The 103,756-nt window shown below is 38.9% G+C and overlaps 7 protein-coding genes across 8 annotated transcripts; 2 read left to right on the top strand and 5 right to left on the bottom strand.

The window, feature by feature from the left end:
* Nucleotides 1-15,038: 15,038 nt before the first annotated feature.
* Nucleotides 15,039-42,990, bottom strand: LOC123660021 (leukocyte receptor cluster member 1 homolog). 2 transcript variants are annotated; one of them, XM_045595164.1, is made up of 5 exons: nt 42,828-42,990; nt 41,848-42,728; nt 23,793-23,803; nt 18,099-18,103; nt 15,039-15,099 (listed from the first exon to the last, which is right to left on the bottom strand). In XM_045595164.1, the coding sequence occupies exons 1-2, from the start codon at nt 42,848-42,850 to the stop codon at nt 41,870-41,872; spliced, it is 882 nt and encodes a 293-aa protein (XP_045451120.1). In that variant the 5' UTR covers nt 42,851-42,990; the 3' UTR covers nt 15,039-15,099; nt 18,099-18,103; nt 23,793-23,803; nt 41,848-41,869. The 2 variants fall into 2 exon arrangements, with proteins under 2 accessions (XP_045451120.1, XP_045451121.1); XM_045595165.1 differs by lacking the exons at nt 15,039-15,099; nt 18,099-18,103; nt 23,793-23,803 and adding an exon at nt 16,018-16,055.
* On the bottom strand, nt 16,424-18,058 carry LOC123660022 (peroxisomal membrane protein PMP34). The gene is made up of 3 exons (XM_045595166.1): nt 18,005-18,058; nt 17,857-17,917; nt 16,424-17,453 (listed from the first exon to the last, which is right to left on the bottom strand). Exons 1-3 carry the CDS (start codon nt 18,056-18,058, stop codon nt 16,732-16,734), a joined length of 837 nt encoding a protein of 278 aa, XP_045451122.1. The 3' UTR covers nt 16,424-16,731.
* On the top strand, nt 24,856-40,999 carry LOC123660023 (WASH complex subunit 5). Its single transcript, XM_045595167.1, has 11 exons — nt 24,856-25,093; nt 25,206-25,308; nt 27,148-27,339; nt 27,710-27,921; nt 32,658-34,075; nt 36,821-37,080; nt 37,300-37,427; nt 37,787-38,182; nt 38,395-38,621; nt 39,939-40,089; nt 40,702-40,999. The coding sequence occupies exons 1-11, from the start codon at nt 24,972-24,974 to the stop codon at nt 40,841-40,843; spliced, it is 3,351 nt and encodes a 1,116-aa protein (XP_045451123.1). The 5' UTR covers nt 24,856-24,971; the 3' UTR covers nt 40,844-40,999.
* Nucleotides 42,991-50,081: 7,091 nt separating the features above from the next.
* Nucleotides 50,082-57,778, top strand: LOC123659385. The gene is made up of 5 exons (XM_045594600.1): nt 50,082-52,579; nt 52,673-52,848; nt 54,229-54,427; nt 54,743-54,886; nt 56,607-57,778. Exons 1-5 carry the CDS (start codon nt 50,384-50,386, stop codon nt 56,763-56,765), a joined length of 2,874 nt encoding a protein of 957 aa, XP_045450556.1. The 5' UTR covers nt 50,082-50,383; the 3' UTR covers nt 56,766-57,778.
* Nucleotides 57,779-63,801: 6,023 nt separating this feature from the next.
* On the bottom strand, nt 63,802-95,009 carry LOC123659729 (chromosome transmission fidelity protein 8 homolog). Its single transcript, XM_045594911.1, has 2 exons — nt 94,785-95,009; nt 63,802-64,159 (listed from the first exon to the last, which is right to left on the bottom strand). Exons 1-2 carry the CDS (start codon nt 94,802-94,804, stop codon nt 63,847-63,849), a joined length of 333 nt encoding a protein of 110 aa, XP_045450867.1. The 5' UTR covers nt 94,805-95,009; the 3' UTR covers nt 63,802-63,846.
* On the bottom strand, nt 67,429-86,671 carry LOC123659728 (general transcription and DNA repair factor IIH helicase subunit XPB). Its single transcript, XM_045594910.1, has 16 exons — nt 86,562-86,671; nt 86,290-86,521; nt 86,059-86,151; nt 84,961-85,108; nt 81,262-81,402; nt 80,988-81,182; nt 80,439-80,593; nt 79,495-79,643; nt 79,147-79,313; nt 78,325-78,495; nt 75,060-75,280; nt 74,297-74,480; nt 71,918-72,261; nt 71,354-71,496; nt 70,147-70,230; nt 67,429-67,687 (listed from the first exon to the last, which is right to left on the bottom strand). The coding sequence occupies exons 3-16, from the start codon at nt 86,114-86,116 to the stop codon at nt 67,511-67,513; spliced, it is 2,337 nt and encodes a 778-aa protein (XP_045450866.1). The 5' UTR covers nt 86,117-86,151; nt 86,290-86,521; nt 86,562-86,671; the 3' UTR covers nt 67,429-67,510.
* Nucleotides 95,010-101,742: 6,733 nt separating the features above from the next.
* On the bottom strand, nt 101,743-102,639 carry LOC123659384. The gene has a single exon (XM_045594599.1). The coding sequence runs from the start codon at nt 102,637-102,639 to the stop codon at nt 101,743-101,745; it is 897 nt and encodes a 298-aa protein (XP_045450555.1).
* Nucleotides 102,640-103,756: the final 1,117 nt, after the last annotated feature.

Raw genomic sequence — 103,756 nt, 5'->3', positions numbered from 1 at the left:
TTGTTCGACAAAATCGCTACCGTTGATAGTTTTTCATTTAATATTAAATATTACGAATTATCGAGTGTTCAAAATATCGAATGGTTCGAAATTTTTAAGAGAAAATAAATAAAACTTCGAATTATTAAGTGTTGATCAATTATTTCATACAAATTTATTAACTGCTATTCTTTAAAAATGACAAAAGTCACCTTTCTTCTCACCTCGGTTATTGTGCTCAATAAAACTCACAATTATGATCGTTTCCAAATCATACGAGATCTTGATCGTAATAAACTACTGGAGTAAATACTCATGTATTATTGTAGAATTATCATAGAATATTAATAGAATAGTAAACTATATTGAAAAATGTTGCTTCTAAAGAAAAAAATGAATTCTATAAATTTTGTTTAAAAATGGATATTAAATGATAAATATCAGTGAAAATTCCTTAGCAAAAATAAAACAGTTGGGCGGTGAGTGGTGGATTTGAGTTCGGCTGGTGGCTGGCCTCGATAAACCAGCCGCGGCTCGTGCAGAAGTACGTCGCGCTGCTGGAGCCCTGGTGCGAGTGGAACGCCTGCTCCCGTGAGTATGAAGGCTTAATTTATTGAAATGGATAAACTCCTACAGTATCTCTGTCAACAATTTTTTTTACCGTTAGAAAGCTACTTTACGTAGGACTTACACTGGCTGAAAAGGGTGAGTCATAATTAGTTATGATCTAAAAGTGTTTTTGTTTGTGCAGGACAGTTCATCCTGGGGCTGGCGCTGCTGGACCTGGAGGACGCGGAGGGCGCGTACACGGCGTTCTGCCGCGCCGCCAAGGGCGTGAGCACCGAGCCCTTCCTGCGCCACCTCGTGGCCGCGCCCGACGCGCGCCTCACGCAGCACCAGGCGCTCGTGCTCTACTACCTGAAGGTATTTATCGGACGACTAGGTCGGCAAACAGCGAGCGGCCTGATGGTAAGCGGTCACCGTACCTTATAGACGCATGCAACACCAGAAGTATCTACTCTCAATTCCCCCCTTTCCCCAGAACATAAGTAACCATAGAAATGAACACTATTGCTTGAAAGCGGTATTATTTAATAGTATCTTCTGTAAGCTCGAGGTACTTCTCCAGTGGGGCTGCTCAAGATTTGAGCAGGCTATTTTCTAGCTCAGTTTACAACTTTCAGTTAATTTCAGCCAGCAAAGCAATCGCAATGCTAACTGAAAACAATAAGAGGTAAATCATGAGGTACGATAGGCAGTTTATTTATCGGCGCGACAACGATCGTGGATAAATAAATCACACGTGGCTTGGTCGCGTGCTGTAAGTGTCCAAAAACATTATTTGTTCATGGTTTTAACTTTCATCTAAGTTTTAAATTTTTCTTTTTTGCCGTTCTAATGCGAATAACTTAACAGCATACTTTTTAGGTCATAAAGCTATTCGAGATACACGATGCCGGTACGTGCGTCGTACGACTAGCAGAAACGGCCATAAGTATCGCCGACAAAGATGATCCCAATTTGGTAAGTAACTTTGGATGTTTATTTTAAGAGTAATTGAGTTGTGTAAAAATATTACTCGAATGTAAATAAAAAATCGAGTCGAGATCGAATCGAGGAGGTACTGGTCCTAACTACACATTTCTTGCAAATAAAAAATAAATAAATAGTAAGAGCCGTCCGAACGCTACGTCCCGTTGTGTGTTCGCCGCCGTGCTAACTCCTGTATGTCATCATCTATTATATATTAGAAGATAATTTTGTAAAGTAATCATCTCGAAATTTCAATTTTTGAACAATAATTTCCATATCCATCTGTACGGTATGTTTTTCAACAGGTAGACATATTAACAATTTCGTCGCAGTATATTTATAGCAATATTAAAGATATTTACCAGAATATTCATTGTTTTGAAATAAATCGTAATAATCGCATTATAAACACGAGAAGGAATAAGAAATTGTAACTCCAAGCTTCCAACTGCGCAAAGTAAACGTCTCCTTTCTGGGTTATGGTATTCGCATGTATAATAAAATCCCACAAACAAATTTGAAATTGTCTCAACATAAATTTAAAGTTTGTATTAAAAAAATAATAATAGATAAAGCTTATTACTCGGTGCAGGATTACATAGTTGATAAAGATGTGTGGACTTAGTGACGCTGTATTTTATGGAACATGTTACTAATTTTTAACCGACTTCCAAAAAAGGAGGAGGTTCTCAATTCGACTGTATTTTTATATATATATATATGTTACTTCAGAACTTTTGACTGGGTGGACCGATTTCAACATTTTTTTTTACCGAAAGGTGGTGTGTGTGTCATTTGGTCCCATTTAAATTTATTTGAGATCTAACAACTACTTTCCGAGTTATATCTAATAATGCGTTTTTACTTGACGCTTTTTTCGTCGATCTGCGTTGTATTATACCGCATAACTTTCTACTGGATGTACCGATTTTGATAATTCTTTTTTTGTTGGAAAGGAGATATCCCTAGTTTGGTACCATGATAAGGAAATCAGGATCTGATGATGAAATCCCAGAGAAATCGAGGGTAACTTTCGAAAATCCGCATAACTTTTTACTGGGTGTACCGATTTTCATAATTTTTAATTTAATCGAAAGCTGATATTTATCATGTGGTCACATATAAATTTTATCGAGATCTGATAACTACTTTTTGAGTAATCTTTGATAACGCGCAGTTACTTGACTATTTTTTCGTCGATCTACGTTGTATTACTCGTCGATGTAACTGAAGTCGGTTTTTTTTTCGTTTGTGAGCAAACATAATTATCTTTTAAAACAGTTTATATATTATTTTTCAAAAGACTAACTGTGGAGTTTCTTGCCGATTCTTCTCTGCAGAGTCTACATTCCGAATCGGTGGTAGCTTTACTTTTATAAAAATAATAATTTATTTTTAAAGTATTAATTTGTAAAATGACGATTCGAAAGCGCTCTTAGGCCTATATGAATAAAGCTGTTTTTGATTTTGATCTGGTTCTGAGCTACTGTAATGGTACTTAGGATTGCTTGATTAAAAAATTGATTGATTAAAAACCGAATCTAATATAATTTAAAAAATATTAAAGTGTGTCCCTATTTTGAAAAATAGTCTGTCAGAAATATGTTTACTTTCAAATATTGTCGCAGGTAGTATTGCGGTAAAGTAGATTTGACTAGTTTTGTGAAAATGATAATCCGACGTGTTACGTGTCGTGAGCGGCGCCAGTAACCGGTTGCGGTCGTGCGCAGGCGATGTTCCAGTGGGTGGTGTTCAAGTGGCACCTGTCGGGCGGGCGCGTGGCGCGCGCGCTGTCGGCGGCGGCCGCCAACCCCGCGCCGCACGCGCGCGCCGCCGCCGCCGCCGCGCTGCTCACCGCGCTCGGTGAGTGCTGCTCGCCTCTCCCCCACTCGCCTCACCTCACTACACACCAACTCACCTCCACTCACCTCACCTGACTTCACCTTACTTCTCCTCATCTGAATTCACCTCGCCTCACCTCACTTCACTTTACTTCACATCAGCCGAAAGAACAACAGTCAGACAATATTAATAGATGGAAAAATCTATGGCTAAACACGAAGACCTGTTAAGTTGTTGACGTCCTCGGTGTTGCGCAGCGGAACGCAAGCAGCTGGGCGCGCTGGTGTCGTGCGGCGCGCTAGCGGCAGAGGCGGAGCGAGCGGCGGCGGCGCGCGCTAAACTGCACGACCCGTACCCGCACAACCCCTACTACGACTTCCTCTACGCGTTGCACGTCTCGCGACACCACTACAGGAAAGGTATGCCCTCCGACAGCATCGTCGACACACGTCACGTCGTAGTTGTAAAGTAAAATTTATAAATAATTTCGTAATGTACTAATTATAATTTAAACTATCATATCAAACAAAATTGTAGACGAGGCGCAAAGTAAAAGATTGTCTTCCATGTTTAATTTCATCATATTTTTTGTGTGTCGTAGCGGCGGCCGTGATGTACGAGCGCGCGGCACGTTGCGGCGCGGAAGGCGGCACGGCGCGGCGACGCTGGCTGGCGGCCGCGCTCACGTGCCTGCGCCTGGCGCGCCGCGAGCATGCCTTCCTGGCGCGCCCCGCCGCGCACGCAGCCGCCGCTGACGCGCTGCAGGTACGTGTGACGTAGACACGCGCGCGCGTGTTTGTGTGTGCGTGTGCGTGCGCGAGTGTGCGGGCGCGTGTGTGCGTGCGCGTGTCTGCACGTGTGTGTGTGTGTGTGCGTGTGCGTACGTACGTGTGTGAGAGTGAGAGTACGTATTTTATCATCACTAAGGTATAATCTAATACTATTAAACGAGCAATTCTTCTATATATATGTATATATATATATATATATATATATATATATATATATATATATATATATATAATATTTATATTTATATATTTATATATGTGGTTTTATAATGGCTTCATTTATAATTATTTTTGTATATTATGGTGAACAGTAAAACTATAATTGCGTAGCTCTGCTAAGCGTTTTTGTTTTTTTTTTTTTTTTTATCATAGAAAGTAATTTTGGCCTTGGTATTAGATTTTTTATTATTTGTCATGAGTGTTTAGTAAAATATTCATCCTGAGAGTGCTTCCACCCTCCTTCGAGCCCTCAAGTGGGGACGCTATGGCAGAAGGCCGATAGCGCCAGAAGTCACCCCAGGATAGAGATCCCCACCCCGCCAGGAAGCAGGCTAAGCTGGGCGAGATGATATTCACCCATCGTCCACCCCCAATGGGACAGGGCTCTTGCCTGACGGCCGTCTGACGGGACGTCAGGCAAGAGCTCTGTCTCTGTCTGGGTGCGTGCGTGCGTGCGTGCGTGCGTGCGTGCGTGCGTGCGTGCGTGCGTGCGTGCGTGCGTGCGTGCGTGCGTGCGTGCGTGCGTGCGTGCGTGCGTGCGTGCGTGCGTGCGTGCGTGCGTGCGTGCGTGCGTGCGTGCGTGCGTGCGTGCGTGCGTGCGTGTGTGTGTGTGTGTGTGTGTGTGTGTCACGGCAGTGCTCGCGCAAGCACTGACCACGGTTGCTTGCGCAGGCACTCTCGGCTTTGTAATTCATTTAGCACCACCCAGGGGCCACGTGTAGGGTCATGGTTAGGTAATTCCTACGGACGCGAATAACTTTAGCCCCCAAATACATATATATATAATATTATTTATATATATATTTATAATATTATTCATATTTTTTAAATATGTAATTCGTACTTAAATATGATTTCCAAAAAACACGGTTTACTAAAAAAAATATTTATTAATTAATGTTTACATTATTTTATTAAATTAAGTATTTCAAATTAATTATTATTAAATATTTTAGATTACAATTGGGACTTATTCCTAATAACAATATGAAAAATAATTTGATAATTAATGAAATACCACCCATGAACAAATACGATAGCCATTAAATAATCATAACTCATCTTCAACTGATTTTACCCAACTTCTTAAAAATAATGTTGATTGATGTTGATTTTTACTCTCGCAAGTTGATTCTTTAGATATTCTAAAAGCATTTAAGAGTCTTAAGAGCCATTTCACAATTTTACGCTCTGCAAGTTTAGGTAAATTTGGTCGCATCGCGCGAGTCGTACGAGCCGCGCGATCTTTGTGCTAGTACGTATAGTGTGACAACCAAAAGACCATCGTGATCATTTTCTGATGTATAATAAAAATTATAACTATGGTATAAAATGTTTTTTACATAATTAATTTGTTAAAAATTTCAAGTATGTTATATAACAACAGTCAATAAATTTAAAATAAAATTAAAAAAATCAATTTTATGAAACGATTTTTTTTAAATTGATTTAGTTTTTTCAGTTTACGAATGAATCTAATATTTACGATATGAATAAAAAAGCATTTAATGACATCGACACCGACAAACATATTAATTAACAAATAACAAGACAAACAGATTGAAATGCCTATTTGTATTGATAGTGTGAGAAAAGAAAATTAAATTATGCATTTGTTTACAGAAATTATCATTATATTATTTTACAGTCATTTTCGTAATATGTTTATTTTATTTATATTTTATTATGAAAGTATCAAATGCGTTTTATCCGCTATAACAACAGGCGCTTGGCGCGTGTGAGCGAAAGAGACGGCTGCGCAGAATTTGGCGTGGACCTTAACTCTAAGAGCGCTAGCGCTCGACTGATTTACCGGGCTTGATGCGTGGCAATATATACTATCTTTTTATTATTTAATATAAAATGTATTAAAAATAATTACATCTTTTAATTATTTTTTTTGTATTCCTTCATGATGTAAGTTTACTTTGATGAAGATAGTTCGTTAAAATTTCTTAGTTTTCTAATAGAAATATCGCTTTTAAAATTGTACTTATTTGGAAAATATTCGTAACTTTAAATTTTTTTTATCGTTTAATAGAGATACAAATGGAATAAAAATCTATGATAGTGGACAACAAAATTATATTCCACATATTATGATATTTTTTTAAAATGGTTTCAACGTAGAGGTTATTGAAAAGTAGGACTTCAAAGTATACATTGCGACCGTTTACCCAGGGAGGAGGCTGATGAAAAGGTTAATAATTTTATACACATAATATAAATGAAAATTCTGATCTGACTATGGACTACAACAAAGGTTGCTCTATTATATTTCAAGAATATAAATTACATTATTGCATCCAACACTGAGATTAACGACGTCAAAATATTACAATTTCGCGGATTGTTACCGATTTTTGTGAAATGGCTCTTAATATTAAAAAAAAAAAATAAAAAAAAAAAATAAACATATTATCTGTGGGCCATTTCAGTTAAATTAATTAGTACTATCATTGATGACCTCGCTCCGTACTTAGCTTTAACTTAACAATGCTATTAAAGTGGGTTCTTTTACAGATTTGCTAAAATATAGTAAAGTTTTACCACTTTTTAAAAAGAGACATCGAAATGATCTCTGTAATTATAAACCCATTTCAATCCTACTGTCCTAAAGGAAACTATCGAAAAAATTATACTAAATCAACTTCTTTTTCATTTTAGTTAATGGAATTTTTCACATTGAACAATATGACCTTAGACCTTTCAGCTATTGACCTGTGGGCTAAATCGTTCGGTCTTCTTATTAATCCAGCTAAATCACAAGCAATAATTGTCGGTAGCAGTCGCTTAAGAAACCGAATCGATTGGAGTGCTATTCCTCCCATTTTGTACCGTGGCACACCTATCCCTTACTGTGAAAAAGTTAGGAACTTGGGCTTGGTTATAGACAAAAACTTATCTTGGATAGCTCATGTCAGCGAGGTCAGCAGAAAGATGCACCATACCTTTCACTCTCTGAAGCGTCTCCAATTCTTTTTACCATTTAAAACCAAAATTTTGCTTGCGCAATCCCTTCTTTTACCCATTCTCGACTATGCAGATGTGTGCTATTTAGATGTGACACAGGAGCTACTTGGTAAATTGGAGCGTCTACAAAATCTTGCTATACGCTTTATTTTTGGTTTACGCAAATATGATCGTATCTCCCACTTTCGTACTAAACTTAAGTGGCTCCCTATCCACCTTCGCCGTGATATGCACATCCTTTCTTTCCTTTATAACATACTCCATGATCAAAAATCTCCTCCTTACCTTCGATCCCGTTTCAAATTGCTTCCTACCCCCACCCGCTCTAGACGTTCTTGCATAACAACAATGCTTGAAGTTCCTAGGCATAACACCAACTTCCGATTAAATTCATTTTCCGTATACGCCGCTAAACTTTGGAATAATCTCCCAAAATTCATCCAAGAAAGCTCATCGCTGTCCACTTTTAAAAACAATCTTAAGAACTATCTGCTTTCCAAAATCACTACAGATGTATGAGATGTATATATGTATTATATTTATGTTTTATGTATATATGTATGTAGATGTATGAATGTATATATGTATGTATGTATGTATGTATGTATGTATGTATGTATGTATGTATGTATGAATTTAGATGTATCTGTGTATGTTTATATATGTTTATGTATGTGTGGTGTATGCATTTTATATGTTTTATTATTATTATTATTACTCTATTCCTGCACTACTTTGCCCCGCGTTTCACATTATAACTCACTGCCATGGGTTGACTGGAAGAGATCTCTTTTAGAGATAAGTTCGCCCTTGCCAACTTCCTTTATTATTATGACTATTGTAAAATTTACTTAGTGCAATAAAGAATATATATGGTTTCACTTGAGTTCGCTCTACGACGGATGCTGGTGTAGCACTTCTGAAACATATATATGATGCTTGGGAGAGGTCACAAAATGCTATTGATGTATATATATTTTGTGACTTATCATAGGCATTTGATTGCATGGACCACGGGATTTTATTAAGTAAACTCCTACATATCTATCTAATAGAATTCAACACATATCAATAAACGGAACGAAGTCTTCTGGATCTGTGCTAAAAATGGGTGTTCCACAGGGGTCGATTCTAGGTTCGTTTCTATTGCAGGCAGTGCAATCCATGCGCCGTTTCGCAACTTTATAAGTTATTTTCGAACAGGAGTACGTAAAAACGATCTCGACTCCAAGATTAACAAACGATACAACTTGCGGTAACCATGCTTAATTCCGTAGCTTTCACATGTTATATTCACATTTCGCACTTGATATTAACATTTCAAACGTTAAGTTATTGTTTTCACACGGTTTTTTAACAAACGATACAACTGATGTTTAATGACTGATATAGATGCTTTTAAAAAAATGGCGCACCACTTATCGTTTCGCTCCAAAGCAACGTAAGCATAAATTCATTGTTTTTGTTTAAATAACTGTAAAGGCAAAGGTCTAAGACCATACAGCCTTTTTATATATGTATATATGTTACTTCAGAACTTTTGACTAGGTGGACCGATTTCGACAATTTTTTTTAACCGAAAGGTGGCGTGTTTCATGTGGTCCCATTTAAATTTATTTGAGATCTAACAACTACTTTCCGAGTTATATCTAATAATGCGTTTTTACTTGACGCTTTTTTCGTCGACCTACTTTGTATTATACCGCATAACTTTTTACTGGATGTACCGATTTTGATAATTCTTTTTTTGTTGGAAAGAGGATATTACTAGTTTGGTACCATGATAAGAAAATCAGGATCTGATAATGGAATCCCAGAGAAATCGAGGGAAACTCGAAAATCCGCATTACTTTTTACTGGGTGTACCGATTTTGATAATTTTTAATTTAATCGAAAGCTGATGTTTATCATGTGGTCACTTATAAATTTTATCGAGATCTGATAACTACTTTTTGAGTAATCTTTAATAACGTGTAGTTACTTGACTATTTTTTCGTCGATCTACGTTGTATTACTTGTCGATGTAATTAAAGTCGTTTTTTTTTTCGTTTGTGAGCAAATACGATTATATGCAACATGTTACTAATTTTGTACTAAAATACAGTTTATGTATTATTTTTCAAAAGAGTAACTGCGGAGTTTCTTGCCGATTCTTCTCTGCAGAATCTACATTCCGAATCGGTGGTAGCTTTACTTTTACAAAAATAATAATTTATTTTTAAAGTTTTAATTTGTAAAATGAGGTTTCGAAAGTGCTCATAGGGCATTTGAACAAAGTTTTGTTTTTTTTGATTTTGATAAGGAATGGGTAACGCGAAGTATCATTTAATAATTAAAATTTCTAATCATAATTATTACCTATTACTATGCCAGGTGATTGGACCCGAAGATTTAGCTGCTGAATTACGTGAAGAGGTTCCAGAATCTTTAGATCCTGTGCAACAAGCATTACTTCGTAAGTTTAATACTTAGGAAACATTTTATTGACACATTATAAATGTATATTCAATGCATATCAAAGGTTCAGTAGACTACTTTTTTAATACAAAATTTTAAATATACTAATAATTTTTTTTAAAAGATATTCATATTAAAGTTTAACGTTTGTTTCAGGAAATGAAAATATAGATTTTGATGCATTGTATTCAATGTTAAAAGAGGCAGACGTGGAGACCCTATTGGCAGTAACCAAACGAGCCATCAGCACTGGTCAATTTTTCCCTCGTTGGTTCCTACAACGATTTATGGTAAGTATACATCGAGATATGATATAAAGAGTTAAATAGTTTTTTAGACGGACGAGAACGATTAAATATTTGTATTTTTTTTTTGTTGGGTGTCGTAAGAGGCGATTAAGGGATAACACAGTTCCACTACCACCTTAGAACTTATAAAGCCGACCGATGGCGGGATAACCATCCAACTGCTGGCTTCGAAATACACAGACCGAAGACGGGCAGCAGCCAACGGGCACACCATTTGGCGCGAACTTGTGGAGGCCTGTGTCCGGCAGTGGACTGCAACGGGCTGAAATGATGAATGAGGAATAATGATTTTTTTATTGAAGTCGTCAAACCGCCTCCTTTTTTTAAGTCTGTTAAAACTTGGAGAAAACGTCGGTAGCTGACGTTAGGGTGTGCGCGCAGGAGGCGTGCGCGGCGACGTGCGTGCGCGCGCTGCTGCGCGGCGGGCGCGCGCTGGAGGCGGGCGAGCTGTGCTGCGAGGCGCTGCGCCGCGCCGCGCGCGCCGCCCGCCCGCCCGCGCCCGCGCCGCGCGCCGCGCCGCTGGCGCTCGCCGACCTGCTGCTGCTGGAGCTCGAGCGCCTCGAGCACCACCCGCACGCGCGCCAGGTCTGCCCGCTCTCATACTGTAACCTAAACTACTTGACGTGCGCGCGCTGGAGGCGGGCGAGCTGTGCTGCGAGGCGCTGCGCCGCGCCGCGCGCGCCGCCCGCCCGCCCGCGCCCGCGCCGCGCGCCGCGCCGCTGGCGCTCGCCGACCTGCTGCTGCTGGAGCTCGAGCGCCTCGAGCACCACCCGCACGCGCGCCAGGTCTGCCCGCTCTCATACTGTAACCTAAACTACTTGACGTGCGCGCGCTGGAGGCGGGCGAGCTGTGCTGCGAGGCGCTGCGCCGCGCCGCGCGCGCCGCCCGCCCGCCCGCGCCCGCGCCGCGCGCCGCGCCGCTGGCGCTCGCCGACCTGCTGCTGCTGGAGCTCGAGCGCCTCGAGCACCACCCGCACGCGCGCCAGGTCTGCCCGCTCTCATACTGTAACCTAAACTACTTGACGTGCGCGCGCTGGAGGCGGGCGAGCTGTGCTGCGAGGCGCTGCGCCGCGCCGCGCGCGCCGCCCGCCCGCCCGCGCCCGCGCCGCGCGCCGCGCCGCTGGCGCTCGCCGACCTGCTGCTGCTGGAGCTCGAGCGCCTCGAGCACCACCCGCACGCGCGCCAGGTCTGCCCGCTCTCATACTGTAACCTAAACTACTTGACGTGCGCGCGCTGGAGGCGGGCGAGCTGTGCTGCGAGGCGCTGCGCCGCGCCGCGCGCGCCGCCCGCCCGCCCGCGCCCGCGCCGCGCGCCGCGCCGCTGGCGCTCGCCGACCTGCTGCTGCTGGAGCTCGAGCGCCTCGAGCACCACCCGCACGCGCGCCAGGTCTGCCCGCTCTCATACTGTAACCTAAACTACTTGACGTGCGCGCGCTGGAGGCGGGCGAGCTGTGCTGCGAGGCGCTGCGCCGCGCCGCGCGCGCCGCCCGCCCGCCCGCGCCCGCGCCGCGCGCCGCGCCGCTGGCGCTCGCCGACCTGCTGCTGCTGGAGCTCGAGCGCCTCGAGCACCACCCGCACGCGCGCCAGGTCTGCCCGCTCTCATACTGTAACCTAAACTACTTGACGTGCGCGCGCTGGAGGCGGGCGAGCTGTGCTGCGAGGCGCTGCGCCGCGCCGCGCGCGCCGCCCGCCCGCCCGCGCCCGCGCCGCGCGCCGCGCCGCTGGCGCTCGCCGACCTGCTGCTGCTGGAGCTCGAGCGCCTCGAGCACCACCCGCACGCGCGCCAGGTCTGCCCGCTCTCATACTGTAACCTAAACTACTTGACGTGCGCGCGCTGGAGGCGGGCGAGCTGTGCTGCGAGGCGCTGCGCCGCGCCGCGCGCGCCGCCCGCCCGCCCGCGCCCGCGCCGCGCGCCGCGCCGCTGGCGCTCGCCGACCTGCTGCTGCTGGAGCTCGAGCGCCTCGAGCACCACCCGCACGCGCGCCAGGTCTGCCCGCTCTCATACTGTAACCTAAACTACTTGACGTGCGCGCGCTGGAGGCGGGCGAGCTGTGCTGCGAGGCGCTGCGCCGCGCCGCGCGCGCCGCCCGCCCGCCCGCGCCCGCGCCGCGCGCCGCGCCGCTGGCGCTCGCCGACCTGCTGCTGCTGGAGCTCGAGCGCCTCGAGCACCACCCGCACGCGCGCCAGGTCTGCCCGCTCTCATACTGTAACCTAAACTACTTGACGTGCGCGCGCTGGAGGCGGGCGAGCTGTGCTGCGAGGCGCTGCGCCGCGCCGCGCGCGCCGCCCGCCCGCCCGCGCCCGCGCCGCGCGCCGCGCCGCTGGCGCTCGCCGACCTGCTGCTGCTGGAGCTCGAGCGCCTCGAGCACCACCCGCACGCGCGCCAGGTCTGCCCGCTCTCATACTGTAACCTAAACTACTTGACGTGCGCGCGCTGGAGGCGGGCGAGCTGTGCTGCGAGGCGCTGCGCCGCGCCGCGCGCGCCGCCCGCCCGCCCGCGCCCGCGCCGCGCGCCGCGCCGCTGGCGCTCGCCGACCTGCTGCTGCTGGAGCTCGAGCGCCTCGAGCACCACCCGCACGCGCGCCAGGTCTGCCCGCTCTCATACTGTAACCTAAACTACTTGACGTGCGCGCGCTGGAGGCGGGCGAGCTGTGCTGCGAGGCGCTGCGCCGCGCCGCGCGCGCCGCCCGCCCGCCCGCGCCCGCGCCGCGCGCCGCGCCGCTGGCGCTCGCCGACCTGCTGCTGCTGGAGCTCGAGCGCCTCGAGCACCACCCGCACGCGCGCCAGGTCTGCCCGCTCTCATACTGTAACCTAAACTACTTGACGTGCGCGCGCTGGAGGCGGGCGAGCTGTGCTGCGAGGCGCTGCGCCGCGCCGCGCGCGCCGCCCGCCCGCCCGCGCCCGCGCCGCGCGCCGCGCCGCTGGCGCTCGCCGACCTGCTGCTGCTGGAGCTCGAGCGCCTCGAGCACCACCCGCACGCGCGCCAGGTCTGCCCGCTCTCATACTGTAACCTAAACTACTTGACGTGCGCGCGCTGGAGGCGGGCGAGCTGTGCTGCGAGGCGCTGCGCCGCGCCGCGCGCGCCGCCCGCCCGCCCGCGCCCGCGCCGCGCGCCGCGCCGCTGGCGCTCGCCGACCTGCTGCTGCTGGAGCTCGAGCGCCTCGAGCACCACCCGCACGCGCGCCAGGTCTGCCCGCTCTCATACTGTAACCTAAACTACTTGACGTGCGCGCGCTGGAGGCGGGCGAGCTGTGCTGCGAGGCGCTGCGCCGCGCCGCGCGCGCCGCCCGCCCGCCCGCGCCCGCGCCGCGCGCCGCGCCGCTGGCGCTCGCCGACCTGCTGCTGCTGGAGCTCGAGCGCCTCGAGCACCACCCGCACGCGCGCCAGGTCTGCCCGCTCTCATACTGTAACCTAAACTACTTGACGTGCGCGCGCTGGAGGCGGGCGAGCTGTGCTGCGAGGCGCTGCGCCGCGCCGCGCGCGCCGCCCGCCCGCCCGCGCCCGCGCCGCGCGCCGCGCCGCTGGCGCTCGCCGACCTGCTGCTGCTGGAGCTCGAGCGCCTCGAGCACCACCCGCACGCGCGCCAGGTCTGCCCGCTCTCATACTGTAACCTAAACTACTTGACGTGCGCTTGACTTACTCCCCGTTAGCTGATGAATTCGTGACGAGAGCGTTACGAAAAGTTTGATCGGCTCGCCCGACGGAACGGAAAAAGAGAGAGGTGCGAGTACACATTTTTTTACTTCAAAGGTGACAAACAAACGCACGGCCCACTACGATAAACGGTTACCGTAGCTTATTGATACAATCAATAGCATAACAAACGCGTTGCCGACCCCATCCCTAACCTGCCCCAGAAGCTCGAACTACCTTACTCACCACAGGAACACGACAATACTTGAGAGTAGTATTATTTTGCTGTGATCTTGTAAATTTGAAGTTCTTCCCCAGTCGCTTCGCTCCAGATTGTAAGCGTGATATTTCCTACTGTGCCCTTCCTCAATAATATTTTTAGTGAATTTCAACAAAACTATACAATTTATACCAAAACTATCTGTAAATATTTAGTTCTTAAGTTGTGAATTGTAAATATGTATAATATTTTGTATAAATAAAATTATGACTTCAACATCATAACCGTCCAATATCAATATTTGTTACTCTAAATTCTAAAACTTAAAATAACGTCAGCTACACGTCCCGGTTTCACACGAGTGACGTCTAATTACTAGTATGTTATGATACTGTTGACGATTTGACATCAAAGTTGTCGCGAATTCGCATCAAACAAGTTCCTGTAATTACTGTATCTATTAGTGGTTACCGCATGAAAATCAGTACAGTATTTTTCGAGTTTATCGCGAAGAAACAAACAGACGGTCGGAAGACTATTTTATAATATGCAGTATTAAATAATAAATAAAAAAATTAATTTAATAATAAATATTAACATAACATCTTATCAGGGCTTAATATTTACTTTTAAAACAATTAACTTTTCTTAAAGGGCTACTTACTCTTTGGTTTAAAACTTAAGTTAGGGTTACCTACGTCTTAACATATTATGTAGATGATTATTCATTAACTCTGTTTATAAATCTTTTAAGTAAATAAATTCCTCAAATTCGAAGGTCCACAAAAAGAACAAACAGCCCCACCATGACTATAATTTTTTGTAGGATTCTTGTGACTTTTGCCCTGACACATAATATTTAGTGAATTCTTGGATGTCGTAATTTTTTTAATATTATTGTCTTCTTTCAGGTTTACAATGAATTAAAATCTGTTATTGAAGAATACACCAAAGTAATAATTCGTTCATCAGAAGACATGAAACTCGCCCAAATTCAGTATACAGTTAAAAACTAATGTTTCTATTGTAAAATTGATTTAAAAAAAATGTCAAATCACTTTTAGGAAATAAAAAATTAAACAATATTTTGTGTAAAAAAATTTATTACCCCTTTCACACATCTTTACGATATACTTCTAAATATTCCTTAAAATCAATTGTCATTTTCATGGAAAGTATTTGGTTTTCATCACAGTTTTGTAAAATAAATAAGACAATAAATAAACAAATGCAAACTTCATATACATTCACAGATATACATTTCATTATTTATGGACAATAAGAACATATAATACAACAATATTTTCGTGACAAATTATTTTTTTTTAATTGATACATATATCATATTAAAGCTAAGGTGGCTATGTACATATAAAAGTGGCTTATCTCCTCTCACTCTCATCTTGTCTAAGACCAATGACCGTACTTCTATTTAAACAATATATAAAATATGGGGATTATTACATATCAAAACCGAAGACGGGCAGCAGCGTCTTTGGTGCCACAAAGCTAGCCCTGCGGTCACCAAGCTGCCTGCCCAGTATGGTGACTATGGGCAAAACACATGAGTCCACTCCATTGTTGTGCGAACTTGTGGAGGCCTATGTCCAGCAGTGGACTGTATTAGGCTGGACTGATGACATATCAAAATATGCATTTACATTCGTTACATGTTAAAATAAACACGAAACTGATATAGTTGCAAATAGTCCATCCATCTATACATCTTCATAATTTATTGTCAATACTGTAGTTACAATATTTTATTATTCCATAAAACTCAAACACTTCAAATACTTACACAACTTTTATAAGTATATTATAAAATAAAATCTGGTAAATACGTCAGCTTTTCTAGCTGCAATACCAAATTGTTACATCTATATAAATATTAATGAATTTTGCTCAGCGCATAACTCGAGAATGGCCGATCAATCTGGCTAATTTACTTTTTTACTTACTTTTTTTTGTATGTTCCTTAAGCCCCACGGAAGGTTTTAATATTAAGAAAAAAATTAATTGTTACTAAGTATTAACTTTTGACAGAACGAAGACTGTCCGGGCAGTTAGTTTCTAAATAAAATTTATGTATGGCACAGTAATAAAATTATAATTATTATTGTTAATAGTAAATGATGACTCAGTTTTTCTCCTCTTTCCTTTCAAGAAATTCGTTATAATTAAATTATTCTATTTATATTTTACGTATTTATAAGTTTTTTTCTTAATTAACCTTTTTATCTTGTAAATATTACAAAGGTCACTTCAGATTAAATGGACTTTATTATTGTTTTTGTTTTAATAGTTATGTACAAAATCCACAAAAATTGTATCATTTAAGTTTCAAATTCATTTTCATGTTTGGTTAAGTCTTTGATTCTAAACACTACCACGAACATGCCCATAGCCAAAAACGGAATATCTTTTATATAAATTGTAGGAAAATCAGGTCAAACAATGATATAAGTGATCACTTTTTCATGTCATGGTTGCTATAATAGAAGCTATATAACAATTTGATGTACCTAGTCTAGCCATCTACATCTATAACAATTTAAATGTCTTAAGTAGAACTCTATACAAAGTATAATTTTGTAATTGTCTCCTCCCATTTAATAGAAATGATGGTTCTTCCATTACTATCTTTAGTAACCACACCAATGAGACCATAACCAAACCACCCAACCACCAATATAATTAATCCACTCAAAATATTAAACAATATTTACTTCACTTATAATATTGCTTTTAAATCTATTAAGACAGACAAAAATTAAACTAATGTTTTTGCAATTTTACTCTCATTATGGTCAAAACCGTATGAACAATTTTCTCATAAATTAAAAACATTAAAGCTGCTGTCATAACAGTTTGCAATAATTTAGCTTCCAAGCCACGAAACATTACTGAGGGATTTGATCTAATATCTTTAAATACAGGCTTTATACTTGTGCCTGCTCTAAGTCTCGATTGAACCAGTTGTAAGGGGTATGTTATGGTGGTTGCTATAGCCTTAGCTATGGCACCAAGTAAAAATGCAGTATATGAACTAAAATGTCCTTTAGATACTAAATGTCTTTTCAAAGCTTCATAAATCATAAACTGAATAGCTGGATTTGATACTAACAACAAGGATGGTATTGTACCTGACCACAAGCCCTTCATACCTTCTTTCTTAAAAATAATGTACAGACCCTCAAATAGGTTTGGATAAGAATACTTATCAAACTTCATTCTAGTGTTTACTACCCAAAGAGGAGAGGTAAGTAGAACATTAACACTACCGGCCAACATACCAAAAGCTAAATCTCCCAGTGCTGAACTTTGAGTCTTAGCTGCTTTTCTTAATGCATGGAATGTATAAAAATAAACAAAATTAGATATAGACAAAGACTGCAAAACTGGACATAAACCATGGTACAATGACTCAATACCCTCTTCATTTGCTAATTTGAAAAGAAGCTGTAGTGATGATCCACGAAGTTTAGGAGAGTCTTCAACTGAAAGTAGAATAACAATAAATTGGTAAAAACGCTACTGATAGTTAAAATTACTAATAATCAACATTCACTTTTTATAAATGTACTTTTAATAAATAAATTCATATTTTAAATGTCTCTAGCACATCACATAATTAATTTTAATTCATACATATATTATTTAGGAGAGTCTTCAACTGAAAGTAGAATAACAATAAATTGGTAAAAACGCTACTGATAGTTAAAATTACTAATAATCAACATTCACTTTTTATAAATGTACTTTTAATAAATAAATTCATATTTTAAATGTCTCTAGCACATCACATAATTAATTTTAATTCATACAATAGAGATATTCAGAATTATTTATGTATGAATTAAATATTGTTTTAATAAAATAAAACAGGAAAATAATTTTTACCTTGTATTCTAGATCGCAATATGTCTAAAGGATAAAATGTAGCCATTCCGACCACACTACCCTGAAATTATATTTTTTTATTTTATTAGTAAATAGGTATATTAAATCCATAATACAAAGATAAGTTATATTAGTAAATAATACAAACCGTAGCTCCAGCCATCGCGTGAACAAGCGTTTCATAGCTTAATAATGACGACATTTCAGTTAAGATAAAGAATTTATATTAGAACATGTATAACATTAACTTATTACTTTAGTTTTATGATTGTTTTAATTAATAAATTGACAAACTATTACAGCATAATTAAAATATACACTGAAATAAGAAAAATCTACAATAATTTCACCGAATTGCTTAAAATAAAAAATAACATTCGTTCTCATTATATTATGAAATTAAGCTTTATAATGTGCTCTTTGCTCTTTGAACCAATGTTCACTTTACTAGTGATGGTGTATATAATTATAATTGTACATTTTTCTATTTTGCAATTATGTTTTCCGTTTTCTGACCAATTACATAGAATTGCCTACATATAGAAATAATTCTCCCATTAAACAATTCCTACAAAATAGAAAATTATAATAAAATAAATTCTAATGCATCAAACTTAGAATGAAAAATCTATATAACAAATATAGTTTTCAAATCTATGTGAACTTTGGATAGGTTCAATTTAATTATGCGTAAAATGACTCTTGGTCTTGGTTGAATTGGTTGTGTCAATTTGAAATTGTCCGCGTTGGACCTATACACCTTCTAAGGCCCACAACACCATCGATCATGACCGCTGAAATTGCCATTCCACTAACGTAAAAACGCTGCGAGCGTTGTGGGCGAATTTTAATTTTTATAAGTAGAACGTATATTTGGGTGCTGCCAAGTGTCAGCTGTGTGCTTGAAATATGGTGGTTTGGTGAAAACATGCAGCTGTGGGAGTTATGAGTGAATATTTCGCATGGATTGGAGTGAAACCTAATTCAACATGGTTTCCCAGGAAATTATCGTTGCGTTTTTGCAAAATCGAAGATGAGATAACATTCTCTAATTGACATTGACAGTTGTTTTTTAAAAATTCCCGCCACGTTTTGATGAAAGCCAACTTTGACCCACCTATATTTTGTGAGAAATGTGGTCATAATGTGGTCGTGAACAGTGACGTCACCTTTGACGTCGAGCGATCGCTCGTGACGACCACGGGCCTTAAGAGGAACGATAGAATGGGCGCCGCGGGCGTTGCGGACCCTTAGTGGAGCACGGACATTGTCTCGTTCACGCCTTCACGTTCGATGTCTCATGTCATACATATGTCATTTGTCAGTCATGTCATGCAGTCATAAAATATGGATAGTTTTTTCCGCTTGCTTTAGCTGTGGTCAACACACGTGTTTTAGTGATCTTGGTGTCTTATTTCTTATTGTTTACAGTGTAAATAGTAGATTATTGTGGGATTAGTGGTTAAACTAACATTATTATTGTAGGTAAGTGTTTAATTATAATTGTGTTGTAAGTTTAGTGTATATATTTAATTTTAAAAATGGATCTCGATCGTCCTCCAGACCCGCCAGATACGGGTGGTTCTACTGACGATAGAATTACATCTGAATCCTCTTCCTCTCATCAAAATATGAGAAAACGCCCAGCTATTAACTCTTCCAGCGATTCCTCTTCTAAAAAAATTATTGTACATCCATCCACGGCTAGCCCGTCAATACAATCTCTTTACACACACCCATCCTTTTCCGAAGGCCCTAAGAGTTACTCTGATGACGACAAAGGTCCCTTCATTGTCCATGTTGCCCGTGAAACCCCAGACCCAGCCTCAGGAACTACTATTCGCGCTTTGAAATTCGGCCAATTTTTACACACACACAAAATTGGCTCGGTTGTGAAAGACGGCGTTAAAAATGTAGGCAGAAACAAGATTTCTGTTGAATTTATTTCAGCTCAAACTGCAAATGATTTCTTAAAAAATCCCATATTAGGAATGTGTAAGTTCAATGCTTCTGTACCGACTTACAATATAACTAGAATGGGTCTTGTAAAGGGTATTCCGGTTGACTGGTCAATGGAGGAATTAGTGGAGTCATTAGAGCTCCCATCTGGCTGCGGTTCAATTATGAAAGCTCGTAGGCTTAATCGCAAAAACATTCAGGAAGGCGTAGTCACTTGGGTCCCAACCCAGTCAGTGGTTCTAACTTTTAGAGGTCAAATCCTCCCAAGTAGAGTTTATTCGTTCCATACATCATTACCAGTTGAGACCTATAATTTACCTACCATACAGTGCCTAAATTGTTGCCGTTTTGGCCACATTAAGACACAATGCAGGTCACAGCCAAGGTGCTACAAGTGTTCAAAATCGCACACAGGTGAGTCATGCGACGTAACTAAAGAAAATGCCACTTGCTTACATTGCTCTGGTAGGCATTTTACAACCGAGAAGGACTGTCCTGAATACCTCCGTCAAATTAAAATTAAAACCGATATGTCCACGGATAACATATCCTATATAGAAGCATCCTCTCGCTATCCTCCTGTTCGTCGGTCATATGCAGAGATGACAAAGGAAATGTTCACTCCCCCCGTATATATTCCCACTTCCTCAACACAACCTCCTTATTCACCAAATAGGTCCTATCGTAAAACGGTAACGCATTATCCTCGTCCTGTAGCCGCTCTAGGCAAAGGGTACGATAAACAAGCCCATCAATCCATTGTAGGTGACATCCCTTCCTCTCTCCCTAATGGTTGTGCACTAAACAACCCTCAAAGTCCCCTAACCCCTTATAGTAGTAACCTATTAGAAAACCTCGTCCAAATGATCCTCAGTATTATTACTACATGTAATGATATGTCCTTACCGCCCAACGTTGCCGCATCACTTGCTCAACTCTTTTCTATTCTTAAAAATGGCCCCACTCAGCTTCCTTCAATGGAACTGTAAGAGCATCCGCCCAAAAAAACATGAAATCATATCCTTAATCAACCTGCATAATCCTGCCATTATTGCCATCTCTGAAACATGGTTAGTTCCAGGTTCTCGTTTTCGGGTTCCGGGTTTCTTCTGTTTGAGAGATGACAGAAGTGATGGGTATGCGGGTAGTGCCATCCTTATTCGGCACAAAATCCCCTTCTCCCAAATCCCCATATCCTCCCCCAGCCAGCACATCAATGCTGTTGCTGTTAGATCCTGTGACATTTCCTTTTTATCTCTGTATATTCCTCATCCTAGTCCTTCCCTTATCCCTGAACTCCGTTCTATCTTTTCCTCTCTTCCTAGCCCTGTTCTTGTCATGGGAGATTTCAACTCCCATCACACCTCCTGGGGATCCCACCTTACTGATGGTTTTGCTCTCCTGTTGTTGGACGTCTTTGATGAATTCAACTTTTGCATTCTCAATGATGGTTCACCAACTCGGAGAGCTTATCCTAATCAGAACCCCAAATCTGCTGTAGACCTTTCCTTAGCCTCCCCTTCCTTAGCTTCTATGTTGTCCTGGAAAGCCCTCCCATCCACTTTTGGCAGTGATCACTTTCCCATTATCCTTGCTATGCACTTACGACCTTCCCTGCCTTCTAACCCTATCCCTATTCATAAATTTAAATTGAATTTTTCTAATTTCTCTCCTTATGCTGAATCTGTTGATAGCATGATTGACATCCTCCCTGATTCTCAAGATGATGGAAATATTTTAATTTGTTATGATCTTTTTCTTAATGCTATTTTAAATTCTGCTAATACCCATTTTCCTAAAAAGCACCACTCAAAAACACGTTTGCTTTCCACCCCCTGGTGGGATGAGGATTGCAAACGCCTGGCTGAACTAAGATCGGAAGCAGAAAAGGCATACTCTCTGAACATGTGCCCTGAAAACTTTATCAGGTATCAAAAATTGGATGCCAAGTTTAAACGCTTGGTGTCAAAAAAGAAAAAATTTTGTTGGGTTCGCTTCTGTGAATCCCTTACTCCCCGCTCTCCTCCACGTCTAGTTTGGAACCAACTTAAAAAATTTCGCCGCTCCCTAGCCTCTGATAGCCTATCCTCTAATGATCCTTCTGTATGGCTTAATGATTTTGCAGACAAACTCGCCCCTCCCTTTGTCCCTTGTGAGGACAACATCTTTACTTCAATGCCAGCATCTATCTCGGATGAAATGGATGCCCCCTTTTCTTTTTCTGAGCTTCAGTGTGCTCTGAATGGATTGAAAGATTCAACACCTGGGGAAGATGGCATTCCATACTCTCTTATCCAAAATTTAAATGATAAAGCAAAACATTGCTATCTTAACATAATTAACACCTTGTTTATGACAGGAATCGTCCCGCAATCATGGAAGTCTCAAATTATTATCCCAATATTAAAACAAGGTAAAAATCCCTTAGACAGTAATTCTTATCGTCCTATTGCTTTATCGTCTACTCTGGCAAAAGTTACTGAGCACCTTTTGAAAAATCGCCTGGAATGGATAGTGGAAAGTAGAAACATTCTGTCTCCCTCCCAATTTGGCTTCCGGAAGGGTTTCAGCACAACTGACAGTTTAAGCTTACTCGCAACAGACATTCGATTAGCTTTTGCTAAGGGAGAATATCTTGTAGGCATTTTTCTGGACGTAGCGTCTGCATACGATAGTGTCCTTCTTTCGATACTCAGGCAGAAAATGCACCAGCTGAGTATTCCGCCAAGAATGGTTCATTTTATATGTAGTATGCTATCTTGCAGAACAATATCTGTGAGACATCCACTATTTGTGCTTCCTCCCAGATTTATCTGGAAGGGTCTCCCTCAAGGCTCTGTCCTCAGTCCCTTGCTCTATAGTATTTATACACATGATCTCGATATGTCTGTTGATAGCTTTTGTAACATTTTGCAGTATGCAGATGACATTGTTTTATATCATAGTTCAAATTCAGTAGAAAATTTATCTTTTCGACTTAACTCTGCTTTGCATTACCTAGGCCAGTGGCTGGGTGACAATGGTCTATCTTTATCGATAAACAAATGCCAGGCTGTCACCTTTACCAGGAAAAGAGTAGCCCCTGTCTTTGATTTGGTTTATCAGGGTGAGCGCATCAACCTGGTGGACAAGGCAAAATTTCTTGGTATAATACTCGACAGCAAACTGAATGGATTTTCCCACATAGAATATATTTCCAAAAAGTGTGAAAAATCACTTAATGTATTAAGAGCAGTATCAGGTGTATGGTGGGGTGCACATCCCTACTGCTTAAAATTAATTTATCATGCCCTTGTACGTAGTCATATGGATTATTGTCTGTTTGTTTTAGACCCTATTAGTAAGTCACTATCACAAAAGTTAAATAAAATCCAATACAAAAGCCTACGGATTATCCTAGGTGCCATGAAATCGTCGCCTACTAATGCCCTACAGGTTGAGTGTGTTGACCCTCCTTTGCAAATCAGAAGACAATTTTTAAGCGATCGTTTTGTCATAAAATCATTACAGCTGTCTTCCCATCCTCTTTGGCCTAAACTCAACAAGCTCTCCCAACTCTGCAACCCAAACCGGCCACGTTCCTACATTTTAATCAGCTACATCAAATTTTCAAACCTCCCAAATCCTCTCTCAACCTTTTGTATCAATCCCTTATTCTCTACTTCCTTCAAAGCCCTTACCTTCAATGTTCCTATCGTCACAGATTTGGGTCTGAAAAAAGGAGATCCTGGTATAAAGTTAAAATTTCAAGAAATTCTTCATCAAAATTGGTTAAATCATCATCATATATATACCGATGCATCTAAACTTTCCCCGTCCAGCTGTGTTGGTGCTGCCTGCTGGATCCCTAAATTTAAAATCATTCTCCAATTTAAGTGTCCCCCTGAAACATCTGTGTTTACCGGTGAAGCTATTGCTATACTGGAAGCCATCCTCTTTGCCCTCTCCCATGACTTAGGACCGACAGTAATTTTCACTGACTCACTAAGTTGTCTCTTAGCCATTAAGGAAAATCCCTTTCGTAGCAAATTGAAAATTTCTATTGTTTTTAAGATTAGAGAGGCTTTGCTCTCTTGCAGTCAAAAGGGTCTGCATATTCTGCTCGTCTGGATTCCAGGCCATTCAGGCATTGCAGGCAATGAGACAGCAGATTCGTGTGCTAAAGCTGCAATCCAAACTGGTATCCTTGATCACTACAAAAACTCCTGCCAAGACCTTCGTTCCCTAGCCAAAATCCATATGGACAAGTCCTGGAATTTATCTTGGAGTTCATCAAAATTGGTAAAGGGTAAATTTTACTCAAATATACAACCAGACATCCCAAGACGCCCTTGGTTTTCTCTTCATAGACATGCTCGTCGTTGGGTAACATCTAGCATATCTCGCTTACGTCTTGGCCATGCGTGTACACCTGTTCATCTGGCCAAAATCAGAGTTCGTGACCACTCATTGTGTGAATGTGGCCTTGACGAAGGCACGGTTTCCCACATCCTTTTTTCCTGTCCCAAACTCATCCGTCCTATATACGACATCCTTCCCCATGATATTCCCCGCCCTATAAATGTTCAATGTTTGTTAATGTTGGTGTTTAGTCCCTATTGTAGATTTTTGTGTAAATATTTTGAAATAAATAAAATTAAGTTGTAAATAAATCATGTGACTGTCCTAGTGTAATTATTTTGTAATAGTTTAGTTACTAACAGCTGTAGTCTTAGTTTAACATTAAATGTTTGTGTTGTTTTAGGTTATGGTGTAACAATGAAAGTCTGACTATTTTGCCTGTTTTCAAAATTAAATAGAGACTGTTATCTCTACTGCACCGACCAATTAATCTCCTTCGTGTGTTCTCCACTCTACGTGACATTGGCGGAATCAACCGTGCTACTTTGGCACAACTGAAAGCCATTAAACCAATCAATCAATCAATCAAAATATGGATATTTGTATTTTTTGTATTAAAAAATCAACTGAATATTTAATAACACCTGTAATTTGTTGATATTTTTTTCTCCGCTTATTGAAGATTAATTTAATTTTTACCCAATTTTATTTTAATATTTATTTAATTTTGTACTTTTGTAAATAGTATGGCGGATTAAGACATTGTTAGACTGTAATAAATTAAAGATCAAGTTGATATATATATTGTATTAAAAATGAGAGTATTTTTAGCGGAGGATAATGTGTGTGCTCAAAATTTACTTAAGTTGGTGTCTCATGGAAATGCTATTTTAGCTGAAATATTAAGACTTAAAGATCATATACCGCAGGTCTTTTTGTAAGTAGTATAAGTTGTTTTCACAAATTTTTGCTTTGTTACTAATGATATACAAATTCTAAGGAACGCAAATGCAATGAAATATATTTACTTCTGTTTTTGATGTTTACAGTCTTAATACTAAGGAAATTCAACAACAATATCAAGATGTAATAGTGGACTTTAGCTATTTTAAAATCTCAGAAGTACAGGATAAAAAAATAAACAGTAGTAATGTAAGTGACATACAATACAATTTTTATAAAATTTTATGTATGAAATACGTGGTTAATAATTATTCATCATCACATCACTTCAGCCTATCGCAATCCACTACTGGACAAAAGCCTCCACAAGTTCGCGACAAAAATTGGCGTGAAATCATGTATGTTGACCATAGTCACCACGCTGGGAAGGCGGGTTGGTGACCACAGGGCTGACTTTGTTGCACTGTAGACGCTGCTGCCCGTCTTCGGTCTGTACTTTCGGTTACTTGTATGGTTTTTGATGTTGATAAACACGGGCTGTTTTCCGCAACTCGACGTCTTAATGCGCCTTTTTTGCGTGATTGGCTGGGGGCACTATTCCTTCACGGAGCAGACCCTTCACGTTGCCGACGACCTCCTGGAGCGACCTCGGTGTCCCGAGGTGTAGCACCCTGTAGTTAGGCCGTTTCTTCTGCCTCCATTCACGCTCTGCATAGGGGGCTGTCTGTAACACCTAAATTGTGTAAGTGTTTGTTAAGCAAGGCATGTCTGGTAAGACCCCGACCAGTAGTCGGAGCTGGGCTCTCTCATAACCGCGAAGTTTGCGGGACAATCCTGGGTTGATCCTCAGAAGAGCTTCCTTGGTCTGCCAGGAGGTTAGGTTTGTCCAATATTCTTGTTGAATTACCTTAGTGTTGTGTTGCAGCTGGCTGCACAGCCATCCAAAAGATTGAGGCAGAATGGGTTCAGGTCCGTGGACCCTCATCTCCGATCCATTCCTCGCCAGTCGATCGGCCGCGTCGTTGCCTCGTGATCCACTGTGGCCCTTTATCCATTGAAGGGTAATGGTGTTTGTTTCACTTACCTTCGTCAGAGCTCGATGGCACTCGTATATTAGCCCTGATGTCATAATTTCGCTTTGTAGGGTTTGCAGGACCGATCTGCTATCGGAAAGTATATGGATAGGAAAACCCTGTACCTCTCTAGAATTGATTGCTGTTGTTGCCATTATGATTCCCATGCATTCCACCTGGAAGACGGTATTGTGGATTCCCAATGGCGATGAGATGTGGATATTCAGGTCTTCTGAGTGAACCCCCAGAACCTGTACCTGTTGATGTTTTTGACCCGTCTGTGAAGATTCTCAACTCTGGGGTTGAGGCCCTCCCCTGGGTCTTCATGTAATCGGATTCTGTATTTTTTATCGAATACGTACTGTTTGGGTATCCTGTCGGTAACCGCTTCAATGAGCGGTTCCCTGTTTGCCAGTTCGCCAAGTATTCCTATGTGTGTTACTTTTACGTTCCTCCATAGGTTTAGCTTCCTGAGTCTTACCGCAGCTGCTTCCGCCTTTTGTTGGATAAACAGATGCAGCGGCGGCAAATTCAGTAGGGCTTCCTGGGCCGCAGTCGGAGTGGTCCTCATGCAGCCCGTAGTCACCATGCAAGCCAGGCTTTGAAGTTGTTGTAACTTTGCTTCACCGGTGATTAGTCTGGTTCTCGGCCACCAAACCACTGCACCATAGCTGATAATTAGCCTGACGATGGACTGGTACAGCCACAGAGTGATTTTTGGGGATAGACCCCATCCCCCAATGGTTAGCCCACCATAAGTCGGCTTTTTAAGTTCCAAGGTGGTAGTGGAACTGTGTTATCCTTTATTCGCCTATTATGACACCCACAGGAAGAGAGAGGGTGACTATATTCTTTACTGCCGTAACCACACAGAACATAATAATTATTGTAACAATAATAATTATTCATTATTTCATCATCATCATCATCATCATCATCATCATCATGATGATTAATGGAATTGATGAAATAGTTATTGTTATTTCCTAATTATCATGTTTTAACTTTGTTTTAGAAACTGCAAGACTTGGATGATGACCTAAAAGAAAAATACTTAGAATTAATAACTCGTTTCTATTTACTCTTTGAAAATATTTACCAGTATATAGTTGACCTTAATGCATTTGTAGAACAATTACACGATGGAGCTTTTATTCAACAAACAATTGAGACAGTAATGAGAGACATTGAGGGAAAACAACTATTGGTATGCTATCCTATTAATATACTTATGTGTGTATTCCTATCAACATAACTATGCTCATAAATATTTATGGTCTATAAACGATAGACTGCAAACTGTCAAATTGTACTGATTGTCTTAGTGATGTCCAAGATTCTATTCTCTCATATAATAAAATAATGTCAGTTTAAACAACCAAACGGTTTATTAGGTTAATTAGATATATCTGTATGCCTCAAAATTAATTTTGGGAGATGCACCTATCCTCGGGGGTTTGTTCTTTCACCTCTGTGCAACATTTTATTTTGTTCAACTTCAACTCCTTAATTTAGGGGTACTAACCCCACTTTGAATCGGATGTTTTGATTAATGCATATTTTATAATCTATTTCAGTGTGAATCCTTGTACCTGTATGGTGCTATGCTCTTGCTATGTGACTTATATATCCCTGGGAATGTACGGGAGAGACTATTAGTTGCATTTTATCGCTATAGTACAAATCAGTCCCAGTCAAATATAGATGATGTCTGTAAGTTGTTGAGAGAGACTGGATACAATCAACAACAAAACAAAAGACCAACTGACTATCCAGTTGAATATTTCAGGTAATATGATTTAATTGAAATACTAGAGTACAAATGTGCTATTATGGGCTCCCAATGGCCCAAGTAACATGACATTTAAAAATGTGTATAAATATTCAGACCATACTCCACTGGCATAATTGAGTCATTAAACCTATCAATAAATCAATAAATATTTAAAATAAAATACCCACATAAATATGTATATCTATCTATACTAAAATTATAAAGATTTTTTTGTTTGTTTTCTTGTTTATTTAAAAGCGCTAATCTCAGGAACTACTGGTTCAAAATTCTGTTTCTGTTGGATAGTCCATTTACCGAGGAAGACTATAATAGTCTATACAGGGTGACTGGTGAATTACTATCAATATTTAAGGACGTGATATTTGACGATTATATATAACAAAATAAAAATAAATAAAACATATATATTCTAGCTTCTGTATACTTTATTCTGTACACGCGGACTTTACAAAAGCAAAAACACAGCAAAGCAATTAATTGTCCGACATCTTTAGTAGCCATCGATGACAAGAGTGATACCATATACAAAAATAAAAATTAGAGTGGATGGGCACAGATAAACAAATGTTTTTATTGTACTATATCCAACAAATATTAATAAACTTCTAAGTAAAGTTAACCAAAAGTTATCTCCTTAATTACGCGTCGTCTGGACGCCGTAGTTGCGCTGACGACACAAAACAGGTGTGTAGGTATAGGTAGGTACCGTCGGCCAAGAAAAGGGTGTTACCACCCTAAGGTTGAATGCCGCTTGCAGATTCATAGGTGATAAAGATTAGTTTCGCTTGCAGATCGATGACTGACAATACTGACATAATACTTCTATTGGCTTCTTTATCTGATTATTGATAACGATTATTACTGTTTGTAACGTGACATCTGCTCTTAGTCTGAACTTGATGGAATCAATGACGTCGTGAATTCAAAATTTGTAAATATACCTAGTTTCTGTAAACTTGTATTTACCAATATGCGTTCAATAAAACAGTTTATTTCAGGATAAGTTTTTATTATATTGTCAGAAAGAAAAGCTAAAATAGATTTATCCTTTTATTAAATTTTCACAATTACTGTTAAAATACTTAATATAAAAACATACACATAAATATAGTCATATGGTAACATTTAGAATAGGTTGGAAAAATTTTAAATTTAGAAACGGGTGTAACCGCCATTGGCTTCTATGACCTCTCAAAGACGAGACCTCATTGAACCAACAAGCCGTGAGCAGATACCGATTCCCCGCATTTCCTCCCAAATAGAATTACAGTGACTAATAATAGTTTGTTTGGTTCTTTCATTTTGATGCGACAATCGTTGGACCATAAGGCCCCAAAGATTTTCTATCGGGTTGAGGTCTGGTGATCTTGAGGGCCACGGAATTACCCTTACGTCAGTGTTTGAACGAAACCAGGCTCTTACGATCCTCGCATTATGAATTGCACAATTATCTTGAACAAAATCAAATTGTGGCACTTCGTTCTCCGGGGACTGTCAGTAGCATGGCATTCTGAAGCACGTAGATATAATTTACAGCCGTCGCTCGAGAAGCTAGAGAGCACAATTCTCCTACACTATCCGCACTCATCCAGCCCCAAATATTTACGGAAATTCGACCTGATTGTCTATTTGGGATTACATGATCATTTCTATACCGTGTTGAATTATATCGCCAAAGGTGAAGACGTCCATGTTGACTGGATTTAAAAGTTTTTTCATCACAAAACACTGTATTAGACCAATCAAAATTTAAGTGTTCTCTGGCGAAGCTCAGACGAGCAAGTCTGTGAGCATCCGTCAAATATATTTCCTTGGCGTAATGCATGTGGTGCAACCTCATGTTTTTTTTTTTTTATGTATGTTACATCAGAACTTTTGACTGGGTGGAGCGATTTCGACAAATTTTCTTTTAGTCGAAAGGTGGTGTGTGCCAATTGGTCCCATTTAAATTTATTTGAGATCTAACAACTACTTTTCGAGCTATATCTAATAATGCGTTTTTACTTGACGCTTTTTTCGTCGTCCTACGTTGTATTATACCGCACAACTTTCTACTGTCTGTGTTTTGATAAATCTTTTTTTGTTGGAAATAAGATAGTTTCATACCATGATAAGGAAACCAGGATCTGATGATGGGATCCTAGAGAAATCGAAGGAAACTCTCGAAAATTTGCAATAACTTTTTACTGGGTGTACCGATTTTGATAATTCTTTTTTTGTTGGAAAGAAGATATCCTTAGTTTAGTACCATTATAAGAAAACCAGTATCTGATGATGGGATCCCAGAGAAATCGAGGGAAACTCTTGAAAACCCGCAATAACTTTTTACTGGGTGTACCGATTTTAATAATTTTTTATTTAATCGAAAGCTGATGTTTGTCATGTGGTCAATTTTATTGAGATCTGATAACTACTTTTTGATTAATCTTTGATAACGCGCAGTTACTTGATTATTTTTTCGTCGATCTACGTTGTATTACTCGTCGATGTAATTGAAGTCGGTTTTTTTTTCGTTTGCGAGCAAACACAATTATTATTTTATTTATAGGTACCTATTGTAATATAGTTTAAGGTGTCATGTAATAATGTCGTATAAAAACATATCAATTAGGTTTACATCATTATTATATCTCTCTTTCAGTAATATCTTTTAATAATGAACCTTGTTGTCATTTGCGATGACAAGGAAACTAAATCAAAACTGGTTCACAACTTTCTTGGCCGATCGTACATTTAGTTATCGCGCGGTCGTTTACCTACGTCTAAACGCCGCTACGCTTTAACAGGGTATAACTCGAGTCATGCAAAAAGAACGCTGAAAGAAGCTGAAAGAAACTGGTTCGTTTGCGCATGGGTATACTCGCGCACCAAAGTACTACTGTTTTATTTTTTAATTAGGCTTTCACTGGCGGCTTCTTACAATGGTTATTGGAAGGTACATTAAAAAATACTAGACATACCTGTGTGAATAATTCGGACTAAATAAGTGTAATAATTATCACTTTACAAAATTACATTTTTTTTAAACATAAGCAATAACAAATTTTTTAATTATTGAAATGTCGTATTCATCGTATTATCGTAAAAATGTTAATTATCTGTACTCTCGATATTCGTATTTTAATAGTTTTTATGTGTTTAAAATGATAAATTTTAATAATAGCATATTTTTTTTTTTGTTACTTATAATTTAAAAAAAAATACTAAAATTATATACATATAATAAAGAAAAAAAAAAATCATACGTTTTCACTTTAAAAAAAATGAATAAATAAATTAACAAATAAATCAAAATAAATACGTGTACTAATTTTTACTATAATATAATGAAACATAAAATAACACCTTAACAATGACACTTCCAGTTGCGCATATTTCTGTTAACTTGTGTATATATGTTTTAAGCCTACCCTACATACTGTTAATTTCCTGTCTCGACTATAAATTGTTAATATATTGTGTTGCGATGTACCCAACATGTAATATTTTTGTTAAATTTTAGTGTTTGTAATTTCTCATGTAAGTGAATTGTATTCTTTTGAGAAATAAACGATCTTTAACCTTAAATTGATATTTGTTTTTTTAGTGAAATAAATAGTAAATGTAGTTTTACAAGTGTCCGTATGCTAATGTTTTGTAAAAGTGAGTGATAAATGCGGAAAAAACGTGAATTACGATTGACAGTGGTTTGTTTACCAAATAAGACTGTTGCAAAAAATGGACAGTAGGAAAAAGTTTTTTCAAGAATTGGCAACACTGTAAATACTAAATCGCCTTTGCGCATTTTCACAGCCAGCGTTCTTTTTAAATGGCGCGAATTATACGTTATAAATAATTTATCTCACTTTTCTATGTAATACTATTTCGTAATTAATTTACTTTTGTTCGCGATAGTATTTTGAGTCGACATCGAACTGTCCAACCAATAGTACACCGGCAAGCATGCGACACCGTGATAAACACGCCCGCCCCCTACCTCATACCACCAAATAGACCGAAAAATCGCTTCTGCGCAGCTTCAAGGCCAGCGTTCTTTTTACATGACGCGAACTATAGCAGGATATTTTTGATAAATAAGCATGAGCCAATCCCCGTTCATACTTTAACCATGGCTTAGGACAGGCAAAAATACCAAGATAAGCATAGGCCAATCCCCTTCCCCTTGTTTAATAATTATTACGTAAGAATCTAATGGAAAATATAATACACGTTTAGTTTGTTTTAATATTTATTTTTACTTGTACTTTTAAGGTTCTAATAATTTTTAGTTTTTGGTAGTAATAAACTTTGGTATCAATTATTCATCTTTACCGACATAAGATTTTCAGTCCAGTGGCTCAACACAAAAACAAAAAACTATTTACACATTTCAGTAATTCAATTACTATTGACCTACAATATTAAAATCATCAACGCATTAACGAGTGCTAACAAAGCGGGAGATCTCGGGAATTCTCGCGGTTGCTCGCGATTTTCCAAAGTATAATTTTAACTTTGGGTATTTTTGAGATCTTACGTAATAACTATCGAAAGGTCCTCCCACCCCCTAGTAAGAAAAAATAAGACATGGTCGACCGCCTCCTCCCTAAATCGTCTTAAGTAATAAATGAACCATATCTTATCTTGATATTTCCGGCGTATTTAAAAATGGAATATAATTATTATAATATATATAATTATAATTTTATAATAAAAATAATTATCATAGAATACATTGTATTATTTTGCAGCCGTGTTCCAATCAATAATGATTTTGTAGAAAAAGTTGTTGGGAAGTTGAGAAGCGAAGATATCTATAACCAACTTGCTGTTTATACGATTCCAGAGCATCAATCATCAGCTCTCGCGACACAGGCTAGTATGCTTGTTGTATGCTTATTTTTCACACCACATTATTTGCACAATGATACTACAAAGATGAGAGAAATTGTTGATAAATTTTTCCCTTGCAACTGGATCATTCCAATATATATGGGCGTCACCATGAACATAACAGACTATTGGGAAAATTTCAAAGCCGCTAAAAGTTCCCTCAACAATACTTGTAATGGAAAAGTAGTTAAAGAAATATATTCCAAAAGAGGCGATGCAGTGTCTTTGCTTATAAATAAATGTCATCTTCTGTTAAAAGAAGGCACCTTGACTGATGATTTTGTGCTAGATAACATTGGTAAGATAATTAATTTAATATTAAATTGTAATCATGTCTTGCGCTGGTTGCTGCTGCATAACAATGATGTAATATTTTTTGATAATAATAAAAAAAGCAAGCAATTAAAAGAATTAGTCATAAAGGAATCTAACTATGATCCACTGAAAATCCTCGAATTGCTCATAAGTACGGCAGAATTGGAGTTGAAGATAAGAGAATCTTTAAAAAGTGTACTCGAATCTAGAAGCGAAAATTGGAACAAAAATAAAAATCTCGCATTGGAGGCCATAACAAATTTATCTCAATTATTTTCTGGAGCTAACCCATACACAAAAGTCACAGAAAACGAACAACTAAAACTGTGGTTCGAAAAAATTGGTAAAAAAATATCTTCTTTAAACGAACCGATTACATCTAAAGCCGTAAAATCCGTCACCCAACTGATACAAGTACTAGATAACGTAGAGGAGTTTCACGGTATCAAGACTACTTCTACTGTCGTACAATTTCTTTCTGAGAGCAAAGGAGCGTTGAAGAATCTGTTAAGGGTAGCCTCTCTGAAGGAGGATTCTCTAGTAACGCTGGAAACAGTAGCTGATTTCAGTTACGCTTGGTGCACCATCGACTTGTACACGACGTTCATGCAAGACAGCATCAAAGAGAACCCTGCAGTCACCAGTCGGCTAAGAGCTCTCTTCCTCAAACTGGCCAGTGCTATGGAAATACCACTGTTACGGATCAATCAAGCGCAAAGCGATGATTTAGTGTCCGTTTCGCAGTACTACAGCAATGAACTAATAAAGTACATTCAAAAAGTTTTGCAAATTATTCCTGAAATGGTATTTAACATTGTTGAGAAAATCATCGAACTACAAACTTGGACTATCAAAGAAGTGCCGACGAGAATAGAAAAGGAAAAGCTAAGAGAATACGCGCAATTGGATCACAGAATGGAAGTTGCTAGGCTTACTCATTCGGCATCGACGTTCACAACAGGCAAGTTTTTAATATTATTTTTTACAGTACTTAATAGAACCCTTTATTACTACAACTTCGATGTCCGTTTGTTTCTAACGCGTACAAGTTATAGTGGTATAGAAACTTTCGCGCGAGGGTTGCAGTATTCGCACAGACTTTAAGGGTTGATGCTCTTTTGCATGTGTCATAGAATGATCTTTCGACAATTTTATTTTTTACATTTTATATTTGTTTCTATTCTTAACACAAAGACAATGGAAACGATTTCACTACGATAGTTTATAGATTCATAACTTCACTTCTAGATGGTAAATCCAAATGAGAAGCTCATGCGGTAAATTATGCGTGATGCGGAAACAAACATACGAAAAAAGACATAAAAATTCTATTCTCATTTTTACGTCTATTGTTCCCAAATAATTCGTTTTTAACCGACTTCCAAAAAAGGAGGAGGTTCTCAATTCGACTGTATTTTTTTTTTCTTTTTTTTTTATGTATGTTACATCAGAACTTTTGACCGGGTAGACCGATTTCGACAAATTTTGTTTTAATCGAAAGGTGGTGTGTGTCAATTGGCCCCATTTAAATTTATTTGAGATCTAACAACTACTTTTTAAACGGTTTTATTTAGCTCACCCCGTTTGTTTTATTTATTTTTTATTATTTATTCTTGGGTCAAATTTAGTAATTCAAATTTCACCCTCTTCCTGTCAACCGATTAATCTGAAATTTTGTATACACTTTGGATTTTGGTGACAATACAATTATGTTTATTCATTATCATTATAAATTCAAGATGGCCGCCGCTACAAAATGGCGGATAATTTATGTGTTATTAATCCCATCAATATGGGTATCAAATGAAAGGGCTCAACAAGCAGAATACAATATACCATAAAAAATTGAAATCCAAGATGGCGGCCGCTACAAAATGGCGGATAACGTAGGTTTTATCAATCCCATCAATATGGGTATCAAATGAAAGGGCTCAACAAGCAGAATACAATATACTATAAAAAATTGAAATACAAGATGGCGGCCGCTACAAAATGGCGGATAACGTAGGTTTTATCGATCCCATCAATATGGGTATCAAATGAAAGTGCTCAACCAGTATAATCAATGTACTATATAAAATTAAAATCCAAGATGGTGGCCTCTACAAAATGGCGGATAACTTAGGTTTTATCAATCCCATCAACATGGGTATCAAATGAAAGGTCTCAACAAGTAGAATACAATTTACTATGCAAAATTGAAATCTAAGCTGGCCGCCGCTACCAAATGTCTGATAAAAATTTTTTATCAATCCCACCAATATGGGTATCAAATAAAAGGGCTTGACAAGAAGAATACAGTGCACTATACAACCTCAATATTTAAGATGGACCTTGCAATAATGAAGCACTAAATGAATTAAACAGAATGCGAAATAAAAACTAAAAACTAGAAAATAAAAATAGGTAAAAAAACTTTTTAAGTTAAACGGTTTTATGTTAAACATACATTGCAATGTTTAAGATAAATGTACTAAAAACCAAAAAATAATAAAATAGATACAGTCGTGGGAATTATAAACATATGCATAGACTAGACTAAAATAAAACCGTGGGGCACGTCAATTGTCTACAAATTATCGACTTAATGTGCGATAGAAGAATCGTTTAATTCGTCGTTAAAATAGGCAGTTAGCCCGCAGACGGTGAGGAAATTACTTACTATTTTCTTGCTCATGGAAATTCCAATAGTTATACACTCCATGTAAATAAAAGAGATGTTTCAACTAGTTTATCGTTGGACATTCACACTGCTGGCTGGCGAGGAATCGTTTCACTGCTCGTAGTTTGTCTTTAATCGACAAAACATATGATAAAAGTACTACTCGCTCACCACTATGAAACCCTAAAACTCGCTTATAATCGAGCTTGCTAGCTTGTTTCCACATTCTAGCCCTACTTATCACACGTCCATCTTTGTCGGTTGAACAACTGCCTAATTATAGTGTAACTTTACAAAACAAACATTTTAATCAACGATTGTAGACAATTGACGTGCCCCACGGTTTTATTTTAGTCTAGTCTATGCATATGTTTATAATTCCCACGACTGTATCTATTTTATTATTTTTTGGTTTTTAGTACATTTATCTTAAACATTGCAATGTATGTTTAACATAAAACCGTTTAACTTAAAAAGTTTTTTTACCTATTTTTATTGAGTTATATCTAAAAATGCGTTTTTACTTGACGTTTTTTTCGTCGACCTACGTTGTATTATACCGCATAACTTTCTACTGGATGTACCGATTTTGATAATTCTTTTTTTGTTTGAAAGGGGATATCCCTAGTTTGATACCGTGATAAGGAAACCAGGATCTGATGATGGGATCCCAGAGAAATCGAGGGAAACTCTCGAAAATCCGTAATAACTTTTTACTGGGTGTACCGATTTTGATAATTTTTAATTTAATCGAAAGCTGATGTTTATCATGTGGTCACATATAAATTTTATCGAGATCTGATAACTACTTTTTGAGTAATCTTTGATAACGCGTAGTTGCTTGACTATTTTTTCGTCGATCTACGTTGTATTACTTGTCGATGTAATTGAAGTCGGTTTTTTTTCGTTTGCGAGCAAACACAATTATTTCTAAATATCTCTTACGTACATCGGCCAGTTACAACTTCATTATATGTATGTGTTAGTTTTCATCCTTCGTTGTTTTGCCTAACTACATATTACAATTAACCTTTTTATTTACAGGAATTTTGGATATGAGGTCAACATTAGTTGGTGTTATAAGAGTAGACCCTGCACAGTTATTGGAAGAAGGCCTATTAAAAGAATTAGATAGGCATATAAGTCAAAAGTTTTTCGAATTTATCGAGCCACAAGTAAAAAAACCTAACAATTTAGTACCTAGGCTTCAAAAACTAGCGGAAAGTGTGGACGGTTACAAAAGATCGTTAGAATATATTCAAGATTACATAAACATTCACGGCTTGAGAATTTGGCAAAAGCAGGTAAAATTTGTATATGTTCTTTGTGTGTTAAATATATATATATATATATATATATATATATATATATATATATATATATATATATAAAGGTATTATTGCATTTTAAAAGGGGGGTTAATATCCCAAAATACTAGTCAAGTCAAAAGTTTTATCATCGAAAATATTTTTTTTATTTCACAAACTTTTTCTGCTATTTCATATAGTTTTGTGTTATCACAGGTATCTGCTATAGTAAACCAAAGCGTGGGAAAGGAAATAAGTATTCGCAAAGGAGTGAGCCTGTACGGACCGTCGGCGGGCTTTATGGGCAGCCTGGCGCGACAGGTGGCGCAGCTCACTGACGCCAGGTACGTGTCGCCTGCTTATGTATACATATATATATTTACACACTAGCGGACCCGGCAGACGTTGTCTTGCCCGGAAAACAGCTAGCAGCGCCGAATCCAATTAGATAAAAACTGCCCTATTTCCCAAATTGGACCAAATTAGAGATGCTTACAAAATTTGATAAAAATTGGTTCAGTAGTTTCGGAGTTTATCGCTGACATACATCGTTACACGAAATTTATATATATAAATATATATATATATATGCAGTCAAATAGAAGCTTCAATTTGGGCACAAATTTAAAATTCATCGTTTACACTTAAACAATATTTCCTTATGACAAACTAGAATTAAAATATTATTAGTTTAAATTTACAGAGTCTGCGTCTATATAAACATATGCGCTGCTTGGTTTGACGTTAAGAACCATAACGAGGTCGTGAACACAAAAACCTTTGCTAAGCTGAACAGTGCCATCGGTGTGGTCGGTCTGCACGGCTTAGATGTTTTATACGGACACATGATCAAGAATCAACTGCAAAACGTTCAAAGTATATTCAGGAGTTCTACTGACAAGCTGTCTTTGGGCCACTTGGATATTAAGGATTTGGACCAGGTCGTAACGAAGGGACATAAAATATTCCAGCAGTTGTCTGATGTGATAGTTCTCATAGGAACATTACAGCTTTTGAGAAAACACATTGCCTTTCAGTTGAACACGAGTTGTAAGTTCGACTCAGCTCACTTAGAAGCTGCCTTGCGCACTATGAATGAGTAAGCATTCCTATAAATATTCTAAATATTGGTAAATATATAATTAAACTTGTTACTAATGGTGATAAATATACGTCCGGATGACCTGATAGTAAGACGCTACCATTGCTTATGGCCTGCAAATACCAGAAGTATCACAAGCACATTGTCGACCATGCTATAGAATAATAAAAAATTTAAATGAAGATTCTAACGTTTAACCAATATTACAGGTCCTTGTTAAATGAAATTAAAAAATCCAGTAAAACGGAGTCAAAAGCGATTCCAGTAGCATTGATGAGAAGTATAGAGGAATATTTGATTCGTTGTGGGATAAATGAACCTTTTGACAAAATATATGTAAAAAACGCTCATGAGCTTGTGAACTCAGACATGGCACGGATCATGGCAACAATGTTAATAGCACAATTGCCGAAGTTGCAAATATGCTTTAACACTGGTACGTATTTAAGATAAACAATCCCATACTTTAATTTTTTTTTTTATAACTTACATCTCACACAATTACAATTAATTTCGAGCTAACGAATGGCAATCACAACTGATTTCTTTGAATTTGTTTTCGTATTCCTATTTGGTTGACTTAAATATGTTACTAAGATTGTGATATTCACATTTGTTTTATATCCTGATGCTATTTATGTAAATCTCTCGATGTTTCTCGACAAACACAACTCAAAAAACCCAAGTGTTGTCAATGACCTAAACTACCACGCGGTGCTAATAACTTTCGTAGTTTCAGGAATACAGATATAGATATTTAATAAGTACTAAAAACTTACATAATATTTATTAGATTCATTTACTCTTATTGAAAAAAAAAATGAATCATTAGGCATTGTAAATTAATCGCTAAGTAAAAGCAATCCGCACTCAGTCGCCGAGCGCGAGCAAGATCCAAGCCGATAGCTACTATAAGTGACACTATTTATGTAACACTATTAAAAAGACTATACGCGGTGTTTTAGCGATGTGTCGTTACATTGCCACTCATGTCATATTTCTCATTTGACAGCCCCTCAGTATTTCTAGTTATTAGTTAGGGGCCATCCATAAATTACGTCACACCTCAAGGAGGGGCGAAAAATGGCAAAATTTGTGACGTCATACTAGGTAGAACTCAAAAATGTGATCACCTGTAATAAAGACAAGGGTGGGATCAAAAAATCGTGGAATTCGTATGCGTAGTTATCGATGATTCCCCAGCATTAACATAAAAGTATCCTAAAATAGTTTATTAGCGTCGCGTTTGCTTATTGCAATTTAACATACCCAATAATTCCTGCTCTCAAATAAATAAATCTCAAATAATTTCGGTTATGTTATATCAGTTAACAGCTGCTCTGGTGTACTGATGTGTGTGCCTTGTACACCTCTCGACGCAGGCAGTTTGCGGGTTTGATTCCCGCTCTGGATGGATATTTGTATTTGTACAGTTATTTCTTTTCGACTTGGATGTCTGTTCTTGTGAGTCTCCTCTTCGTGCCTCGGAGAGCACGATAAGCTGTCGGTAGCAATTGTTATTATATACCTCTGATAGCCATCGTTACTCAGTGGTACGTTAAGCTCCGATCACGGTCTTATATACAGATTGTGCAACGAACGATAATCCTTCTCGTACATGGAGAAAGTGACTTATACACAACATTGTCATGCACATGCTACAGGTTGAATCGTTCGTTCGTTCATATTAATAAAAAGAAATTCTAACATATGCAACATAATAAACTTACTAAATTTCATCTGTTTGTTACAGGAGATTTATTAACGAAAAAACCTGGAGAAAACATGGACGGTTATCCATTTTTAGTAGGCATTTATACTTTATTACGTCAATCAAAAACAGAAAATATTGAACTTTTTATTGATTTCTTATGCAAATATACAAAGTCAACCACTATTACAAAGTAAGTTAAAAAAAAAAGCTAAGTGTAATAAATATTTTGATATGATCTTTTTTTACGCTGGTAATTTAATTCTTCTTTAAAATTTTACTGATACAACAATATAGAACAAAGTCAGACAAATGCAATAAGACAATGAAAAAAAAAAAAAAAACTTTTTGGTCATATTTATTTTACTCTTATGCAGTGTAATGTCAGTACATATATATTTGTTTTGTTTTATTATATAACTAGATTGGCAAACAAGCGTAAAGCTCACCTGATGGTATGCGATTACCGTAGCTTATAGACGTCTGCAACAAGAAAGAAGCATCGCATGCTCGTTGCCGACTATTCCCTAATTCTCCCCAGTAGCTCCGGTCACCTTACTCACCAACAGGAACACAACACTGCTTGAAATTAACTGCACTTAACAATACTGCTTAAATTATTTAGCTGTGATCTTCTGTAAAGTTGAGGTACTACCGCAGTTGGGCTGCTCCAAGTTTTGAGCAGGAAATTTCCTGCTGTGCCCTATCTCAGTTAAAACTGAATAGGGCACATAATATCCAAGTAGCTTTAATTAACATAATTAGTAAATAATTATGTTAAATTATTATGTGTCTATTTTTACAGGCTAAAATCAGCAGAACCTATCACTGAAAGCCTTCTAATTGTGAGAATGTTGCAACTATTTTGTGAAACATTTAGTTACTCTTTCGAAAAATTGGAAGACAAATTACCGATCGTTCTGTTGACTCAGGCGCCACCAAAATAAAACTAAAATGAATTAATTTAATAATATATTTTGTTATATAATTATTAATAACTCTGTTACTTTAATTATTATTAAAGATATATATGATGTTATGATTATTTGTAACATTATTTCTTTGATTTTCACATACATATATGATTGTAAATTAGTGGCACAGTTGCAGTGTTTTTTTTTACCTTATTGGGCCAAATTACGTTTGCAAAGCGTAACGTGGGGCGACCTATGCTGCGTTTCAGGGATTGCGCTAAGCGTGACATGGTTGCATTTAACATTGATCGCAACTCTTGGGAAGACCTAGCATCGAACCGCAATGAGTGGCGGAAGACCATCTTCACGGGTTGCAAAACCCACGATAGCACCTGGTTCGAAGAAGACCTGGCACAAAAGCGTGCCAAGAGACACAATCGCGAGGGGGCTCCTCCACCTATGAATCCCCAATATGTGTGTCCAAAGTGTGGACGAATGTGTTGTTCACGGATTGGCTTATTCAGCCACAAACGGCGTTGTCGCATAAATAACACAGACACTGATTAAATCATCTGTCAAGATGTTACAGGCCTTATGATGCAGTGTTTTTTTTTAATATATTAAAATAGTCCAGTGTATAATATTGGAACTACATAATTAAAATTAATGCAACCCACAACAATTTTATATATTACATAAATTTTATACTTTATTACACACATAAGTATAGAATGTTGTAATTGGACCTTTCCAATTACATTCCTTAAGTTATCAAAAAAGTGAGTACAAGTGAGTTTTGGCATGAACAATTATTGTATGACAATATGTTTACTTCACTTCTGTCCCTTATTTCTACCACTTGACTTAAAATTTGTTTCTGCACAGGTTGAAAGTCAACAATCAGTAGTCATGCCAATATTTATTCCAACTTGATAAAAATAATAGGTCAATTTTCATAGCTTGATTACCTATGGTAGTTAGAATGTCTTTATTTTAAATATACTCAATTTAAGCGGAGTTAGGTTATTAAAATATTTAGCAAGATCTGTTAAACCTAGATTATCTATAATTCTGTCTAGCAAGTTCTGGATTGAATTGTGAATTATATTTTGCTTTCACTTTTGGCTGTTCATCGTTCTTTTGGTTTTCTACAGGGGTACCATTGAGTTGAGATAAGAACATCTTTGTTTTGTACTTTTCTTTTTCTTCACGTCTTAACCGTGCTTCTCTAAGTTTTTGCAGTTTTAACTTTGCATCATTTGGGTTGTTATATTTATGCTTTGACTTAATATCTTTTTTCTTTTCATTATTTTGTGAAATTTTTGCTTTATCCTTACTTTCAGAACTGCTACTTGTAGGTTTATCTGAACAGTATTGTTTGAATAAATTCATAGGATCTAAGCGTTGCTTTGCTTTCCATCCAATTTCTCCATCTTTTTCATCTACAACTTTGTCCCTAGGTTTACCATCTTTGTCTCTTAAAATAAGTTTTTCATATGTATCCTTTATTTCACCAGACCGCGAAAACCTTGTCAAGTCCGGCGGTACAGTATACCAACTTTTTTTCCCTAAAGCTTCATTTGTATCTTGACCTAAATATGTTAAGTACCCAATTTTCTTTTCATACTCTTCAGCTTTTTCCTTGATTTCTTTATCGTGTTCTTTGTTCGTTGTTTGAGTAGCATGTTCAAGATCTGCAAATAAGTTTATATGTTCGTGTGCTGAAGGCCCCTCTACAACTTTTTGCCGTTGAATATCAAGATCTAATAGCTTTTCTTTGCTTTTTAGTTTTAGTACATTAAGACGAGCTTCGCGGTTTGCATTTTCGATTCTTAATTTTTCTTGCCTTTCTTTATCAGCTGCTTCAGCTTCGTCTTTTCTAACCCTCGCAATATTTTCTTTCGTCCTTACATGCCATCTGTAACACAAAATTTAAAATATTCCATTTTTTAATGTTTTTAACAGCTATAAAATTATGAATTTATGATTATTTATATGTTGCTATTTTTGCCCTTGCCTTTTCTTGGGAAGAATATTCATCACGTTTTTTTATGATTATTTACGAATTTTAAGACATAGAATCACTGCCCAAAAAATTATTTGTCAACTGTTGTCAACAAAAAACACAACAGAATTCGCAGATAAATTATGGGTGCGTTCCACTGAGCGACGACAAACCGCAACGATAGATAATACACAATGTCACAATCTAGCTGTTCCCTTCCACCCACGGTCTTATTAGACGATGACCGTGGTTTCACCTAAGGTCCGTGCCTCGTGGTTTTCTGTAAGTATTACTATGCTCTGTACTCATGGTCGTCGCGAGCAAGAAGCTTATATTATAAGCTTCTTGGTTGCGAGCTTTCGAAGTCATAGATGACGTCACTGTCGCGACCACATTGCGCCCACTTCGCCCACAAAACAAAATTTAGGTGGGTCAGAATTGACTCATCAAATGATCAATATCACGGTCATAAGACCGTGATATTGTGTGTAAATTGTAATTACTTTGTAAATGACTGCTCTATATTGCAATTGACTTTGTAATGTATTTTATTATAAGCTCCGTATGCACTATTTTTTTCGCATTGGGTCGAAAATTCGTTGTAAGTTTTTCTTCTTGTCCATCGTTGATAAATTGATTAAAAAAAATATACATATAACAGGTTTTTTGTTATGGAACTGTAAGATCCCACTGCATACAAAAAATATTAGTATTTATGTAAGTAGTTCATATATTTTTCCTTTTATTTTTTGGATAATGTTCTTTAAATGATAAGAATTAAATTTGTTATTTTGTAAAATTAAGTTCTTTAATGTCAATTTTATGAACTGTATTATAATTTGTTTCACAACTTTTACAAGTATCAATCTGAGGTGATTTTCCAATTACAGCACTTACGCGCATTATAAGGATCGATACTAGCATAACCTTTGGCATAACCATAGCGCATAACATTTAAAAGCCTAAAAAACAAAACAGATGTTACGAAATTAAATTAAAGTTTAAGTAAAATTAAATATGTTCTTTGTTGTTACGATTCTTCTCATATCTATCATAGAGTTCAGGTCAGAAGTTGTATAAGTAAACTTGTAACTTCAAAGTTTTTTTTTGATCTGGCAATTTTCGTACATAGTACATTTGCCACTATCAAACGGGAGAAATTTTTTCATGTATCTAAAGGAACGGGAGAAGCTAAATTTAGGAATCATTCAGGGCAGGAATAGATATAGGATATTTATGACATATAGATAATAAATATATAAGATAATAAAATACACATTCAAATATATTATCTATATTATGTATGTATGACATACATAATATCTAAACTAAACTAGATAATGCCCGTTACTTAATTTATGTGATAAATATTTAAATTTCTATATTAGTAATTATATAATCTGATTTTTTTTGATTATGTTATGGGTTTACTCCTGACCCCAATCTAGCTCTAGAGCAGAGACGAGGTCGAAGATGGAGCGAACTCGCCCAGAAGAAGCCTGTTCACTCGCACTTTAAACATGTTCGGGTTGTATGAACTCGGAAATACAGACGCCGGCTGGGAATTCCATTCCTTGGCTGTGCGCATTAAAAAAGCTGATTATAAGCGCTATGTACGTATGAAGGGTATATCAATCAAGTAGGGATGAAAGCCTGCGGTAAATCTGAAAGTCCGATGGAATCTGATATGTGCCTACCAACATTTCGAACAAGGATTTATATACTAAATTATCTTCGATCTATGAAATTATTTCAGTGAGAAGATCTACGAAAAAAGTCGGTCAAAGTACTGTAGGTCTCGAAACTGTCAGTATAACTTTCTTGTCAAATGTTCTGCCCGACAACATTCAATATGACCTATTTTCGTTCAGGGCGTTTGAATATGTCCCGCCGTTGCAGTAATGCTTCCGGTGCTTAAAGTTCAACCATCCTGCGAAAATTTGTAATGGTAAACAACGTTGCTCGATATGTGCCGGGGAGCATAATTTCAGAGATTGCGATCAAAAAGAGAACCTGTGTTGTGTCAATTGCAGTGGCCCTCACCTGGCCATTTCCAAATCTTGCCCAATAAAAATGAAAAAAATACTTGAAAAAAAGGGTAAAATTGCTTATGCCTCTGTGGCTAATATAATTACATCATCTGATTTTCAGTCTTTACCTGAACAGTCGGGTAGCATTGTTAAGACCCTACCATCAATAAGCCAAAATACACATAAATTAAATAAAAATGTAAAAATTGTAAATAATGTAAATGAAACAGTGCCTGAACCCAAATTGAACCAAACTCAACTTAAGGCTCAAATTGCAAACAATAATAATATTCTGATGGCAATGGTCCAAACTTTAGTGGAATTGGGTAATAAAACAGGTAATGAACCTGTGACTACACTGCTCATTAAAGACTTAAAAAATCTGTCACATTAATGGACAGTTCAGTACAGAACATACACAGGTATGTATAGCTCAGTAAAATATTCAAAGTATGCATAGTAAAAATCCCTTATTGTCTAAATTTTTAGTTAAGCAAAATGTTGATATCTGTCTACTCAATGAAACTTGGCTGAAAGATACTCAGCATCTTAAAATTTCGGGATATAAGTCCCACTATCATAATGCCCAAAATGAGCACGGTGGAGTAGCAATTTTGATCAAACTGTATTTTAAATATAATATTATTCAAACCAGATTTTAGCAAGACGTTCAGACTGTGGCGTTATCATTATATGTAAGTGGTAACCACTTAACGATTTTATGTGTATACTGCCCTCCCTCGAATGGTAACTTTAGAATAAGTAAACTACGTGATATATTTAGAGATTTGCCTAAGCCAATATATGTGGCTGGTCATTTCAACGCTCACCGTGTTGCATTTGGGTGTATGACCACGAAAAGTCGGGGTCATCAGTTATACGATTTAATTGCTGATTTTGATCTATGTGTCCTTAATAATGGTAGCTTCACTAATATTAATTATCCTAACCGAAATCCATCAGCTATTGATGTCAGCTTTTGTAGTGTTCCAATCACTCCACTATGCGAATGGTGGGTGCATGATGATTGTATGGGGAGCTATCATTTTCCTACGCTTACTCGTGTTTTCATTTCATTACAGCCTATCACAGTCCACTGCTGGACATAGGCCTCCATAAGTTTACGCCAAAAATAGCGTGAACTCATGTGTTTTGCCCATAGTCACCACGCTGGGCAGGCGGGTTGGTGATCGCAGTGCTGGCTTTGTCGCACCGAAGACGCTGCTGCCCGTCTTCGGCCTGTGTATTTCAAAGCTAGCAGTTGGATGGTTATCCCGCCATCGGTCGGCTTTTTAAGTTCCAATGTGGTAGTGGAACTGTGTTATCCCTTAGTCGCCTCTTACGACACCCACGGGAAGAGAGGGGGTGGCTAAATTCTTTAGTATCGTAGCCACACAGTACACTCACAGTACTCGTGTTTTATTGTCCGTTAATAGATACCAAATTAATCCTCCCATTGAAAAATTCTTATAGAACAAGACAGACTGGACGAAATACAATGAGCTATCTATAACTGCTTTTTCTAATTTTGAAGTTAATAATGAGAATCCATTACAGTCTTATGACGAGTTTATCGTAAGGCTTGATACACTTAAGAGGGGATACTGTGCCAAAGTTTGTCAAAGCAAATAAGTATTGTTGCAAACATCCAGCACCTTGGTGGAGTGACACATGTAAACAGAATGTTAATAAGACTTATAAAGCTTTAAAACTGTACAGAATGGATCCAACCATTGATAATTACATTAATTACAAAAGACTTGTTGCTGTTAAGAAAAAGACTATTTCAGAACATAAACGCAATGGTTGGGCGAATATCTGTAATACTTTTAACAGAACTACAACTTTTAGTATTATTTGGAAATACATCAAGTTATTTAAATGAATAAAATGCAATAATAGAACATATAAAGACGAATTTGTTGTCCCTCTCTTAGTAAAATTATCTCAAAAGGGATGTAGGGTTATTGATAATCTAGAAAGTTATTTTCAAATTAATAATAGCCTTCAAAAGTCCAGTTTCCTCATAAAACCCTTTACTTGGAGTGAGTTTTGTACAATTTACAATCCAAACGAAACACAACCCCTGGTTTAGATGATTGTCCATACATTTTCATTAAAAACCTAAATCAGTCCGTTCAAAAGAATCTATTAGCTAATCTTAATGCTCTTTGGCACTTAAAATTTTTTCCTAAATCTTGGAAAACACAGTTTGTAATCCTTATACTTAAGCTTGACAAGCTACCTGAAGATCCTAACTCATATCGTCCATGTCAAGGTTGATTGCATCCCTTTTCGTTAGAAGTTGTTTCTTCCAGGTGAGCCTTCGGTCAAGATGCATGCCTAGATACTTGACAATGTCATGGTGTGGGAGCTGTGTGCCATTCAGGGTGACCGGTGGACAGTTCTTGCGAAGCGTGAAGGTAACCTGAATGGATTTGGTGGCGCTGGCATTCTCCATTTGGCCAACCATTCTTCTATCTCGTTAAGAGAGTTCTGGAGTATAGATGACGCCTAAGTCGGACTTTCACTCAACGCCAATAAAGCTGTATCGTCTGCGAAATGTTGCAACAGTAACGTCCGAGCCCTGTGGTAAATCCGACGTGTATATAGTATACAAAACTGATCCCAGGACGGAGTCTTGCGGTACGCCCGCAGTTATCTCGTAGAATTTCGATGTGGAATTGTTCTCTCTCACCTGAAATATTCTATCAGAAATGTATGATTTCAGTACTCCAAAGAAAGGGTGGGGCAATAATGATTTTATTTTGCACAGCAACCCCTTGTGCCAAACTCTATCAAAGGCTTGTTGTATATCTAAGAAAACAGCTGAACAATATTCTACTAATAGAGAGATATTTACTAAAGCTATTATCTGGTAATGATAATGTTCTAAAAAAAGTACCTTTTCCTGTACAATACTCGGCTTAGCAGATTTCGGGAGGTGAGCTTTTACGAGGTTATTTCCCAGTTCTGCCTCTCATTGTAATACAAATGAATGAAGATTTTAAAAATGTAATTAAACAATTAAAGTGGACATGCTACTCATACCCATATTCCTGTATTATATTTGAGACTAATTTGTTACTAATTTTTTTTTTTTTGATAATTGTGAACTATTAAGTTTTCTTTTTGACAATAACTACTATACTTTGTATACAGATGGTAGCAAAAGTGAGTTCTTTGTGCATAGCTGTTTATGATCTCCAATTCAAGTTTGGTCGGTTTTCTTCTGGACCCTAAATGTAGTGTTTTCACTGCAGATGTATATGCGGCCCCCGAGGCCCTGAAGAGAATTACACGTATAAATAGTTTTAATAATTTTTTAATTTTAACAGATAGTTTAAGTATGGTCCAAGGTTTAACCAATCTCAGATTTGACTTTAAAAAAACTATATTTTGTATAATATTAAAAAAAATGTTATTTAGTTATGCACAAAAGGGTATACAGGTCTCTTTCATGTGGATTCCATCACGTGGGGCATAACAGGAAATGAGATAGTAGATAAAATTGCACGTGATGGAACCAACATGTTGGATGTTAGCTCCATAGTAAAAGTATCTTTGACCGACTGTTATCAATCTATTTACAATCAGGTCAATAGCTTATGGGTCGAATTTTGGAAACCAAATCAAGAACAGAAGGGTAAATGGTATGGAAATGTTCAAGTAAACCTACCTGTAGTACCATGGTATTACAAACTGAAAATGGCCAGTCGGGACTTTATTACGACTATAAACAGGCTGCGTTTTGGTCACTCCACCGTCCCAGCCCATCTGGCTCGGTTGGGCATAGTGGAGAGTAGCTACTGCACCTTACATGCACCTGTACATGAGAGCGCTTTTCGTTAGATAGATTGATTCTTGTCAGTGAAATTAGTGACATAGTGCAAAATCAAGTGACAGTGCAAGATCCCTCCCGCCGCCTGAGTAATATGTTAAAAAATAGGCTGTATATAAATTCATCAGAAATACAGTGAGGAAATTATAATAAATCGAATAAAAATACTCAAGACTTGGCCTAAAGGTTCCAGACAACCCAAAGGCCAACAACAGTTGGCCTCTGGGTTGTCTAGAAAAAATGGCTAAATAGCCATAAGTCCGCCCATTGTACTTCACAGTCTGTAAATGTTTTTTTTTTAAATGTGTTTATTGTCTAAAACAAAGTTGTGGTGTACAATAAAGTATAAATAAAGAAATAAAGGTCTAGAGGCCATAAACTCCAAAAAAAAACCTTGCCATATATCTTGAATGCATTATTACATTGTTATTTGTTAGTAGTGATGAATAACTCGTCATTTCAATTTGAGGATGAGGAAGCCCTTCATTTTAGCTTTTGAGGCCTCACGAGGTACCCCTCATTTGAGGCAGTTGAGGCGAGGTATCGTACGAGGACAGCCGAACTCATCGCATTTTCCGAGGAAGCGGCAAGCGTGAGTCACGCATGCCTCACGAGTAGCTAACTTATAAACGATACACTACTTTTACTTTTTATAATTATCACTTTGCTTCTTAGAACGACGCGTTTTGATAGGCGCTGTTAAACGTTACATATTATTTAACACTAAACCAAATATTTATTCATAAATAATGTTTTGTTTTAAATGATTTTTCAAATTGGAGTACATGGGTTACCGCGCTTAGCTCGGTATTTTTAGTAAATCATGTTTTTTGGAAATCATATTTAAATACGAATTACATATTGATAAAAAATGAATAATATTTTATTATGATATTATCCTACCAAAGATCAGTATCACAAACATCATAATTTCATTAGGTACATAATATCAAAATCATAATGTGTGTAACTGTGTTTTCAAAATTTCGACTCCTCACCTTACTCATTCTCTAACTCGCTGTTCAATTATGAAATAAGTACTTCCACCTCCTCGAATCGTCCTCATTGAGGTGAGAATTAATCGTCCTCGTCGAGTCCTCGTGAGTCGCGTCAATAATGTCAATGTGAGGACGCGTAAACGAGTGAGGTGGTTCAATATTGAAATTCGAGTAACTCTTTCAATTTGCGATCACGAGTACCACAAATGAGGCACCTCATGAGTGAGAAACCCATCTCTATTTGTTAGGTATATTAAGGAATCTCTTGCTTGTAATCTTCGATGACTTTTAATTATTTATGTTTTTAAAAATAAAATTACTTCATTTTTTTCAATTAAAATTAATGAATTGATAAAAAATAGAATTTATTTCTCTTTATTCAATTTTATTATGATCAACTACGTTTTTTGATTGGCTGTGTGAAATACATATTATGAACTGTCCATTATTCCACGACTCCACGTATATATGGCGACCCTTTTAGCTAGGGTATTAGACCGACGCTTGGTAAATAGAAAATTAAAAATCAAACTTATTTTGTAAATTTAATCGTATGCTGCATTGTATTTCTTTGATGAATTTAAAGTGATTTTTAAAGAAGTTCGCGCAGGATGTCTTTATATACGGTCAAAGCTTAAAAATATCAGGTGTAATTGCGTTTATTTGATTTATTTATCAACATATTAGGTTATAACTAAAATGGAAACTGTTGAAGAGCGTCCTTTTATTAGCTCGACTATCGAAGTTGTGAAATCAAATACAGTGGAAGAAAACAGTGTGCATGTTGAAGAAACAAATGTGTGTCACAAGTCGAATGGTGTCGACTGTGAGCAAAAAAACGATGATCAAAATGTCGCAGAAACTAACGACATTGAAGAGACTAATATGGGTAAAAACAAAAGCGGCGAGCCTGAAAGTGCTGAGCAATGTCCTGAAAAAAATGATGTACAGTGCGAAAGCATTCAAAAGGCTGAAATTATTATAAACAGTGCTAGTACAGAAGTTATAGAAACTGTAACTGATAACGAAAATGATGTACAGCAAGAGCAGTCTCCTGTGACTGAAGTAGTAGAAGTAACTACTGAGAGTGTCATAGAAGTTGTGGAAAAAGAACCATGCAATGATAATCATGTCAACAATTTGGAAACATTCGTGGGTGAGCAAGTTCAGTTCGAAACTGAAATATTAGTTGAAAAGAATGATAACGATGTTAATGAGAACCTATTGATTGACAACCAAGAAAATGATTCTACAGGAAATATTTTGAGTGAGTTAGGACCTAATATAGAGTTAAGTGAAGTGCTTCGTTCATCTGATATATCTGAAAATAATAATAGTACGGTCAGGCAAGAAGTTTTCAATAAAGAGGAATTGTTGGATATCTTGGAAGGTAATGATGTAGAACAGGCAGTTGATAGAGTAGTAGAGGTATCTCAGGTAAATCAAAACAAAATGTTAGAGGCTCAAATAGCCTTACAACAATTAGCTAGACTCAAACCTTTTAAAAAAAAGAAGACTAGTACAAGTAAAAAAAAAAAAAGTGATAGGAAAACCAATAGCACAGATATATCAAAAATTGAGTCACAAATTAATACTGACAATGAACAAATTAAACCTGAAGTTGAATCAGAAAGTAGTCTTGATAAGGCACCAAATACAGATAATATTGTTAATGTACTGGTCATGGATTGGCAAGATGATGACCCCACTGAGAGCGTTTCAGATAACGTTATTGTGGAAACTGAAGTTTTGTTGAAAGATACTGAAGATATTAAGGAAGCTCAGGAACAAATTATAAGCACAGAAGAATCAGCGGAATGTGCTTCTGTGGACTCTAGAATGAGTGAAAACCAAACCCAAAATTTAAGTAAAAATGTTGATGACAATGCTCCTCGAAGATTGAGTAGAGTCATAAAGAAAAAAGTCATCTTTGATCCAGATAATCCAGACACTTTCACCAAAGGCAAATCTATGACAAAAGTCAAAGATATTCAAGTCAGTAAAGACCAAACATCGTCTAAAAAAGTAAAATTAGATCAAACAACCCACAGATCCAAATCAAAATCTCCTTTATCTAAGTTACAATGGAAGAAACCTTCGCCGAAAAACAGTAAACAATGTAAAAGGTTGTCTGAAGTAGATAAATTATTAATGGATGAGGGAGCAGTAAATATGATATATCAACTTACTCCAGAAGCTCCTAAAGGCAGAAAAAATATGAAAACAAAAGCAGAGTTTATAAAGAAGATTCAAAGCTCTACTCCGGATAGTAAAGAAATGAAATTTAGAGAAAGAAAGAAAGAATCCTTAAAATATGACGATAACGAAGCTAAAAGAGTTTTAAGTGGGAAGCCAAGAACATCTTTGAGCAGTTCAGTAAAATCTCCATCTGTCAGCGAAGATTTTGAAACTCACAGTGCTGATGATTCGATTATCTACAGGCGTCACTCCTCCAGTTCATACTCTAGCAGTTGTATGAGCCCACGACGATTGAGTGATGTGGAAACTGGATCTGGACAAAATGTCCAAAGACAGTCTAATCAACCGACTTCCATAGATAATAAGAGTGATACAAAATCTGTTCCCAATCTTGAAACTGATCAACAAACCAGACAAGTCTTTAAGACCGAAGGAATTATTGGTACTGAAATAATAAATAAAGATGACTATCTATCTATTAAGGAAAAATTAAATTCAAAGCTGTCACTCGCTCTAAATAAAAGAAAGCGAGAGTCATCTAAATTAGAAAAACCAGCTAAATTAAAAAAAGTTTTAAAAACAGAAGGAAATGTCTCTACGACAGAGGTTGACCGCTTTAAATTTACAACCGTTACATTGGATCAAAGATTAGCTATAATAAGTATCACAAAAAGCCAGCTTAAAATTTGTGTAGAGGTTTGTATAATTTATAATATATTATAATATATTCTTTATATATTTTTTTATTTTAGTCAAGTATAAATTTTTAAATTAATTATATAATTTCAGGTCTTAAAAGAGTTAGTGGATGCGCTCAATTATGTGGACAGTAGACAAGACATATCGGTCACTCTCTTGGTGTCTCAATGTGGAACACTCACTTCCAACTTCGATTTGAGTGTCCTGTTAGATGAGAACAAAGATATAAGAGCAAATAATGCTTTCGAGCTTGCAGAATCTGTGCGGTAAATTTGTGCATATTTATTAATGTTATTTTCAAATTTATCCCTAATAGGGAAAGGACATATTAGTTAACTATTGACCAAGACATTTTTCACACTAATTTGCCCATACAAGGGATTCATTTTAGCAAATATTTCTGCTGGCTATTGTTTTTTTACAAAGAAGTTTTAACTAGCACTGTGATCCAAGTATTTTTTGTTCTTTATTTGTTTGCCATCCTTTAACTTTTATTTTTATAAAGTCTGCTATGATGCCCTAATAATATAAATGTGTGTAAGTGTAACATCTATTGTATGAACCGAATAATCAATTCCTTGTCATCCCAAAGAAGATAATTATTTATTTATGTTGTAAGAAGTATTTATTTCTCAAAAGAATTTACAATTATATATTCAAATATGTTAAGAATTTACTATTCATTACAAATACATTTTGTACCCAACCCGCCAGCACAGCGTGGTGACTATGGGCAAAACACATGAGTGCACGCCAAAAATGGCGTGAACTTGTGGAGGCCTATGTCGAGTAGTGGACTGTGATAAGCTGAAATGATGATCATGATGATGATATTTTGTATGACCCTCGTGAGTACGACTCACAAATGGAAAGTAATTTATGCCAAATGAAAATAAAATTCATTTAGTTAATTGGAACGAAGTTCCTTATGGCAGGCTTGACATTTGGCTGGGCGCCCGAACTGAGAAAAATGTGAGACTAAAACCGTAAGAAAAATATATATCGGAAGTGACTTAATATCAGTCACAGGACTGTATAATATGACGTTTGTAAAACTAAAATATTACTAGTAAACTTTTTTTTAATTATTTATGTAATTTTATACTGTCGACAAAAATAAATAAAGACATGTTTTTTATTTTACTTAATAGGTTGATTATTATTATTATTATTATTTTGTTTGATTTATTTTATTTTACGGTATTTATTATTTTCTAAAATACTAAATATCCTAAATACTTTTACATACTTAATAAAAACCAATAAACAAAATTAAAAAAAAATCAAGAACTAGAAAATATATATAAAATTCAACACTTTTTTTTTTCAAATTGTGTTGCTTCTACATTATCCGAAGGAACTTCGTTCCTACCTGGTGTCCCATGACACCACATAATTATTTTACATAATCCATTGGCACAACCAAGAGACACTAAACCAATAAATCAATCAATTTTACATAACATGCACTTGAAATTCACTTCGACACACTAATAAAAATTATTGTGAGGTAGTGACTGATGATAATTCTACAATTATATATTTTGCCTACTGTTCCGAGTCATTCAAAAGTTGTCTAGTGCAATAAAATGACTTAGGGTGGTGCTAGCCAGTGGATGCGAGTTTAATGAGAACGTGTGTCGCAGGTGCGTGCTGGGCGCTGTGGCGCGGCACAGCAAAGTGCTGTGCATGGGCGCGCGCGGGGCGTGCGCGGGGCTGGCGCTGGCGCTGCTGGCGCTGAGCGACGTGGCGCTGGCGGACGAGCGCGCCTCCTTCGCGCTGGGGCCCGCGCTGGCCGGCGCCGCCGCGCTCTCGCAGCGCTGCCCGCCTCTGCCGCAGGCCCTGGTATGCCTTTACTGTATACACTGATTGTCTTTACTGACAATTTTTGCCATAATTTTTTTTATGTGAGGTTGAATGTATTTTGAATATTTAAAGTGTAGTGAGTAAAATTTATTTTGGTTATAATAAAAAAAAAAACGATTATTTTTTTCGAAAATATTTCTTTGCATTTAATATGTTGATATACATATAATAAGTTAATAAATTACTACTGTACATAGTGTTTGGTTTAAAAGTGTATAAAATGGATTGAATTGTTTAATTAACTTCCTCATGTTTCATTGTTATTAAAACGAGTTAAATTATTTATTATTTCAGGTCAACGACTTGTTGATATTTGGACGTCGACTCTCCGCCTCGGAAGTACTACAGGGTGGTCTCGTCGGCCGCGTCCTCTGGCCGGATAAGTTCGACGAGCAAGTGTACAATATAGCCAAAGACATCGCCTCCCAACCGACACGGGTACGTCTATTAATATTCATCGTAAGAGTAGTCGTCGGCGAGGGGCCGACAGTAGGCTCGCCTACCTCTGCCCCGATACAGTAGTTCGGATATTTGTAGATGAGCGATGCCACCGTCGTGCACGCATATGTGATTTTTCGGACACGTACAAGATTGATACAGGGAGAGCAGATCGTCGTCGACGTTCCCGCAAAAGTCCCCCGATTTACATGGAGGCATTGAGGCGCAGCGATAGAGATCGGTACCGTTCTCCTCCTTGTAAAACTTCCAGTAGTTGGGTTCGCGGCAGCGGCAGTTCAGCACGATGTCGGGCGGCTCGAGGCGCACTCCGCGGTGGTGCAGGCGCTCCAGCTCGCCGCCGCCCGGCCGCGAGCGCGCGCCCCGCAGCCGCAGCGCCGGCGCGTCGGCCGCGCACTCGTCCGCCGCGGCCGCGCCGCAGAACTGGCGACCGAGCACCGTGTGAGGAGAGAGAGAGAGTAAACATTCCGCTCGGAACTGGAGCAGCCCGACTGGAGAAGTACCTCGACCTTACAGAAGATCACAGCTAAATAGTATCGCTTTGTCTCGGAGTGTTGCGTTCCTGTGGTGAGTAAGGTGGAGTAAGGTCTCGGGGTGACCGATAGTCCAGGTGTCGCTACTAGGCCGCCAGTACCTGCAGGTGCGCGCGGTCGTTGACCCGGAGGCGGCGCGCGGGCGGCGCGGCGCGGTCGCAGCGGCGGCGGCGCGCGCAGCGGCACAGGCGCAGCAGCGCGGCGGCGCGCCAGTAGCGCCGCAGCAGCAGGCCGCACGCCTGGCGCGCCGCACACTCGCCCAGGCCGCGCTCGCTCGCCTCCTGCGCAGCGCGCGCCACCGTGCGCTTCGTTACGGGCTACGAATGCGTCGAGTGCCCACTCGTTTATTTACTGACCGTCACTAAACTATTCTTTAGAGTGGATTGGCACAGTGATGACACAAATATATATGAGTCGGCAGAAAGTAAATGGATAAATTGCGTTAACGTTGTTCCTGCTATTGTATATTTATATTAAAGTTGCGGAATATTGCTATCGTAGTTTGTCAAAGATATCATACGTTTTTAGCTATATTTACTTAGATAACGTAATCGATAGTACTTACTACTCCATAGTAATATAGTATAGGTTCTTCACTCTCAAATTCAGTTTTTACGCGACTAAATAAAACAAGTAAAAATAAACTGTAAACGATATCCATGAGTGACTTACAACAAATAAAATATATTTAATAATCATTAAGAGGCGGACGTCGCGGGTCGTGCCCTATATTTATTGATAAGATAGTGGTATTACTTTAAAAGTGTACCATTTATTTACGTTTGATTTTAGTCGTTTGACATTATACGTTATTCACTTTTTGACGAACTTCAAAAAAAGGTTCTCAATTCGACTTAATTTTTTTAAATATGTCTGTAATTATTCTTTTTCACTAGCTGTACCGATTTTGATGATATTTTTTTTAAAGCTAGTACTTGTCGTCTGGTTCTATTTTAACTTGAACGGGATCTGACGAGTATTTTTGATTCATCTCTGACATTGCGTATTTACTTGACTATTTTTTCGTATACCTACGTTGTATTACTTATAGATGTAATTGAAGTAGTTTTTTTTTTGTTTCTCGAAACTCCATTTTAGTTCATGTAAAATTTGCTATTTTAAACAGTTTTATTAAGTAGCTAATCAAGGATGTTTCAATTTAATTACAGACTGTACTGCTGAAGAAAAAGCTTCTCACATTGAAAAAGAACAGTGAAACCGAGCTAACTTTCCTAACGTGTCTTGAAGCAGAGCGTGATCTTCTCGTAGAATATTGGACTTCAGTGGAGGGCCAAGAACTGCTTCGAGCCACAGTCGACGAAGCATGATTCGTTAAATAACTAATAGACTATATTAGCCATTATATATCAATATACTTTTATTTTTTTTTATTTTAACTTTTTCACCAATATAATTCATATTGAAGAAAATGGTGTGTTTAATGTATAATCATATACATATGTATATGATTATAACACAACATTGTAAATAATAAAATTATACAGCATATTAACATATTAAATGTTAGTTATTGACTAAATAACTTGATAAAATTGATGCTACTCGTGTATCAATGTAGTAAGGTGACAAAGGTTTAATATTATTTAGTTTTATTTTAATTTGTCGTATAGCATACGACGGACTGTTAGCTAAGTTGGTGTAACGTTGTTTCGAGGTGAAATTTTTTTGAATGAAATAAAATAATTATAAATCGTTCTATTATTGTTAGAAGGTGTTTAGGATCGTGTCGTCTATATTATATGTATTTTAATCTCACCTTAATACGATGCGTGATAACAATATATTTTGAAACAATGATGGGCTAAAATATTTGTACTACACCTTAATAGTAATGATTTGTGTATGCAACCAATGTACATTTATGTATGGTATTTTTAATACGCAATTAAATAAAGAAATTTCTATTTACAAGTTTGCGATTTATTAAAAATAGTTTTATATAAGAACAGGTAACTTAATTTTCATTAAGTCATTGGTTATATGTTATAGCGTTAAATTGTTTATGTCTGTTTTAGATGTTTGAGTTTATGTATATTAGGTAGTTTATATGCTTTATATTTTAAGCCAAAGTTCAACACAGAATTTAAAATTAACGAAATGTGCACTCATAGTTCACACTATTATATATTTATATTCCGGTAGGTACAATTCATTCCTTTTGCGTACAAAATTTTTCTCTTCAATTAACGTTTTGAACTTTACTTTTCGAATTGAATTAGAATTTGTTTAGTGTTTAATTAAAATAAGTTATTACATTAAGTGTATAGCAATAAGTTATTGTCTGTTTCTTGAAAAAAAAATTAAAGTGCCTTTCATAGTACAGTTGTCATTGTTATTTATTTCTAGTACTATTTCGCGGAATCTTTACGCTAGTTCATAAAGCTCTAATCTATAATCTATAATCTATATAATATATATAAAAGCGAAAGTCACTCACTCATCACGAAATCTCCGAAACTATAACACTTACAAACTTGAAATTTGGCAGGTAGGCTTCTTATAAGACGTAGACATCCACTAAGAACGGATTTTACGAAACTCGACCCCTAAGGGGGTAAAACGGGGGTTGCAAGTTTGTATGAAAGTCCTATGTTTTTGAAGTAAGAGACTTGAAATTTAAAATGTATGCTCTATAGATGATGAGAAGGTATTCAAATAATGTATCTTTAGAAATCAACTCCCTTTTGGAGTTAAAACGGGGGATGGTAGGTTGATTCACTCATCACGAAATCTCCAAAACTATAACAGCTACAATTTTGGCATTTGGCGGGTAGGTTCCTTATAGGGCGTAAACATTCGCTAAGAACGAATTTTACGAAACTCGACTCCTAAGGGAATAAAACGGGGGTTGGAAGTTTGTATGAAAGTCCTTTGTTTTTGAATTAAGAGACTTGAAATTTAAAATGTATGCTCTATAGATGGTGAGGAGGTGTCCAAATAATGTATCTTTAGAAATCAACTCCCTTTTGGGGTTAAAACGGGGGATGGTAAGTTGACTCACTCATCATGAAATCTCCGAAACTATAACAGTTACAAACTTGAAATTAGGTAGGTAGGTTCCTTATAGAGCGTAGACATCCGCTAAGAACGGATTTTACGAAACTTGACCCCTAAGGGGATAAAACGGGGGTTGGAAGTTTATATGAAAGTCCTATGTTTTTTAAGTAAGAGACTTGAAATTTAAAATGTATACTCTATAGATGGTGAGGAGGTGTCCAAATAATGCATCGTAATCTATATATATAAAAGAGAATGGTCACTGACTCACTCATCACGAGAACCCAAAAACTGCTAGAGGGTCCATCCATCTAGGATGGATAAAGATGAAATTTGACAGAGAGGTAGATTATAGTTAGTAGACGTCCGCTAAGAATGGATTTTGCGATATTCCACCGCTAAGGGGGTTTAATTGGGGTTGATAGTTTGTATGAAACATATACAGCAGCTATAAGTTCGTCGATAGGTTATTATTTTATACTACAGCCTGAAAATAAAACTAAGAATGTGGTGTATAGAGAGGTTTTATAAAAACTACTATTAAATTATACTAAATTGTGCCTTTTAAAAAGTTACTCAGTGTAATAAGCATTTCAAGTGACTAAAATAAAAAAAATGCGTTAAACATATATCTTCATAACCACGCGGATGTAGTCGCGGGCAACAGTTAGTGTATTATAAAACAATGTCCCCCAAAAAGTGTATGTGATCGATTTCCTCAAAATCTACTGAACGGATTCTCATGCGGTTCAAGAGGAAGGTTACGGAACGGCTTAGACGATTTTGATGAGAGTTTCACTGGAAGTTTGCCGGGAAAACTTTGTGACACACTGATTTCAACGCGGGCGAAGCCGCGGGCACAGCTAGTCTATAATATATATAAACGCGAAAGGTCACTCATCACGAAATCTCCGAAACTATAACTCCTAAAAACTTGAAATTTGGCAGGTAGACTCCTTATAAGACGTAGGTATCCGCTAAGAACGGATTTTATGAGAAACGACCCCTAAGGGGGTAAAACGGGGGTTGGAAGTTTGTATGAAAGTCCTATTTTTTTGAAGTAAGAGACTTGAAATTTCAAATGTAAGCTCTATAGATGGTGAAAAGGTCTCCAAATAATGTATCTTTAGAAATCAATCCCTATTTGGGGTTAAAACGGAGGATAGTAGGTTGGCTCACTGATCACGAAATCTCCGAAACTATAACAGTTACAAACTTGAAATTTGGCAGAAAGGCTCCTTATAAGGCGTAGACATCCGATAAGAACGGATTTTGCGATATTCCACCGCTGAGAGGGTTTAATTGGGGTCGAGAGTTTTACTGGAAGTTTACCGGGAAAACGTTGTGACACACTGATTTCAACGCGGGCGAAGCCGCGGGCACTGCTAGTATAATATAATAGTAAAAATAGTAACATAAAAAGTAAAAAAAAAAATGTCTTAAATAGAGCAATGCCTGTCTTTAGTCCATCTTCCTATTTTTAGATTCGAAAAAATTGCTAGTTTTAATTATCATAATATTATATACATAATTATTATATATAAGTTTAACACCGGTGGAAGCAATAAATAAGTATTGGTCTTCACGGAATAATTTTTTAGTGGATCTGTAGCTATAATTTTTTCGTATCAATCAATTTTTGATACCTTTAATCTTCTGTTTTTATTTTTAAATATATCTACTACTTTATTCGCATCAATTTCTATCTCATAGTGAATGTTCATGAGAGCCAAGCCGTTTAGTCTGTTTTAACTCGTGTTCCGCAAGTAGTTTTTTAGTCTTCTTAGGCTTGAAAAAGTCCTTTCTGGGGTAGCAGTGGAAACAGGTATGATAGCCAATATTTGCAACAATGTGTAAATATTTGGATATAGTTTTTGGTCGCAGTTATCTAAACATTCCGAAAGGCTCACCTGTCATCACAGAACATAAAACTGTCTTTCCAAGGCTAGTTGGGCGGGTGAGGTTGTATGGCACGATACCAGATGCCTTTGTCTTTCGACGTTTTATTTATTTATTTATCTATAATATATATAAACGCGAAAGGTCACTCATCGCGAAATCTCCAAAACTGTAACACCTAAACACTTGAAATTTGGCAGGTAGGCTCCTTATAAGACGTAGGCCTCCGCTAAGAACGGATTTTATGAAAAACGACCCCTAAGAGGGTAAAACGGGGGTTGAAAGATTGTATGAAAGTCCTATGTTTTTGAAGTTAAGAGACTTGACATTTCAAATGTAAGCTCTATAGATAGTGAAAAGGTGTCCAAATAATGTATCTTTAGAAATCAACCCCTTTTTGGGGTAAAAACGGGGGATAGTAGGTTGGCTCACTGATCACGAAATCTCCGAAACTATAACAGTTACAAACTTGAAATTTGGCAGAAAGGCTCCTTACAGGGCGTAGACATCCGCTAAGAACGAATTTTATGAAATTCGACCCTTAAGGGGGTAAAACGGGGTTTGGAAGTTTGTGTAAAAGTCCCATGTTTTTGAAGTAAGAGGCTTGAAATTTAAAATATATGCTCTATAGATGTTGAGAAGGTGTCCAAATAATGTAACTTTAGAAAGCAACTCACTTTTGGGGTTAAAACAGAGGATAGTAGATTGATTCACTCATCACGAAATCTCCGGAACTATAACAGCTACAAACTTGAAATTTGGCAGATAGGCTCCTTATAGGACGTAGACATCCGTTAAGAACGGATTTTACGAAACTCGACCCCTAAAGGGGTAAAACGGGTGTTGGTAGTTTGTATGAAAGTCCTATGTTTTTGAAGTAAGATACTAGAAATTTAAAACATATGCTCTATCGATGGTGAGAAGGTGTCTAAATAATGTATCTTTAGAAATCAACTCCCTTTTGGGGTTGAATCGGGGGATGACCGGTTGACTCGCTTATCACGAAATCTCAGAAATTATAACAGTTACAAACTTAAAATTTGGCAAGTAGGTTCCTTATAGGGCGTAGACATCTGCTAAGAAAGGATTTTACGAAATTCGATCCATAAGGGGGTAAGACGGGGGTTGGAAATTTGTATGAAAGTCCCATGTTTTTGAAGTAAGAGGCTTGAAATTTAAAATGTATGCTCTATAGATGGTGAGGAAGTGACCCAATAATACATCGTAATCTATATATAAAAGAGTAAGGTCACTGACTCACTCATCACGAGAACTCAAAAACCGCTGGGACCATCCAGTGGTTTTTAATCCATCCAGGATGGACAAAGATGAAATTTGGTAGGTAGGTAGATTATAGTAAGTAGGCGTCCGCTAAGAACGGATTTTGCGATATTCCACCGCTAAGAGGGTTTAATTGGGGATGATAGTTTGTACGAAACATAAACAGCAGCTATAAGTTCGCCTGATAGGTTATACTGCAGCCTGAAAATAAAGCTAAAGATGTGGTGTATAAAGAGGTTTTATAAAAATAACTATTAAATTATACTAAATTGTGCCTTTTAAAAAGTTACTCAGTGTGATAAGCATTTCAAGTGACTGAAATAAAAAAATAGTTTGCGTTAAACATCTTAATAGTAATGCATATCTTCAGTTAGTGTATTATAAAACGAAGTCCCCAAAAGCGTATGTGGTCGATTCCCTCAAAATCTACTGAACGGATTTTCATGCGGTTTCACCAATGGAGAGAGTGCTTCAAGAGGAAGGTTTACGGAATGACTAAGCCGATTTTGATGAATGTTTCACTGGAAGTTTGCCGGTAAAACTTTTTGAAACACTGATTTCAACGCGGGCGAAGCCGCGGCCACAGCTAGTTTACTTATTTACTTATAAGGGATAAAATCGTCGGTAAATTGTATGCAAAAGTGTTGATTGAAAGGGTTGTGAATGAAACAGACGAAAAAGTATGGGATGCACAAGCGGCATTTAGAAAGGGAATGGGATGTACGGATCAGGTCTTTTCTTTGCGGTGCATAGCCGAAAACTGTTTGGCTAAAAACAAAAAAGTCTATTGCGTGTTCGTGGATTTAGAAAAGGCCTATGATAGGGTGATGAATAATGAATTGTGGTCAGCATTGTCCGTGAATGGTGTTAGCAGTATCCTCATACGAGCATTGCAATCTCTTTATAGGGACTCTAGCATAGTTGTATACTAGGTACTTTTGGTTTCGGAGCGTTTTGAAACAATTTATATTAATTTACTACGAACTAAATTTAAATAAAAAAAAAAAATGAAAGATGTAACCGATTCGGAGGTTTTAATATCTCTGACTTAACTACTACAGTCTTGGGCCCAGCGGATGTCGGGGGTGGGGGGGGGGGGGGGGCGACCAGACGCTGAGTTTGCGTCTTTTGCTTATTCTATGAATTATTTTATGTATCTTATTCTAAGTATCTTAGTCTATGTATAATATATAAGGCGGATGGACGAGTCGTAATTATAACTAGGTACGTATTATATTTTATATGGTTTATGGTTATTTTATATTTTTTATGGTTTTAACAGACACTGTAATTTTGTCGAAAATTATCTAAATGATCTATTATTTTATATAAATAAAAATTTTAAAATTTGACACACGTCTGTTCGCTCAAGCGTTGTTAATGTCAATCAAATGTTTATCAAAATATTCTCTCCATAAATCAATACCTACATATATTTTACATTAATTACCAATGAGCTAGAGAAATATGAAGGCCGCTGCAGACAACTTCTAACCTCAGCTCGTACATGTGCTACAAGTGTCTAGTGTTCCAGTCATATATCAAATTACGGTTTTAGTAACACATAATTATATGGTAAAGGTCTAGTGCAGTGAATTGTATTTAGTATTATATGGTTAAAACGCTTCACACTCAACAGCCCCCAGTAGGATTTTCTGCTGTGAGGGTAGTACAGAAACATACACAATACACAAGCACAAATGCCTAAACCACGACAAACGTCTATATGACCAATATAAATGTCTGTCGTGAGCGGAGATCGAACCCGCGACCGCCAGCGCAACAGCCAGTGCTGTGACCGCTGCGCCAACGTGTCGTCAAAGGGGTTGAAATAATGAATGTTGAATAAAATAACTAAAAATAAAAAATGAGTAATTAACATTACACATTACTGAGAAGTAACCTCAAAATATCACAACTGTAATTATTGTAATACATGTGTACGATGTAGTCGTGATAGTCATGTACAAATATTATGGTTAGTAATGTTAATAAATGGAATAAACAGTTTTATCCCATTTTCATTGTTTTCAAGCTTACTGTTATGTTTATAAAAAATCTTTTGAAGTTACGTATTATTAATGAATAGACAGTTTGCTGTTATACGACATTTCTTTCGACATCACAATAATAAAGGAGTGAGATTAAATAAATGAAACAAACTAGTAATTCTTTATTAAATATTATTTATTAAATATTCTTAATTAACGATCATACTCTTTCGCTTAAATTAGAAATAATAGGTTTAGGTCTCGATTTGAACAGCAATTTCTTTTTAACTATCGCTTTTACTCTATAGAAGACTTTATCGTTTTCGATGGTTTTCTCCATGACGGCCATCGGTTGCTCGAGCTTGACCTCCTTCCCGTTGAGCACGTGGTGCCCGAGCACCAGCACTGGCTGCCGACTTCGAGCGAGATAGTGCAGGTCGCCCAGCGCCGTAGGGCCGCAGAGTTCCTCTCGTTTCATTTGAACGAGGCCTTGCAATTCAACTAACGCCCACTCCGGCACGCCCTCCGATTCGCTGGAATTGTTCGAATGGTAATTATATACAACGTAATGTTTCATTTTAGTCGTTCGTAAATAGGACCGAAATGTTTAAAATAAAACACAAAAGTTGTCGTAATTTTATATTGATTTTGTAATTAACAAACTTTCAGTGAAATTCCTTCGTTTTTAGACGATTTCATATATCAAAAATTTCAAACAGTTCGAAACGCCAAAACACATTAAGGAGTGATATTTGATAAACGATCGAAATTCGAGTGCGGCCGCTAGCTCCACGCGTTTTACATTTTCGCTAAGCGAGCACGCCACCGCGGAGACCGCGGCGGAGTGTTCAGTAGCGGAACTTCTTGAAGAGCGGGTGCTTGTTGTGCTGCGCGGCGCGGCGCTGCTCCAGGTAGAGCGCGTCGTCGGCGCCGGCCAGCGACGCCAGCGAGCACGCCACCGCGGAGACCGCGGGGAGTGTTCAGTAGCGGAACTTCTTGAAGAGCGGGTGCTTGTTGTGCTGCGCGGCGCGGCGCTGCTCCAGGTAGAGCGCGTCGTCGGCGCCGGCCAGCGACGCCAGCGAGCACGCCACCGCGGAGACCGCGGGGAGTGTTCAGTAGCGGAACTTCTTGAAGAGCGGGTGCTTGTTGTGCTGCGCGGCGCGGCGCTGCTCCAGGTAGAGCGCGTCGTCGGCGCCGGCCAGCGACGCCAGCGAGCACGCCACCGCGGAGACCGCGGGGAGTGTTCAGTAGCGGAACTTCTTGAAGAGCGGGTGCTTGTTGTGCTGCGCGGCGCGGCGCTGCTCCAGGTAGAGCGCGTCGTCGGCGCCGGCCAGCGACGCCAGCGAGCACGCCACCGCGGAGACCGCGGGGAGTGTTCAGTAGCGGAACTTCTTGAAGAGCGGGTGCTTGTTGTGCTGCGCGGCGCGGCGCTGCTCCAGGTAGAGCGCGTCGTCGGCGCCGGCCAGCGACGCCAGCGAGCACGCCACCGCGGAGACCGCGGGGAGTGTTCAGTAGCGGAACTTCTTGAAGAGCGGGTGCTTGTTGTGCTGCGCGGCGCGGCGCTGCTCCAGGTAGAGCGCGTCGTCGGCGCCGGCCAGCGACGCCAGCGAGCACGCCACCGCGGAGACCGCGGGGAGTGTTCAGTAGCGGAACTTCTTGAAGAGCGGGTGCTTGTTGTGCTGCGCGGCGCGGCGCTGCTCCAGGTAGAGCGCGTCGTCGGCGCCGGCCAGCGACGCCAGCGAGCACGCCACCGCGGAGACCGCGGGGAGTGTTCAGTAGCGGAACTTCTTGAAGAGCGGGTGCTTGTTGTGCTGCGCGGCGCGGCGCTGCTCCAGGTAGAGCGCGTCGTCGGCGCCGGCCAGCGACGCCAGCGAGCACGCCACCGCGGAGACCGCGGGGAGTGTTCAGTAGCGGAACTTCTTGAAGAGCGGGTGCTTGTTGTGCTGCGCGGCGCGGCGCTGCTCCAGGTAGAGCGCGTCGTCGGCGCCGGCCAGCGACGCCAGCGAGCACGCCACCGCGGAGACCGCGGGGAGTGTTCAGTAGCGGAACTTCTTGAAGAGCGGGTGCTTGTTGTGCTGCGCGGCGCGGCGCTGCTCCAGGTAGAGCGCGTCGTCGGCGCCGGCCAGCGACGCCAGCGAGCACGCCACCGCGGAGACCGCGGGGAGTGTTCAGTAGCGGAACTTCTTGAAGAGCGGGTGCTTGTTGTGCTGCGCGGCGCGGCGCTGCTCCAGGTAGAGCGCGTCGTCGGCGCCGGCCAGCGACGCCAGCGAGCACGCCACCGCGGAGACCGCGGGGAGTGTTCAGTAGCGGAACTTCTTGAAGAGCGGGTGCTTGTTGTGCTGCGCGGCGCGGCGCTGCTCCAGGTAGAGCGCGTCGTCGGCGCCGGCCAGCGACGCCAGCGAGCACGCCACCGCGGAGACCGCGGGGAGTGTTCAGTAGCGGAACTTCTTGAAGAGCGGGTGCTTGTTGTGCTGCGCGGCGCGGCGCTGCTCCAGGTAGAGCGCGTCGTCGGCGCCGGCCAGCGACGCCAGCGAGCACGCCACCGCGGAGACCGCGGGGAGTGTTCAGTAGCGGAACTTCTTGAAGAGCGGGTGCTTGTTGTGCTGCGCGGCGCGGCGCTGCTCCAGGTAGAGCGCGTCGTCGGCGCCGGCCAGCGACGCCAGCGAGCACGCCACCGCGGAGACCGCGGGGAGTGTTCAGTAGCGGAACTTCTTGAAGAGCGGGTGCTTGTTGTGCTGCGCGGCGCGGCGCTGCTCCAGGTAGAGCGCGTCGTCGGCGCCGGCCAGCGACGCCAGCGAGCACGCCACCGCGGAGACCGCGGGGAGTGTTCAGTAGCGGAACTTCTTGAAGAGCGGGTGCTTGTTGTGCTGCGCGGCGCGGCGCTGCTCCAGGTAGAGCGCGTCGTCGGCGCCGGCCAGCGACGCCAGCGAGCACGCCACCGCGGAGACCGCGGGGAGTGTTCAGTAGCGGAACTTCTTGAAGAGCGGGTGCTTGTTGTGCTGCGCGGCGCGGCGCTGCTCCAGGTAGAGCGCGTCGTCGGCGCCGGCCAGCGACGCCAGCGAGCACGCCACCGCGGAGACCGCGGGGAGTGTTCAGTAGCGGAACTTCTTGAAGAGCGGGTGCTTGTTGTGCTGCGCGGCGCGGCGCTGCTCCAGGTAGAGCGCGTCGTCGGCGCCGGCCAGCGACGCCAGCGAGCACGCCACCGCGGAGACCGCGGGGAGTGTTCAGTAGCGGAACTTCTTGAAGAGCGGGTGCTTGTTGTGCTGCGCGGCGCGGCGCTGCTCCAGGTAGAGCGCGTCGTCGGCGCCGGCCAGCGACGCCAGCGAGCACGCCACCGCGGAGACCGCGGGGAGTGTTCAGTAGCGGAACTTCTTGAAGAGCGGGTGCTTGTTGTGCTGCGCGGCGCGGCGCTGCTCCAGGTAGAGCGCGTCGTCGGCGCCGGCCAGCGACGCCAGCGAGCACGCCACCGCGGAGACCGCGGGGAGTGTTCAGTAGCGGAACTTCTTGAAGAGCGGGTGCTTGTTGTGCTGCGCGGCGCGGCGCTGCTCCAGGTAGAGCGCGTCGTCGGCGCCGGCCAGCGACGCCAGCGAGCACGCCACCGCGGAGACCGCGGGGAGTGTTCAGTAGCGGAACTTCTTGAAGAGCGGGTGCTTGTTGTGCTGCGCGGCGCGGCGCTGCTCCAGGTAGAGCGCGTCGTCGGCGCCGGCCAGCGACGCCAGCGAGCACGCCACCGCGGAGACCGCGGGGAGTGTTCAGTAGCGGAACTTCTTGAAGAGCGGGTGCTTGTTGTGCTGCGCGGCGCGGCGCTGCTCCAGGTAGAGCGCGTCGTCGGCGCCGGCCAGCGAAGCCAGCGAGCACGCCACCGCGGAGACCGCGGGGAGTGTTCAGTAGCGGAACTTCTTGAAGAGCGGGTGCTTGTTGTGCTGCGCGGCGCGGCGCTGCTCCAGGTAGAGCGCGTCGTCGGCGCCGGCCAGCGACGCCAGCGAGCCGGGAGCGCGCCGCGCGCCCGCCGTCGCGCCCTCGCGCTCCTCCTCGCAGTCTGTCTCCGACGCGGCCAACACCTGCGGGCGCCGCGGCCTTACGTTAACAGTTACACACACGCACGCAGACACTAGTCTGACGCGCGGCGACCGAATCTGGTAACTTCCCACGCGGTAACAATAAACGACGCCAGAGATGTAATCGAATTTCGTGTTAGAGTATTTTTTTATTATAGAAGAGGGGGCAAAAGGACAATTGGCTCACCTGGTGGTAAGTGAAAGCATCATCTATACCTGCTACATCAGAGGATTAACAGGCGCGTTGCCGGCCTTTCAAATAAGAATATGCTCTTTTTTTTGAAGGTCCCTAAATCATTTTGGATCGGAAATCCGTAAGGTGGCAGCTGGTTTCGTATAATGGTCGAGGCAGCAAATGGCGTAAAAATCAAATTGTTGTATATTCTCGGACATCGAGGTGATCTTGGTGAAATCTGGACTTTTGACGCGATTCCTCAGAACAATCCCCGTGGTAGATGCGGTAGAAGATGCAGAGTGACCCGACATCTCTACGCAGCGCCAAGGAGGCTGTCGACGATTCGAGCCACCCGGCGTTGAACGCGGTCAAATGGAAGGAGCTGATATTGGGGCGCTCCAGCCCACAGTTGAGAGCAGTATTACATGTTTTGCCGGATCTGCACCTTGTATAATTGTAGGCGGTGGGAAGGCATGAAATACTGCTTAGCCCTACTAAGCACACCAAGCTTCTTAGAGGTTAGTTTTTTCCAGATGACCACGAAATTGCACCTTGTTCGATATGTCGACGCCAAGTATTCCAATACTGGCCGAGGCGGTTAGGGGAGTGCCTTCAAATTTGAGAGGAACGAAGAAGGGTGATTTTTTAGCAGTGAACACGCAAACTTGTTTCTTGTTGGGGTTAAATTGGACTAGATTAAGTCTCCCATTGTGAGACTATGATTAAAAGAGACATGTTCCCGAAAAATACTGGGACGGCTTGTGTCTAAGATACCCTGGTGCTGCCGTCCGCATAACAAAGAATGCCAGTAGTTTGCAACACGTCATTGATATGTAGAAGAAACAAAGCAAGGAGATCCTTCAGATACCGGAGCTGGCAGTTGATTATGGATTCCATAATCTTTGAGAACAAAGAAGTTATAGGCTATTGGTCTATAATTGGGCGGATCTGAGCGGTCTTTATTTTTAGGGATCGGGTAGACTAAAGATATTTTCCTCAAGCGTGGAATGACGTTTAATGAATAAGAGTACCGGAAAAGACGCGTAAAGACGGGCCAACTCAGGAGTACAAGTTCGTAGCACTAGCGGAGGAATGTCATCGGGCCCACTCGACTTATTGATGTCCCACGAAAACAGAGCATTGCGCACGAAGCTCTGTCGGAAAATTATTTCCAGCATTAATGTATCTCACCGAGGAATCCCTGAATGAATTTTCACCGGTCATACAAAGTCGAGTCGGAATCTCAATCGAAATCCAATCTTACCAATTCTTCCCACGTACTCCGCTTTTGCCTCAGAAATAACTGAAGGAGGAGGAGGAGGAGTTATACTCCTTTTTTTATGCGCTGGTTTTTACATCCCGGGACATCGATGCATTGGCTCAAGTTCGGTCGCTTTCCTGCTAATGGCGTGCAGCCATTTTTCAGGGTCGACCAAACCAGTGCTGGGATTTGCCGCCTATGGGCACCGCAGAGCATGAAATGAAGAGTTCCATGGTTTGCAGCACCACTTCAGCAAGAGAATCAGCAGCAATGTCTGGATCATCCAGCGAGAAGCAAATTCGCCCCCATAGATAGGATACAAAGAAGTACTGCATCCCATCCCAACCAGTCTCATCATGTAACTGGCACAGAACTTCGAACTAGACAGTGGTCCGACGAGCCGAGTGGAGCGTCCACGGAAACCACATAACTGTTCGGACTGCCAAGACGACGAGAGCAGATATCTTCTCTGATGTACGCGCAAACTCCAGCCCGCGGTACAAAAAAGTGTTTTAATTTGTACCCCGGACAGAAGAGATAAGAGGAATTTCTTTTTTTCAGGAGAGAAATTCTGCCGAATGCTTTGTTTACTCCGGGCAGTTAATGTGTTGAGCACAAATTTTCTCCCCCAGAATTCACGGGGCTGCTCTTTCGGGCTCAGGACCTGCACCTCCGAAAGTCTAGAGGGATTCTCCGGTGCTTTTACAACCTTCCTACGAATTTCCTGCTCAAAATATGGAGCAGCCGACTGGGGAAGTACTTCGACCTTACAGAAGATCACAGCTAAATAATACGTAGTAAGGTGACCAGAGCTGCTGAGGGGATTGGGAATAGGGTCAGCAACACGATAATTTTGGTGTTGCAGGCGTCTATAGTAACTGTTTAGCATCAGGTAAGCCGCACGATTTTTTGCCGACCTAGTTATATTTAAAAAAAAAAAAAAAAAACACCTAAAATATGTAAAAATTGCTAAATCTTTTGACTGAAAGTTTTTGATGCTAAAATTTTCAAATCACAAACACTTACTTGTTGTAATAACATTCCTTGCTCCTCTCTAGTGCCGTAGAACAAGTCGGGTTCTTGGTCCATTCCTTTTAATTCCGTTATAACCTAAATGATAAAAATAATAAAATTGAATAAAAACTGTACAAAATTAATTGCTGCAGATTTTCAATTCTCCAATCTCCAATTTATTTATTTTTTAAATATTTTAGATCCTTTTTCTGAGGATTTTAACCACTTTAATTAATTCTTCAAATACTTATTCAAGTTTTCCTTATTTAAAAAATAGTCTATTACAAATAAGTTTACTTTCAAAGTTGTCTTGGTCGGAACTATGGAAAAACTAGTTCGAAAATTAATCTCCTATGTTTATAAAGCTTGATTCTTTATTAACCGACTTCAACAAAGAAGGAAGTTCTCAATACGACTGTATTTTTTAATGTGTGTTACCTCATAACTTTTTACTAGGTGTACCAATTTGAATGATTCTTTTTTTATAATAAAAAACTGGTGCTTGTTGTTTGGTCCCATTTAAATTTAATCAAAATCTGACGAGTACTTTATCAGTGAACTCTAATAAAGCGTATTTACTCGACTATTTTTTTGTCTACCTAAAGTAGGTATTACTTGTCGATGTCATTAAAGTCGGTTTTTTTGTTTATTATTATTTTATAATGCACTAGCAGCTCTTGGAGCTGATGCGTGCATATCACTGCACTATGTTCTCTCTACTTTAGTTTTTAAATGTTCATCCAATCTGTTTTTAAAAGTGTTTACTGATGGTGCACCAATCACTGATTCTGGCAGCTTGTTCCATTGGGTAACTACATGATTTGGCAAAAAGTGACATCTGGGGTTGCTATAGCAAGGAGATCTTGTAAGTTTTTGAGAATGTCCTCTCAATTTTGGATTTGGATTCATAATATACATGTCTTCAAAATTCTTGACATTATAATGTCCAGTTAGAATTTTGTATGTTTCAATAAGATCTCCCCTCTGTCTACGTTGTTCCTTTGTACTTAATTTAAATTCAGAAAGTCGTTCTTCATATGTCTTAAGTCTTAGTGAGGTCACCATTTTTGTAGCTCTACGTTGTACTTTTTTCCAGTATTTCTATGTCTTTCTTAAAGTATGGACTCCAGATTTGGAAAGCGTATTCTAGTAGTGGTTTGTGAGCAAAAACAATTATAATTAACAAATTACTTTACATTTATAGTAAAATGAACATTACCTTGTAACTATAGCCCTGATTAACAAGGAAACGTTGTCTTTTACGACTGTAGGCCATTTCTAAGGTATCTTGTGAAACTAATGTGTAGAAGAACGCATTGTATTCTTCCGCTAATGCTCCTTTTTTTGCCCTTAAAATACGCCCTGAAACAAAAGTTGTTAAGTTTAGAAATAATGTATCCACACAAAATGATACGTTTTAGAAATAAATCAGTCTCAAGTTCTCTAAATGCTAGACAAGGGATCCTATATACAGAAGAAGGTTTAACAGTTAATCCACTATGCTGCTTTTGATCGTGATTCCTTATAATTTCCCTACTATTAGTTATCAGGTGTCTATGATAATTATCAGGTCTGACGGGTTTATGTGCTCTCCGAGGCACGATGAACAGACCCCACAAAGACCAGAAACATACACACTCAGACCATAAAAAAGTATTTGTACAAATACCCGCTAAGAATGGGAATCAAACCTAACTACAAGCTGTCAAAAATAAAAGTACCATTCCAAAATAAATTTACATTCAAGATAAAGGTTCTAGTCATAAATGATAATATTCCTTACCCAATCTCTGCGCTTCCTGTCTCCTGGAGCCTCCGTGCGATGATATCTGTATGAGAACGTTGGCTTCTGGAAGGTCAAAGCTAGTGTCCGCGACTTTGCTAACGAATATTGTGTTCACTTTGGGATTGAACTTAAAGTTCTGCAATATCTGTATTCTTTCGTTCTGTGATGTCGGACCGTAAATGTATGGTTTATTCATTTTGACTGCGTAGTGTCGCAATGCGAACACGTTGTCCGAAAACACTATTGTTTTGTCTCCACGTCTCTCGTGGTAGCGGACTAGGAACTGACAAGCTCGGAACTTGGATGGATTCATTACATATAACAGCATCTTTTTGTTTATCCTGGAAAGAAAATTGAAGGTAAATTTCATAATCACGTAAATGTATGCAGTTTTGCCATTTTTTGATTACGGGTTTATACTAATATTAATTAAATTTGATAATAGTATTTTACGCTGTGTGGTTACGGCAGTTTAGAATATAGCCACCCCCTCTCTTCCCGTGGGTGTCGTAAGAGGCGGCTAAGGGATAACAAAGGTTCCACTAATATCTTGGAACTTATAAAGCCGACCGATGGCGGGATAACCATTCAACGGCTGGCTTTGAAATACACAGGCCGAAGACGGGCACTAGCGTCTTGGGTGCGACAAAGCCGGCCCTGCGGTCACCATCCTACCTGCACAGCGTGGTGACTATGTGCAAAACACACGAGTTCGCGCCATAATGTCTGGTGCGAATTTGTGGAGGCCTATGTCCAGCAGTGGACTGCGACAGGCTGAAGTGAAGTGTGAGTAGTATTTTATCAGAGAGTAACAAACACGATATCTATGATAATAAGTAATTCCAGTTTTTTTTTCAATGTAGAAAGAGCCACTTTAGTTGACGTTGTTCTATCTTAATTTCATAGAATGAGCAAATTATTTTTTTTTTTTTTCTGGAATTAACTTACATATGCAACAACTTTTTCGATTCTGAGAGTAAATTTTTTATTAGTAATATATTAGGTTCTTACATATGAATATGGAGAAAGAGGCCTATGCCAAGTAGTAGGATATTACAGGCTGAAGCGTATATGAAATTGGCGTTCTGTATGGTCAGAACATAAAGTCAATTATTTTTTAATTAATTAAATCAAAGTATGTACTATTCTTCCATCTATCTATGCACTTTTGCCATTTTATAGGTAGTTGTACCTTTGCTACAAAAAGCCATACGGACGGGAATAAATAAAATGTTTGAATGCGGTTTGGACTGCCCCATCGGAGTTGAATTTTTTCCAAATTTTGAAAAAAATGGTAATCTGTGGAGCAAGATCCGGGGTGTACGGTGGATGTCTAAGACATTCCATATGTAGGTCCTCTAATTTGGCAGCCGTCTGTTGTGCAGTGTGAGGTCTAGCGTTGTCCTAAAGCAGCAGTAGCCTAGAGCGATTGACTAGCCTCGGATGTTTAGCAACTAGCTTTTCATCATCGTTTGCAGTTGTTGACAACAATAGACATCCTCCGTAATCGTCTGGCCAGATTTAAGAAAGCTGTAGTGAACGACACCGGCACTATTCTACCAACCGCTCACAACTTTATCTTTTTTTGAGCCAATTTTCGCTTGAGGTAGGATTTGGCTGGCTCGCTAGGGTTCATTGCGACGAGCGCTTCCGACCATCGTACATGAGTTAAAAACAAATGAATTAGGGGTTTCGAAGCGCAAATGTATGCGTAAACTGTGTAAATTTTAATTTGGAATTCCTAACCAAAGAGGAAATATTTGAGATCAAACTGTCCAGTACGACAAAACGCCAATTTCATATTTAAGGACCTAATAACAAACATATTTTAACATGTCGGTCAAGTACGATCCAGATTCACGCAATGAGAATTACCTAACAGTATTTTAAATTGCGCCTTTTTAAAATTGAGCATTAATTTAAGTAGCTTAAGCAAAGTGCTAAAGCATGGAGAGCCATGGATCTCAGGGAGAACTTTGTTAACAGAGAACGGAGGAAGAAGGAAGAGCAGATACAATAGAGGAAGTAGACAGAGTCAACTAGAGGGAGCAAAGAGGGTGGAGGGAGCAGAGAGGGTAAAGTGAGCAGAGAGAGCAGAGCGAGTAGAGGGGCAAAGGGAGCAGAGAGGGTATAGGGAGCAGAGGGGCTTAAAGGGAGCAGAGGCGGTAAAGGGAGCAGAGGGGGTAAAGGGAGCAGAGGGGGTAAAGGGAGCTGAGGGGTTAAAGGGAGCTGAATGGCTAAAGGGAGCAGAGCAGATAGAGAGAGCAGAGGGGGTAGATGGAGCAGAGGGGGTAGAGGGAGCAGAGGAGGCAAAGAGACCAGAGGGAGCAGGGTGAAAAGAGTTGGCAGACAGAGCAGAGGGAACAGAGCACTCACTTCTGCACGAGGTACTCGCGGTAGAACTCGGGCGTCATGGGGCACCACACCTCGGCGCACTGCACGCGCGCGATGTAGCCGTGCGCCTGCAGCTCCAGCCAGTTGGCTTCGTACAGCTTCGGCCCGATCAAAAAGTTCAGGTCGGCGATCTTATCGTCCTCGCGTAGCAGAGTCGCCGTCAGACCTGTGGACCACGACTAAATTTGTTGTTTTCTAAATAAGAAATTTTTTAACTGAGGTAGGGCACAGCAGGAATTTTCTGCTCAAAATATGGAGCAGTCCGACTGGGGTAGAGTACCCCGACCTTACAGAAGATCACAGCTAAATAATACTGTTTTCAAGCAGTTTTGTGTTGCTGTTGGTGAGTAAGGTGACCAGAGCTCCTGGGGGGGATTGGGGATTGGGTCGGCAACGCGCTGGCGATCCTTCTGGTGTTGCAGACGTCTATAAGCTACGGTAATCTCTTACCATCAGGTGAGCTGTACGCTTGTTTGCCGACCTAGTGATATAAAAAAAAATAAGCTTTACTACTTACTGCAACGCTACGTGTGCTATGAACACATTTACTTAGTGGGCTAAATGGCTGCCAGCAGTGTTTTTATGATTATTTGTAATAAAGGCTTCAGTTGACACCATAAATGAACATACAACTAAGTATATAAACTAAAGTACTCAGGAATTTATTTTCATAAAATTATCATATCATAGAAATATAATTGTCAATCATCTAAGAGATCACCGTGAGAGTGTTCTGGCGACTCACCGAGCTTGGCGTGCGAGTGTACAATGGTGAGCACGCGGCGAAACATCTTGGCGGGGATGGTGTGCACCTCGTCCAGTACCACCAGCCCCCACTCCTGCGCCTGCAGCCACTTCATCGTCTGCTCCGCCTCCCACGAGCGACGCTGGCCGTGCGTGATCATGGAGTACGTCGTGATCAGGATGCCGGCGCCCATGGGCTTGTCCTTCGCCTCGGATGTGAACCTAGAGCATTGACCATGGTATAGTACTAGATGAATCTTAGTTTGATCTTTGATAGTGTAGCGACATCTATCGCGCAACATACTAACTACGTAATTAGAGAAAAACTGACGTATGCTACATCGCGCTATCAGAGTTTTCAAAGTGATTGAGTATACCTAGTCCAGCCATAAGTTCTGTTACAAATGAAAATGCATTTTTTTTAAATGAAGTAATGTAATGTTAATAAAATTTATATCTACATATTTATTAACGTCTCAGCAAAAAACAAAAAAATATTCTATTCGAAATGGCCACTTTTAGCTTTTATACAGGCTTTTAATCTGTTTGGCCACGTATCTATGGATTTAAGACGGTTTCCAAGGGAAATTTCGCCACTGCTTGCTCTAAAGATTTTTTAAGAGACTCAATGTCGCCGTGTCGTTTAGAGTAGGCCATGTCCTATAAAACTGACCATAATTTGAAGTCTAAAGGGTTGAGGTCTGGTTAGATGAGGGCCAGTCTCCAACTCTAAAGTCCGGAACGTCGGTTTCAAGCCAGGCTTGGGTAGTTCGTACCTTGTGACCAGGTGCTGAGTCCTGCTGGAAAGTCCACGGTATATTTTTAAAAAGTGTATTGCTGAGAGGTTTTACAACATGATCCAAGACTTAATACACTTAGGCTGAAGTTTTCACTCCTTTTTCACAAAAATGTAGTTTTGTGACTCCTTGATAAGGACACGCCCCACCAAACCATCCTTGTTGTACCTTTCCAACAACTTGAGCAGCTTCTTTAGAACTGTGAGTGTACACTTTATCATTTTGCTTATTGTAGTGTTCTTTAATCGTGAAATTTTTTTCATCGGTGAAGAGGATATTTCTGTGCCTCTCACCTGCGTACCGCGACAGAAAGCGTTTTGATCGATCCACTCTCTTTAATTGTTTCTAGGCATAAATATTTCGTCTAATATGAACTTCGGACAATGCATAGAATCCAAGGCAAAAATTGCTGGTAAGAAACTTGGCATCCTCAATAAAGTCAGGCAGTACTTCACACCGGAACAGCTTCTTACTCTCTACCAAGCACAAGTTCGATCGTGTATGGAGTACTGCAGCCATTTATGGGATGGCTCTGCCAAGTACCAGCTCGCTGCTTTGGATTCTGTGGATCGACGCGCCAGAAGACTCATCGGTGACAAATCGCTGGTTCGCTCTAGACTTCAAAGTCTCGAACATCGGCGCAAGGTTGCCTGTTTGTCGGTATTTTCAGGTTATATTTCGGAGAGTGTGCTCTAGAACTATATAATTTGGTTCCACCATTACCTTTCTACCACCGAACCGCAAGGCATCGCATGAATCTGCACCGCTATGTGGTTGAAGTCCCACGATCTCGCACTAAACGATTTGCTTCCTCGTTCCTAATACGCACCGCTAAAATTTGGAATGCCCTTCCGGCTTCCGTTTTTCCAACGAACTATAACTTGGGTATCTTTAAATCAAGAGTGAATAGGCATCTTCTAGGCAAGCGCGCACCACCTTATGCTGCACCTTCACTTGACTTCAGGTGAGATCGCAGTCAAGCGCTAGTCTTAATTTAAAAAAAAAAAAAAATCACCGAGCTTCAGGTCTTTTTTATAATACGCGACAGAGTCCTAGCGGGAATCTTCATTTCTCGCGATAAGATTTTTTGCTTCCTAATGAGGTTTCGACGAATTCTGACTTTAACAGCATTAACAGCCTTTGTAGTTCTAACACGCGGCCGCCCCGATCTTTTCTGGTCTTCGACAGACGAAGTGTTGCTTTATCTGTTAATAGTACGATATACGAACATACGACTGATACCAAGCTTTTGAAGTGTCTGGAATATGATCGACGGCTCCATACCCACTTTGTGCAAGACGATCATTGCAATCCTATTTTCTTTAACACCACATTCCATATTGTAATTTGATGATGAACACAAAATAATTGTGTTTGCTCGCAAACGAAAAAAAACCGACTTCAATTACATCGACGAGTAATACAACGTAGATCGACGAAAAAATAGTCAAGTAACTACGCGTTATCAAAGATTACTCAAAAAGTAGTTATCAGATCTCAATAAAATTTATATGTGACCACATGATAAACATCAGCTTTCGATTAAATTAAAAATTATTAAAATCGGCACACCCAGTAAAAAGTTATTGCGGATTTTCAAAAATTTTCCTCAATTTCTCTGGGATCCCATCATCAGATCCTGGTTTCCTTATCATGGTACTAAACTAGGGATATCTTCTTTCCTACAAAAAAAAGAATGATCAAAATCGGTACATCCAGTAGAAAGATATGCGGTATAATACAACGTAGGTCGACGAAAAAACCGTCAAGTAAAAACGCATTATTAGATATAACTCGACAAGTAGTTGTTAGATCTCAAATAAATTTAAATGGGACCAATTGACACACACCACCTTTCGATTAAAAAAAAAAATTGTCGAAATCGGTCCACACGGTCAAAAGTTCTGATGTAACATACATAAAAAAAAAACAGTCGAATTGAGAACCTCCTCCTTTTTTGGAAGTCGGTTAAAAATATGTAAAATGGCGCAAAATCGAAATAAGTTTTTAAAATAATATACGTGTTCCAATTTCAAAATAATTAAAAAGTTGAAAACAAAGGAAAGTTTTTATGTGACAGTATTTATGGCCCAACTAGTTAAATACATGAACCCGACAACAACCGTCGGAGGATCCTCCCTTTGCGATGGCGGACGAGAAACTCAACACCCTAAACCATTGCACCACCAAAATAGGTTATATCATCACCTTCTTCAACAAATAGATTTCCAACATGTTTTTTTTTCAATCATACAAGTAACTGAGAGTAGTGCATTAAAACAACAAAATAACTTTCATTTTATAATATTGGCGTAAAGGAAAGATAAATGATAACAGGTAAAGCAGACAAGCTTTTACTACAGATTTTTGTCCAATACTTTTGTCAATGCACTAGCAATTTGTTCAATCTCTTAGAAAGTAGTAGTTTTGAAGAATACAGGACGGAAGTATGAACAATATGGGACGAACCGGCAGATCATGCTGTCGTCGGCCGTGGACCAGCACTTGAACTGCTGCTTCCACTGCTCCACGGACACGCCGGAGTTGCAGAGCACGAGCGCGCGCTTGCGCACCGTGCACACGGCCGTCACGCCCACCAGCGACTTGCCCGCGCCGCACGGCAGCACGATCACGCCCGACCTGGGGCCGCAACATTACAGAACACACATGGCCGCGCACCTTACACTATATTAGCACATGCTAAATTATACTGCTTTCAAGCAGTCTTATGTTCTTGCCCTTCCTGTTGCCTCTGTGTCTGTTGGAAAGGATTGGAGTTGAAATCAGCAAAGTGCTTGCAATGCTTCTGGTGTAAGCTACAGTAATTTCTTACTTTTACTTTAGATGAGCAATACGCTTGTTTTTCAGCCTAGTTGTTTAAAAAATATAACATCATTACTCTCATCAATTTTTCTGAAAGCCTACTTACTTACATTACTTTTTTTGACGAGCTTAATTAATATCGAAAAATGCTTGGAAATATATTGCATTCTATAAATGTTATTATCTATCACAAAATATAAGACAGACTTTATTTCAATCTTTTTTTCTTTCTTCAGTCCACAATTATATTTTTAGTTTTTAAGTGGCTAATAGGTCGTATATCTAATTATCACTTAAGTAATATGTATACTTATTTATAATTTCCCGAATGAAAACATGAAAATAAGGTTAACATGATAGGTAATTGTTGGTTCTCCACGAACGATAACATTTAGTTTCTATTTTTGGTAAATGATTGCCCATTTTAGCGTTTAAAAGTCACTTAAGTTTTATATACCTATATATTACCTTGCTCGTCCGTTTCCGAACATTTTCCGTAAGCTTTTCTCTTGGTAGGGACGTAGCACAGCAGTCGGCTTCAAGTCTATATTAATGTCAGGGTTCACAGAATCGTTCCGGAAATCATACTCAGCTAGAAGAGGATATTCCAATTCGATACAGCGTTTTTGTATAACCTACAATAACAAAAAATATTCAATAAAAACAATTAATTAAATTATAAAATTAAGCGCACCAGCAACAAGTTTGACCAGTTATAAATATGACATGTATATTATTTATAATTCCACTGCAAGACGGGGATGTCGACAAAAATTCAACAATTTTTTTTACAAATACAATTAATTACTGATATACTTCAATTTTATCAGGGTCCACTTCAAAGGCCACTGCAGTGTTCTTTGCGGTGATGTCTGTGGTCTCATCTTCATCATCGTCTTTGTCCAATTGTTGGTAAAACTGGCTGATATCCTCGGGAACAGCTCCGTTTGATCCTGGTTTTTCTTCTCCTAAAATAACATATATAAAATTTTTAATATGCCTTGGATTTATACCTACCTTTAAATATCGATAGTCTTGGGGTATGACCTACTAACTACTAAAACTACCACCAAATAGAATAACAACTCCATTAAAAGACCAGCAAGAACCAATAAATTTTGTCAATATGAAAGCTATTCGAAGAGTACAAATTTAGTTAAGAATAAACTCTGTTCAATTACTTTAGTTGTTCTTAATATATGAATGAGGTGTTCAACTGTTAACTGCGTTACTTTAAATGGTAAAAGTTCTGTAAATGAAATTTTGTACTAACTGACAAATGCAATTAAAAAATGGCATATTGGAAATAATTCTTATCTTCATAGAATGTGATCTATTACACCTATCAGCCATTTGAAGGAACGTAGTTAGGAGTCGCACGTCCTATATATAATAATTAACATAATTAGGAAAGTATCTTATACTATACAAGCTGTCCCTGCAAAAGTTGTTTTGCCATATATATGTTATTAACCCCCCGTAATCCTCTTATAACTTAGGAGTATGAAAAATAGATGGTGGCCAATTCTCAGACCTACTCAATATGTACACGAAATTTAATAAAAATTGGTCCAGTCGTTTCAAAGGAGTATTGTAACTAATATTGTAACATGACAATTTTATATATAAGATATATTAGTATGTGTTATATTAGAATAAGAGTATATTTTAATTTTTTAAAACCAAACAATAATTAGATGTCATATGTGAAACCAATATGTATTTTTGTGTTTGTCAGTAAAATTATGTAGAAAGCAGACCTGGTTTGGCAGCTAGCGTGGGAGGTGCGGACTGCGAGGGCAAAGCTGAGGCAAGCAGATCATCATCGCCGTCGCGTCTCAAGCGGCACTGCTGCACTACAGGGTCACGCAGCAACTTTTGCAGCACGTCCACATGCTTACTCTCCACCAAGTACCTTCAACCACAAAATTATATTCTATTTCGATACTAAAAGAACCCACTGCAGAATGTCAAGGATGAGTACACTCAATGCACAATGTTTGAAAACAAAGACACAGTCAATTAAGAACCTGTTGATGTGCTTTTATACTGTTGATGTGTTTTTACTTTCTTTTTTTATGAAAAAATACTCAGTACTGGGTTTTCACCCCCTTTGTGCCCTGGTAATAGAATTTACCAGACCCTTGATAATATTGTGATTGATTGATAGTATTGTATTATTATTATGTTTACTGCTTTTATTTATGTTTTCATGTTTTAATTAAGTTACTATTAACAAATATATCTCAGCTACAAAATAATGTATTGCACTAGTTAATAATAAAACTATGATAATTGTCATTTCTCACCTGTTATGTTTTAAAACGAGCTTCACTTTTCCATATGACAAAGTACAAAGTTGAATAAATTCTATAATTCCAGCAGGTACGGTGCATTTGCTGAGCCTTTGTAAGTATTCTACAATATCATTTGTTTGCAACCCCACTGATACTGCAGCATATAAACTGTATGCTGTTAATTTGTATTCATGTATATGTTGAGGCCTAAAAAATATATAGCAATAAATGTTATTTTATAAATACTAAATTCAAATAAAAATTTAAATAATCAATTTTAACACACCTAGATACGGGTTCAGCAATCGCTATGAGAAAATCGTGGGCATGTTTATAAACAGGTGAAAAGGCTTCAAGAAATATATGACCATTGGGTGCTACCCATAAAGGACGACTGGCACTGTCCGGTTTCAGCTCCATTTGACTCCTGTTAAAAAGACACATTTAAGGGATTTTCAATGTAATAATTTAAATTTGAGAGACTATATTTAATCTCTGTTAAAATGATATTGCTAGTTATATTTCTTAAATATCATATAAAACACTACTGATAAATGTTTGACATGCAACACCTCTCACTAGGATATGACACAAAAAAACACCCAGACCAAAACAACTGTTAACTACATCTATAAAGTCAAATTGTTTTATTGTAAATCAAGATTAAACCCCGAATGGTACATTCATCAGTTCAGCCTATTGCAGTCCACTGCTGGACGTAGGCCTCCCCAAGTTCGTGCCAGACATCCCAGTTTTCCACAATCCTCATCCAGCCTACACCGGCAATCTTACGTAGATCGTCGGTCCAACGGGCCGGAGGACGTCCCACACTGCGTTTACTAAGACGCGGTTTCCACTCCAGGACCCATCTGCTCCAAGCAGTCATCGTTCCGGCGACACAAATGACCAGCCCATTGCCACTTCAACTTGCTAATTCTCTGGGCTATGTCGGTTACTTTCGTTCTCTCGCGGACAGTCTCATTTATCACGTTGAGCGACTTTAAGCTTGTGGACCAGTCTTTTCGTCAGTGTCCACGTCTCAGCTCCGTATGTTAACACAGGCAGGATGTATTGCTCGAAGACTTTTGTCTTCAAGGATTGCGGAATCTTCGAAGTGAAGACTCGACGAAGCCTGCCAAATGCCGCCCAGCCCAACCGAATCCTCCTATCGGCCTCCATCTCGAAGTTGTTGCGGCCAAGTTGGATAGTATGGCCTAGGTAAATATAATCCTGAACAACTTCGAGAAGGGTACCATCCACCGATACCGGTCTCGGTATTTTTTTTTTTTGGTATCGCAGGGAAACCCATTTACGGGTGATATCCAGGACGCTCGCGTAGGCAGTCCTAGACTGTATGTCACCTTCAGCACTTGGGGGTGCAATACCGACTAAACCCCTGCTGGAGCCTTCAGCCGCTTTAATTGGAGGGTCCCGGATACGGTCGGCCCCAGGGATCTCTCTCCAGACCCCCAACTAACTCCAGTCAGGCCTTCTCCTTGGCTCGGCATATGGCCTGCTACAGGATCTTTCTTTTTTCCACGTAGATCCTGCGCAGCCTGTCGTTCTTGTCCACGTCCTGGGGGCGTCTCCGCCTGAAACGCGCCATCAAGAGGTGTACGACTCCACCCTGCTCCACCCCACCGCTATGTTCCTGGCTTGCAGCAGTTTTTTCCCTGCTGCCGCCGGGACTTCAATGACAGGCTGTCCTCGAGCTCATGTGTCTTACGCGAATGTGGCTCACGTGGACTTGTCCCGGGGAACAGCCCTCCTTCTTCGCCACCGCGGTAACCAAGCGCTCCGCGGTGACCGCGTCGCTCACGCACCTCCACCTCCTCAGCCAAGGCCTCCTTTAGACGAGCGGCGAGGGCATCAGCTTTTTCTCCACTCGTGGAGCCGGGCACCTCGATGAGTCGCGCCCCAGTCGACGACTGGCGAATTCGGAGCGGGCCGATTCCCAGCTCCTGAAGGTCGATACTACTCTCGGCATTGAGCAATGTCGACTCGTACGTGGCCCCCTGGCTACTGCCTCCGGCCGTAAGTTAGCCGTAGTCTCTTTCTTGGCCGGCGGCATTGAGGCTGCCGTTTTTTTATTTTTGGCACCGGGTTCTTCGCCGGCGGCGCATAAGCTGACCGTTTGTTCGCCGCCGTTTTGCGGCGGACGACTTCCGTCCAGCTTCCCGCCGGTTCCTCCTGGGGTTTGGCCACCTCTCCCTCCTTCCGTTGAGTAGCCGCTTGCTTTGAGGTAGAGGGACCGAACGCAGTCCACTTCACCTCCTTAACCTTTCCCTTTCCCTTCCCCTTGCTCGATGCTTGGGGGAGGGCGGGGAGCTCCTCCGAGTCTAATTGCGCACCCACGCTTACGCTAGAGGCTGTCATTCGGTTCTTTTTCGCACTGGTGGCCCTTGTGGCTCGCGCCAGTGGTCTGCTGTCCCCAGCCAGTGGGGGGCGGCAAGGAGGGGCAACAGGGAGCTGAAGAGTCGCCATGCGGTCGTTCACGATGTTGCTGACCATCCACCAATCGCTATATCCTGCATTAGGTCGGCAAATTCCTTTATGCTAGTGGATTCAGCCACCTTTTTGCGGCTATCCTCGAACTCCGGTCTGTAAGCCCACACCTCCTCACGGCACAGCTGCAGCTCCCGCGCGAGTCGACAATTGTCCGCCTTCAGTCTTCGGACTTCGTCCGTCTCGGTGCGGCCCACTACGGAATCCAGCATCTCCCCAATGGAACCGGCGGCCCTTCTGATTTTGGCAGCGTAACCACCCTTGACTTGACTGACTTCCCAGTCAGGCCGAGGATTAAGTTGAGGTTGGCCTCAGAAGCCACCCTCAGTTCCTCGGCCCCCCGTTCCTCGTTATTGATTAACTCGATTTGGTTTCTCCTCCATGTGACCCCCCGCCCCTGCTCCTTCCTGAAAACTCTCTTGTCGAGGGCCACCTCAAACTCCTCCTCCCGGTCTCGCTCCACGCGCTCTCTCAGAGCTGCTCTGGCGCCCCTTAGTGTGGGTGCCTTGCTCCTCTTGACCACTGGCCGGGTTCTACTCCCCGCGGTCGCTCCCGTCCCTGTCTCTGTGCCGGAGTTTTCAGACCCCCCTGAGTAAAGGCGCTTTCGACCCAGCTCCGACTCAGACAACGAGGTGGTGGAAATATCTTCCAGAACTTCGATACCGCCTTCTGCTTAGCACTGAGAAGGGCCTTTGGGTTGTCCCTGAATAGGGCCGTTGGATTGGCCCTGAGAAGGGCCATTTGGTTGGCCCTGAGAAGGGCTCTTGGCAACTCCTCCTCTGCTATCGCGTAGAGGAAGCATCGCTTGACAATTGCAGTCACACAGACAAAAAAATTCACAACCAAGTATAGCCTATAGTGTTCAGTCACCTGCCTGCCACCTGCGTTACCGGGGTCAGGACAGGGTCCAGGGGAGACGACGAGGTCGTAGCTACAAACACTTGGGGACTCCCCCACTGGTCTCGGTAGGACTTGGTTGTTACATAATCTTCGGTGATTCTTCGGATCTTCGGTGTCTCAAGTCGCAGACTTGCGTGCGCTCGACGAGTACAGCTGTCCATAAAAATTCTCAACCTCTTCTCGGATTTGAGGGCGAGAACAAACGGTTCTGCCATCCGCTATTTTAAGCTTCTCAAGAAGGCTTCTCCCCAATGGTCTTTGGAGAACTTTGGAACCTCTATTTTGCTCAATCGGAGTAGCAATCTCTCTCGTATTTGAGCAGCGGAGGCTTCGGCGTACAAGTTTCCGTATCCTCTTATAAAGAGCCCTCTGTTCTGGCGAAGCAGTAGGAAACTCGCGCCTCCGCTGCATCAGATCCAAGGCTTCGGGAGAAAATTTGGACTGTTTCGTTGAATTCGTTGGTGGAAAGTGTCTGCGACCCAGTGTATGTACCGTCTTCACCACATTGTCATATAGTACAATATCAATAGTACATTACCGTGTTTTAATTATGGCTATACTAACACATTATAAAATATACCTGTAATCTTTGGCACCAAATTCATCTTCTGGTACTTGATCATTTTTCTCAGCATCTTGCATAGCTGCCCCTGGAACTCCTGCATTTTCTGTGTTATCATCATCTACCAGATCAATTGTAATATCTTCTTCAATTTTCTTTTTCTTGCCTGAAATTGGTTATGCTATAGTGCAGCCATTCCCAAAGTGGGTGATAACACCCCCTTGTTGGCACTGCAGGCCTAAAGGGAGGTAAGGGACCCAGAAAAAAAAGGTGGCATTGTGTAGAGGCTTGGGAATTTAAATCATCCTTCACATTAGTTTTTATATTAGAATAGATTGTTTGTTTTATTTTACATAAAAGATACTATAAAGTTGTCTAATACTGTCTAAATATTATAAAGTTACGTTTCAATAATCATTCTCATTAGCAGGTGTAGCTCGTAAGATTTAACTTGAGACCTGAGCGCCGCTGTGTACTACCTACTGCACTCAGGTCTCAAGTTAACTCTTGCGGGTTATAGGAAGAATCTTGTTTAGAATTAATGTTTAATCTCCGCTAATGTCTAATACTATCTAAATACTATAAAGTTGCATTTCAATAATCATTCTCATTAGCAGATGTAGCCCTTAAGTTAACTTGAGACCTGAGCGCCGCTGTGTACTACCTACTACGCTCAGGTCTCAAGTTAACTCTTGCGTGTTATAGGAAGAATCTCGTTTAGAATTAATGTTTTATCTCCGCTAATGTCTAATACTATCTAAATACTATAAAGTTGCATTTCAATAATCATTCTCATTAGCAGGTTTAGCCCGTAAGAGTTAACTTGAGACCTGAGCGCTGCTGTGTACTACCTACTGCGCTCAGGTCTCAAGTTAACTCTTGAGGTAGTAAGTCTCGTTTAGAATTAATGTTTAATCTCCATTAATATAGCTCGCAATAATTAATTTGATTTGAAGTTATAGTGGTTTTTTTAGTTGGTGTAAAAATGGGGGGCACAATAATATAATTTATTCTCAAATAGAAAAAATAAGTTTGAACCTCTGCAGTGCATTGCCTTTTCTAATAACTTTTTATTTAAGATTTTTAAACAACAATTTTTTTAAATCATGTTTTTACCTGATCTGTCATTTCCACTCTTAGAATCATACTTTTTAACTTTCTTAGGTGGAGCCATAGTGTTTTAGTTATGTGAAGTATACAAAAATTTATCTGAAAAATAAAATATAGACATTAAAGTTTTCTAAGATAAATATATTATCTTATATGATTTGTAAATTATCCATGCCTGCCATGCCATACTTCAGGTGTATGACATGAAGTAAACTTATTTCGTAAATCAGTACTTACGCCAGACTACAAACTTCTTAAGCACAATAAATGAGTATCACAAGCTCACAGAATACTTAAATAAACTTTTTTAAAAAAATCTTTTAATTTCATACATACGCAAACATAGTTAAATATAGACACATTTAATTTTTCTGTTATAATTGATTAAAAAGATTCTGGAAGCCTTATTTGTAGTTTAAGCAATATTTTTTTACAAAATATGCAAGAGGACCTTCATTTAGTATAATACCTATTGCAAAAACGCATAGGTACAAAATAATTCAATTCACTACCAAGTTGTCACTGTCAAAAGTGTCAAGTACTTTTCTTCTTCTTGTATAATGGCTTCCGTGAGGATTTGCCAATATCAGAGTGAGTCTATGGTTTTATGATTAGGGTAAATGCTCTGCTAAGATTATTGGTGTCATGAGAGTACTTGTGTTAAATATTTATACGATATTAATAATGACAGGCTTTCACTGTTTATGAATTTCCTAAAACAAACACAAAATTGTTAATTTATTAGATGGACATCACATTACAATTTAATGTTGTTATTTGAACTCTTTGACGGTTCGCAGGAAAGTGGACATAAGGTGCCAATCAAACCACTAATTGCAAACTCATGCGACGTTTCGATCCTTTATTGGACCATCATCAGGCATCTAAAATAATATTATTATTTGATATATATGAACATAAAATATCAATAAAAGGGGTATGTACATATGATAAAATAGGTTTGAAATTACAAGGACGTGGAATAGCTGGGGGAAGTAGGTCATAGAGAGAAGAGCGATTCCTTGGGCAACAGAAAAAGATTAGAAGACTCTGGGGTACCTTCGTCGATCTCACATTCACAAAGAGAGTTGTCCCTGATCTTGATCTTTGCGAGAAATACAGGAGTACACGAGTGTCCAAGTCTAAGGCGACATATTGTTGAACAGACAAGTTTGCAAGCTTGACGATATTGGAAAAACCAAGGTCTTGGAGGGATAGTGTCTTGAATTTCAGCGTAATGTCTGCCACAGGATCTGCTTGACTGAGACCAAAGGTTATTCCATTTAGTCATCATGTGAGACTTTGCAAATGGGATGAGATCCTGGCAATAAACTCTAAATTGACTAAGAATACATAAGAGAAGATATTGTGGCTTCTTTAGCATAAGCATCTGCACTTTCATTATCTGAAATACCACTATGTCCAGGAATCCATGCAAGCACGACCCGAATGTTCTGTGAGTGGCATTGAAAAAATAACTGTCTTATTTTCAGGATGAAAGAAAATTTGTTTTTTGACCGAAATGGGTTTGACACAATAGCTTCAAGAACACTTTTGGAGTCTGACAGTATAATGGACTTATCTAAATGATGTGATTCTATAAAACAAAGTGCTTCTAAAATAGCTATTGATTCCCCTGTAAAAACTGAAGACATAAGAAGATTAAAAGTTTAAAATCACATTCACTTTAGGGATCCAGACGGACACACCAACGCAGCTATGAACAGAAAATTTTCAACTGTTCATTTATTATTTGGTTAAATTGAATGTTAGCAATAGGTGAGCCTTTTATAATAGAAAAGTTAAGGATAATGTTAGGTGGGAATATAAGAGATTCAAAAGGAGTCTCAAAAAGGGAATTAAGTCGGCATTGATAGATAGGGCAAGGGAGACTAGTCAGTTTTTGGTAGTTAATTAAGAGGCACGGAGGATCTTTGTGCAACCAATAATTAGAGGAAGAGAAGAGTTGGGAAAGACAATGGAGTTTACTAATAAGTGGGTGATAGCGGGATTGAAAGACTTTAAAAAGGAATCTATCAAATAGGTATTGTCTTCGAAGATGAAGAGGAGGGTCAACACATTCAACTTGGAGAGCATTAACTGAGAAAGATTGCATGGCACCTATAATGATTCTTAATGATTTGGACTGGATCTTGTTCTAAGAGGAAAGATCCATAGTCTAAATGACTATGAACAAGGGAATAATAGAGTAGCTTCTGGGAGTAAGGATGGGAGCCCCACCATACTCCTGAAAGGGACCGCAGTATATTAATGTTTTTTTCACATTACTGATTTATGTGATTAATGTGATGTATACCCGTTATCTTTGAGTCCAGATAAACACCCAAAAATCTTACACTATCTCTAACCGGGAAAACTTGTTGGTTACTAGTTATATTAATGTCAGAAACAAGTCTGGAACGAGAGAAAACCACTACAGTACTTTTGTCAACAGATATAGACAACCCATGATTATCTAACCAATCATTCAAATAGGCAATGGCAGAGTTAAGTCGAGTAGTGCATTCATTTATGTCTTTGGATGAAATATATAGTGATAGGTCACATGCATATTGAAGGACATTGCAAAAACAATTAACTGACTTTCACTCAAAACAGAGCCTTGAGGAAGTCCTTTCCACACCATTCTTGGAGGGGAGAATGTCTTGTACATATAATAATAGAGCAGGAATAAAAATAATTGTAGATGAGATTTGTCATTCTCACGGGGATACTCAGATTTAGCATTTTCTGCCCGAGTACCGGAAGAAGAACATTATCATATGCAAATGCCACATCAAGAAATACTCCCACGACTGTTTCTTTTTTAGAGAATGCAATGCGTAAGTCTGTCACGAAGATCCCTAGGCTGTCCATGGTACTAAAGCCTTTTCGAAAACCGAATTGAGTTTTGGAAAGGACTCCTCCACTTTCCATGATCCATTCCATTCGGTTTTTAATAAGATCATCAAGGATCTTAGCAATAGTGGACGATAATGCTATTGGTCTATAGCCATATGGATCTGTACTAAGTTTTCCCGGTTTCAAGATAGGCAAAATTATTTGTCTTCTCCATTCATTTGGAGGAACTTCCGATTGATATATATAATTTAAAATATCTAGGCACAGCTTTTGAGTAGCTGGACCACTCTTGACTATAAAAGAATAAGGAATACCATCCTCACCAGGAGAGGAGTCTGTTAAGGACTGCAGAGCCAGTTGAAATTCCTCCATAGAATAGGGGGCATCGAATTAATTTACTATGGTATGATTAGAGGTTATGTATGTTGTACACTCTTCCAATGAAGGGACCGATAGAGGTACCAACTTTTGCGAGAAGGCATTGATCCAAGTAGATATGTCACTGGACTGATGGTTCTCACTAGGAGAAAGTGTTCTTCTAAATCATCTAATGTTTTTCCAAACAATAGAAGGGTGAGAGGCAGGGGATAAACTTTCGCAAAAGTGGTACCAGCCACTCTTTTTCTTTTTAGAGAGCAGTCTATTCACTTCAGCTGCCACTTTTTTTATAATTTAGGTAATTATCTAGACTCATAGAAAGGGAGTATTGTCGCTCAGCATCTTTGCGACGCTTACATGCATTTGAGCAATCAGCATCCCACCAAGGAGGGGACGTCCTTCTAAAAGTGCCAGAGCCTTTCAAAGGAATTACCTTTTCAGCGCTTTGCATGAGTGCATTTTTAAAATAATTATATACTAGGTGGACGTCATTTTATTGGACAAGAGGAATTTGGCTGACTTCGTTATTCGTAGCTACTGCAAACTGTGACCAATCTGCTTTGGCCACATTAAATTTCAATCTAGGGGGAATAGGGATAACAGTAGGTCTAGAAGAGAACGATAGTGATATAATAATTGGAAAATGATCGCTGCCAAAAGAATAAGGGAGAATGATCCACGAAGATAGGGAAGAAAGAGATGCAGAGCAGAATGATAAGTCCACAGCACTATTTGGGTTTTGTAGAGGAAAGACCCTGCGAGTGGGAGACCCGTCATTTAACATAACAAGTTTATAACCACCTAAGATATTTAAAAAATATGGGGACAAATAATCACAATAATGAGAACGCCAAGATGTGTGATAAATGTTAAAATCACCTAACACAACAATAGGGGGAGAAATAGAGGAGAGGATAGATGAGAATTCATACAGGACGTTAATATTGGGCTTAGGTATACATATACACAGAGAAGAAAGTAATGTTTAAAATACGGACAGCCACAATACTGATTAAGTCACTGTGTGAGGGAATGGATACAGAGAAATATATACAGTTGCTGGAGACTAGTATGGCTGCTCCAGCTTTGCCATCACTCCTGTCGTCCCGGAGGCATGCATAGCTCGGGACTCTAAAATGAGAACCAAGCCTTAACCACGTCTCCTGAACGACAAAAATTAATGGTTTGTGCTTTTTAATTAAATGTAATAAATCATGGATTTTGTTTTTAACGCTACGACAGTTCCACTGTAGTATGATGTGCTCCATTGTTGGGAATGAGATTTGCAAGCTGAGTTAAGTTTTTGTGAATATTGTTCGGTAGCTCGGAATCACTGAACCGGGAAAGCAAGTTAATCAAGAGAGAAGTAAGAAGTTCAATAACGTTATCGTTAGGAGAGAATCATTTGGGAATGCACACCCATTTGGAGATTGAGAAACAGGTGTCTCTACAATCTCCCTGAGCATGGCTATCATAGCCGGGTGTGATAGGGAGAGGGGGGCAACGAGGAGTAAGCACTGTTTTTTTATAGGAGATTGTGGTTGGAGGAGTATTCTTTCAATTTATAGAGGAAGAAGGAGAAGAGGAAGAGATTCTTGTAGAGTCAGCAAATGAACGTCTTACATTAAGAAATCTGGCATAAGTTTCGAGGTAGGAAATGCTTTCTTGAGACATGATCAATTTAGTAGACTTCTGCCTAGAGTATTCCGGGCAAGAAGTATCATTTGCTGAGTGTGGGCCAGAGCAGTAAAGACATGTAGGAGATGATACAATGTCTCAACTGGAGCTTTGATAATTAAAAGTAAGGACAACTGACTGGGTGGGGATCCAGGTAGGGGACCATCATTAACAGTTTTCTGGCTCAATCTCCTAGCTTTCATAACCTTACCGTATCCAAGGGGAACCTCTAAATTAGCTACAAATTCCTCCATAGACCAATCTACTGGGACATCTCGAACAATTCCCATGCGAGTATACTATAAGACGGAATTAATGCGAAAAATCCAGCAGCTCCAAGGGCGGAATGGTCCAGGAAGTGATTAGCATATTCAGCTGATTTAAATTCAATAGAAATTCGGTTCCTACCGATTCTCTTAATACCATCCATAACAATGTTTTTGATGTTGTTTTTGAATAAGAAGTGTCCAAATTGAATAGGGCGAAGAACCGTACCGCTACTGGATTCAGACTCAGGTTTGGTGACATGAACAACAACTGGAGCAGCATCATCCGAAGAGTATAACCTCTTGTCGTTTTGGAATTCGGGGCTGGTGTATGTTAATTGAATTGAAAGTGTCGACGAAGATGGGTTAACAAGTAACCTTTTAGTCTGGTCGGAGTCAGAAGGATCGTTTAAAGGTCTTTTTCTGTTGGTTTTGTTACCCCCGCTGGAGTTCGGCGGGTCTGTATCCAATTTTTTAAAAACAAAAAAAAAACTACTTACAACGTACACTTAACAGTAAACAACATATAAATAATTCGATTCAAGTAGAAAATGCAAAAAAAAAACAAAAAACAAAATCACTTAAAACTCGAAAACGCTTGTAACTGACACTTACTAGAAAGCAGAGGGTCAACCCAAATACTTTTTTCTGCTCCTGTCATAAAAAAAATCGAACGTTTGACACTGTGCCTTCTAAAATGTAACGCTTGTCGAAAACTGAATAAATAAATGAATACCATTATAATTTTACTACACTGGATTAAGTCTTTTGGTAATTATGTACTTCGCCGGCAAGAAATTTATGGGGTTGGGATACAACTATTTTCGTGTAAGCGCCGTTGTTACAGAGATATCGTGGTTGAAGTTTTGAGGTTCAATTTTTAAATCGGAAAAAATCAACCTACCACCTTTGAGGTTAGAATAACGCTTGGCTCCGGCGCTGCGGGAAGTGCAGCCCTTCCGCCCTTGCGTGCGAAGGCACGCTCACTCATGCTCCGTTCCGCAGCGGCGGCGGGCGAGGGCTGCCCTACCTCCGCGCCTCCAGCTCAAAAAAAAAAACACTAGGGGTAGGGCAGACCAAGACCACGTGGGCAGTGGGGTGCTCCGATTCGGTTTTGGGTATTTTTCGAATTTTTTATACTTATATTCTAGCACACAAAGTTACTAATTTTATTAGAATATTATGTCTGACGCGTTATTTTGTTTAAAAGTGTCTATTTGTCAGTTGTTAAAAGGTCATTCGTATCGTATTTTGATCTTGCAGTAAAGATCGTTTTTACGTTTTGTTCGAAAATAACGCGTGATAGTCGCAGAACGGAGCCATAAGTACACTTCACGCAGCACTGGAATTAAGGTAGAGTCAGAAATAATAAAAATTTAACCCCCATAAATTAATCTACCTGTGATGTACACAAAAGCCAGTCTTTTTTTAGTATTATTAACAACTTTTAGTTCTGATAAGCTAGTTTTTAACCAACTTCCAAAAAAGGAGGAGGTTCTCAATTCGATTGTTTTTTTTTTTATGTATGATACATCAGAACTTTTGACCGGGTGGACCGATTTCGACAAATTTTTTTTTAATCGAAAGGTGGTGTATGCCAATTGGTCCCATTTAAATTTATTTGAGATCTAACAACTAGTTTTCGAGTTATATCTAATAATGCGTTTTTACTTGACGCTTTTTTTGTCAACCTACGTTGTATTATACCGCATAACTTTCTACTGGATGTACCGATTTTGATATTTCTTTTTTTGTTAGAAAGGAGATATCCCTAGTTTGGTACCATGATAAGGAAACCAGGATCTGATGATGGGATCCCAGAGAAATCGAGGGAAACTCTCGAAAATCCGCAATAACTTTTTACTGGGTGTACCGATTTTGATAATTTTTAATTTTATCGAAAGCGGATGTTTATCATGTGGTCACATTTAAATTTTATCGAGATCTGATAACTACTTTTTGAGTAATCTTTGATAACGCGTAGTTACTTGACTATTTTTTCGTCGATCTACGTTGTATTACTCGTCGATGTAATTGAAGTCGGTTTTCTTTCGTTTGCGAGCAAACACAATTATTTTAATTGTTTTCTATATTTGTACCAGTATTTTTTGTAAAATTCCAGTTATTGTCTGATATTCCTAAATATACTTGTTTAGTAATATAATTTCTATTTACCTTAAAAGTAAAGACAATAGATGTTTGTTTTGCTACTATTCTTAATCACTTTTTTTTTGTAATATCACAGAACAAACAGTTAAAACACTTAAGTTATGCTAACAGCACAAAACATTACCTTTAAAACTCTAACGCCGAGTTGCACGAAAATAAATTAAAATTTAGTAGTGATTAAACTAATTTAATCGCAAGAATTGTATGAAATTCTCGCATAAAGGAGTTACTAAATCATTGATTACTTGAATGTATGAAAGAGAAGTAGATTACACAAGATGGTTTGTGTTACCACCTGGCACGATTTTTCTAAACATAGCTAATGGATCTCCTTCGTGCCTTATTAATATAATGAGCCAAATAATATAATTGATATTAATAGACTATTGACATTGTTAGGAAGCAATGAAACCTTATAAATACAAAAAAATTATCAAATTCCTTGACAACATTATCTATTATAGAATCATATTGATATTTTTAAACAATTACATTGTAACATATTTACTTATACTATGACAAATAGTTTTGTCCAAGAAAAATAGACTATTTCATGATAAAGACTTAAACTAAGAGAATTTTATAATTTTGACAATGTGTATTTATTTACACATATAGTCAAGAGTTTGCATGTTATTAGTTAAGAGGTAGCCTCGAAAAGCCATATAGGTTTGTAATATCTTTTAAAGTACAACAATTTTAAATATAATTCTACATTTTTAAGTAGTCTTCTAGTTTAATTATATGAACGGCCTATTACATGAGAGCTATGTATTGCTTATTCAGAAGGTGATAATCTGCACAGTAAGATAAATACAAAATGCAGATATTTAAATATGTTTATCGAATTAAACACTGAAATACATATATCATTACATAATGTAAAACAATGTTGCTACCTGCTGTTTGTATGTTTATATCTTTAAAACTACGGAATGGATTTGGATGCAGTTTTCTTTAGTAAATACAGTGTTTCCAGAGGAAAATTTATATGTATAATACATTATATGCATAATATAGTAGAGAAACACTAAGAGTTTTTGCATCCGTACTAAGCCAGGCCGGGTCACTAGTAATTAATGTTTTGTTGCTGAGAATGACATTTTTAACTACAAATTTTTGTTTTTGTTCGGAGTGTCGGTCGTATCTAATATAATAGTGAGTTAAAATACTCAAATATGTTAAATTATTAAAGTTTATTGATTCTTAAGCTTTGCCCCTTTTTTTGATTTTATCGCTGTCGAAGAGAGTTGAAATTTAACATTTTTCATGTTACGAAATATGTTACTGGCCTCCTCATTTTTTAGCCATATCTGCTCTTAATACTAATTGCATTAATTAAAGTAATTGCATTGCGATATTAAAAAAATATTGACCTACCATTTAATGAAAATCTGCATTGCTAATTATACAAAATTAAACTGCTGAAACTAGCCTTTCGTGTTTCAAATTAAATATATTTACTTTTTCGCAAATGATTTCATAAATAAATAAATCTTGTTTTCTAATTTTAAATTAACTTTTGATAAACTTCATTTACGTTTTATTGGTTATTTGTTTACCTATCACAGATTAGCATATATTATGCACATTGTTGCCAATTCTCAATAATTTATCCCTCTAAATCCCCAATCAAAAACCCCTAAAATCCTCACAATTACTAGGGAATCCCCCTAATTTTTTATTATTATTTATAAAATAAATAATTAAATATTTTTAAATAAATAATACATTAAAAATAATTAATAAATAGTATAATATCATTAAACAAATCTATAATCTATTGTAGTGGCAATTAAGTCTTGTTATTATTTATCGATTAAATAAAAATCATATATAAATCCACTATCTTTTATTCTTCAGTAAGTTAAGAAATTACAGAATGACAATTAAATTAAATAATTCTAGTGACATGTCAAATTTCTTCTTCCATATAAAATAATTATATAAATCAACATGAAGGTTTTAATTTAAAGACTGTATATAAAAATAAAGTTTGTGTGTACGCCACACTATAATATATAATATATAATAATAATATATATAAAAGCGAAAGGTCACTCACTCATCACGAAATCTTCGAAACTATAACACCTACAAACTTGAAATTTGGCAGGTAGGTTCCTTATAAGACGTAGGCATCCGCTAAGAACGGATTTTACGAAACTCGACCCCTAAGGGGGTAAAACGGGGGTTGGAAGTTTGTATGAAAGTCCTATGTTTTTGAAGTAAGAGACTTGAAATTTAAAATGTAAGCTCTATAGATGGTGAAAAGGTGTCCAAATAATGTATCTTTAGAAATTAACTCCCTTTTGACTTAAAACGGGGGATGGTAGGGTGACTCACTCATCGCGAAATCTCCGAAATTATAATAGCTACAAACTTGAAATTTGGTAGGTAGGCTCTTTATAGGACATAAATATCCGGTAGGAACGGATTTTACGAAACTCGACCCCTAAGGGGGGTAAAACGGGGGTTGGAATTTTGTACGAAAGTCCTATATTTTTGAAGTAAGAGACTTAAAATTTGAAATGTATACTCTATAGATGGTAGAAAGGTGACCAAATAATGTATCTTTAGAAATCAACTCGCTTTTGGGGTTAAAACGGGGGATGGTAGGTTGACTCAATCACCACGAAATCTCCGAAACTATAACAGCTACAAACTTAAATTCAGCAGGTAGGTTCCTTATAGGGCGTAGACATCAGCTAAGAACGGATTTTACGAAACTCGACCCCTAAGGGGATAAAACGGGGGTCGGAAGTTTGTATGAACGTCTTATGTTTTTGAAGTAAGAGACTTGAAATTTAAAATATATGCTCTATAGATGGTGAGGAGGTGTCCAAATAATGCATCGAAATCTGTATATATAGAAGAGAAGGGATCACTAATCCCGAGAACTCAAAAGCCGCTGGATGGTCTATCCAGGTTGGACAGAGATAAAGTTTGGCAGGGATGTAGATTATAGTTAGCAGACGTCCGCTAAGAACGGATTTTACGATATTCCATCGCTAAGGGGGTTTAATTGGGGTTGATAGTTTGTATGAAACATATACAGCCTGAAAATAAAACCAAAAATGTGGTGTATAGAGAGGATTTATAAAAATAACTATTAAATTATACTACATTGTGCCTTTTAAAAAGTTACTCAGTTTGATAAGCATTTCAAGTGACTGAAATAAAAAAATATTTGCGTTAAACATCTTAATAGTAATACATATCTTCATAACCACGAGGACGTAATCGCGGGCAGTTAGTGTATTATAAACAAAGTCCCCAAAAGTGTATGTGATCGATTCGCTCAAAATTTACTGAATGGATTTTTATGTGGTTTCACCATTGTAGAGGGCTCCACCATTGGCAAGAGGAAGGTTTACGGAACGGCTAAGCCGATTTTGATGGGAGTTTCACTGGAAGTTTGCCGGCAAAACTTTGTGACACACTAATTTTAACGCGAGCGAAGCCGCGGGTACAGCTAGTAATAGTATATTTTTGACAATAATTTATATTTTAACGAATTACTTGCTGATAAAAGTACGAATTCAACAAGCAAATAACTAATAATAACCAACGTATTTGTAGTAAACATAAACGCAGTTTAAGGACGCTATCACATTTTTCCACAAATATCAGTGTTTTTCAGGTACCATTTTAATTAATTAGAACTCACACTGCGAGGATATCTTGGTTTCAAATGAACGATAATATATTCATCTCCGAGTGACACTTTAAAAATTCTATAGCCCATACAATCTTTTCACACAAATACGGTTTAACCATCATAGAAATCGCAAAAAATTAAAAAAAAGCGGGTCTGAATAGGAACCAATATAGATAAATACACTGTACTAAGAAAAATAACTACATTGAGAAATTGTTGCTTATTTAGTCTTCTGTGCGTGTCACTAAATGTTTTATATAAAAATAAATAATATTCCCATTTATGAAAAAAATAAGAAACGCTCTCAAATTTCTTGATACATTTTTTACAAATGAACCATCGTCGTTCGTCATTCCGCGCCGAAACGCGCTTATGAAAGCACGGCTGTATCGCTTCAGCGCAAGTAATAATTACGTAAAAAATGAGTTCCTTGTGTATACTGTGCTAGGACGATGTTAATACTTTACAAATTCCCACGCAATCCATAACTTTGCAACTCAAGATATGCATCTGGTTTATATATAATAATCAATAATAATAAGTAATGTTCGCAATTTATTGTCTTTTTTTTAAATTTACATTCACCAGCTCAAAATGCCACCCATGTTTTTTAAATTTAATTCAATAATAATAATAATTATTATTATTTATTTGCAACAACATGGTGTTGAAGTTGTACAGAATTAACATTTGTATAGTCCAAACATGTTCTACCTTACGGTGTGCAAATATTAAATATTAATGTGGTTATTATACAATATTTTTAACATTAACTGTAGATTATTTATCTTTGAATTATTTATATATTATTAAATTATTTATAGATTATTAATATATGATTTACTTTCTTCCTAAAACTATGCAACTAATATTAATATAATTGAGAAAGAAAAAGTATTAAATTATTTATACATTATTAATATATGTTATAATCTCTTCCTAAAACTATTTTTTTTATTTTTTTTTATTTTTATTTTTTTTTGGAAACAAACGGTATTACATAAATATACAGGAATACACAACACAATAGTATCACTTAACCAAAAATAGTTTCCGATATTAAAAAAGAACATATGACAAAGTTCAGAAGAGATGCTTCACATTAATAATTCTATATCAAAAACTTAATAATAATACTTAAAACATTACTATAAATTGATTAACAATCATTGAGAGAAAAAAAAAAGTAATCAATAAAGAAATTCATAAATCATTACGGGCATTATGAAACAAATAAATTAAAAAAAAAAAAAAAACAGTTTAAAAAATCACAAATCAAATAATTAAGGATCAAAGCTACAATTAAAATCATAATTAAATTAAAATCAAAAAATAAAATCAAATTAAGAAGAACATCACGAATATCATCCAACAAAGATGCATTAAATCAACGCATTCATCACATGCAATTTAAATTGATTGAGAGAGAGGTGAAAAATGTCAATATTTATAAACAAATTATTGTACTGGGCACAACTTCTGTTAATAAACGCGTTTTTATAAAATTTTGTTCTTGTAGCTGGGATGTCAAATGTAATTTTATGTCTAGAATTTAAACGTGGACACTTAAAATTTAATTTTGAAACCAAATATGACGAGTCAATTACTTGGTTCACAATATTATACAACAGAACTTGATCCCGCTGAACACGCCAGTCAACGGCCGACATAGGTTTTATCATAACATTCAAATTTTCCGAAGAGATTGCTGTTATAGTCTTTAGGTACCTGTCGTGTATACGGTCGATTTTATAAATATGACACCCGTACTGAGGACTCCAAACAGTAGAAGCATACTCTAGAATAGGTCTAACAAATGCATTATACAAAAGTGTGTGGGTGGAAGCATGCTTGAACTCCTTGGATATCCTGAGCACAAATCCCAACATACGATAGGCTTTGCTAGCTATATAATCGACGTGCTCATCAAAGAGTAATTTAGAGTCAATAATAACTCCAAGATCTCTTACCACATCAACCCTCGATATCACTTCGCCATTCAGTTTATAGCAATAATTTATACAAAAACGCTTCCTACTAAAAGTTATTACATTGCATTTTTTCAAATTTATAAACAAAGAGTTCACTGAACAATAATTACTAAACCGAACTAGGTCATTCTGAAGGTCTATACAGTCATTCTTGTCTTTAATAATTTTGAAAATTTTATTGTCATCCGCGTATAATAAGAAATTGGAGCACTTAAAAGCTAAAGTAATATCATTTATATATATGTTGAATAATAAAAGCCCAAGATGGGATCCCTGAGGTACCCCGGATGGCACTGGAATAAAAGATGAAGTAAATCCTTTTATAGTAACTGCTTAACTACGGTTAGTAAGGTACGACTCAATCCAACGCAGAAGGTCACCGTGCACACCGATGTATTTCAATTTATCAAGAAGAATCGAATGAGATATTTTATCGAAAGCCTTAGAAAAATCTGTGTATATGGCGTCAACCTGAAAACCTTTGTCCATTGCACATGAAATAAAATCAATGTATTCCAAAAGATTTGTCTCCGTTGATTTTCTATTAATAAATCTATGCTGCTGGGTAATGATCGTAGGTCTTATTATAGGTAGTATAATGTCGTATATAATCTTTTCAAACATCTTCGGAATGCAGCTTATCTTTGAAATAGGACGGTAATTTTTTATGTTATGTTTATCACCGCTTTTAAGGATTGGTATGACATAAGATCTTTTCCATTGAGAAGGCATTACAGATGTTCGCAAAGATTTAGAAAAAAGACAATATATGGGAAACCTTAAGCTGTCAGAACAGCTCTTCAAAAATATAGCAGGTATCCCATCAGGGCCACTGCCTTTATTTAGACTTAAAGATTTTAAATATTTGTCCACTACCGACAAAGAAATATCAACAGAAAACAGGTTTAAACTGTTGTTGCAAGTATGAATATCGTAGTCGTTACTATTAGACGAAGAAATACCGGAATTTGACTCAAAGGATGAATAAAAATAGCTGTTAAAGAGATTAGTAATCTCTTGTCCATCACTTGTAAAAAAAATATCCAGATATAACATATCAGGCAATTCAGTATTTTGGCGTTTAGATTTTACAAATGTCCAAAATATTTAGAATTTTTAGCAATGGTATTCTCAGCATGATTTATGTATTTCTTATAGCAATCGTTTTCAACCGTTTTTTGTCTTTTACGCAGCATCCTAAACGTACAATAGTCCCTATAGTTACCGTAAATTTTCCATTTTTTATGAAATTTTAACTTTTCCTTTATAACCTTGACGAGAGAAGAAGAATACCAGATAGGATATTTTCTATGCTCAAGTACAACCTTAGTAGGAACAAACGTATCAATAACTTTATTGATAATATTATAAAAAACTTCAACAGCACTTTCCATATCCAAGCAATTCAAACATTCCAGCCAATTAACCTCAGACAACTTTTTATTAATAATACTGTAGTCAGCTTTGTTAAAAAGCTTAACAACCCTCGGAACACCCGTAAGATAGTTAGACCTTAAATAAGTAAAATCAATATCCAGAGCCGGGTGATGTGAATCTTCTTTAACTAGTGGAAACTCACACTGTTTCACTAAAACACTATTAGCATTACTTATTACCAAATCCAGATATCGATTATTAGAATTAGGAACTATGTTAAATTGGTTAAAATTATTTATGTGCAAAAAAGTCGATAGCGAGTTTACCTGAACATGTGAACCTTGTTGCAAATGAGATAGTTTAGTAGCGCCTGTATGATCAACAGACCAATTAGTGGTTGAAATATTAAAATCACCGACCAAAAAATAGAGATCTTTAGGGTGCAAAATGATTGATTCAGACACCTGTTCGTAAAACTTAAATTGGTCATCGCGTTGTAACAAGCACTGGGGGAAGTAGCAGCAATATACTCGAAAGTCTGTAGGCTTATTATTAGATTTAACGCCAATACAAATGGAAATTACATCCGATGAACAAGTTTTAGTAGACGGTTGGACAACAACATCCTTAACAGTCAATCCCTTTCGCACAGCAATCAGTACACCACCTCCCAGTTTTTCATTTCGAGATTCATAGTCGCGATCACAACGGTACACTGAATATCTGGAGTCAAAGAGCTCGGAATCAAATACACTGGGCATCAAGCATGTTTCAGTCAGGCAAATAACATCGTATTCGACATTAAGGACATGGGAAAAAAAGTAAGTGGTTTTTAAACGAAGTCCACGAACATTTTGGTAATATACAAGAATTTTGGAATCCATTAGAACAATTAATAACTATAAAGAAATAAAAAATAAAATAAAAAATAATGTATATGCATCAAAACTACAATTTTTCTTTATTAAAATATTGACCAGTAAATTATTCATTAAAAATAGTAATATATTACAAAATTTAGTAGTAAAATACATCCCATTGGTCCTAAAGTAAAATAGTACTTCCCAATTATTAAGTGAATAAATATGAAAATCGAGTAAAAAGACTAAAAAATATCTTTTATGCAAATCTAGCCCTGTGTAGGAATAATCAACAGACAAAGTTAAATAAATAATAAAATTAAATAAATTCTTCCTCTCTCTCTCAAAATAAATGAATAAAAAATTAAAACATTTATCAATAATACTTATCGAACAACAAAAAATACAGTAATATAAAATAACATAAATGTATACATTATCAATACCTATTACATCTTTTTTAAATCCTTTTCGGTTTGAATATGCAGTACAGAACTCGTGTCATTTTTACGTGCCATTATCGAACAGTTCTTAATCCACACATATCTATAGTTTTTATCTCGAGCTAGCTCCTTTGTTTTGCGAAGAAGCATTTTATTGGAACTAGTTAGGTGGTCATTAAAGTATATGCGATTGCTGTTACCCACAAAACCTATGTCACTGCATATTATGTTCTTTTTTTCTCTCAACCTCGCCAAAAAGTCATCTTTTTTATAACGACACAAAAAGCGAATAACGATTGGTCTAGGTTTTTTCGAATCGTTATTCTTAGGACTAACTCTGGTGACAAAATCAATATCCGCTTCGGCATAAGTTTTAATATCTACGACCTTCGAAATGTTGCTAATAACATTCAGTAAGTTTTCATTCTTTGTTTCCGGGACTCCAACAATCTCGATATTTAAGCGACGTGCCCATTGTTCCTTTTTATTTATTTCTACCTGAAGCGAAGTGACGACACTTTGTAAGTCCAAGCAGTCAGACTTAACAGCTTGTAAAGATTTAATTTTCGCTTCAACAGATTCTATCCTTTTGGTGACATGATCATATTTATCACTAAGAAACTGCATAAAACCGCGCAGTGTAGATATTTCCCCCCTTAACTCATCAAAGTTTTTTTGGAATGACGAAAAAGCTACTTCAAGTTCTGATTTTATTATGGCACGAATTTGTTCTATCGTGACCTGTGCAATACTTAAGTTTGGTTCAGTTATTGCAATTTTGCTTGTAACATTTGCGATACTCTTTTCTAACTTTTGTTTAGGGCGTTTAGTTACATAGCGGCAGGGTGTGTCATCGTCATTGTTACGTGGAGAACTGCCAACACAAGAAGGGCATTGCAGCATAGTTAGCAGTTACATACCAATTGCAGCGCCACCTATCGGGTTCAATTGAGAAAAAACTACCCTATCTCCTAAGTTGGACCAAATTACAGATGCTTAAAAAATTTGATAAAAACTGGTTCAGTAGTTTCGGAGTTACATACATTTAAAATTTTCACTGTTAACGCCCACCCTAAAATCTTCTCACCGATCATTTCTACATCACATATAGGAGATTCGTACCAAATTTGAGGTCGATAGATTAAAAACGGGAATTTTCCATTGTTAACGCCCCCGCAACAGTATAATAAGTAATGTGAAATTGCTAGTTAATACCATTTTTACTGTATGTAAATTAAATTAAAATGTGGTCTATGAATAAGATCAATTTAATAAATAATAACTTACGTAAAATGCGCCCTAATATATTATTTAACATGAACTTTTTTGAATAGCAATAAAGTTTAAATTGACTCTACATTTTAGTAAGAAAACGTTTGTATGGAAAAAAGAAAAGGGCTGATTTTAGGGTTTTCCTGGAAATTATTCGAATTTACTCGCCGTAAAAACCATCCTTGGACTTCAACGAACATTTAAAAAAAATGTTAAAATTGGTCTGGACCAACGCGCCGCCTGGGCGTTGTTGAGTTATGCGCTTACAAACACATTTTACAACTCATTTTTATATATAAGAATAATGATAATGATTATTATGGCAAAAAATGGCAAAGGGCAAATTTGACAGCACACCAGATCAAAATAAAGTTCTTCAAAGTTCAAATCTTAGGAACAGACAACCATAATGTATGTATACGATAAAAAAATAATCGATATTATTTAGGTACGATTAAAATTAATCCATATGAATAAATGTTTGGGGGTGAGGTGGTGTATGAGGATCCTCCGAACAGGCAGTTATTTTGTTTGGTGGGCTACTGGCCCAACCATTGTTGTCGGGTTCTTGTATATACTCAGTCACTTTGATAACTTTGATAGCGCGATGTAGGATACGTCCGTTTTCTCTAGCTTGTATGCCACTAGATAGATGTCGCTACAAATGTTTTACACATACCAAATTTAAGAAATAAATATATATTTAGAAATAATATTATATTATAATTGACCACGTGTTGGCGCAACG

The sequence above is a fragment of the Melitaea cinxia genome, chromosome 14 (genome assembly GCF_905220565.1).
Source record: "Melitaea cinxia chromosome 14, ilMelCinx1.1, whole genome shotgun sequence".
NCBI lineage: Eukaryota > Metazoa > Arthropoda > Insecta > Lepidoptera > Nymphalidae > Melitaea > Melitaea cinxia.
This window is presented reverse-complemented; position numbering and strand designations above follow the sequence as displayed.

Coding starts and splice junctions, on each gene's coding strand:
- LOC123659728 (XM_045594910.1), bottom strand. CDS start 86,116: ATGGCTCCACCTAAGAAAGTTAAAAAGTATGATTCTAAGAGTGGAAAT. Junction 81,403..84,960: donor TTTGGTGCCAAAGATTACAG/GTATATTTTATA, acceptor TCTTTTTAACAG/GAGTCAAATGGAGCTGAAAC. Junction 74,481..75,059: donor ACACTCGCACGCCAAGCTCG/GTGAGTCGCCAG, acceptor CGTGGTCCACAG/GTCTGACGGCGACTCTGCTA.
- LOC123660023 (XM_045595167.1), top strand. CDS start 24,972: ATGAGAGTATTTTTAGCGGAGGATAATGTGTGTGCTCAAAATTTACTT. Junction 27,922..32,657: donor TATCCAGTTGAATATTTCAG/GTAATATGATTT, acceptor ATTATTTTGCAG/CCGTGTTCCAATCAATAATG. Junction 38,622..39,938: donor GCAAATATGCTTTAACACTG/GTACGTATTTAA, acceptor TGTTTGTTACAG/GAGATTTATTAACGAAAAAA.
- LOC123660022 (XM_045595166.1), bottom strand. CDS start 18,058: ATGTCGTCATTATTAAGCTATGAAACGCTTGTTCACGCGATGGCTGGA. Junction 17,918..18,004: donor ACGCGATGGCTGGAGCTACG/GTTTGTATTATT, acceptor ATATAATTTCAG/GGTAGTGTGGTCGGAATGGC. Junction 17,454..17,856: donor ATTGCGATCTAGAATACAAG/GTAAAAATTATT, acceptor TTCTACTTTCAG/TTGAAGACTCTCCTAAACTT.
- LOC123660021 (XM_045595164.1), bottom strand. CDS start 42,850: ATGAATATTCTTCCCAAGAAAAG. Junction 42,729..42,827: donor AATATTCTTCCCAAGAAAAG/GCAAGGGCAAAA, acceptor TTTGTGTTACAG/ATGGCATGTAAGGACGAAAG.
- LOC123659384 (XM_045594599.1), bottom strand. CDS start 102,639: ATGCTGCAATGCCCTTCTTGTGTTGGCAGTTCTCCACGTAACAATGAC.
- LOC123659729 (XM_045594911.1), bottom strand. CDS start 94,804: ATGCAGATTTTCATTAAATG. Junction 64,160..94,784: donor ATGCAGATTTTCATTAAATG/GTAGGTCAATAT, acceptor GAACAATTCCAG/CGAATCGGAGGGCGTGCCGG.
- LOC123659385 (XM_045594600.1), top strand. CDS start 50,384: ATGGAAACTGTTGAAGAGCGTCCTTTTATTAGCTCGACTATCGAAGTT. Junction 54,428..54,742: donor CGCCTCTGCCGCAGGCCCTG/GTATGCCTTTAC, acceptor TTATTATTTCAG/GTCAACGACTTGTTGATATT. Junction 54,887..56,606: donor TCGCCTCCCAACCGACACGG/GTACGTCTATTA, acceptor ATTTAATTACAG/ACTGTACTGCTGAAGAAAAA.